At 42.4% G+C, this 134,305-nt stretch overlaps 1 protein-coding gene across 4 annotated transcripts; it reads left to right on the top strand.

The window, feature by feature from the left end:
* Positions 1-21,756: 21,756 nt before the first annotated feature.
* Positions 21,757-130,589, top strand: EGF (epidermal growth factor). 4 transcript variants are annotated; one of them, XM_014571590.4, is made up of 24 exons: positions 21,757-22,619; positions 33,104-33,235; positions 37,820-38,019; positions 39,297-39,478; positions 41,693-41,923; positions 44,651-44,850; positions 53,569-53,694; positions 54,650-54,772; positions 59,623-59,745; positions 61,437-61,562; positions 63,834-63,970; positions 67,064-67,212; positions 69,589-69,693; positions 72,279-72,502; positions 76,063-76,230; positions 80,840-80,998; positions 84,441-84,557; positions 89,281-89,406; positions 94,400-94,522; positions 101,497-101,647; positions 106,453-106,617; positions 110,799-110,907; positions 114,953-115,055; positions 129,150-130,589. In XM_014571590.4, exons 1-24 carry the CDS (start codon positions 22,493-22,495, stop codon positions 129,179-129,181), a joined length of 3,438 nt encoding a protein of 1,145 aa, XP_014427076.3. In that variant the 5' UTR covers positions 21,757-22,492; the 3' UTR covers positions 129,182-130,589. The 4 variants fall into 4 exon arrangements, with proteins under 4 accessions (XP_014427076.3, XP_006119340.3, XP_014427075.3 ...); XM_006119278.5 differs by lacking the exon at positions 129,150-130,589 and adding an exon at positions 119,001-122,170; XM_014571589.4 differs by lacking the exon at positions 129,150-130,589 and adding an exon at positions 118,977-122,170.
* Positions 130,590-134,305: the final 3,716 nt, after the last annotated feature.

Below are 134,305 nucleotides of genomic sequence, written 5' to 3'. Positions count from 1 at the left end.
TTGAATACTATTCTAGTCTGGGAGATGTCCTAGTGATATATCAGTGGAACTACTTGCAGATAATGGTACTAATTATCATGAATAAAGATGGCAAAATCTGCCCTATCTATAACAGTAAATGATCATAATGATTCTTATGCAGTTCTGCCTTTCTTCCTTCAGAAGGCATGCAGCACAACATGACAGTTCTGGTGCACCATATACTTGTTTTCACAGATTTCTTCCATTGCCTGCTGAGCTGTCTATCCTGAGCCTTATACTTGCCTCATTATGGTTCAGTGATTTCTAGTTTGATTTTTGTATTCTTTGTACTCTAGGAACACTGTCAGTTTCTTCAAAGGGTGAGTCTAGGAGATTGGCATTATTGGCCTTGGTCCCTCCAGCTTCGCCCTCCCCCCTCCTCCCTGCAGTTGGTCTGGTGGGGGGCATGCCTCTGGATAAGAGGCCCTGGCCTCCAGCTGCTTCCCCTGCAGCTGGTCTAGGAGGGTAGGGCTCAGAGGGCTGGCCTTGGCCTCCACAGGCCCTCCCCCCATCCTGCAGCTGGTCTAAGGGAGCATGGCTCTGGTGGCCAGCCTTGGTCTCTAGCCACCCCCACCCCACACTTCAGCAGGTCTGGGGCCAGTCCTAGTGTCTTTTTTTGGGTAGAGGCCTCTCCTCTGGCAGGAGTCATGACATGATTCCCAGCCTCTCCTTCAAAGAGGGCATCTCCATCAGAGAGGACCAGGCAGCCCTTCCCTGCCCCAGCCTCTCTTTGAGGGAGGACATCTCTTGGATGAGGGCCATGCTGCTCTTCTTGGCCCTGGGATTGGTCCCAGTGGAGGTGGGGGGCTCCCTCCATTCAGCACTGTTTGGGGAAGAGGACTACTTACCCATTCTGGTGGCTGGCAATTAAAACCCCATCCCCAGCTGGACACTCGCCTGCTGTTGCGGCTACCCCCAGTGGTCACTCTGTAGTATTGCTGTCTCTCTGATCAGCGCCCTCCCTTTCTCTATTATGGAAAACAATCCCTTTCCAAGCACTTCCCATTTTCCTGGTGCAACCAAACTCTGACCTTGCTTTAAGTTATGATAAGAGGAAGTTACATACCAAATTTGATCATTCTAGCTCTTACCATTATTAATAGCTCTTGAACAAATGGACTCATAGACTGATGGAAAAACTCTCTAAAATAGATATATATGGAGAAAATGTATATGTCTAGCAAAAGCTGTAGAAACTGAGCTATGTTTAAGAGGATAATGAACACAGATCATAAAAAGGATATTTAAATTCATTACCTTTTCCAAAATGTTATTCAAATGGTATATTCATTTAAAAACTTTTTAAGAGGTGACAATGAAATGTTATTTGTATATATAAATGCTTGCCTGATCTTTGATATTTTCATGTAGATGTAGCTTATTTTTTGAGCTAATACAATGATGACAAGTGTATTGATGCAGAGGTGGAAGGTCTGGGAGGGAGTAGGAGCCTAAAAAAAGAAGGTAAGGGAGTAGAATATTGGGAGTTATAGGGAAGATAAGATAGGACATGGGAACCACATGGGACACAGACTTTTTCTATGGGACTAGAGTATATGTAGCAGCAGATCTATTGGCACAAGAGACTGTCAAGATGTGGAAGGAGGGGTGAAGTGGGTTTTGGGACATTTTTTTATATTCTACAGCGATTGGAGCTCTGTACATTCCTAAGCTAGACATGGTGATGGTTTTGAATTTGGAGCATGGGATATAAAGGGCATGAAGGGAGTGCAGAGGATAGGGGGAGGCTGGATGGGGATAGAGAAATGCATGGAAGTTGGGGATTGGAAGGCAGTACAATGTCTTGAGGGTATCAGGGGGAGAATGTGAAAAAGGAACAGGAGACATGGAGGTGGAAATAGGGGACAGGATGGCACAGAGTGGGTTGCAGGAGGCAAAGGCAGGGATGTGTAAGATGTAGAGGGAGTGCAGCATGGGGAGGGGGCAGAGAAGACAGAAAAAGGGCTATCTAAATTTCCAACAATTAAATGTTCTAGATAGGAGAGAGAATTTTCTAAAGCACATAACTAACTTAAAGAGCTAAGTTCTATTTTTCCAAAAGTGACATGGGCACATAGGAAAATCACATTGAAAGTCATAAATGCTTTTGAAAATGTTTCTCATCTTCAAGAGTAGGGGTAGCCTTGCTTTGGTGGAGCTTTGCTTTTCTCTTTTTGGTGCTCAGTAAATTCTAGGAAAATTCACAAACTCTTCCCCAGCCCTGATTTAAGGTTGCAAGTGAGATTTATTTAGTCCGCTTAACATCTTAAATTCCTTTTTAAAAAAAAATCTACAATTTTGAAAACAAACAACCGTGCTAATGCTAAAAAGCCTCAAAATGACCAGTTAAGAATCCCAGATATCCCCCCACTGCCATATAATCCTCCTCCACTCATTGGCACCCCACTGATCATGAACTCTGCATTCTAAAATAAAAAAAATCAAAAATCAAAACAGCAAATTAATGGATTAAATCCCATTTCCTATTCAGGGTGTCAGCTTCTAAAACATCATACAAGTAACACATACAACACGTTACTGATGACAAAATACTATATATATTTGTCAATTTAATTGCAAATACAAACTTTCAAGTTGTACATCCATATGTATAAGCCTACAACAACACAGAATCAATGTAATTTATAACACCAGATCAGGTGTCTCACTCCATTTCTATCCACAAAAATATTCTCCTCCTCAACCAGTCTCACCTCAGTGCAGGAATATTGAATGTAATGTAATCTACAACTGCATTTTTTTGTAAACATTTGCATTCCACATATAATATAAAAATCAGATGTATCAATTTTGAAAATTTGTTCCATTCAAGAACATAACAAAGGGGAAATTTAGTACGGGTCAATGATTTAAGTCAAATGAGGTGACATAAAAAGATGGAGGATGAGGAACTCACTTAGATCCCTTATATAATAATGCCTAGACTTTTAATATCTTTATCTTTTTTTCTTTTAAGTTTTAGATTTTTTTTTAAAGTCAAGAGTTCAATTCTGGGGGAATGTCAGCTAGATTCCACTGAAAAATACTTTGTGTTAACTCTTTGTTGATGCAGATTTTCTGCTTGTGAATATTTCATTATATAGTATGAATCCATACTAACATATACAGTAAACAAGTGTGGAAATGGGTAGTAAAGATTTTGACAGAGATATAGTCCCACATATAATAATACTGAAACATAATTGATTTCTGTAGACCATTACTTTAACAGCGAGGCATTAATAAAAGAAAATTCTACATATTCATTGTTAGAGAAGGACAACAAATAGAATTTCTTATTTTGGAAGATGGGAGAATCACAGTGACCTTGCACTATATTATTTTATTATGTAGCTGTTTATAGGTTTAAATTAATCTTGACCCATTTGTCGCCTTCTTACACTTATATTGTGGATATAAGCTTTGACCTTTGCAGCCCACTTTATATATTAGTGGTGAGTGAGCAGTTAAATGATAGTGCCAGCTGCCTGACTGCATTTTAGCATTATTGCTCGTTGCTGCTTGCTAGGGTTATATATAACAAGAACTCCGTGGGACTTCTCCAATGGAAGGCTCAGACAAGCCTGCAAAATGCGGTAGATTCTCTTACATGGTCTGGTTTCACTGTAGAAATTCTAAGCTAGCCCTTTTGATTTACTCTTTGGAAAAGAAGCATCTTTTCCAAAGAAGGGTCAAATTCTGCTCCCTCTGAAATCAGTGGCAAAGCTTTCCAATTTATTAGGTTAAATAAATGCCATTTTCACCTTTATAATAAGTATTAAAGCCCACAGGTTCTGTTTCCCAACAACAGTAAAAGTCCATCTTGAATTACATTTCTAAGCAATGAATGGTAATGAGAATTCTGCGTATGACGCCTGTATTGTACGTCATAAATCAATGATAAGAAAAGGAATTTTTATAGCCACCATCACAATAAAGAGACTTGAGCATAAGGATGTCTGTCCCAATATCCAGACAGTAACCAGAAAAGGGATTTGAGAGTGAGTTTGACTATGAAGTAAGTGATTTCCCATCTTCATTTCTAGTAAAGAATCAGAAATTACTCCAACTACTGCAGCCAATGTGATTTCTATGTCAGGTACGTATTTATCTTTGATATATTTCTAGATCTGGTAATATTGCAAGTCTTCAAGCTGTTCAGTGTTGGAAGTTGATGAATAAAGACTATTGCACAAATGACCAGAATCTGAACCTTGGATGGTGATTGAAGCCAAGCACCAAATTCCCTACAAAACACAAGGTCAGAATGGAAGAGGGGGCTCAGAGAAAGGCAGTAACAATGACCAAGGACCTAGAAAATCTCTCCTATGAAAAGTGTTGGAAAAGATTGGTGGTGTTCGCATAGAAGGGAGAGAAATATAAAAGGGCCATGATGCAGTTATATAAAATAACACATAGACTAAAAAAGATTGGTTGGGAATTTATATTCTCCCTGTCTTGCAACCAAAAGCAAAGGGACCTACATGGCAGATTGTCCCACATCTGCCTAATGCAGCATTCTTGCACCTTCCTCTGAATCTCCTAGTATTGTACGCTGTTGGAGACAGGATACTGGATTAGATGGGTCTGATTCAGTATGGGTCTGATACAGATTCATTAATTTAGCACAAGTCCATTTAAATGCTGTTGGGCAGGTAAGTGCAATAAACATACAGTTTGTAATTAAGTTGTCAATATTTTCATTCAATAAGAAATACACATGTGGGATATCGTTATAGTCCTCAAGCAGGTGCTTCTTTCTCCAAAACTCTGAAATGTGAAAGTAAAAACAAATCCACAAATCACGTTCTTGTTCCCCTCTCATATTTCTCTTAATTTAATTTGAAATGAGGAATAAAATCAACTGTGGGGCTAGCTTTGTGACAAGTATTTCCAATCATTGAAACAATTGCATCTTTGTTGATGAGAAAGTTAAATCCAGTACTCTTAAGTATTTTCATGTGATGCTGATTATCTAATGATGCTGAAGTCTAAATTTCTTAACACAGCTGATGCCATGGACTGATCAAATTGACCTCTGAGTCATGTGTCTTGAATTTTCAAGCTGCTAGCACTGGACCAAATATTCAAGCCACCAAAAATAGCTCTTAGCAATTGTATTTTTTAAAGACTTCCACAGCACAGTCCTTTTCATTTGAGATTAAGTGGGAGTTTGAGCCACAGGGGGGACAAAAAGGAGCAACATGACTGTACTGTAAAAATGCATCTGTCCTTTCAAGTTCAGAATATGCATGATTGATGTTTGCTTCCTTCTGCATTTGCTGCAGATGTCAGTAATTGATCTGACTTTTGTAAGAGCCTTTGTTAAAATAATCTTGCACTATGCTCCTAGTGTCAGATTATAACTGGAGGCAGCAGCATCTAAAGACATTCTTCCATAGTTTACTTTTATTAGCTGTGAGAGAACTTTTTCATCTTTCTTTTTGACAGTTACTTAATACAAAAGAAGGTATTCTTCCTATTCCCTAGCACAAGAGGGACTGGCTGTGTGACATTTTGTACCTGCCACTGCGAGGAGTTTAAGGTAGGGAGAGGGGAGGGGGAAGGGGACACTGTATTCTGGGGGCTTTGTAAATCTAAGCACTGAGACTCACGTAGCTACTTTTCTGTTATTGTCTTCATTGGTTATAGCTTCATTACATAAATATCCACACAGTACTGAATATCCTCCCAAAGTTCCATCCCGTCAAGCCTTAGCCTGATTGTAAAACCTGGGAAGGATTTTTTGGAAGTAGGTTGCTCAAAAGCCATGTTGCATCTGTGTTTGCATTCTATACATTTTTTTAAAATACATGCACACAGAACTCAGCAATGTGCTTAACTCTTTGATTACTGAACTGACAAGGTTTTGGTTGAATTAACTAGTGAATAAAACAATTCATCTTTCCCCAGCCCTCCCTACCAAGGAGTTTACAGAGCCAGACCACAATAGTAGATCTGGTCTCCTGCCTAATGGACATAGGAGGTTTCACGGACCCTCATTTTATGTCTGCTTCTTTGCAGCTGTAACTGGAATCCAGGCAGAAGAGGTATTGTAGAAGGTGTACAGTAAAGCAGAAAAGAGAAAGTAGCTGTAGGAAGTCCTGTTTCCCATCTTTTATTAAAGTTCCTTGGTCAGTGATAGAAAGTCACTTTTTCTGTTATTCATTACCACTGCAACATGGCACAGAAGAGGGAGAGGGGCAAAAGGGGCAGCTGCCCTGGGGCCCGACAATTTCAGTGTTGGTTGGGCCCTTTAAATTGCCGCTGGAACCCCAGGTGGGGCTGAAGGTCTGACTGGGAGAGGTCAGCCTCCATCTGCCCCTTCTGCCTGGGGCCTCTCCCTTTCCCAGGGTGCAGAACCACCCCTCCATCTTGCCCAGGGATGTGGCAAGTCTGTTGGTCACTCTGTGGCGCAGAGAAGTTGAACCAAGATGAATAAAAGATGATCCAAAAATTCAACTCTTCACAAGCCTTTCTGTTTGACGAGGTGGGATTTTGAACCCAACAAACCTAAACACAGCAGGGAAGTACAGAGCAAATCATTAGTTCAGGCAAAAAGTTGGAGCCTGGAGATGCTTAAAAATCATTTCCCTTCATTGAGAAAGGAGAAGAATAACAATGAAATCCTTCTTAGCATGTAATACTCAAATGGATGTTCTTTTATTACAGGATGAATCTCTCTAGTCCGGCAACATCTGTAGTCCAGCATGATTTTAGTTAGCCAGATGTCCACTTATTATGGATGTAGCCAAGTTTCCTCTGGTCCTATAAAGTTTGTTTCAGCCACTAGTCCTGGCTGTCAGTGTTCTGTGCATTTATTTATCTTTAACTTACCCCTCCATGTCTTCTAAGAGCCCAGTAAGAAGTGGAAGTGTTAATAATGCCGCTAGACAATATTGACTTCCTTTGTTTCAGCAAATTTTCTGGTTCGGCATTGGTCAGGTCCCGAGGGTGCTGAACTAGAGAGGTTTAATTTGTAATGTGCAGAGGCCCAGAGACTGTACAGAAGCCTTTATAAAGACACAATATGAACAAGGATAAGAACATATCAAGGATTGTCTAGTAGCTGGAATTTTAAACAAAAGAATTTCAGAATAATTAGTTATGTGTGAGTTCACACTGGAATCGCCATGGAATGGATAATCTGAGCTGGGAAAAGTGCAATTTAGTAAAAAGAGTGTGATGGAAGCACAGTGAAAGATATAGCAAAGAACAAATTCCCATAGGGAAAGATTCCCATAAGGAAGAGAGAATAAAAATTCTACTTACAAGCACCAAGTCCCTGAAATGGTAGAACACATCCAAACTAGATGTACCCAGCCACCATAGTCATGAAAGGTAAGAGAAAAGGACATTCGGACTATGTCAGTAGAAGCTGAAGGATGAGGATGAGAGCCCAAGCAAAGATGAATGATGCTTGTTTCCTGGCATCAGCGTCCAAACACACCATTCTTGTACAGGATTTGAATGTTAAATTTAAAATTGATTCAGGTGTAAAATTGATTCAGTTTGTAAAGAACTTTTTAGTCAGTGTACTTCAGTCCTAAACTGGAGCAGCTCTGGGAAGTGCTCAATAGATGCACGCCCAGATAAGATGCTTACGTTAATTCAAAGTCCATACTACCTACAAAGGCAAGGAAGTATGTGTTTGATACTTTGGTTATTAATGTGGCCACTGCAAGTAACCTCTTAGACCAGCAATCTGGGCTAGTGAGTGGGCCACATGAGTGACCCTCCTTAATCTCAGTGGGACACAAGATTGTCATAACCAAGGGGGCTCCCGGGTTAAGGTAGCTTTGCTAACTATGCTTGTGTACCTAGAATTTGCAGAGGGTGCTGATGGAACTGTAGCAGCACTTTGGTTGCAGAGAGAACACGTAGCTCTTACAGTAAATGTCATGTGCAATCAGCATGCACTACATTTCCTGTGCCCTTGCATTATGCACATGTCACTTTAGTAGTACAAGTAAGAACAAAATTATATGGACGGAAACCAGTGGACACTGGCAATCCTGTGCATGAGCAAAGGAAAATAAAAAGTCTTGCGGGCCACATGTAGAACCCCAATGGGACATATGTGGCAGAGTTGCCCACCACTGTTATAGACTGAATTACAGTAATTGAGGTGGGCCTCATAAGATGCAAAGGAGAAGCTGGAACAATGTTTGGTGAAAAGTATCCTATTTAAAGGACAATCCGTGTAGACTGTACTTTAAAACAAAAAAAGGCCTTTTCCTTGTGTGTTGAATGCCATCTGGAGGATTCTAATCTGATTTCTTCCCACAATGCAGGAGGGACTGAGGAAGAAATAGCGTACTTAAAACACTGACAGAGTGCTCCTATGGGGGGTGTCTCTCTCTCACCCACCCACCCGGTGTCTTGATGGTGATGGAAGCTGTTTGACAAAAGTAAATATAGAGAAATGTATGTTACAGAAAACCCCACTCTAGTTCAAACGGCATCTGACTGATAAAGAGGGCAGAGGGCTAAATCCAGTAGAAGTTATAGCTATAGTTGAAATATCACTATCTAAAAATATATTTGAAATGGTGAAATTTCTTCATCCTCTGGTAAATTCTGGGAGCACATTCCACAACAGCCACAGCCTCCTCATAAACTATTTCTGTGTGGATATAGGAGAAAGTAGGAGAACATGGCTGGTGGACTAAATAATCTATTGACCACATCCCTGGAACAGGCATTTGATGATGATTCCAATTCTACAGCCGTTTCAACAGATGCCAGCAGCTAGAGAGCTGGTGTTGTACTCCAGTTTCAGTGAGATGTTGAGAAGCCTGTAGCATGTTGTTCCAGGCAGCTTTCTGACGCCGAGATCAAGTGAGCACAAGTAGAGAAAATGATTGACAAGTCTATGAGCATGAGAGACATTCACAAAATGTTTGCAAGGTTTTGATAGCTTTAAGATCGTGATGGACCACGCGTTACTTGTTCTATTAATAAGCAATAATGATTTTGATACAGGGCTCCTTAGATACCCACCGCTGCTCATGCATTTTATGAATTTCAAGCCTATTTCTGAATGTGTACCAGGGAAGTTCTAAAGGGTGACTGACACCTTATTGAGGAACCCTATTAATCACCCATATCCTCCAGAAATGTGGGCATCTACTTTTATCTCCTATTAGCCCCAACATATGAGTTAAGACTGATTAAAATATGCACTAAGGCTGATACACAACTGCAAACTATCTATGATTTTAAAAGACAGTTGGTCCAGTTACTTAACAGGGGTCCATATCCAGCCTCTGGTTTTCATGCAGAAATATTAATTACTTATGAAAATCCCATTGTAATCCTACATCCACTGGCTTTTCTCCGTGTAATTTTGTTCCTACCATCTTTACAGGTGTGGTGTGATTTCAGGCATATTATTTCCAGAGTGGCCCTGAATTAAGAATGTGAGGCTGATATGCCACATCTACAAATTGTATCTTCTTTAACCATCTGAAGATACCCCATAGCCTAACCCAGGGGATCCAATCCTGATCCCAAACTGAAAAAAATCTGGACACCGCCAGGTGTTATTACTGGATGTAGCTGCATGCTAGGAGCCTACCACTCACTCAGTATTGCTACACTACATAACTCTTCCCATGCTTCACGTTGCTTTCTGGTTTTGAATTCTTCCTTAATGTAATGGAATTTTCCCTCTCCTTCATTTTATGGCAAAGAGGCTGGTAGTCATGAGATTATCATTGATCCAAAATAGCACTTGTCAATTTAAAATATTTTGTAACCAGCTCATGTTTCTGAAGAGTAAGATGCATGTTGAGTAACGTGATTTTATTGGTGGCAAGGAGTAGAAGTTTTGCCCTCAGTCTTTTGGTGCTGTTGTCACTGAATTCTCCCATACAAATGAAAGAGACATGCAGAATTGGGATTCATGACCCAATCCCAGATAGCTTAGAGTAGAGTATGGTATAAAATAACATATACCAAAGGCTAAACCCTAAAGTCTTAATCTGGTTTTATTCAAGCCTTATTCAGGCAAAGCATGTATTGTCTCCAGTAGGAGTTTTGACTCTAAAATGGAATAAGGATTTCAGATTTAGGGCAAATACCTCTTAAATTACTGCAGTAAAAATTAGTAAAAAAACCCCCAAAACCCCAACAACTTGTATCACATAAGACTAAAATCCTGTACTCAAAGGACCCGTTGTCATCCTGACAGATTCACAATACCACTGAAAAAACATTTGCCTCAGTGGAGTCACACTGATTTACACTAACTGAATCTGTCCCTTTGGAGTAGATAAGCTTAGTTCTCTGCTTATTGAAATCCACTGGAGTTTTGCCATTGACTTAATTGTGAGGAAGATCAGTTCTGATATGCTGCATGGCTAGGCTAGAGGAGAAGAGCTGTCTCTCCGGATCCTTAATCCTAGAACATGAAGAAGATCATGTTTTCCAGCAACACGATGAGAGCTCATGCCTAAGATCCACATGTTTGTAGCATCGAGAAATTTTGAACACCGAGAATTCATGCAGGAATCAGTTGGTGACTTTCACGCCAACATGCTTAAGGTAGGTCCTGAGATGTCTGTCTATGGATATGCAGATATTATTAGAATTTTACTATTTGATCCAGGTATCTCAGTTATTTAATCTTTTTTTTTTAAACAACATGTTCTGCATTGCCTGGGAGCCAAGCTCCAAATAAGGCAGGCAAACTCCATACGTATAAATGGAGAGGTTTCAATAGCATTGAGAAACACATGCAAACTCTCAGAATAGAATTATCCTGCCCCTCTCCCCTTACCAGAGTCATGTTTCATTTTGGAAAAGTGGGCGCGTAGGGTTAATTTTCAAAGCATTGCCCGAGAGGTACACCTAACCCAGTTTCCTTGCAGAAAAGGATTTGGGTTTATAACTCCAGTTTGAAACTGTATCCCATCTAGCATGACTGTAAATAGTATAATATACTACTGAACAGGCCCAAACCCTCTTGTTTCTTATTATTTGGAACACTTTTGAAAACTGTAGCTACTGTCCTATGGGGCTAGTACTGTAAATAAAATACAGTACTTTTTAATAGAAGTATCAAATGAAACGACATGAGAAAGTGAGGTAGCTGTCTATACAGCGTACAAGCCAATGATCACCTAGAAATGTTTCCAGATTATTTGTGGCTATGTTGGTACATTTCTAGAGATGTACTCTGCTAGATCCAGTAAAATCACAAAGGGCTCCTTTTGAAGGTCACCTTATGTTGGTGAGTATATGGACTTTACATATTTAACCCATTTTGCTCTTTGCTTCCTGAACATAGCATTATGATTTCGGTATGTGGTAAAAAGATTTACATATCTTACATGAAAAATGAATATATTTTACCATACTGTACATATATTCAAAATATCATTTATCAAGGGATGGTAGATAACATTTACTAGTTCTCAGTGACTAGCAGAAATGTTATAAGAAGATTATATCATATTCATGGTACAATTCATCAGTCCCTGTTCTAAATGCAAATACAGTACAGTGCTAACTGTATTTTTTTTGTTTCCTCCATATTTGCTTTCTCTGTTCAGTATAGTTTTAGTAGTAATACGTTATAACAAATTCTTTGCCCTTTTGCTTTCCATCTGAGCTCAATGCACTTTGTGAGGGAGGGAATGGATCATTAGCCCCTTGTATAGATAAGGAAATTGAGGTGCAGAGAAATTGTGACCTACCCAAGGTCACACAGGAGGTCTGTGGAAGAGATGAAACAGAACTCCAGCCCCCTTGATGCTCAGTATACATACTGATGCAGCAGGCTGAGAACAACATGTTGCAGAAGTGATTCCTCCCCTTTCATTTCATTGTATAATGGCTGACCAATGCCTGATGCCACCTTTGCCCTCCCAGGGCTGACAGATGCCTGGTTAGACCCTTGAGTAAGTTAGGGACTGTTCTAACTCTCTCTGGCTGGCTACAGCCCCTAATGGCCTTCTCTGCCAGCGGTGGATCTGGACTGAACCCTATAGGACAGGAGCTACAGCTGCTGCTGCTGTGTGAGGGCATCGTGGCTTGCTCTCCAGTGCTTTGTGAAAATGTGTATCTTATACCTCCTTTTCTCAGTTGCAGAATTTGCTGTGATTCCCCCCCCCCCCCCACCCCCATCAGTTCCTCCACAGGGAATAGTAATATTTCTGTCTGCCGCCTACTAAAAACACACTCATAGTTACTGTATCACTCTGATTCTGTCTTGCAAGAGCAACAATCAAAGCAGTGTTACATCTCATTTGTTCTTTTCTGAAAACCTTCACATTCTGGCTGTAAGATGTTGCACCTGCTCAAGCCAAAATGTGAGCCACCATATTAAAAAAAAAAATCAGTTCTTCCAATAATTAGAACTTGAAGCTTGTCTGTGGATTTAACATAAGCAGCAAGTATATTTGACAAACCATCAGTGCCCTTCATAACTCAAGTATAAGTTGTGCCTGCCTCGAGTTTTGCAGCCTTTCTTCCCACCCAGCTTGCTACTTCTTGTCTTTCCCCCAGAGGAGAATTGACAGCTGTGGCCTCAACAGGGTGTGTCTTGGATGCCAAGTTCCGGGATAGCGTTCTCACAGTGGCATTTGGGGTCTGTGATAGTCTCTTTGGCATTGTCTCTTGGCAGCTGTGAAACTGCCTGTGAAGTTTGTCAGGTCAGACTGCTTTGTGTATGGCTGGGCCCCTCGCCCATAAGATGTCTCTTTCCCTACCAACTGTGATGACTTCCTAATATGGTATAGCCGATCCACATACAAGACTCTGGTGATCAATAGGGACGGATCCAAATAACCGTATATTTTCCACCTTGGATCTATGCCGTGCCTTTAATGTTACTTCAGATGAATACATTGCTTCGCAGCTAGCTTTGCTTACTTTTCAGTATAAGAGTCTTAAGTGGCATAAGTGGATTTTTCAGTAGGTTCTGCAATTCAAACATTTATTTGTTTGAAAATTTCTGCATCCCAAGATCACCTAACAGTTTCCTCAACGCACAATTAAAAACAGATAAATGAATATTGACAGCAATTGTCAATGCATTTTTATTAATCCTGCTGTCTGCATCTCCTACTTCCAACTCTGTCAGCATATTGCCTACAAACCAGTCCCTTCTCCCCCCAGCTACATACCCAAATAGGGGAAATGCTAAGTAAAATTAATGTAATTTTCATCCTGCTCAGAAAATCATCAACAAAGACTCTGCTTACCTGTAGGAGGAAGAAAGTGCTAAGAATGTCTTGTCATTTCCCCACAAGGGGTTCAATGCTGGGTGCTGAGAACATTTCAGCCAGTCACAGCCATGGCAAGGGGAAAGGCGCTGTTTATTTTTTATTCTGAAAAACCAGCCTGTTCACTTTTTATTCTGAAAAACCAGCCTGTTCACTTTTTATTCTGAAAAACCACATCTGTTCACTTGTAAGCTGTCATCTTTCAGTGATGATCTAGACAGTGCTTGGTTCTGCCGTGCGGGCAGGGAACTGGACTTGATGACCTCTCCCTTCCAGTTCCAGTGTTCTATGATTCTATAGTATTATGGACAGTTTGGGTATGTCTACACTGCAAAGCTATTTCAGGATATCAGAAGTATTCCAAAATAGCTATTCCGCATCTATTGATGCAGCCCATTATTTCAAAATAGATTTCAAAATAACTGGCAGCTTATTCCGACATCCCGGTAACCCTCGTTCTACAGTGCCAAATTACATAATAAGCTATTTCGAAATATGCTCGAAAAAAGCTACACAATTTGCATACCGCAAATTGTGTAGCTTATTTCAAGCTAAGGGTGCAGGGTGCACCCTTTCAGATTTAACTAAACATAAATTTGGATCCTTTTGTAAGTGTGTGTATAAACATACATGTATATGTGTCCTCGTGTGTTTTGATTCTCCTTTCACACCAGTTACACACAAACACACGCATTTATTTGTGTCAAGCTGGTGTAATTTTGTCAAGAATCAATCTAGAGCCTCAGCTGGAGTACTGTGTCCAGTTCTGGGCGCCACATTTCAAGAAAGATGTGGAGAAATTGGAAAGGGTACAGAGAAGAGCGACAAGAATGATTAAAGGTTTAGAGAACATGACCTATGAAGCCAGGCTTCATGAACTGGGCTTGTTTAATTTGGAAAAAAGAAGATTAAGGGGGGACATGATAGCGGTTTTCAAATATCTAAAAGGGTGTCACAAGGAGGAAGGAGAAAATTTGTTCCTCTTGGTTTCTGAGGACAGGACAAGGAGTAATGGGCTTAAAGTGCAGCAGGGGAGGTTTAGATTGGACATTAGGAAAAAATTCCTAACTGTCAGGGTGGTCAAATATTGGAATAAATTGCCAAGGGAGGTGGTGGAATCTCCCTCTCTGGAGATATTTAAGAACAGGTTAGATAGACATCTGCCAGGGATGGTGTAGACGGAGCTTGGTCCTGCCTTGAGGGCGGGGGGCTGGACTCGATGACCTCTTGAGGTCCCTTCCAGTCCTATTATTCTATGATTCTATGATTCTAGAGGGAGATATGGGGACACATAAACTTGTCAGAAGAAAGGGAGCTAATTCAAGAAACTATATTTGAAGTGGTACCATTCCAAATTTCTTAGGAAGTGTTGGTAAAGAAAACCTTAAAATAGACTCAGATATTTATTTACTATAGAGGAACGTTCCTGCAGATGAATAGAGAGCAAAGAGTCAGATGAAGAGGTTTGTAATCCACAGACCAAAATTGGCTTTAAATAATTATGTAGCTATGTTAGGGTACATCTAGACTACATGCCTCTGTCGCCAGAGGCATGTAGATTAGGCTACCAGACATAGGAAAATGAAGCGGTGATTTAAATAATCGCTGCTTCATTTAAATTTACATGGCTGTGGCACTGAGCCGACAAACAGCTGATAGTCTGGACACACGGGTGTCAACATCAAAGGTATGTCGACCACCCAGGTATGCCTCCTGGGATGAGCTTTACCTGGGTGGTCGACAAATACCTTTGATGTCGACACCCACGTGTCCAGACTATCCCGCTGAGCCGACAAACAGCTCATCAGCTGTTTGTCGGCTCAGCGCGGCAGCCATGTAAATTTAAATGAAGCGGCGATTATTTAAATCGCTGCTTCATTTTCCTATGTCTCGTAGCCCAATCTTCATGCCTCTGGCGACAGAGGCATGTAGTCTAGACGTACCCTTGAATTACCCATCTCCCCAGCCAGAACTCATTGGGCAAAAAGGTGTACACTCAGAGTAGCAATGCAGCTGATAATTTGCCTACAGAAAACAAACGTGCTGATAGTCCAAAATTCTAATCACTGCAGCTCCTGTTAACGTCAATGAAAGTGTTGAGTGCTTAGCTGCTCTGAAAATCAGTGCCAGATTTCATCCTGAAGTTTCTCTCAGCACATCTGTGTTCAGATACACAGTTTAGGAATTACTTTACTACTGGGGAGGAGGGGAGGATACATTTTTGACCAAGGAGAGTATTAGGACGATTGCTAGGAAAAGTGCTGTTAACCATACAAGCACTCTTATATTCAGATTTTAGCTCTCATCCTAAATATCCTCACATGGTAAATGGCACTGAACTTTAACATATCTAGAGTAACTCAGGATAATGATGGTCTGTTTTAATTTGAAGTATTTGAATATTCTGAAAGCTGATGCTTAGCAGACATAGCGTAGTCATCCAACAAAGAGGTTTAAAGCATCGTTCGATAAAGTTACACAATGGGCTTTCCCAGTATCATAAATAGGCAGATCACTAAATGTTCACCTAGAATATTAATGTGGTATTCTATTAAACTGTCTAGCTATATCACCACATTTTAAAAAATTATAACTTTCAGAAAAGGATACTACTTTGAATTCCTTGTGAATGCTTTTGAATAGCTTCGTTCCGGAGAAGCAACTATGCATGGTGATTGTAATCAGGCACCATAAGAGAGCCTACAAGTCAAAATTAAAGCCTAAAGTTCACGATACTAGTCGCAGTTAATCCGATGATTGCTTTTATTGTAAGAATATTTTCATGGTTTTTTTTTTGCCTTCTCAGCTAGTGTAAATCAATAGGAAAAGTTGTATTCATAACAGAAAAAATGGAATTCATGCTGTGAAATCAAATCAAGTTAGGTGATAGCATGTGAATTATTGCAAAATAATGAGAGAAATATTATAATGGTCAGTATTCATAACACTTTTTATGATTAAAGTCCTTTATCAACTAATTAATCCTCATGACATCTCAGTATTATGACAGTAAGTATTATACCCCATTTACAGATGAGCAAACTTAGATACAGAGTTTTGCCTAAGGCTACTGAAAGGGTCGGTGTCATAGCCAGGCTTAGAATTCAGAAAGCCCTAGCTTTCAGTTGTATGCCCAGAGAACATTAAAATATGTCTCTTGGGACTTGTTCACACTAGATGGTGGATCGATGCTGCAAGTGATCGATCCACCAGTGGTCGATTTATTGTGTCTGCTTAGATGCGATAAATCAACCTCGGAGTGCTCTCCCTTCGACTCCGGTGCTCCACTAGGGATGTAAGAGTTTACCTGTTTAACCGTTTGATGCTTATCAGCTTCCATTACAGTTAAACTTCCACAGAGCAGTCATCTCCCCATAAGCAGGGCGACCAAGAGCTGGCTGCCACACCATGCTGCTGGCTCTTATACTGTAGCTCTGCTCCTGCTTCCTGGAATGCACCAACTTCTGCTGCCACCCCGCACTGCAGGCGCTACAGTATAGGCCTTATACTGGAGAGTCTGCAATGTGGAGTGGCAACTGGTTCCTTGGGAGCCACGGGGGCACGCCTCACCATCCTTCTTTCCCTAGTGCTACCCAGCTGTGCAGATCCCCCCCCCCCCCAAAACAGCTAACTGTGTAACAGCTGGGGTTTTTAATGGTTACACAGCGTAGCCCATTGGGGACAGTGGGGGCCCACTCCAACCCACTACACACAATTCCAGTCTGAGCCCCGATTCAGAGCAGAGCTACTGCTCTAGAAGTTTGTGGCCCGGCCCTAGTGCAGGGCAGGTCTGCAGCAATCAAGCAGTCTACAGCCCAGGCCTGGTGCCAGAGCCGGCCCAAGGTACGGGCTGACTGGGCTACCACCCGGAGTCCCCATTGTAGGGAGCGCCACGCAGGGCTGCTGGGCCAGGTGGGGGCAGCACCGCGCATGCACCGGACGCCTGGGGCGCCGTGTGCCTGGGGGTGGGACCGGCGTGTGTCACACTCCTGGGAGCGGTGCTGCGCTCCCGGAGCCCGGGGTGCTCAAATGGCTCGGTCCGGCCCTGCTGGGTGCAGGGCGAGGCTGCCATAGCCAAGCAGTCTCTGGCCCTAGTGCAGGACAGGGCTGCAGTAAGGAAGCAGTTAGGAAGACATCTCAAATGCAGGGGAGACTAACACAGTTAAACCAGTAAGAGCCCAGCCCTGAACGCAGGGAAGGGGCTGCAGTCATTAAACAGTTAGGGAGCCAGCCCTAAACCCAGGGGAGGCTAGCACAGTTAAACAGTCAATAATTAAACAGAGGCCCAGCCCTAGGGCAGGGCAAGGGCTTCAGGCAAAGCAAGCCAACCGGTTCACAACCAGTAAGCCCTAGTAAGTAGTCTGTCTCCTTGTACAGGAGGGGTTCAGGCACCTTGCCTGTGGCTGCCCACTACAGGAGGCAAGACCGCCACCCAATCAAAGGGTGGCAGGGGGGGATGCGGGCCCTCCCTATACCACCAAGTCCCAGCCCAGGGCCCTAGTAGCAGCCGGTAATCAGCTGCTAGGTCAGCAGGGGTCTGGTTCCAAAACTTACTGACCTGTTATGTTGGGGTCCACACTGCAGCCTGCTGACCCTCAGCCAGACCAAGGTCGGCTATACCTGGGCCTGCTCCAGTTCTCCCCTCCGGACCCTGTACCTGGTTCTGTGGCAGGTCCTCCAGTCCGCACGGGTTGGGATCTTCCAGCCACAGAAGTGGTCCCGCTTGGTAGTCCTCCAGCAGTTGGCCCAGTGGCCCTGGCCAGCTGTCGGCTTCCCCCAGGTCCGGTTCCTCGCTGGGTTGGGCTGAGCAGGCTTCTGGCTGTCTGGAACAAGAAGGCTTCTGTCTCCCTTGTGGGCTGGGGAGAGAAGGCTTCTGGCTCCCTCACTGGCAGGGTCTTTTATATCCCTGGTCCCGCCCCCTGTCTTCCTCCCATGTGAGTCATCCCCCTCGGGGCCAGTGGGTGGCCACTCCAACCAACTGCACACAGTTACTGTTTTTAAACCTTTTTTACATCCCTATACTCTACCAGAATGAGAAGAGTAGCCAGAGTTGACAGGAGAGCAGCCCCCGCCAACATTACCACATGGAAGACACTGCATAAGTAGGTTGAGTTCAGCTATGCCGTTCGTGTAACTGAGATTGCATAGGTTAGATTGACTCAGCAAGAGGTGGTGTGGTGTAGACTAGACTTCATTCTCTGCCCTTCTGCTTTGCCTGTAGTACATGTTATAGCAGGCAGATTTATATTCCTTGCATCTGTCCCATGCCAAAGCTGCCTGGCACTTTCAGCTTGGTGATCCTATCACCAATAAGTGTGAGAAGGAAATGAACATTACTCAGTAGTGTCTTTAGCAGTGTCATGGTCATTGGAAGTGTTTTCCACAGGTGTGCTAATTCCAGAGATACCCCTCAGCTCTCTATGGGTGGGAATGGCATGCTAACAAATACATCACCCATTTTTCCTGAAGGTTTGCAGAAAACTTTAGGCGCATGCACTTGAATTCCTTCACTACTGTGTTTCCCGGGCACAACTCTAATTGAGGGAATTCAGCGTCAATAGGCATTCGATACCAGGAGCTTCTGCAACTCACATACACTGATGAGGGATCAGAAGCTGACTTTTGGGCATTTCTGCCTAGGATTGCTCCTCCCTTCCCCAGTGACAGTAACACTATTATCGGTCACTACATGTTTAGCATCCTTGCTCATATGGAAATAATGGTCCTGAATACAAAATCTCTGCTCCCTTGTTGCAGCATTTATTTCCTAAGCACTGAAAAATAATATTATTGCTTTGTAATATTATTGTATATTGCAAAGAAGGTTTGTATCCTTACCTTTATTTTACAGATAGGGGAAATGAAGCATGATGAAGCTAAGAGTGCACTCAGCTCTGCAACGCCTAACCAGTTTAGGAGCCTAAATCTCATTTTCAAAAGGTATTTAGCTCTAAAGGAGCCAAAATCCCATTGCTAGCTGATGGGATTTAGGCTCCTATATGGCTCAATCTCTTTAAAAATGAGATTTAGGCTCCTAAATCAGTTAGGCACAGCAGTGATGTTGAAATAGCTTTAAAAATAAAGGCCAGAGTGACTTGCCTAAAGTTACCCAGCTGGCCAGTGGCAGAGATGGGAATAGATCCCAGGTCTTCTGAGACCTAATGCAATGCACTCTGTATGTTATGATAGACATTTTAGAAATAGGATGCTATAGCAAACAGCCTTCTCTACTGGAGAAGAATGGTGCATTTGGAAAGTTCATTTGAATCTGTGAAGTCAATCTGTGAAACTCCTTGCCAGAGGATGTCATGAAGACCAGGACTTTAACAGATTTCAAAAAAGAGCTAGATAAATTCATATAGGATAGGTCCATCAATGACTATTATCCAGGGTGGGCAGGAATGGTTCCCTTAGCCTCTGTTTGTGAGGTGCAGGGGACAGATCACTTGATTATCTGTTTTGTTGATTACTTCTGGGGCACCTGGCATTGGCCACTGTTGGAAGACGGGCTACTGGGCTAGATGACCTTTGGTCTGACCCAGTATGGCCGTTATTATTATGTTCTCTCTCTCGGAAATTCCCACTTTGAATTAGGCACGATTTCTTTTATCTAGTTTTCATTAACTAATATTAGGTATTCACTTCTGGTTTTGTCAGGTTGGATGCAGATCTAGCTTTTAGGGATGAAAAGTGCCACCACTGAGAGAGCTTCTCTCCAGCTTCTCTCCAGCTTCTAAGTTTATAAGAAAGTCCTGAAAGTAATGGGCAACTGGGGGTCTGCTGTTGGCTGACTACACTGAAAGGGGCTCTGTGTAAGGTAAAGGTTATTGTGGTGTGAAAACTTTCTCCCTTCTCCCACCCACTATTTGGGATCTGAGATGGAAGGGAAAATAAAAATCTGTGGGCCTCCCTTCTGAGCAAGCGTTTGGGGAGGACAGAATGAAGAATCAAAGTAAAAGATGGAGGAGAGGCTGAGTAGAGCCATGTGTGGGAAAGCAGAAGATTGAGACAATGCAATGTCCCAGGAATAAAATCGGCCCTAGTCCTAAGTAAAAGGGAGAGATTATTCATTTTTTTTCTCCTTTTGTGTGTGCCTGACCTGGGGGAGGTCAGAGCCCTTCAGGGGAGGCCTGCCTCCCAGTTTGGCAAACACTGCCTGGTGATTACTCACAGATAAGTGATGCATTCCTTTGGTGCTGCTTAAGCAGTATCTCTCCCTCTCCCTCCCAACTTGAACTTAGCAGAAAATATGGGGGATGAATGGAGGTAAAGCCATGACCCAAAGTCTTTTTGTTAGTGCAAATGTACTAATAGGTCAACATGACAATTTACGGTAGATTCTGCAAATTCTATCCCTCAGTGAATACCTCTCGTTCACGCCAGTCGTACCACTGAATTCAACAGGGCTTTTTGCATGGGTGAATGCTATTCAGCAGGAATCAGGGCTGTCATTTCTGGCCCTGTATAATTCACATTACTTTTTGGTTTATACTGCACACAGTAGTGAATCCAGTTCTGATTGTATTACAGGAAAACAAGGCTTGCATTTGTTGGTACAGATTTAATTGGCAGCTTTCCCCTGTTCTTTCAAGGAGGGCAGTGGATTAAGCAAGCAGAACATTACTATGCATGGACATAGACATCAAGAAGCAGTTTCACACAGTTGCTTTTGGCAGGCAATTACACATCTTATAATCAATGTTTCATGGTTCTTTTTTTCAATCAGTACAAGTCCACAAGTCTTGTCGATTCAAGCAAATCTAGAAAAAAATTCCCAGGGCTGGACTAGCATACAGCTGTGCAATGTTCCCAGCTGCTGTATTACTGGAATATTTACTCCATAATAAAGCCACAAGGTTAATATAAAAATGAAACATCTCACAACAGTTTGTGTAACAGGCCCCAGTTTTGAAAAGCACTAAAGCAGCTGTTTAAAATTTTAGCACATTTAAATCCATTCATATTCAACAAATCTTTTAGGGACGTGTCTAAGTACTTTGCTGAATTGGGCCCAAAAGGCTTATATGATGGGGATTTCTGGAGCAGCAGGAAGAAAGTGAATCTGATGAATCACTTCCTAGCATCTTGCAGTCATTTATTCCCATGCAAAGTGGATGTAAAAGGCCACGGTTTTAGAATGGTTGCCTTTTGCAGCCTCTGTGCACAGATATCAATGACTGTAGCAGGTGCAAAACAGGGCAGAATCAGGCTGCATGCTATCTCCGTTCCTGACAGTAGCTATCTGCTTGTGATTGTGAGAGAATGATGAGCCAAATTCAGACTGATGTAAGAAGTTGCCAGTTCTGAATTTGACCCTAATATAATTCACCTTTCCAGACAAAAATAAAGCTCAGGGAAAGTGGAATATAATATGTTTTTCTATTTATGTACAAATGTGTATTCAGGATAAAGTCTGTGATAATTAAATACATGATAGTAAAATGAATAACTAATTTTTCTTAATCGTGACTGTACGTAGCAGAGAGCGTAAGTCCGGCTACAACCTCTGAGAAGCTAAGGTACAGCCAGTATTAAGCTAGGCACCAAGGACGCTTTTCTAAAATACTGAGTATTTATTATGAGCGGTGGGATATCTGCACTTTGGCTGGCTTCCCTGTAGTATAGAACTGACAACATTACTATTTGCAAACACAGGCTTCACTCAAGTGGCACTAAAAAGAGAAGAGGTGGGGCAAGCAGAGCTTTAAAGAGGAATGGGGAGTCATTCCAAGTTTGTATATAAAGAGAAACTATGTTTTAGGGGGAATAATACCTATAGATATTTACCGCCCAACCCATTTACAGTCCGTGGTGGACAGTTTCACAGCTTTTCTGTGTTTAAGATTTATTTCACAGCTTTACTTGTGGCAAGGAAATTTGATGTGATCCTTGTGAGCTTTGCTTTTAAGCTGAGTTAAATTTGTGGCAAGGGTGTCAGGCATTTCATACGTGGCTTAGAAAAAAAAAGAAAGAAGAAAGAGAGAGTGTGTGAGAGAGAAAAAACATTGTGTGTGTGTGTGTGTGTGTGGAAGAAATCTTGCTGGAATTCCCTCAAAGGTTCTAGTAGGGACAAGAAAAGCAAGACTGGGGGATAAAACTATGGGGCTGTGAAAAGATGTCCCATTGCATAAAGCAGGCTGTTGTAGAAACACTCTGGGAATACACATGTTCATCTTGTCCTGGATATGACTGAGTACAAGGAAGTTGCTCTCTATTGACTGTTCAAAAAGTAGAAGATTATGTTTCTCGTACTTACAGTTTTTTTGCCAGTGGTTTTCAAAATTGGTTTTGTTAGCCTCTCAGTTTTACAGCATTGGAACTGTCCCAAGGGATACCGATTGGGGAATGAAAACTCGACTTGTATAGGTAAGTAATTGACTTTTACTTTAGACCATTGAAATGTTAAAGTAAGCTACATTTTCCCCCTCTTACCTGAATTTCATGTGCTTTTGACTTTTACATAATGCACCTGTGTAACTAGGATTGGTGGGATAAATAAACTTTCCCGTATTTTTTGTTTCCCACAACGAACAGGAGTGCTATTCTTTTATTTTTATACCAAAGCTAACTAATGACAATTTAGCTACCTGAAAGTAAATCTCCAAGAGAAAGATTAATATGACTAATAAAGTGATTTGAACTGTCCCCTGGTTACTCCTGTTCTGTTTTTGTGTGTGTCTTATTGCTTTCATATAAATAAATTTTGTCTTTATATGTATCATTCTGTGTACACACACACACAGAGGTTTTTTAATTCATCTAGCATATATCTACCTGTATATCTCATGCTATATGAATCAAGATCCTATTTAAAATTATGTTATTGTAAAAAGCACAGGTAAAACAGATGCCATAATAACATTAGTTTAATCGTGGTGTTTTGGATTTGTGTTTAAAAATACAGATTTATGCACTGGAAACCTTTCTTCTGACAGCCTGCAGTTACGGACAGAACTTTAAGATTGTGGAAAGGCAGAGCAATGATGTATTGGGCTATACAGTGAGGGAGAAAAAATGCTGGAAGTTTTCAAGGAGGGAATCCTGATATTAGAAGCCAACTTTTCCCCTTGGTTTTCTAGTGTGTCAGAAGCTCTGGCTCAGTTCTTGACAGGATTCCAGTGATTTAATAACTTGTGCTTCTTGGTATGTTCTGCCAAGAAATAGCAACTTGTAAACAGAAAACAAAAGCATGCATGCTAAATGTTTTACTGCTAAGCAAAAGGACATACAAGTACAAGGCATACAAATGATAAATTTACCTGAAGCCTTTTCAGTGACTAAGGTGCATTTTATTACTCTTTTGGGTCATATTCAGGACAATATAATGTCTAAACACCTTATTGTGTCCTCGCATGAGAACAACCCCATTGAACCGAAGGTGATATTCTGGACATAATTTAGAGCAGACTTTGATCACTGGAAGAACCACTGAAGTTTAGAAGTCTATAAAGATGCATTCTTTCTTCTTTTCCTTGCAATTGACTCTGTTGCATCTTTATATTGCACATCTTAATCTCCAGAAGAGTGCTTGTCTCTTTTTCTACAGAGAATGAGACACACTCTATTCTATTTTCCATACTGTACTTGGTGAAATTTCTTTTTTTTAAACACCTACTCGTCACCAGAACAGCTAGCCAGTAGCTTAGCAAAACACTGTAGAGATAGTCATACAATCTGTAGCTATAACCTGGAAGAAGTATGTATTTTGTGCAGTAGCTAAGCCTGCTAAGCTATTAGGTTAAGTAGATAATGTAATCACAGGTATTGCTTGATGCCAAGTAACCTGGTGCTGTGTGGAGTAAATGGAAATTGAAATGAAATGGGCTGGAATGTGCCCTCAGAGCCTTCTGAAGTTGCATGGCTGTTATTGAGGGCAGAATTTGGCACAGCGCTTGGCATTGATTCCAATGGAATGGCTTTTGATCTTCTAAATCCCTCTCTTAATTCTCTTCTGCCCCAGGATTTTGCTTGTATGACTGTAGACTTATTAATGTTTGAGTCCCTTTAATAATTGCATGAAGCCAAGTAGCAAATATACAGCAAAGGCTGTGCAAATGCATCCCAGGAACCCGAAGGCAGATGCTGAAGGCAAGGGAGGGAACACATGTGGAGAGTGAGTCTCATGATCATACTGGCAAACTGTGAACAATGACAATGCTGCATAGTGCTTGACAAACATCCTTGTCATCCATGGATCATAACAAATATACCGATTATTAATCAGTGCTCCTGACATTGTCTGTTTCCCTGTTAGTGTATCAGCATCACGTCAGCCATAAAGGCCTTTACCAAAAGGTCACAACTCTCTGATTTAGTGCTTTTTTTGCAACAGCTTTCTTTCTCCGAAATAACACAGGTTTTTCTAGATTTGTTAAATATTATTACTACTGATTCAGGGCTAGCGTGTGAAAGCCTTATTCCTATGGAGGAGTAAATTTATTCCTTGAATTGTTTCACTGCTTTCAAGGGATATTCAAAGACCAAGATGCTACTTAGCATAAAATTTTCATAAATCTGGCATTAAATATTTTAAAATAGCTTAGTAGGGCTATTTATTTGAATCCTGGGTTGGTGGACAAAACCCACCACATCAGTGAATGGCCCTGTGCCCTCAAATGAGGGAGGAGCCACAGAGCAGAGAACTCCACAGATTAAGGAATAAGGAATAATAATAATAATTAATAAATAATAAAAACAGAACACAGTCAGGGAGACCAAAAACAAGTGCTTATTTAGTCACTGGACCAAATTTTCTCCACTATAGGGAAGGAGGAAGTTGTTATATATTTTATGCTATTATAAAGTTATAACATTTACAAAATGTTGATGATTTTGGGCCTTGAACACTAGTACATAGAGAACCCTTAATCAGATTGTAAGACTTGGTGACCACTTGGTCAGTCATCTCTCTTTCTCATAGACCTTAGTGAGTACCTGTAAACCGTCACCTATACAGGAAAAGTATTTTCAGTCATTCAGGCATTGTGCTTCTTCATACCAGTCAGAATGCATACCCAATGTCAGATTTCTAGAGGAGCTTTATTTTCCAGCCCAGTAGACAATTATTTACCTGCATCATTTATATTTTTGAAAGAAAATATGCTACGACATATACTACTGCAGTTGTTTGCTTATGGTGAATAACTTTCCTCCAGCCACGCTAGTTAAACAGTTCACCTTCATAATGCATGGGAATCTTGAAAATATTCAAAAAAGATATCTTCCCCAGAGGTCTGATACAAAGTTTATTGACGTCAACTGAAGGACTCCCGCTGATTTCAGTGCACTTTGCATGAGGCTTGATATGAATAAATGCCATCTGTAAGGATCAAAATTTAGAGCAACCTTGAAAATGAGGCATGAACTAAAAGCAACCAGGGAATATTGGAACCTTAATATCACATCTCACGTAGGGTCAACTCACATTGACTTCAGTGATAACATTTCTTGTCTAAAGGAAATTTGGTTGGTGTTTTGTTAGGGACAGGTGAGTCTGACTGATATAATATACCCTATAACAGTACAGACTCACTAAATTGGCCACTGATGGCTGCACTGTTGACCCTGGCATTCCATTAGGGTTCGAGGAGTAAGGGAAGTTGACTAGAGAGTTTCTCCCATTGAACGTCCCGCAGTGGGGACTCCACAGAAAGTTGACTTAAGGTATGTCGATTACAGCTACACTATTCTCATAGCTGGAGTTGTGTATCTTAAGTCGACTTTTTCCGGTAGTGCAGACCTGGCCTCAGATTAGCACATCAATTTCTGCTGCTACTTTGTATAGTGTAAGTGCATTTTCTTTTTCATTTCTTGCTCTCCTTTGGCCTGGACACGGTACAGTTTTAGTCTAAAAGGTCACCACAGGTATTTTCTTCGTCCTTCAAAAGAATTTGTTTGTGTTTTTTGATAAAATTGTGGTGACCAGACATAATGGGCTGAATCAATCTCTGGTGTAACTCCTACAGGAACCAAACTTGAGCGAGGTTGCATTTGTAAATAGATGAAGACAGACTCTGACTCACTGCCTTCACACACATTGCTTCTCTGCCTCCCTGCCAAGCATGTTAACACGCCACCTTTAGAGCATTTCTCAGGACCCTCAATAAACAAGAATAGTTGTGTAGAAGGGCATTGAGGACTGCCAGCATCACGATGACATGATTCATCGTTTTCACTGCTTCTCAAGGCATTCTCTGCATAAAGAAGTCTTTGAGTGCAAAGCAGCACCTCATTCTTCTCTTCAGAGCTGCCTGCCAGAGCACTGCCAACAGCCTTTGTGTTCACTAAGCCGATTTCTTTCACAGGGAACAGTTCTCATTAGTTGTTGCTGGGATACGTAAAGCAGCTCCAGCCAGATGGCAGCTGCACTTCCGTTTGGCACAAATAGCGCAGGTGAAGGAGAATACTTAGGTTGCACCTGGTGGGCAGCTTTATCATCAGTTTCTCCCACAATATAAGAAATAGCATTTTTACTACGTATAGCTGGAGTTGTTTACTACTTATACTTTGCACAGAGAGGAGTGACTGTATTCAGTATTGGACTATCGTCCACTGTTACATACCTAGAGACCCAATATATTCAGTAGTACCCCTGTGTACAGTTGGAGCCTCATCTTTTGCAGCTATAATAAATGTTTTCTGATAGCAGAAGTGGGTTATCAACATGCCTGTGATTTTATCTTTGACAGTTATTCTTTAACTGTCTCGTGCTTTTGTTAAGGTGCTTGATCACTTACCTGTGTGGGGGGAGTGGGGAGAGGGGATTTTCTTTTTCATGTGAACTTTGGTGGCAATGAAAGGCACCAGATTGACAGCCCTAAATACCGAAATTTCTGGTCCAGCTATAAAACAAATAGAAGAGAGGCAGCATAAGCTTCCTCACCCAGCCAGTGTCCCCTTGTCTGGAGGAACTTTTCATAGATTCATTGAAGGCTGGTGGCACCAGTGGATAATCTAGTCTGGCCTCTTGTGTAACACAGGCTATTTCCCTTCATCCATTTATCCCTTCTTTTGAGCCTAACAACTCATGTCTGATTAAAATACATCTTCCAGAAAGGTCTTCAGTCTGGATATAAAGATGTCAGCAGAAGGAGAATACATCACTTCCCATGATAGTTTTTTTTCAATGATTAATCTCTCTCTCTCTCTCTCTCAAAAAAAAAAAAAAAAGGTGTCTAATTTCTAATTTTAATTAGTCTTGCTCACCTTCCAGCATTTGGTTCATTTCTCTGCTATAGCTAAATACTCCTGCAGGCCATTGATGTTCTAGTTTCTGCAGATGGGATCTATACACATTCTTGCACAAAAAGCTAACAGTGTAGACGTAGCCTGAGAATAACTGGCTATGTGTTAGCACTATTAAAAGGATCTGATATTTATGGTGGAAATCAAATGAATATGAGTCCACAATGTGATGCAGTTGCTAAAAAAGCAAATATTATTAACAGGAGTGTCATATGTAAGACAAGGGAGATAATTGTTCCACTTTTTTCGGTTCTGATGAGGCTTTAGTTGGAGTACTGTGTCTGATTCAGGGTGCACACTTTAGGAAAGATGTGGATAAATTGGAAAGAGTCCTGAGCAGAGCAACAGAAATTACAAAGGTTTAGGAAACCTGGCCAAACAAAACTGGGCATGTATAGTCCTGAGGAAAAAAACCATGGGTGGACCTGATGTCTTCAAATATGTAAAAAGGACAATAATTATTCCCCATGTCCGCTGAAAGTAGAACAAGAAGTAATGCACTTAACCTGAAGCATTGGAAATTTAGATGAGATTTTAGGAAAAACTTTTCAACCCTAATGATAGGTAAGCTCTGGAATAGGTTTCCAAGTGAGGACGTGGAATCACCATCCCTGGAGGTTTTTAAGGATAAGTAGGACAAACACCTGTCAGTGATAGTCTAGGTTTACTTGGTCCAGACTCAACCCAGGGGAACCAGTGACCTCTCAAGATCCCTTCTAGCTCTACCTTTCTTCAATTCTATACTTTGATCCTCCCCAAATGGCACTCAAATTAAAGGCCCAAATTTGGCAGCCTTTATTCAGTTGAAATGCTCAGTCATTAATACGTATTTTGATGGGAAAATGGTTGCAGGATTTAGTCCCAAGCAACCTAGATGCAGCTTCCTAATCAGTATAACTTTCCTAAGAGTCTGCTTAGCAACATGTTGAATGGAAACTTCGGTTGAGATTGCTCTTTTGTATAGATCATTTCAATGCATGTACGCCATAGAGGGACAACGAATCTTCTTGACCGGGCATAACGCTGTGAGTTTTAGAGGACATTTAGAGCAGCATTTTGCAGAGTTCAATATGGTATGCTAACAACTGTCATGATTAGGAAGAAGGGAAGGCTTTCTTTGCAAAAGATGCATATTGAAATAACTGATATACAAAGACAGCATGGTAGGAATCTATCTCAAAATATATTAATATCAAAATCAGTCAAATAACAGGATGTTTCAAATATAATCATTAGAAAAAAACGAGAGGGGCTTGATATATAATAATTACTAAGCTTTCTGAGGAAGTAGCTGTCTATCTAGAGACTTATGCAGTCCCCTTTTCTGTCTGGGAGGTGCTTGCTTGTTACAGTAATGAACTTAACTTCACAACAAACCCCACGATCTAAGAAAGTTATTACATCCATTTTGCGGTTGGAAAATTAAGGAACAAAAGAGTAGTACTTCCATTGTATAAAGACGGCTCAGAGTCAAAGGAGCAATTCTGTGCTCCTTTCCACCCAGCTCCAATTGAAGGGCTCCTTTCTGAGGGATAAGTTGCATGGCCATGGTGAATCTATGCTCCTCCAATTTTCAGTTGCTAGAACAGCATAGCTGGGTATAAATGAGAATAGTCTTTAAACTATGCTAGGGAGTTAGTAGGCCTCAGAATCCAGGGGAATTGAAGAAAATGGTGTAAAAAATCCTTCTAGAACTGGCACATTTCAAACAGAGTTCAGAAGCTGGCTCAAAATTTGCTCCGTTATTTCCCAGTGTGTAGCACATTGAGAATGAAATAAGATGGGGCCATTTAGTTCATGGTTCTTAGCCTGAAACACCCTTAGTACTTATGGTGATGGATGAATTATCCTTAGGGCAAAGGTCATCCAGCATAATTTTATGTATAAAATATATGCAAATTATTTAAAAAAAGACACCACCGATTCTGTCACTAGAATTTGCATTGGTAGGAGGAAGCAGGAGGCAATGTGGTTTTATGATTCTTTTTTGTTTTATGTTACATAGTTCCTCTGTTTAGTCAGCTAAACACGTTGGCAATCTGCTTGTCAACTCTGAACAATCTGTACGTAGCAACATGCCAGTGTTTGATTCACTGCATATTTGAGTAAAAGGCTTACACATGGGTAGAAGGCATTTCTTCTTTTTCTCTATACTGTGCAACTAGGGAACTTTTGAGGTGGGCTTTATGCCCAATTGTTATTCTTTGTCATATACATCCTTCTTTAAGGATCAAACAGTCTGGCACAGGGAAATACAATACGTTGAATAACAGTTTAAAATAATAGGTGCAGATATTGGAGCTTTATGCCAGGAGTTTGAAAGAGAAAGGGAAGTTGCTTGACCCAGTAGAAGTGGGAGATGGTTCAAAGCATAATAGCAGAATGGCATGATAGAGAATGTATGCAGCAGAGACTGAGGGAAGGCTACCAAAGAAGTGAGCAAAGTGGAATGAATTTAGATCTGGGCTCTGTGTTCAAAAGTTTCAATTCAGCCTTCACGTCTACATACAGTCACTTGCAATCATCCTTTGTGGTGCATTATTCCTTATTTGCACAAATTATAGAACTTACAAATGCAAAATCCAGTTGCATGAACTTGGTGCTTAAATTGCACACCTAGGGTGTGTCTAGACTACAGGGTTTTGTGGACAAAAGTGGACTTCTGTCGACAAAACTATATCTGCGTCTACACTACCGCCAAGTTCTATCAACATAACGTCAACAGAACTCGGCAGTTTTGTCGATGGCGGTAAACCTCATTCTACGAGGAATAACTCCTTTTGTTGACAGAGTTGACAGAAGGCGTTATTGCATCTATACTGTCCTTTGCATCTACACTCTAATGTTGACAAAGCAGCTTGTTTTTGTCGACAGAACTGGATGCTATTTGTCGACAAAAGCTTTGTCAACAGTATCTTTTGACAAAAGCCTGTAGTCTAGACGTACCCCTAGAGGGGGGTCTGTTACTTGTGCACAAAAGTGATAGTGTGAGAAAACATTGCACACAAATGATTGGTGCACACACAGTAGAGCACATCTCAAAGGAAGCCATATTTCAAAATGTAAACATGATGGCTGTGTCTACACCGGCCACTTTTCCGGAATAACTTGCCAGCTGTTTACATTGGCCACTTGCTTTTCCGGAAAAGCAATGATGATCTAATGTAAAATCATCATTGTTTTTCCGGAAGAACTATGCTGCTCCCGTTCGGGCAAAAGTCCTTTTCCGGAAAAACTGTTCTGGAAAAGGGCCAGTGTAGACAGCCCAGTAGTCTTTTCCACAAAAAAGCCCCAATCGCGAAAATGACGATCGGGGCTTTTTTGCAGGGAAGCGCGTCTACATTGGCACGGACGCTTTTCCGGAAAAAGTGCTTTTCTGGAAAAGCATCCTGCCAATGTAGACGTAGCCGATATGTTTTACCCACAGAACAGCAGCTTTTTCTTCACAGCTCAAAAGGTAGGAAAAGGATTGGCATGCTTCCTAACATAGTTACCTTGTACAGATGGTTCTCTTGCATACATATGTGAAGTACTGAAAATTGCTGCCTCTGTTGTTTGCTCTTGGTTCCTTTTTGAGGTGTGGGAATGAAGAAGCCAGTAAAAGTGAAAGTGAGATAGGTGATTTATTACAGTCATGCTTGTGTAATTTAAAAAAAAAAGATAGAAAAAGGAAATGTAACATCTAATATAGCCATTTAATGCTGGGTTTGCTCCACCTAATAAATTGGAGAAATTGTGCAAGAACAGTAGAGTGGTATGACAGACTTGAACCTTCATTATGGAGCAAGGAGTAAGGTCAGTTTATCTGGAGAGGAAGTGCAATAGGTTTGTCTCTTATTATCAAAAGCATCTTAAATCATATCACTGATCTCTCTCCAGTGAGAGGTATGACTATGAGCTTTCGTGATCATATTTGAACTACATGAGTATTCACACAGCATTCAGTGAATTCCCAAAGTCTTATTTAGTTTGCACTGGAATAAAATTAAAATTTGAGGTTGGTTCTCCAGGCTTTCTTTTGCTTGGTTGTACCAAAATCTTGGTCAGGAATTTTCTGTTTGTCTAGATTCATGCACTTAATAACTTGATAAATTCCCTTCCACAACCTTTGATATGCTTTTTTCCCTCTCCCTGCACAATGGACAGAAAAATGGATTTTATGCAGGGCAAAAGTAATCAATTAAGAACACCTTCTATGTGCCAGTTAGTTTCCACTGATGTCCCCTAACAAATACATAAGAGCCCAAAGCATTAAATACTTTCTGAGTGTTGCCATCAGCTGTATTTGTTTTCAGTTGGAATTGAGGCCTCTCACATTTCGGTGTTCAGCACCCTATAAGGTCCCTAAGTGTTTAATTCCATTCCTCATATGTACCCGAAATAAAACCTGCTTTTCGGGAATGACCTTGTTTTTCAAAAGTCCTTCACTCTCGTAGATGTTGTCTCAAGCCCCGATAATACAGCATAAAGGCATCAAGCATTTTGTTGAGTCCTGCAGGCTCTTGACTAATTTCTCAGTTAGAAGTTGGCATTTCTAATGGATTCACTCATTGCACTGGACTGGCGTTTGCTTTGGGCTTGTTACTTGCACTATTCAAAGGATCTGATTTTTTTATTCAAGAAGCTGCTGAATGCCAAATGTACTAGATCCAGTTTGAAATGGGAACGCATTGGTGTTTTACAAAGAGTACAGCAGAAGGGACAGTGGTTGGGGAGGGGGATACTTACACAAAAATCACACAACTGTGGACTGAGGTAAGATGTCAAAATTAATGTAGTAAATTATAATGTAAACCTCAGGAACAACGAAGAGCATGGGAAAAATACATACTAAACATTAGTTTAGAATGGAAAGTGGATAGTTAGTCATTAGATGGAAGGGAGATTTCCCTGGCTTGTCCCCTATAGATAAATCACTGAGCAAAAGCCACAAAGAAGCTTCTTGGTAGTCACGAAGAAGCTAATAATCACTCTGAACCCTAAAATCTCATTGAAAATAGTTGAAAGTGTGGTTTAGAGTTTTTTGTTCAATATATAACATGTTTCGTGGACTGTTACTGTCCGATTTTGAAGTTCTCAGCCATTTTTACTTTACAAAGTACACCTGTGCAGTATACAGTAAGAGAGAGGCACGTATCTATGCCATGCCGAATGTCCTCTAGAGACCATTGTGGTATCAGAGAGAACATAGCAATCATCACTCTTACACTATGGATAGTTGACATTTCAACAACTTCAGCACAACACAGCTGGCACACCTAATAGCTCCAAATACACACATGCTCTCTCTGCAGCGCCACCAAAAAAAAATCCATACAACTCTCTCAGAATGACACAATCCATACATAAATCAACATAACCTTCTCAGCGCAACACCCACATCCTCCCACCCTCACTTATACTTACCCTACAATTGACTGGCATAGCTGCAGATTTGTTGCTAACATTACCATATAGTCATCCTACTATTTTAATAACGGGAGATTAAAAATCTGTGGCTAACACTTACAGTTTTGACTAGCTGAGTCGTCATGCATACTTCCTTTTTGTATTTTGTTCTGTTTTGGTTGCTGTATTTTCCTGACTTGTAAATAGTTGTATTTCAGATATTGATGAATGCCTTGAAGGTGGTCTAGGTACCTGTGGCCAATCCTGCATCAATGTTCCAGGGTCCTATCTCTGCTCCTGCTTGCCTGGCTACACACTGGACAATGACAGGTGGTCCTGTTATGCTGATGGTGAGATGATATTTTTAAATGTCTGAAAGGAGCTTTATCATTTTATCTAGTGGTTAGCCCCTGTTCACAATGCAAAAACATTCCAGGTGAGGCTGCTCCTAGCACTGACCTGACATAACTCAGCTACAGGACAATGACTGGGTCAATTTCAGGTGCTGATTAAACAACTGCCATAACTAACCTAACATTCAAGTGGAAAGTGAGCTGACTGGAAGGGGCTATGCTCTGGTGTTAGCATGACAGCTCACACACAAAACATAGGGTGTGGTTGTGGTAAGAAAAGGGAGCATGTAAAAATGAGCCCTTCTTACTTAACAGACTCTGTCTGTTTGCAGTGTCATAGCATCCACCTGTTCATCCATCCTTCTCCTAACTAGCTCTCCCAATATTCTTCCTCCTCCAAAAAATCATGCCCATCACATTTTTCACTCTGTGAGTTTTATCTTTTTCCCTTACACTCTGTCAGCCTTTGCTATTTGGAATGTCACCTCTTTGGGGCAGAACTATCTACTCCTTTGTTTGTACAGCTCCAGCACAATGGAGTCCCAGTCTTGGCTGGTCCTTATGCACTACCTTAAAACATGATCAATCATAATACATTCTGTCATGTTCAATACTGTAATACCTAGCACTTACAACCAAATCAAGTTTGAATACATGTTACTCCTGGTAGCTTCCTGGTGCCCGTTTAGCTAAGGAAGACAGAACTCGATTCAGTCTGGCCCACAACTCAACAACAGAATTATTAGCTCCTATCCAGCTTCATCATACTACATCACACAACTGATGAAGAGTGAGCCAGAAAGAAACAAACTTGATTTTTGGATCCCAGGCTGAGTTCACAAGGCTACAAGCAGTACAAGGAGTTTAAAAGACGTTATCTAATATTTACTTTTAAATTATGTACATTTGAGCTGGAGACCTAGGAGAGGGAAATAATGTAGCTTCATGAGGCCATTTGTGCAGAGATGCTTTTCTGAGAAAAGTCCCATATTAAATTGGAAATTATACCTCATTAAATTGGAAACTATGTCCTCCACATCATTGTTTTTTAAGGATCATTTCAAAGGTTAAAACACTGTCCAGGAAGGCTCCTGGAGCTGTTGTTTGGGTTATTTGCTGAGCTGCTTTATATAAACAATACAAGTGTCAAGCCCTAGTCCTGTATATTTTATTTAAGTTATAATGTGTGGACAGTCAAAGGAGAAGTAGCTTTTCACTTGAATTGTTGTCAAGGTGGGTCAGAAGCCTTATAGCTCATATCTCCATCTCTGGATATACAGTTTTCGGTAGGAAGAATACCAAACAAAATTCCTTCCTGTTATACAGGCTACAGTAAGCACTTTGGGGCAGAGGCTTTCTCTTTCTGTTTGTTTGATCAGCACCTTATACAATGAAGTTCCAAACTTGATTGATATCTCTGGATGATAGCATAATATACATATTTAAATAATAACAGAACAAAATTCCTCAATGTGTTCAACTCCACTTCAGTTGGAGTCCTCAGTTAAACTACTGTTGTAAGAAATTCGTCGACTGGAGAGGACAAGAACAAAATATCTATAAACTCTTGGTCTGTGGAGTAATTGGCAAAATTGCAAGCAGTACAGCTGCGAGATTCCTGAGACAAATCAACCTTGCTTCAGTTCAACATTAATTTACCATGTACGTAAATGAAGTCTACATAGCTGAAATACTCTCACATGGATTTGCTCAGTGCAAACAACAGAAAAAGAGAGTCACTAACATCTTAGAAGCAGCTGTTCTAATTGGGTAATACCTTGAAAATGCCATGTACAAAACAGCCTATAATACAAATCAGTGTGCTGGTTAACTTTCTCTTGTTCAACAGTAAACCAAATCTTGGGTTCTGGTAAAAAACTGCGGCCTAAACCTGCTATTTGAAAGCAGAATCAAACTCAGAATCTGGAGGGATTAAGGAGTCCCATTATCTTGTTCAGGCACAGAGTTTTATTTGTCTGTCTTCACCTTACAAGTGTTATGCATCTTGAAATCATCTAGTTCAAGTGTATAGGAATGATGACAATGGAGTTTAGAACCAAAGCTTATGTCTAGTTTAAAATTATAAAATTCTATTAATCTTTTAAGATTAAAACCGATGTATGAATAAGTACATATGAATGTTAAAAGCAAGTCAGTGAAAACTGGTGGTAGAGTGTGAGTTTAAGGGATTTTAAGATTTCCCTTGCAGTATTAGAAACAAAACCCAAGACGTGACTGGACAGTTGTTATAGTTGTAACAGATTTCAGGATGATATCCATGTTACACATTTCAGGTGCATCTTCCACCTCTTTGTGTGCTCTGACCAGTTTCAGACACCATTTCATAACCTGCACATAGACTCTGCCATTTACGTTTTTATTTCTTTCCCTTCCAAATGTGGTTTTGGTGGCCAATTGATTATTAGGCAGCGCACTGATATGCAAAACAATTTAAAAAAAATCAAAGACTGAATTGTGACTGGCCTGGTGAAGCTCCTTGACTCACCAGCATACTAATGGCTTGTACTATCTGAGTGAAAAGAAATGTGTACTGCTGACCATGCTGCACATATCAAACTGGCTCTGTCTGGGTATGGTAATGGGGTTGTTATACCTCCCTCATCCTCTCTGATTCTAATTAGTGTTTCTAGGGCTGTGCTGTTGGGAATGCATAGTAATACTTTTCTATCAGGGTAAAAAGCCTCTCTGTTAAACATCCTCATCTCTGAAAAAAAGAAATCCACAAACATTTTGAAATATGGAAATGCACAATTAGGCACCCAAACAACCTTAACTCTGCCCTATAAGGGCACCATAAGGGGAAAATAAATCTAGCAAGAACATACATTGTTTTAATGTAATCTGGGGCCACAGACACTCTAATGTACAAATCAAAGTTATATGATTATTTCATGGTATCACCAGAGGGCAGAGTTAAGGCTGTTTGGGTGCCCTAACTGTGCATTTCCATTCCTTGCATTTAACCTCAGGTCTGGATTCCCAGTGTTTGGGATGCTTGCAGCACTGAGGTAGTGATGGTGCTCTCAATCATAACTCCATCCTATTGTGGATTATGTCTGGGAATGAATGGTAATTAGTGGTTGCCCAAGTCTATATTTGCAGTTATTTGCTGGTTTCTATGAGCTACCTATGCCCAGACCTCGCCAGTTTCCACTATTGCTCCCCAGGACCTTCATCCCCCAGTGTACAGATCTGAAGAGACACTCTGGTTGTCTCTCTGGCTACGTCTACACTACGTGATTCTTGCGCAAGAAGACTTTTGTGCAAGAGTTTTTCCACAAAAACTTCTTGCGCAAGAGCACATCCACACCTCAAAGCACATTACAAAAGCCATGTGCTTTTGCACAAGAGAGTGTCCACGCTGCATGGATGCTCTTGTGCAAGAAAGCTCTGATGGCCATTCATCTGTGCTTTTGCCCATAGGGTTTTCTTGTGCAAGAAATCCCTCTGGAACATCCACACTTGCCTTCTTGTGCAATAGCTGTAGTGCTAAAAGCAGTGATGCCTCAGAAAAGGAGGTTTACCTACAGCAGAAAAAGCCCCTTGTTCTGCCATTTAACTGCCCATTTAATTGTGCAACAGCTCATTTGAGGTCTGGACACTTCACAGGTTTTTGCGCAAAACAGTTGTTTTTGCACAAAAACCTTGTACAGTAGACATAGCTTCTGTGTCTAACTATATAGACACAGTCATTCAGGGCTAGTCAGGGCTGTAACCCTCTTTCCCTAGGCAAATGTGTGTAGAAACCCCCATCATTGGCGCATCCAACAGCAGGTCAGGAGCCCAGTTAGAACATTCCCTAGCTGCTGACAGGAAGCATCCCGGATCCCACTCCCAGCCCAAGGCAACCAGGAAAAACTTTCAAGGGGAACGTTGAGATTCCTGAACAACAGCTCTGGAGGAACCTGCAGTCTGCAGGAACATAGGAATTACTGTTTCCTAACGTTTATTTTATGCTGCAGCCTTTTGAGTTTATCAGTAGAATCTTTGTGGTTCTGTGTTATTAAATAGCTCCATATTTATCAGATATCTAGATGAGAGCATTGAATCATTTGCATGAACTCTTCAGATTTCTGGGCCCTCATCTCTAACAGGTATGCTACAGCAGACAAGTAGGCACTTCAATTTGTGGAAATCTTGGCTTCACTTGATAATTACTCTGTTTTGATTTTCCCATCACATGCTAAAGTTCAAAGGTGGCCTTGCACGGTTTCACTAAGACCCAAAATGAGGGTCACCAAAAATAGTATTCATACAAGAAGCTTAAAATGGGGGTGGGATTCCAGCTTTTAGTGTACATAACATTGTGTTCTCAGTTTCATGAGTCTGTGATTTTTTTATTTAACTGACTGTCAACACTAAAAAGTGAGGGGACATTACATTTGTGTAAAACACAGGGAAGTCTGAGACTAAGATGGGCAGTGACCCTTAGAATGCTGACTGTTGAGAGGTATGAATATTATAAGTTCTTCTCAACTCTGTAACTGGCACAGTACTGAAAAAATGTAGTGTAATGAAAGGAAAATATCCATGTATGACCACATTTCTTTCCCCCCTCAGATCCTGCACCATTCCTAATTTTTAGTCATGGAAATGCGATCTTTAGAATTGATAGAGAGGGGACCAATCATGAAAGGCTAGTTGCTAATGCTGGCCTATCAGTGCTCATAGATTTTTATTACAAAGATGAGAAAATGTATTGGGTGGACTCTGAAAAAGGACTTCTGCAACGAGTGTACCTGAATGGCACAAAACAAGAGGTAAGGTGGTAATTTCCATAGAATTCTCCAAGAAAACATGCCTAATGACATATCTGATGTGAGGGGCACCACTTCAGATGATAGTGGTGCAGTTTCTGCTTACCAATTTGCAACTCTAGTGTAGTATCCCTGGCATAGTAGATTTGTCAGCCAACTAAACACAAACCTCCCCATTACTAACCCATTGTTTTTCACAATACAGGACCGTTGCAATCATGGGAGGGGAAGCAATAGAATAAAGGCTAAGGAGAGAAAGTCCAGACACATCTAGGGTTGTTGTTCTTGCAGACAATACTAATTTCTACCAGCTTTGAATAGATCACTGAAATTATGGAATTTTTTCAAATAGTGTTTTTCAGAAATCCAAATGGTCCATTTGAAATGGGGATGGCTAATATGAAGAGAATGCATATAACTCCTCTGACTTTTTGTTTTGAAATGACAAATTGAGAACAAGGGTCATGTGGCCACAAGTGTTACCCTCTTGCTCAGACAGGGTATGTCTACACTGCAGCACTAGCTTGAAATAAGCTATGCAATTTGAGCTATGCAAATTGTATACCTTATTTCAAAAAAGAGCTCTATTCCATCGAGTCCCTTAATCCTCGTGGAATGAGGTTTACCAGGACATCAGAATAGCACGCCCGTTATTTTGATTACATTTCGAAATAAGGGGCACGCTGTCAAGATGTGGAAAACACTATTTCGGGATACCAGAAGTATCCCAAAATTGCGCTGTAGTGTAGATGTACCCAAACAGTGCTGTATAATGCTCTATGTCTGCCTAGATTATGTAGCAAAGAAAAAGGAACTTCAGTGCTTCCGTGACCCAAGATGCTCTCAGTTTTGCAATGAACTGCATGTCCTATGTCTGCATGCACGCCTTATCCTGCATGCAGGGACGAGAAGGATTAGGGCTTTTTCGGTGTGTGAATGGATATTTTATAGCTTTGGAAATAAATGTAGGAAAAAAGGAAAATCTAGGCAACACTGAGATACCCAGTGTTATCTATTTTCAGTTGAGAACAGCACATCCTTGCTCAGAATGACTTAACTCAGTGGTTTGCGCTTAAAGATGTAGGTGAAGGAGAGGGAGAAATGCAGCACAAATCAAGGTGATTAAAAATCAAGAAAGGAAATCCAGTCTCTGTGGTGTTATTAAAACGAAGACAGCCAAGGGATTTAAATGGAAATCTCAATGTGTTTGCAGGTCACTGTTTTGCTTGGTGACAATGGTAATGTGGGTTGTATATTATGTTTTTAATTTCTGTGGACAGAGACTATGCTACATTGAAAAAGGTGTTTCAGGATTTGCCATCGACTGGATAAATCAAGATATTATTTGGGCCAACCACCAGAAAGCAACTATTGAAGCAACTGATATGAATGGAAATAATTCCCGAGTCCTTTTAAAGGACATAGGTCATCCCACAAGTATTGCTGTTGACCCTGTGAAAAGGTAACTCTGCTTGCATTTATAAGTTCCAAGAATCAGTATCAAAGTAAATCAAGTACTCTGATGGCTTCCTGGAGGCTAATGGAACAGTTTGCATACAGTATATTGTTCAAATGTCAAATGATTGCTGCAATACCCCAAGAACACAAATAAAGATAAAAAGGGTGGCAGGTGGCAGCAGCCTCCTGGAGTCCAACACAGAGACTGACACGCCCACCTTTCAACTCATTAAAGAAGGGAGAGCTCTAATTGCAAGACAGGATGAGGGAGATTTAGCTCAAGGAGGAGAGGAAAGATGAGGCTATTGTTGTTAGGGAAGGAGCCAAGGATGCCTCAACTGATGGAGGTGGAGAATGTAAGGGAATGAGTTTTATTTTTACTTGGCAAAGCAGGAATGATGCCTGAAAATGCTGAGAAGCTCCAGTCTATGACACAATTTTTATTAAGCATATAATACTTATTTGAAAGTAAGTGACTTTTAAAGAAAAGCTAAAACTCTAGTGGTTTTCTCCGCCTCCCCCCTTTCTATTATGTTTGCCTCTGATTTTGGTTAGCTTGAATGCCACTTGCAAAGCTATTGATTGCTGTTACTGTTCTATAAATGCTAGTGTCTTGGACAGGATAAGAGAGCTTTTCTAGGCTCATGACAATTTACATAGACAGCCATTCATAGATGCATCCCTGCATGGAGATTTGGCTTTTCTGAAGAGAGATTTGTATTCGTAGCATCACAGTGAATATTCTGTGCTGCCTTCTCCTGACCTTGTTCAGCTCTTTCATAGGTAGTTTTAAAAAGAATATGTCAATAACGTATTTTATTAGAGCTTTTTATATACTGAGGCCTCTCATCACCTTTGCAAAGACATTTAAATATTAAAGCTCACGTATCCTCCTCTTTTGTACTTACACATTAACTTTCTTTTCATGCGAACCAGCAATATCTATATTTCTCACAGGGCTGCTGTTTGAGTGTGACTTAAAAAACTGAATGGCAGATCATTTCTTTTCTGTACTGAATGTCCAATTTACTGATTAGGAGGTGCTCACAAGTCCTTGTACCCTTCCAGCCTAAATCCACATAGAAACATTTTATGAATGGAATAATGGAAATATATTTGCTAAACTTTTATGAACTCTGAGAGGAGACGAAGGTATATACATACACCAATGAGTGATCCACTAGGAATTTATTTTAAAGTATTACTCACATGCTGCCCTGTCAGGCTAGTTAGCTATTAATACGGCTTAGGTCCTCCTAGAAGTCTAGTTTCTTACAGATCATATTTATATTATAGCACATTCTGCTTTTCTGAAAGTCCTGATGGTGTTGTATTAATATTAATGTAGTGAGGTCAACATAAGAAGGGCCATACCGGGTCAGACCAAAGGTCCATCTAGCCCAGTATCCTGTCTTCTGACAGTGGCCAATACCAGATGCCCCAGAGGGAGTGAACAGAACAGATAATCATCAAGTGATCCCTCTTTTGTCACCCATTCCCAGACTCTGAGAAATGGAGGCTAGGGACACCATTCCTATCCATTCTGGCTAATAAGTATTGATGGACCTAACCTCCATGAATATATCTAGTTCCTTTTTGAACCCTGTTAAAGTCCTGGTCTTCACAACATCCTCTGGCAAGGAGTTCCACAGTTGACTATGCATTGTGTGAAGAAAAACTTCCTTTTGTTTGTTTTAAACCTGCTACCCATTAATTACATTTGGTGACCACTAGTTCTTATGTTATGGGAAGTAAGAGGAGGTGCACTGTTGTCCAGGTGAACTTCAAGTGGTTGTCAGGCAATCTGGTTTCAATAAGCAACAAATGTATTAAAACTGTTAGCCTAAATGACAGAGAGCCTTGCCGAGCCTCAAGGGTCTTTAAGAGGGGTAAAGAAAATGGCAACAATCTATCAAGAGCAAGACTCAAATTCACACAGATATCTTTTGTGGACTTTCCAGCGATACTGCACAAGTATTGAAGAAGAATATTTGTAAACATTCTGCTTCTGGTAGTCAATTTCTGTGTATCTGACTTTTCCTTCGTGCAACAAATACCTTGGTGTTGCTCAGCTTTTGAATTAGGTGTTTCTGTTCTGGGAGTACTGTAATAAAAATGAGGAATCCCGGAAAAGAGAGGACTAAACAGATAATTTGCACTAAATGTTGCTCTATTTTGCAAACAGTTCTTCAAAAATATGACTCTTTTTCTCCTGTAGGTCTATATTTTGGTCTTCAGACAGCGCTTTATCCAGCATTCACAGAGCAACTGTCGATGGAACTGACATGAGAAGTGTTTTAAGGACCACAGAAAAAATAAAGACCATTTCATTGGATTTTACTGACACGAGACTCTTCTGGATTCAGTATGATAGTGAGGAAGATGTGTCACGCATTGGGTCATGTGACTATAACGGTGGCTCTATACATTTGCCCATACATTCTGCCCGGTAAGTTTTTCTGTGTTGGATAGAATGAAACTAAATATTTTTAGGGCTAGATCAGATAAAGGCGTCTTCATCTTTTTCTTCTTTGAGTTTGGAAACGATAACAATTACAAAGTATAGATAAAAAGGCACACCATTTTCAGAATAGCCAATCTATAACTAGAAGAATATAGGAAAATAGAGTAAACATAACCCATTTTCGCTGCTGTCTGAATAATACTGCTCCTGGGCACTTCTCATCTTCAGAGCTTTCAGCAAATGACAATCCATTAATCTTCAGGACTCTCCTGCTAGGTATGTATGAATTATTATTAGCTCTTCCCTTTAGGCAAAGAAACTGAGGCAAAGAAGTGATTTGCCCCAGGTCACAGGGCAAAAAGAGAACCCAGGAACATAGGCTCCCAGTCAGTGGTCAGACCACCAGACTTGTCTTCCTCTTCTGTCTGATCAATATATATATAGTCTTGCTGTCCCCTTCAGCTGATGGTTCAGGAAGCTTTCCTGACCCTAGAAGCACTAGATCTACATACTGTCCATTTCTCTGCTGATTTTATTACTATGCCCAGTTACAGAGAAAAAGACCTAGTTACAATGAGTGTGTCTGTTATTATGGTCCTCATAAGCCTGGTTTACACTGGAAAATGTTGGTATGGCAAGCACATGTGCATGTTCCTTTTGCTTGATTTAAGGCCACTCTGTGGTAATGTACTGACTGCAACATGAATAGAAAGTTGCACTCCTGTTACTATACCAGAATGTTACTTTTTTCTAATGAACTTCTCCGTGAGGTCTGTATAAGCAAAGATCTATCTCGACACACTGCAGGAATTGCTTAGGAATGGTTCCTCTCACCTATTGACCTCAAGATGTTAGGGGAAAATCCCCTCTTTCAGTACCAACTGTCCGCTCCTCTGGGTCCTGGTACATCAGTCCTTCTACTACTTCCCCATCTTATGTTCCAGCCAAATACTGTTTTCCCTACCCCCTGCCATTCTGTACACTTCCTGAGAATGGGTGAATGCTCCCAAGTGATGGACACTTTAGGAGCTGTACTAGACTGAGCTCCTTTTTCATGCACTTTAAGAAGTGCAGAAGAAAAACCAAGACTGTAGATTTAAGGAAGTCTGTATCTTCTGTCTTAAGATACCCATGCTGGGGGTCTTCTAGGAACTGTGGGATAGTTATCTAGAAGATTATTAAAGGTATTTAGATGCCTAATGATGCAGATATACACCCAGTGGGACACTTTTAAAAATCCCCCTAGGTGTTTGTCTGCATGTAAAATATCTGGGCTTTAGCTGCTGCAATGGTGCAGGATAATTGTTGAAATACATTGCAATAATACATATAAAAAGGATACCTAGTATGGATGCCCTGCATCATTGCAATTTATATCAGTAGACTCACACCAGTGGAAGTTGCAGTGGGGCAAATCTCTGTTGTAGACAAGATTGTATCACATCCTGGTATACCTAATATACTCCTCAGACAACTCCTGTCTGGTCCATAATCTGTTACGGCTGTAGGTTTAGAAATCGGAAGGTTTTATGTAAATAAAGTGCTATGTTTCAGTATGCATCCAATTACCATTAAATGTAAGTTTCTCTGGACACTTTGAAATCTCTCTCAGCTGCTCCCACTGAATTTACCCATATCTTGTCAACCCAGTCCTCAAATCCCCCTTTGTTTCCCTGTGTTCCCTAGGGCAATATTATTTTCCCTTGAGCTCAGGAGGGGCATTCTCCTTCCTCCTCCTCCCCTAAAGTATATGCTGGGAAACGGAAGCCAGCATCCTGCTCTTACTAGCCAGCAATGTAGAGTTTCCAGCCTCTCTCTTGCTCCTGAAGAGGTAATAGAAATCAGTAGTATGTCAGAGAAATGGGGATGCTTAATAGACATAGCTCCTTCCACAAAGGCACAAGACACAATGGGTTGTCCATTTCAAGCCATGGGTTCAACAGAATTCACCACAATTACCAGAATTTTCTCTGTGACAGTCCTGATCAACTACTCACGCAACCTGCAGGAGTTGTTAGTAATTGTTCGGGTGGCCCCACTGTATGTGCAGTATGTTATGCGTTATTCCATTGGAGGTGTAAGTGACATTTCAGTTGTCACACTGTATCTCACAAACCACTCAATCACATGGTCATACATTTTAATTTCTGATAAAAAGTATATTAGGGTATTTGAAGCAAACACGGTTGATCTAGGTCAGTGGTGGGCAACCTGTGGCCCGAGAGCCATGTGCGTCCCATTGGGGTTCTATGTGTGGCCTGTGAGACATTTGGTTTACCATTGTCCATGCACAGGGTTGCCAGATTCTGCTGGTTTTCATCCACATAGGTGTTTTCCTATGATATTACAAAAGTGATACGCACTTAAAGCAAGGGCATGTGAAGTGAGGTGTGTGCTGATTGCATACAGCATTGTGAGACCGTGTGTATCTTCTGCATCCAATCCAAGTGTAGCTGCAGTTCAGTCGGCCCACCCCGCAAATTCTAGGTACACTAGCGCAGTTAGCAAAACTACCGTAACCCAGGAGACCATCTTGGTTATGACAATCTTGCAGCCCAAAGATGGAGGAGGGCCACTCATGCAGTCCACTCACTAGTCTAGGTTGCCCCTCGTTGATGATGCAGATATTCCATGTTTTCAGGAGACATTAAGCAAATGATTGAGTAGGCATGAAATCAAAGTCACTTACTTGTTATTTCCTCTTCACTCCAGACACCATTTATTTGGCATGTCTTTGTTTGCGGAGCACTTGTACTATTCAGAGCTGAAAACTGGCATCATCTGGAGAGCCAATAAATTTACAGGGAAGGTTATAGTCACAATCAGCTTGAAACCATTTTTGCCACCTACTGAAATAAAAGTGGTACATCCATTTAAACAGCCTGGTACAAGAACAGATGTTCAAGATTTTGGTAAGTCACCCATAATGACATTCTTATGTTTATAAGTGTATTATCACACACTCCATCTGACTTTTCAGGATAGACTTTTCCTCAGGAAGAGGTCTGACCCCTTTGAAGTTGATGAAAAGATTCTCATGGAGTGCAGCAGGGCCAGCATTTCTCTAAATATATACATGACTTTAACAGGAACTTCAGTTAGATTGTTCACTGCATACTTCCTATTAATTTATCCTATTAATTTAATAATAAGAACATCTGCGTGAACTAATTGTTCTGTGTGTGTCCCCATATTCCTAAATATTTCAAAGATACACCTTTGCAACTCCCTTGTAGGCTTTCCCTTCTGGACTTTTCATTCTAAGACATAATTGAATACAGTACCTTACTAACAATCCTAAATTGTTCTGAGAAATCTATGAAATATCCAACCAATAGGTGTGAGTCTGCGTGACTTACAGTAAGTCACCTCAAAGTGTGATTGCATTATGGATATTTTACTGTGGGATGAGAGGATGAATGTAAGTGAAGGTATAACACAGGTGTTGTCATTCTTTGCCCACCAGCACAACATAGTGCCTAAATACCACAGTGGTGGGTACACAATAAATGCCCAGAGATAAGAAGAAAACGGGGCCTGACTTTCCACTGTCTTACACCTTATGTAGTCATTTATACCTAGACAAAATGGGTGTGAATTGTTACTAGTTAGATGCAGTGGTATTTTTCACTTATTTTGTACAAGTGTATAAGGAACTACCTCCAATGCAAAACTGTGGCAAATCAGAGACCTGCGAAGACACTGTGTAGTCCTAAAGAGCACATGGAAGGTGAAGAACATGAGATTCTGAGCAACTTAGTAAGCAGGAGTAAGAGGAACACAGAGTGTTTCTTAGCAAAGATTATAATGTAAAAGAACCCTCTTGAAACACATGTTAGTAACCACCCCATGACGCTTATTAACTTAATCTCTCTTGTCCTTCTTTTAACCCTTCTGTCCTTTCACTCCACCTAACGTCATATTTGGACCCACTCCCCCTTCTTGTGTTATGGGGTAATAGAAACCAAGATCATTAACAAGACGTATTTCCCGTGGAGATGTCTAAATTTCATTTCAAACATTTGTCCTGCTGCAGTAGGGATAATTAAAATCAAATGGCAAGTGCTTGCATGAAAATAAAACATCCATCCATGACCTTAAAGGAGCCAGTTCCTGTATTCAGGGATTTTCACAACATGTTACTTTGAATCTGGTACAGGTTGTACTAATCTGGGACTCTGGTCTAGCAACACCCATGGTCTGGCAGGACCATGGATGTTTCTGGACCACAAAGCCCAGAAACCGGGAAGTCTGGTGGCAGGGAAAGAGCATGTTAGCGGGGGCTGGCAATTCAGCCAGGAGTCCCGTGCTGGAGGTGGGGGCAGGCAGCACAGTGGGGAGTTCTGGCCCCAGTGGCCAGGGAGCTCCGGCCCCAGAATCAAGCAGCTGCAGAACTCCCTGGCTGCTGCTGGGGCCGGAACTCTGCAGCCACCTGGCTCCACAGCCGGGGCTGGAGTTCTGCAGTTGGCGCTGGGGCCAGAGCTCAGAGGCCAGAGCTGGGGCTGGGGCCAGGGCCAGGGCTCCCTGGCTGCTGCTGGGGCTGGAGCTCCTCAGTTGCTGGGGCCAGAACAGAGCTGGAACTCTGCAGCTGGGGAGCGCCAGCCCCTGCAGCAGCCAGAGAGCGCTCCAGGCTTCACCCCGACCACAGAGCCAGGCAGCTGTGGTGCTCCAGTCACAGAGCCAGGGAGCTCTGGCCCTGGCACTCTGGCCCCAGCAAAGCTGAGCCGGTGGCAGCTAGAGAACCACAGAGGGCTGGGGCAGCAACAGGGCTGGGGCAACCTGGGCAATTAGGGGAGTGATCTCCTTTGGTCCAGCAAAATCCCCTCATTCAAGACTGGTCAGGTCCTGAGGGTGCTGAACCAGAGAGTTCCAACCTGCAGACTGCAGCATTCCCTTTGAAAACACACACGCCAAGTTTAGGGTAGGTTTGTGGTTCAGAGGGAGAAGCGTCAGCATCTTGCATAGCCTGATGTAACTAAGTCCTGAGTTGGTATTAATAGGATGTGTCTGCATATCCGTATGTGGGAGAAGGAGGGAGAAGAACCTGGAAACAAGAATGCTAGTTTATAACTGCAGACGTATGAATTCCAGGAGTTGTCAACTGGGTTATTATAAGCATTCCCTTGAGGCAAAGTACATAATGTAAAGCTTATTGACCCTTTTACTTTTCTCATAGGAGCATAAATGTATTTCCCTCCCAGAGTGTACACTGCTTTTCAGTATCCACTTTTCAATTGAAAACAAGTTTTTCCCATGCTTGTGTTAGCGGATACATGGCCAGCATTTTTAAATGCTTCATGCTGTCTGCAGCTTTGCAAGGGCAACTTGGGTAGAAGCATGAAAGTACGTGGTACTTGTAATGTGTTTTTTTTCTTTTCCCAATCGCTTCTTATTGTACATGGGGAGAAAAAGAAGCTTACCTTGCCCAATCCAGATGAAGCTTTTTACATGTGCATTGCTTAGCTTATCCACTCCAAGAATCAGGATTGAGAAGACTAATTAGCCCAGAGCACAAATGAGATTTATAGGGGATCTTACCACAGGCAACCTGGAGAGGAGAGCATGAAGGCTCTAACTGGATGCCCTGTGGAGGCTAAGTCAATGTTTGCTGCAACACAGCATTAAATGTGAATGATCAAACCTTATTTAAAACAGTAACACAGATGGCACGTAAGTTCTCCTCAGGTACAAAAGTACCTGAAAGGAAATGTTTATCTACTACAACTCCTGCCGAAGACCAAATCTGGGTTACATGCTGCAAGCTTTTCCCCTTATACTTAGTGACTGGTATGAGAGAAGACCTCTACCATCCCCTTTTTTCTTTCACAGGACAATCTTGAGTTTGGCATGAGTGTTTCTTTCATGACTAACTGAATATTAATTTGGCTTTGGATTTGAGGTAATGTACTCCCACAATGTCATGCTGTAAATACCACAACCTCCTGATGCAACAACTTTGTTCTGTGGGGCAAAGTCTTTCTCCCCACATGATAAAGAATCTGAGGAAATAGTTTCATATTCAGCTGCTGATAAATGTACAACCTCTCTGGAATACTTGCCCACTTCTACTTAACATTTTATTGACTGTCAGCATTGTACTAACGTTTCAAAGGCTGATTTTAGCTTTTCATCTTTAATTATCTCTCTCTTCCCTGCCTCTGAGTATGGTTCTGATCAAAGGGATATTGGTGTCATGCAAAACTTAGCCCAAAATTAGGGTTTATTGCCAGAATTTTCAAATATGGGTATCTAAAGTTAGGTTCCGAAAGCCATACATAGACACCTAAATAAAAATGTTTTGGTTTTCAGAGGTTCTGTGTATCTATAACTCCCATTGCCCTTAAATCAGAAATGGAAAGTGATTCATTGTTTTAAAATGAGACCAATAGCCATATTTCCATGATGTTTTTTAAAAGGTCCAGTGGAAGCTAGTCATAGTGTTGCTAATCTCTATGAGACAAGCAGGTCATATTCTGACACCTCCAACCAAACCTGAACCAACATCTTCATTCACATTAGATTAAATAGTCATTGTCAATTTGCCTTTCCACCAGTTGGCCAGCATTTTCCATATTATGACTGGGTAGAATAAAGCATGTGAGATTACAATTGTTAGGCTATTTTTTTCACGTGGTAGAATTTAGAAGGGAATTGGAAATAGTACAAGAGAGCTTATTCATGAGCTTTTTCTCGCCTGTGTGGTCACATAAGGGTTGTTTGCTGCATGCGTGTGGGGGTGATTGCATACTCACGTTCAGCAACAGCAACAGTACAGCTATTCTTTGCCTGATAAAGGGACAGGCAATCCCAGAAGAAGATTAGGGAGATTAAACCAAAAATAATAGTTTGGGAGATAAAAATAAGCTTGTGAGCGCTCTGTCCTAGCTACAGAAGCCTCAGCAGCTGAGGAGAGCTGGGCACAGACAGCTCAAGCAGCATGAAAACCCCTCTCCCTAAAAAGGATATTTGGATAACTGGGTTTTGTTTGAGGGAAGTTCAGGGTGGTGTGTGGGGTTTTTGTGTGTGTGTACGCTGAATGCAGTATAGTAAGCAAGGATGTGTAGCACTTAAATTTTAATGGTTAAGGAACTAGTGTCCATAATAGTGACAGATTTTTTTTTTACCAGCTTCAGGCAATGTTTTTGTCTGAATAACATGTTGCTGGGCTCAGTTAATCTACCCAGCCTGTTTTTATAAACATGTGAGGCACAAACATCCCTTACTGAATTTTAAAATCAGGATCAGTCACTAGCCATCGGTAATGTGAGGAAAATGACCTCTCTTTACAATGTCATTTCCTTGACCTTCTTGTTGTTGTTCTTTATCGTTCTTTTATTATTCTGTTAGAATGGGGGAGGGGACCTTTTTTGGGTCGGGGCTGCTGATCCCCAGAAAAATCAGTTGGGAGCCCTCACACAAGTGAGAAGCCCCTGACAGAGGAGGGAGACACTCTTCACATTTCCCTTGCGCACCAGAGCCTGGATGGGGGGCAGGCTTTTAAATTTTTGTGTGCTCCAGCCCTGCAGGTGGGAGGCTGGGAGTCTGGAGTGCCAGCGCAGGCTCCCCAGTGCTGAGCTTCAGGGGCTGGATCCAGGCAAGCTGGAGGCTGCAGACAGCCCCCAGGCCTGAGGTTCCTCACCCCTGTATTAGAATGTAGTCATTCTGAGAGCTCATGCTGATGAAAGGGGAAGTAGGCAGTGGTGCCTTGGAAATATGAGTATCAGAGACTTGGAGCTGTACTCTCTACTCTGTGTGGAGCCAGTACTGGAAACAAAGCTTGGGGTGTCCACAACAACCTGTGTTGCTACACAAAGAGACTGCTGCATTTTGTCCCAGGTGGAGGGTTAGCTAGGCATGTGGCTTCATTCTTAGATATGAATTGCAGTAATCAAGCTTAGAGTTCATAAATACGTAGGTCATGGTTTTTGGGGAAGAGGTGCTATTTTCTGGCCAGATGCATATGGAAGTGGGTGGGATTTTTGCCAGGGTTGTTTGGGCACCCTGTAGCATTACAGGCCAAAAGAACCCAAGGCTGTGAATTGAATTAACTATCTATGGGCTGATTCTATAAGCCAGATCTCTAACATTTGGTCTTTTGTTGTAAGTAACCACATTTTCTTGGCATAGTGCTTCCTTGCCCTCTGGGACAGCACTTGTGATCAATCATTTTGTAATTGCACCTTATCTCCATTTGCTATACTCAAAGATATCTGTTCTGTAGTGCCTACCCCAACTCTGTCCTTCAGAAAGGTTCTACTCAGTTAGTTATAGGATTCATTCCTGGCTTTGTTTTCTTATCTCTAGACACTCTCTGAAAATAATGGCATTAAGGATACAAAAAAAAGAAACCTTTGGAAATCTCCCTCACTGCTGCCCTCCTGAGTGCCCCATGTTTATTAAACTAATTAATTACTTTACATTTGTGATGGGGAGCTGTCTGATTTTCCTGCTTTTCTCTTTTTGGTTTGGAACATAATGATACTCAGCTACTTAGAGCAGAATCTCTAAGCTGATTCTCTGTGTGTCCTGGGAAGAAGTGGATGTTCTTATCCTATCACAGATGGTGTTTTCTCTACTGAAACAGAAGCTGCTAAGGGCTAGATCTTCCCTCGGCAGAACATAACTCCCATTAATTTTATTGGAAGTTACTTATATACTGCAGAAGGAGAATTGGGCCCCACATCATCACGCATTGCTGCCTTTTATTCTTCACCTGGATTTTGCTTTTGGTTTCCTTGTAAACTCCAGGGATTCTTAGTTATATGACACCTGATATAGTTCTTAGATATTGGAGCTAGATAAGTTGATCCTAAGTATCTGACTGCTGTATGTGTAAAAATGGATTTTTTAGAAATTCTTGCCGCTTTGTATGTCTGTTCAATGAATGGGCTTGTTGTCTTCCTCTTTGAGGACTGCTGTTTTGAGATCAAAGCACTATACTTCCAATAGAGAAGTAGCGTCCCATTTAATAACATACCATCTACTATTGTACAGTGCATGTTAGTTTAAAGTAGATTCCATCTTTCACGCAAACTGAGTCCCAACATGCTTTACTAAGTTAACTGTAGTAATGGAGTTAAAATAATTGCAGAGAGAGATCTTTGTCTATTCAGTAGGATTCACGGGGGACCAATAACAACAGTATATTGGGCAGCAAACAGAAGCTTATTTGCCACTGAATCACAATTGACTCTGCTTTTGTAATCCTAAAGTTCAACTGCTAGCTTAACTCGGATACTTTTTGCCTTTTGTGTCCTTTAGCAGTTGTTATTGTGGATAAATTGCTCTAATAAGGTCTTTATCTGTCCCTCTTTCTTTGGCTCCAGTGTGGCAAAGGCAGGCATTGCTTGTTGATGCTGTGCTGTGTTCTTCAGGAAAGCTGCTTCAGCATTATCATAGGATACTGGGAATCAAAGCCCTTCTCCAGGCCCTGTCCACATTTGCTGATTCAGGATCTTTACTGGCAGCTGATAGCCCATTTGGCATTCCAGTTGACACAGGGTTGTCTGACCTGGCTGCTTGCACCAGCCATACCTTTGTGCAATTAGGTTCTTCCTCCCATCTGTAGAAAATGGAAAAACCTTATTTTACAGATACTAGTTCCTTTAAGAACATTTGCCCATCTTATCCCTCTATGTATGCTCTGGTTGTATATATAGCTATTGTGGTGGATCACCTATTTGGAGGTCTACTCTTGACTCTATTTATCGTCCAGAACAATCCCCCAGCACTTGCTAGGAGAAAATCTGCAACTGTTTCCTCTTAAGTAGTGCATAGTATATAAGATAAATGAATCCTCATTATCCAAAGTGACAGTGAATATGACAAGGAAGCCAATTTACCACAAACGTTCCATGAAGTCCAGGCAACAGAACAAAGTAGATGATTAATTATTTGTCATATGTAAATAACAGAAAGCAATACAATGATAATTAGCATCTGAAACAGGATGCAATACCATGTGCACAGTTGGCACAATGATACTCCCTTTGTAAAGGGATCAGTCTCCTGTATATGCACAGATAAGTGGAGACAGCAAAGTGGATCACAGAGACAGGCAACCCTTTTCTGGCGAGGGATCATCTTGCATTTGGCCCAGCTGAGTCCAACCATGGGTCTCCAACCAAACCAGTTCTGCTACTTCTCCTGATGCCTTCTGGAAGTGGCTGTGTTGACAGGTGGCCTGAAATGATTCTATGCAGTCACTACTTCCAGCTTGCCCCCACTCTCCTGGTGGAGCACAAAGAGCTTCATTTTTAGATAGTAGCTTACTGATTGATTTTACCAGTGGCAAATGATGGCAAGGTCGTTTCCCCAATTTGTGGACACAGCTGAAGAGAAGCAAGAGTTAGAGCCCAGACCATCTCTGCTTTTAAGTGGCAGGACAAAAATTGTCTTCCACCAGAATAAGCAATATTTGAAAGAGGAGGAATTTTTTTAGGATTGCCAGATGTATTTTATACAAACTAACTAGACTCGGAACTTACATACAGGAGATACTTCCTCCCTCTTCCCAGGCCTTTCTGCCACAGCCATGATGGGTGCGGGCACTCTGATTGGACTCTCTGAGTAAAGGGAGAGGGAGCTGGTAGTAGGACCTTCTCTGTGAGCTCTGAAACCCAGTCCTTCCATTGGTCCAAAATAAACTCTGATTGTTGACCACCAGTGCATGATTTAGTGGGGCTTGGGAGCTCTCCGGAGGAGAGGATTGTTACATGAGGATAAATATTGCAGGGAGTTGACTTTTGTGCTGGGTGGTTAGTTGATGGGTTTATTTCAATTAAGTGTATTTTTTACTTAAGTCCGAAGCACCGTAGACTATTAGATATTAAGATAAATCTCAGTACACAAACAAATAATGAACTTCATCAGTTACTGCATGTGAGTTCCATTACTAGTGTATCTTCCTGGACTGTCTGGAAGAATTTCAGAGGTCTTTAAAGGGCATTTGTAGTATTATTACTGTTTCTAAGGTGGTGATACTCAATAGGCTTTATTCTCTATTCATGAAAGAAGCTTTAGTTTATTTATGATTGAATACTAAACATGCACATAGCACTATAATCTTATGTGCCTTCACAGTCCCTTTCCCCCCAAAATTTTACGGTCTAAATTGGACAAACATAGAACATGAAAGTAGCTGACAGAGGAAGGCTGTAGAAAAAAGCAATAAAAGTTAATACATTTAAAAATGCCAGTTTGTGCAGCAAGAGTTCTGCTGTTTTAAAGGACAGACTGAGGCAAGGCAATCTAAAGCCTGTAAATTCTTTGACACGGAGACCATCTTTTTGTTCTGTGTGTGTACAGTACCTAGCATATTAGGGTCCTGATCCAGAGCTGGGTTTCCAAGTGTTACCACAATACAATTAAGTAATGAGTAGGCTATATCTTTGGTGGAAAACATAGTGAATGGGTTTTGATACAGGATTTGGAGGAAGAAACCAAAGATGTGTGTGTGCTTTCTCACCTAATATCATGGGTCTCATTGTGTATGCTCCATATATGAAACTGACTTTGAAGTCAATGTGACTTGCACATGAGAAGCGACTCTGAAATCAGGTTCTGTATATGAAAGTAAATGTTGTGTGTTATGAATCAATCTCCATCCTAGAAAACATTTTCTCTTCCAGAACACAGATCCTGCCATTTAAATAATGGAAACTGCAAGAGAAGCATCTGCAAGGCTGACTCCAAGACCCATCTGTGCAAGTGTTCCAATGGATTTGTTTTAAGTCGAAATAGGCAATACTGTGAAGGTAATATGGATTCAAAAGATGGGCTGGAGGGCCAGCTGGATAAGCTTTCTCCCACACTTGTATCTTTTCTCAAATACTGAATGTTGTTTCTTTTGGAGGTTTTAAAAATTCCAGGTAACTTTCTTTTCCTTGTCATCTTTTATTTCCATGTGTCTGGGGTCTGAGTGAGTCTAGGAGCAAAAATACCAAAATACCTCAAGAAAGTCTGTTCTTTTGAAATGTTGCAGTCCCACTTTTGATTAGTCAGATGATGTTCAGATAAGCATGTATAATTTTGTATGCTTATAAGAAATGAATCTCACTACAAGGGTAAAATGTTCATATGCCAAAATAATGTAGGGACCTAGTCACATTTTCAAGTTCCTAAAACTCTTACTTTTGAAAAAATTAACCTTACCTGTTTTATTCCAAATTAAATATTCCTGTATTTTTCTTTGAACATTTTTCTTTCATTTATATAACTTGTTTTAGAATAAAATTTATAAAAGCATACTAATCACTCAGAAGTTAATTTTCCAAAAGTATTTAGGCCCTTAAGATGCAGTTAGGTGCCTACTGGGATTTTCAAAAGTGTGTAACCAGGTTAGGTGCATATCTCCCATAAAAAAATGGAATCACTTTAGAAGGTGGACCTGAGGATCCTAAGGCATTTAGGTGCTTTTGAAAATTTTGCCGTAAGTTGTTTAGGCACCTAATATCTTTAAAAATTTGGTCCTTTGGCACTTCATAATTATAAATCAGTGCATTAAAGTTTATTAAAGCTTGTTTAATTGAATTCTACAAACTTGTGTTTCATTGTATATTAAGACCAGCATATTTTACAAAATGAAATATCCCGTCTTCATTAACAAAACTACCTAAGACTTTCTGCTTGAACTTTGTGCTACTTTGCTTTATTAATGCATGTCCTACCTATAATGATCCTACTCTGTCATACAATTGTTTCTCTTGTCAGATGTCAATGAATGTGCGTTTTGGAACCATGGCTGTACTCTGGGATGCGTAAATATCCCTGGCTCCTATTACTGTACGTGTCCACGAGGTTTTATTTTGCTACCTGATAGGAAAACATGTCATGGTAAGTAGCTGTAATATATAAACATTTGAGGACTGATCTTGGAATCCTCACTTATACCTGTGTTTCCAGTGTTGCTACATGTGTCTCCTCTTGTCCTTTAATGTGTAAGTTAGATCAGCTTAGACTCAGTGAGCCAAATTTCGAGGTCTTGTTTGAGCAAGAATAAGCAGTGCTTAACATGTGTAAGGACTTGCCAGAGCTGAGCCCCAGCACCTCTGTACTTGGCAATTTATAGCTTTGGCTCCTCTGGGCTTGCAGTGCAGTTATGAATGTAAAAAAAATTACCTGGGTTCTGGCTCATATTTGCTTGGGCCCTGGAACCTCTTGCATTACAAACTAAGCACTGAGTATAAATTACACATGTGAGTCTCATGGAGCCTACAGGAGTTAACTAAGCATCCACATTCTAAGATGTTTACCTGAAACAGTTCCAAGCTATGAATCTCAACTTTGGGAGTTCTCCCATCCCTGGTTGTGTATATACTTTTGCAATGTTTACAGTGGGTTTATGCAAGATTGTCATGGTAAATTTATGAGGCAAAGGATGTAGGAGGCAGGGAATTTTTTTTTTTAAATCTTGCTTGATCTTAAAGAGACCTTTAAGAACAACATGAGAGAGTGTCCATTTTCAGATACTGATAATTAAGTAATAATATAAAACTCACTAAAATGCGCAAAGAGATTTCACTTGTGTGGGTAGGTAGGAACTGTGGACCTGACTTATTTGGAGAACTTTTCCTGAAGAATTCTATGTCCTCTTCTTCCTGCTCCATAATGATAACAAAATTGTGTGAGCTCCAATTTCTAATTGCTTGGGCCCTAGAATATCTTTCAAGTAGTGGGTCAATCAAAGTAATTTCAACAGTGTTTTATTCATGCTCGATCGATCTACATTTTTAGTCATGGTTTCATTCATTTAAAGTTGCCCAGCCAAGATGGCATTTGGCCACACAAATATTTCTTTTAATTTTTAGTCATAGTCATGATTCTGTTCTGTTCTATGTAGGTTCTTGTACCAGACTTGTAATCGCCATAGTATCTGAGGCCCATTAGGTTCCTAATTTCTGAGGGAGTCACTGAAGATCTGATCTTAAGTGCCTCTGCATCATTTATGTGAGGAAGATTAGCTGCTGCGTGTAAGACTTGGGAATATGAACACCTAAATCCCTACTGTGTGTGGGGACCAGAATGTAATTTTGCGTGCCTAGTCAATTTGGGCAGGAAGCAAAGGTGAAAAAACAAACAAACAAAAAACAAAACCTACAACCCACAGTGCAGAGATGAAATAAAGCATCAAGCCTCAATTTTATTAACATCATTGTTGGGTAAACAGTATTTTAATCCCTATCAGGGGATAAGAGGCGTCACTGTGAGAAGACAGAGTTTTACACAATAGCCAGCAACAGAGAATTCTCCAGTACATTCTCATCTCCTCTGTCTTCCTTGCTCTTAGCCCAGCAGGGGAAATGCCTCCAGAGGAAATGGTGAGTGTTCCTCTCCCAAGAACAATTTGATCTGAGGAAGTGGGTCTGGCCCACAAAAGTTCATCACCTAATAAACCATCTTGTTAGTCTTTAAAGTGCTACGTAGTCCTGTTTTTTGTTTCGCCTCTCCCAGGACTGAGCCATCCAGGACTCAGAAGGGAGCACTCCACCTGTTGGTTCCATTGAACTCCAGGGTGTGACATGTGCATAATGCTTTGTTAAGGCTCTAAAGTAATGTAATCCTCCAGTCAGATTTACATGGTACAATGTTCCTTAGGTTTGTCTTGGACAGCTGTTTGGAAACATGGCTGTGAAAAGCCCATGTGGTTACCAACAGAGCTGGGCTCTGTAACTGACTCTCCTTTTGTACTTGACTATGACAAGTGTGCATGTGTATTAGGTCCCCACAGTGCGCCCTGCGCTGTGTTTATTTTCAGACCATGGTTGAAAAATGCCTTTTCTTTTACATGCTATGCTTACGCATTGGGGGGAAAGAAGAACATTTGTTTAAAATCATGTCCGTGGAGTGGCGTTGTCTCACGGTGAAAATACAATGCTATCTCCATTGCCTGAGTGTATTTTAAAGGGGTTTCATTTCACTATGGTACAAGCCACTGTTACTTTTCACAAGTTGGAAGTTTGGGTGTGTTCTCTCTCTCATGAAAACTCATCCTCGCGGGATGTTGCTGTAGGCTACTACGCTGGCACTCATGCCCAAACTGTCCTGGGCTGAGTTTGGCATTTAGACAGAGGGGATGAGGCACTGTGCTGTCCCATGCTCAAAAAGGTGTAAGCCCATTTTGATGCCTGAAAGGTTGGGGGAGGCCGCACTATGATTCTCAAGTGTGGTACTGCCTGCTTCCCTTGGTGCATCTGGCTTGTTGCAGAGCTTTTGCTCTACTTCCCTGCATCACCATTTGGATGAAGTGATACCTGGGCCAGACAGAGCGGGAGCAGTTCAGTGCTCTTCTGAGCTCAGGGAGGAGCCACTATTGCAATTGATCCCTATCTTTAGATGATTTGTGCCCTGTTTGTGGCATTATCTTACATGCAGCTACTCGAAACCATGAACATTTTCAACACAGCTCATCACTCTTTTGATCCATAGATCATTTTAGTTATTTTTCAAGTCACCTATCAGTTTAGAATGTAAGTGCTGAATTGTGATATACGGGAAGAAGATAATCACCTGAGACAGACAAGGGACTAATTAACCCCTAGATTACTGCTATAACTTCTATACTACAAAGTGATTCCCACCCTATGCACCTAATCACAACACCAGCACCTTTTCTCATTTAAGAATAAAGATGGGATGGTGGTAGCCCACATAGTAGCCTGAAGCTTTAAGGACTTCCTACTTCTTATATAAGTCTCTAAGCCAGGTGTTCCGAGGTGAGTTTCTAGATCTCTTTCAAGGTGCGTAAGAGGTCAGAAAAATGCATAGCAGAGCACAGTTGCCTTGGATAAGTAATATTTACAGCAGCTCTGTACCATCCAGGCCAGCATACATGGATACATCTGTGGGAAACCTGCATTTGTTTCAGCAGATGTTTCCATATGTCACTAAGGCAGTGTAAAGAAACAAATATGTTGGCTGGATAGAGGGTAACTATGGCTATTCTCCTGCCTAATTACCTGAAAGGGAAAGAATACCAATAAGCAATATTTCAGGTAATGAGACTGATGACAATTTACAATCCCTTGCCAAGAGGAATAGCGACATGGTATCGCACCTTCCTTTTGTGTCTGGAAGATCAACAGTTAAGACTTCAGTGTACTCAGAGAGAGAATACATTCTAGATGCAGAACACTGCATTTCCAATATGTAATGATTAAATACATACTTTGTCTCCACAGCAGGAGAAGCAGTATTTAAAGAGCACCTTAAGTAAGCAAGATACAAAAGTGAAAATGCAAGGATGACCATTTCTTTCAATGGTACCTCCTGGCTACGTCTAGACTGGCATGATTTTCCGGAAATGCTTTTAATGGAAAAGTTTTCCGTTAAAAACATTTTCAGAAAAGAGTGTCTAGATTGTCAAGGAAGCTTTTCCGCAAAAGCACTTTTTGCGGAAAAGCGTCCGTGGCCAATCTAGATTCGCTTTTGTGCAAAAAAGCCCCGATCGCCGTTTTCGCAACTTTTGCCCGAATGGAAAAAGTCTGTATTTCCGCAAAAAGCACTGATTTCTTACAGTAGGAAGTCAGTGCTTTTGCGTAAATTCAAGTAGCCAGTGTAGACAGCTGGCAAGTTTTTCCGGAAAAGCAGCTGATTTTTCCGGAAAAACTGGCCAATCGAGACACAGCCCCTCTGTGTTGCTGTCTCTAATAGCTGTGAGTGTGCACAGACCAAAATGACAGCTTAGCAGGATGTGTGGTTGGGCGATTAAAATCTCCTTTAATGTGCAGGGTGGACAGAGGCAAGTCTGCTCACACTGCACCATGGTCAAAGGCCTAGAGCAGCCACATTTCGGGAAGGTACCGGGATGTGGTTGGTTTGACTCAGCTCTGTGTGCTGCAGTAAGGATTTGTTTGTTTGAGGTTAGGGGGTTGTCTGTAGATGAAGACTGGCCTTTCCCCAAGGCCTATGATAGTGAGGAGTCATTTTCCAGGATAGGTTGTAGATTGTTGATACTGTGTTGGAGGCTCTAGGTGATGACAAGTGGAATTCTGTTGTTTTCTCTTCTTCGCCTGTCTTGAAGAAGTTTATGTCTGGGTACTCTTCTGGCTCTGTTGATCTGTTTTTTCACTTCTCTGAGTGGGTGATTTCAGTTTTAAGAAATGAAGAAATGAGTGATTGACTTCAATGCTTAAGTATCTTTCTGAGTTATGGCCTAACGAGACTAAGTAAAGAGTGGGAGAAAGGAATGGTGTTGTTCCCAGAGTATGAAGCACTTTACAGACGGAGAACTGAGGCACAGAGTAGACTAACTACTTCCAGTCACACTGGGAATACAGGGCAGAGTTGGGAGATGCACCCACATCTCCTAGTTTACAGTTCAGTGTCTTACTCACAAGACCATCCTTCTCTTCAGATTAGCCTCCCCCATACTTTCAGACTCTCTACCCCAGTTCAGTTATTTGGTCAGTTTCACGTGCAACATGTGAGTGTGTCTTTAATTGTTGCTACTTTGTTGACATCTGAGTAAAATTGTGGAAAGTTGAAATTACAAGGTACATATTAACAGAGCACAGCAACTATTTCAACTTTCTTCGTCATGATATTTAGAAATTTTGAAAAGCAAATAGAAATATTAGAAATATGTGTCTGCAAATGAACCTTTGTGACTTTTTAAAAATGCTGATTAACCTTTGTGAAGTTAGTATGGGTTTTTCTTAAACCTTTTCCCTTTCAAATTACAATAGAGCTCATTTCCTGTGCAAATAATCACACTGAATGCAGCCACGGTTGTCTTGAAACATCTAAAGGGCCCATTTGCTTCTGTCCTGGGGGATCGGTGCTCCAAGTAGATGGGAAAACATGCTCAGGTAAGTACATCTTCTTGCTTTAATGGGTGCTGAAGTCTACATTTATTATTAGTGCCGAGCCTCAGAGCTGGGTAATGGTGTTTCATGCTAGCTTTGCACAGCTGTCAATGTCTGTGCAAGACAGCAGAGTCTCATGCTTTTTGATAGGATGAATAAAACTCATCTGAACCAATAGTCATTTCTGGTCAGCAGCATTTGAATCCCTTCAGACTGTAGTCTGCTGGCCCCTTCTGTAAATGCTAATCTGGAACAAATGTCTGTCTCCCTAACACAGACCAGTGATTTTCTCTTGACAGACTCTCTCAGGTGACACAGCACTGAGGGTACAGCTTAAAGGGGAAAGGGGAAGGCTGCTTTGAGCCATAGTATAAAGAGTTTTTGTTACTTGCCTTCCCCTAACACCCACTTCTATTCCAGAAGTATCTCCTACACCAAGGGCTACAACAGGGGGAAGGTTTAGGGAGGACACTTCTTTGATGGCTCCTTTACAGCTCCTGTATATTCTGGAGTGTTATACAGAAGCCAAGACCTAGGAAGGATCAGTTGGAGGTGGGGACCGTTTTTGTCAGTGTGACTTTGTTTTTGCTGTGTACACTCAGTTGAGTCAGTTTATGTAGTTGATGGGTATCTCTACATAATGGCTGGGTGTGTGTGTACCTTTAGACATTGTGGCACAGGCAGTGACTTGGTCTAGATGTTCAAGTAGAAGACCACTCAACCCCTGGGTCTGTCCTCAAGTGGCTAGCACGTGCTGTCTCACCCACCATGGTATTTTTATTGCAGTAGCTCACAAGGAGCATGTCTGTCTACTCGAATTGGTAGCCATGTACCCAGTTACAGTGTGGACATATCCAATAAGACCACATTTATATGGATGGAATGGTTTCTTTTGGTGTGGTAAGGCTGAGTAGTGATTTTAAAAAAAATCTAGTAAATCATTTGCATTCTTGTTGGGATTGGTCTTGCTTTGGGCAGGGGACTGGACTTGATGACCTCCTGAGGTCTCTTCCAGCCCTAGGATTCTATGATTCTATGATTTTTCATCTCAGGATGAAGATATAAGGCATTCTCTCAACAAGGTGGCATGGACTTAGAAAGATCCATCAAGTTACAAGATCAGTGGGTTTCATTGCATAATCACCCTAATGCATTTCACGTTTGGTGAAAGAATGGTGTTAATTTGCTATGCCATGGAACAAAGTACAGGGTACGTCTACACTCCCACTTGATTGACAAAGCTTTTGTCATTCACAGTGCTTAAAAAACTCAAACCCATAAATGACAAGTGTCAATACAGCCTTGTTGCTAAAAGCTGCTTAGTGTAGTCATACCCTCAGTGTCTGATGGAAGTTGTTGCCTTCTGTAGATTTAACTAGAGTTCTGTTGTATAATGAGCTGACTTAAATCAACACATACAAACCCTGTTTACATGTCCTGCTGCCCCTGTTGTAAAGCTTCAAGAAAAAAATGTAACATTAGGATCTGATAATCTTAACCTTACTGATAATACTTCATGAGGAAACTTTGGCTTTTAATAATAACACTGACTCTTGAAGTCTGTCACCAATGAAATCTAGTTCCCAGTTGAAATGATAATTGTATGGTGGGTTGTTCTCTTGCTGATTACTTGAGGTTTTATAGTGCATTTTATTATAACTGAGTTTAATTTTTTTTTAAATGTTCTCTCTAAGGTTGTACATCTCTGGATAATGGTGGATGCAGCCAGATTTGTACCTCTTTAAGCCCATCTTCCTGGGAGTGTGGTTGTTTTCCTGGATATAAGCTACAAGGGGATAAAAGACGCTGCACTGCTATAGGTCAGTATGGAAGTGTTCCTGGATATTCCTGGCTACATAACAAGAAAGTTTGTAATAACTTTTAAAGGGGATTATGTATTTTGGATCACTTTTAATTTTTTTTTAATTAATTGGAATGAATTTGAGGAATATTGTTAGCTTGGGAAAATAAAACATGGTGAACTATATTGTGGCACACACAACTGCACAGATCAGTTTCCCTTGTGACACTTTGTTTCTTTTAGTTAACTTCAGTACTTCATGAGGGGCTCCATTCCTGTATTGCGTAGCATGTGTTGTTCCCGGCAAGTAAACGGGGAGCTGATGTGCTATACAGTGCAGGACTGGGGGCTAGGTTTCTATATGTGGGGAGTGGGCAGAGCATGAGGACCCTCTATTCCAGAATTATTTTCACCACTGATCCAAAAACATCCAAGTTTGTTGACGTGTATGTCACAGTGCGAGACCCATCCCTCCAGTGTAAGTAAGGACAGTGGTTGTGAGCAGAGAGTTTTTGGAGTGAGTCTTTACTTTTAGATTTCAGTCCATGTTAGATGTTACACACATGCCCTGAGAAGCTGACTTGATGAATCAATTGCATTGTCAAACACCAGGCATATGACAATAGGCACATCTGCACTGGGCAGTTTTACTCACTGCATGTCGATACCAACTTGCAGTCTTAAATATTACAGTGCAAAGCTCCTTATGGTCCCACCCTGTTGAGTGGACTGGATTGGATGGTGGTGTTATGATAGACAGTTTATAAGAAAAATGATTTTCTTGTGGCTGGACTGGCAAAGAAGAGATGTAGGTTCAATTTCTGCCTCTGCCACAGACTCTGGTAGTCCTTGAGCAGATGACACAGCTCTGATCCTGAAAACACTTACACATATTTACATCTATTCTCATGTGTAATGGTAAGCATGGACTTGCTTGCAGGATCAGAATCCGAATCCCTGTGCCTCAGTTTCACTTTTGCCCTTTGTCATTCACTATTTCTACTCGGAATATAAATTCTTTGGGGGCAGAAAGTGTCTCTTACAATATGGCTGTATGCTGTCTAGCACGATGGTGCCCTAATTTCACTTGTTGCTTCTGGGCAATACTGTCATGCAAATGACAACAGCAGCAATAATGCATTTATGTTGGGAGATGCTGATTTAGGGTATGTCTTTGCTGCATTTGTAGGTATGATTGCAGCTCAGGAAGGAGTAGCCATGCTAGCTTTAATTTAGTTAGTATGGTGAAAAATGGCCATGAAGATGCAGCACAGGTTGAACTTCTCTAGTCCAGCACTCTCTGGCCAGGCAACATCCGTAGTCCGGCATGATGTTAGTTAGCCTTATCACGGGAGTGGCCAAGTTTCCCGCGGTCCCATAAAGTTTGTTTACAGTCACCAGTCCTGCCTCTCAGTGTTCTGTGCTGTTATTTAGCTTTAACTTACCCCTAAATGTTCTCTAACAGCCCAGTAAGCAGTGTAAGAGTTGGTAATGTTGCTAGACAATATTGACTTCACGTGATCCAGAAAATTCTCTGGTTCTGCACTGGTCAGGTCCCAATGGTGCTGTTCTAGTGAATTGCAGCTTTTAGCACAGACCCTAGTATGGACTAGCAAAGCAAATATCTACCTACTAGATGTGTATAGCCTGCTCTGAAATCCATGCTGCCATATCTCCATGGCTATTTTTATTTGTGCTAGCTAGGTAAAAGTTGGCGTGAATATGCCTGCCTACCTCCCATTGATTGCAGTGTGCGTGTGCCCTTAGCAATTCCAACAATATGGGCCGGCGGAAAAGTGTGAGTGGCTTTCAGTCAATATTCTATATTTTAACACATCCCCTCCTGTTTCTTTGTTAAATAAAATATACTGGTGCAGCTTGTGCATGCCTGGGCCCAGACTTTAAGCCTTTCTTGAGACAAAACTTGTATTGATCTTCACGGGAGTTTGCCTGAGGAAAGGACTGAGTAATAACTAAGTAAGGACTTCATAATTTGCTCTATGTGTGTCCAACATAATTATGCAGTCATTTGCGCAGAAGAGATAAGTGCTAGTTTAAGATTTAGCAATAAATGGAAGAGAAGCAACTACTTCCAGTGACAATTAACTTTTTCCTTTTTTCACGGATAAAATCTTCCTGTGGAACTCCAATTTAAGTGATGGAAACAAAAGAGTCTGGCAAGAGAGAGAGGAGAAATGAGTATTCTAATTGCTCTTCCTCTTTAGAGCACCTTATCTATAGATTACTTTGGGCCTAGAAGAATTAAATTCATGCAAAATTTCATTAACAGGCCCCAGGCCATTTTTGCTATTTGCAACTGGCCAGGACATCAGACGCATCAGTTTTGATGGAACAGATTATACAAGTTTACTCGACTGGCAGATGGGAATAGTCTTAGCGCTGGACTATGACCCCGTTGAAAGTAAGGTAAGGCATTAAAAGGAGAGGATTTTGAAGTGTTGTGAGGACAAATGGATTGTGTTTCCTTATACCTTAACCTTTTTGCCGCCACTGATCCAGGTTACATGCTGCGCTGCCATCATTCTGTTGACTGTCCAGCCACCCAGTCGGTGTGGTGTTCTGTCCTGAGTAAGCTGATAAACACCAGTCTATGGGTTAAATTTAACCCTTCAGTTCTTTATCATTTAGTTTGATGTGCTCCATAGGTCAAAAAGGCTGGATTTCCCACATAGTTTTAAGTATGACTGGCAGTCAAGAATGAAGAGCTACGGTGGGTCTCTTCTATTGGCCCAATTTTTGTCAGTGAAAGAAACGTTGTCTAGAACTAAGTCTCAGAGGGGTAGCCATGTTAGCCTGTATCTGCAAAAAACAACGAGAAGTCCTGTGGCACCTTAGGGTATGTCTACACTGTACGCTTATTTCAGAATAAGCTATTCTGGAAGAAATACTCTGAAATAGCTTATTTTGAAATAGCGTGTCTACACTACAGGGAAGCCTCAAAATTAGTCTGAGGCAGGCTCCCCTAATGGAATGTGCTACCTCAGTTTGGAGCTCCAGGAAATACTAGGGAGTAATTACTTTGAATGGCCTGGGGAGGAGCTATTTTGAAACAGCAGCAGTAGATCATCCACTCCACAGCTCTATTGAAATAGCTGTTTTGGAATAGGCATTATTCCTCATGGAAGGAGGAATAAGCCATCTGTTGTTTCAGATTTATTTCAAAATAATGCAATTGCTGTGTAGATGCTCACATTGTTATTTTGGAATAACAGCTGTTATTCTGGATACTGCTGCGTAGACGCACCCTTAGGGTGTGTCTACAAAGTAGGGCTTAATTCAAAATAAACTATGCAAATTGAGCTACGTCAATTGCGTAACTTATTTTGAAATAGCTTATTTCGAAATTAGGAGTGTCTATACAGCACTTATTTCTAAACAGAGTACTCTTCCTCCGACTTCCCTTACTCCTTGTACAATGAAGGTTACAGGAGTTGGAGTAAGCAGTCCTCCAGACTGACAGTATTTCAACATTATTTCAAAATAACTGCCTGCTGTGTAGACACGGACTAAGTTATTTTGAAATAATTTTGCTTTGTAGATGTCCCCTTAGAGACGAACATATTTATTAGGACATAAGCTTGTGCAATCAATTGATTTCTCACTTTAAATTTCAGAATAATTTCCTGGAAATATATCAGGTGCTTTTATTGAAGGATCATAGAAAACCTAGGCATCACAACCCATACCTTATGTAGGGGCTATTTTAACAAGCATTATATCCACATTTCCTAGTAGTGTTAAACCAACCTGCTGCAAATGTGGCTGGCTTGTTAGCCTTTCAGAATGTGGTCCTGATCCTGTCTGGTATTCCTTCTGGACTCAGGAGTCAGCCCAAATGGAGCAGCTTGCCGGATGGGAGTCAGTGAGCACTGCTTCATCCCAAAGCTCTGAGCCTGATGAGTCTGGCAGAGGGATGGTTGAATGCTGCTTTGTTAAGCCTTGTATAATAGCTAGTTTCCTCTTTATAAAAAGACTTCTCTCCACAGTTCTCTAAGATAATGCAGGATGCTTGAGTTTATCTGAATACTATGGGGGATGCACATTTTATTTGGGTAATTGGGGGCTCAGATAAATGAGGGCAGCTGCTCATCCCCCTCCCCCAGTGCTCTTGCTATCAGAAACAGCTAGATAGGGTACAGACGTACGTGGTTGTTTTCGCAGCACATGGGAAGTAACGACAAGACAGCAAACCCCCTAGCACTCGGGTTCCTGTGGGTGCTTGGCTCGGAGTGCACACGCCCCATCGTTATCTTCTGGGGTTGCCTAGGGAGCGTGGAGGCTGCACAGAAGAGGGAGCTGGGTACCTTGGGGCTGCACCAGCCATGGCCAATAGCTACAGCACTGACCCAGTGAAGAGTAGCTCCGCACAGAGGAAAGACGAGCAAGTGAGGGGGGCAGGGCACGTACCTGCAGTTAGCTGACACTGGTGGTAGGGGGCTCCCTTGGGAGGGTTGCATGCTGGTAGCTGGACTGGGGGTTTCACTGGAGGGCTGCATGCTGGAGTTGCTAAATGGGAGGTTTTAAAAATACCAACCCATTCTTCTTCCATATATAGGCTCCAATCCTGCAGAATTATGTAAACACAAATCATCACTTTGAAAGCAACAGGACGCCTCATGTGTTTAAAGTTAAGCCCATGCATAAGTCTTTGTAGAATTGGGGTCATGGGCCACTGTGGGGCAGATCCTTCACTCATTTCATGCAAAATCCCCTTTGAAGGGAATGAGAGTTTGCTGGAGTTGAGTTAAAGGCTCAATAAAAAAATCTACAATCAGTGCAAAGACATTTATGATGCTGTTAGCATTTGCAGTGAGGTTTAATGTTATTTCATATTAGTTTTGCAGTTCAGGATACAGATCTCTGCTGATATGAAGTATAAAATGGCCTTTCCACCTCTTGTTAGCAGTGGTGATCATAACTCTAGACAGTGAAAAATCTCAAATTTTGGCTGAAATCTTGCAAGTTTCTCTGCAAAGGGCAGACCTTTGTGCCTGCCTGACACACTGTTAGAGCTAGATCCTAGAACATCCTGCAGAACTGGAGCCTGTTATTTGAGAAAAAACCGAGAAAATTCGAAACCATGTGGAACAGGAGCACATTATATCCTCCCCCCCATACACACATGTTTTTATTTAGTCATATGATCTGCCAGCTAAATATTAATACATATTTGCTGCCTCATTCTTGTCTTGTTTTATGTACCATGCTTCACTTCAGGAGGCTGCTGTCTGAAAGAGAACCTTAGGTTATTCAGGAGATGGTATGTAGGGCAACGAGGATTTACAGTTAAGCACGCTCAGCCTGCAGAAGTCATTCTGGTTGAAGGTTAAGTGCCTCTTTGTCTGATCAATAATCACAGGTTACCATTTGGTAAATACGTGAATAGGGATGTTTCTAAAAAGAAAATTCACAGTTTGAGTGGAACAGTAAGATCAGGGAAGTTGGACAGATATTCTCCATGAAAATGTGGGAAATAACTCTTTTGTTTCCTCTTAACAGATTTATTTTGCACACACAGTCTTGAAGTGGATAGAACGAGCTAATCTGGATGGCTCAAATCGTGAAAAAATTATTTATGAAGCTATAGATATACCTGAAGGTCTTGCTGTGGACTGGATTAACCGTAAATTGTATTGGACAGACAGAGGGTATGCTCTTCTCTCTGCCCTGATGCAAGAGCACATAAAGTATTGTCATAAAATATACGGAATAACTGAAGTGTAATAGGGGGATAAGTGGCCATGTTACTTGAAAACTATTAGTATTTTATATAGTGACTGCAAATCATTGCCAAATGGAAGTTTAGCATCTGAAAATCAAAATCAAGTGTATGAAAGTGTGTCAAAAAAGAACAATTCTCTGTGATTCTGATATTGTATTTCTTGTACAGTCACAATTCCCATCCAATTTCAGTGATCTGTCTTTGTGCAGACCAGATGTTCAGGCTCAATTGCAGTGAATGTAGAAAGCGTGCTGCATATGAGCATCATGAACATAAATACGTGACACATCTGGGATATAGCACCGGACCCTTGTCTTCTAAAGTACAGATCTCCTTGAGTTTAAGGAGGTCAATTCACTGTCATAGAAAGGATTATGTCCTCCTTGTGCCTTGCTCACTAGTGGACAACGTAATAGATTACACTACGCATGGAGAAAAAGAAAGCACAGCTTTGGTAAAAAGGCCGTGTTGGATTAGCAGTGGTCACCAACCAGGAGGTCAGGATCTACTGGTAGATCTTGGAACCTTTGATAGGTGATCCTGACAGGTTTGGCCAGGAGGCTATCAAGTGAAGGCACTTCATCTGCCCCTCTCAGCACTGCTGTGCTGCTCCTGCCCTCTGTCTTGGAGGTGCCCCTCACCCCTCGGAGCCTCCTGTTTGCTGTGCAGGGCATGGAAAGATGAGGAAGGAGGGATACTGATGTCAGGGGGCCTGTCCCTCCACCCTGTACCCCATTGCCACAGAGCTGAGGGGGGCAGGGATGGAGAGAGTTTGCTGGCTGCTTTTGAGAGTGGTGCAGGGCCAGGGTAGGGGTGAGCCTGCCTTAGCCCCCTGCACCAGCACCCAGAAGCCACCTGTGGTAAGCAGTGCTCAGCTGGAGCCAGCATTCCAAACCCCAGCCCTAGTCCTGAATCCTCCTGCACCCCTAACCTCTGCCTGATAAAAGTGAGTGAGGAAGGAGGAGGAGGATGGAGTGAGAAGGGGCCTCAGAGAAGGGGAAGGAGGGAGGCAGGGCAAGGGTATTCGAGTCTGAGGTAGATCCTGGATTGCACTTAAATTCAAAAAGTGATCTCATACTTTGAGACCACTGGATTAGAGCAACAGATAGTGGTTATATTCTAGGACAGATGAAGAGTGGCTACATACCAAGACCAACATTTTAGTAGTTAATCAAAAGTGATTCTGAATATTCAGGACATCTTACTACTTACTGTATGTGCTGTACCCCAAATTGCACCTTTCTCCCTCTGTGATGTATATATCAAGGCTATTTTTGTTTGCAAACTGTCTGGCAAATATGTGGATCAACCTTTTGTATACAAATTAGCAAAGTTCTGACACCCTTCTTTCAGAAGGTATAGTTCATGGATGGAGCTTTGAAACTGTACCCACCACCCATTTTGAGCCACTGTTTTTTATTTTCTCCCTTACCCACATTCCCCCTTCCAGCCTGCCACTGCTTGCCCTACCCTTGTTGATTCAGCTAGGAATGGAAGGATGTAGGTTTGCTTTCAGTCAGATGTTATTGCTATTCTGACATTTGTTCTCCTGGATATCATTTATGAGAGTAAGATGTCACCTGTCTTTTCTGAATAAAATAACGGACTGGGAATCAGACCATCTGTTTTTGTCCCAGGTTTTCTGTGTTTGCTTGGACACACACATGAATGACTCAGTTTCCCTGCCTGTGGAGTGAGGAGAATGATATGTACCTGTCTTTGTAAAGTGCTTTGAGACCTCTGAATGAAAAATGCTATGTAGAGAAAAGTGTTTTTACTTTTTCCCTCGAGCACTGTGCCTTGTTCAGGAGCTTATTCTACTCTTGATTCTTATTAATGCTTTTGATTAACAGATATGCAGTTCTCTACCTACCTGAAAAAAAGCGTGCTTACAATTTCCTGCAGTGGGTTTTCTGCCATCATTTCATTGGGCCAAATCATGCAGCTATGACATGAAAGATGATAAGAACAAGCCAATCAGAGCTGGCAGGACTAGTGTCTGTATTTAAAATGCCATTCAGTACCTTTTATGGTCAGCTCAAGCAAATGACTGTTCAAATCAGCACTCAATTTACCTTGAACAGGTCTTTTTTTTTTTTCTTTCAAGGTGCTGCTTTTCTATGACTTTTCTAGCAAAGTCACATAGTTTCCTTTGGGACACACTGTGACCACAAATGTCATCTCCCTAGTTTTGGGTGGGGTAGGCAGCTGCAGCAGTGGGACTATTGAGTGAGTATATTTGGTAAAACAGGGAATGAAGATGACAACAGTAATGGCTCAAACTGCATCATGTATATTTCAGGAAGTCATATATTGGGAGGAGTGAGTTGAATGGAATACACAGAGAAATGATCATCAAGGAGGATGTCTTCCAGCCTCGAGGGATTGCTGTTCACCCATTAGCCAAGTAAGAAATAACAGATATTACTGAGTGAAGAGTAGGTGGGGAGGAAGGTAAAGATTAAAGTTTTGTTCCCCTTTCTAATTACAAAGTCAGAGTTCGGGTCCTGTCTTTGCCCTTATAAACCGAGTTTCCTGATCTCATTCTAGGATACTTGTCCACTTCCCACTGTTGGAAGTGGACTGCCCAGTGAAACTGTAATTGGGGGCATGGGGAGTGAAGATGATGGAGTTGAGTGGGAGAATTTTGCCAAATACCTGCCGTTACTTGGCTCTACTCAGTTTTATCAGTTCTTCATGGTCAATCAGTACCCAACTGATCTTGGAACAGGATTTTTTCCCCCCAAGAATCTGCCTCCATTTAACTTTTTTAGTAAAGACACACATTTGCCTTTGGAACACACTCTAACCACACATGCTGTCTCCCTAGTTTTGTGTGGGTGGGCAGCAGTAGCAGTGGGAATCTAGAAACAGGGTTTAAAAATACTTACAGCTTCTTTTTTTTGCTGCTGGGCTATTGTTAGATGAGAGGTAATTGCAGGAATTATGTGATTACTGATAGAAATGTAGCCATGTTAGTCTGGCGTAGCTGAATCAAAAAACAGGACTATGTAGCACTTTAAAGACTAACAAGATGGTTTATTAGATAATAAACCATCTTGTTAGTCTTTAAAGTGCTACATAGTCCTGTTATATGATTACTGTATGTTTTGTACAATTTGCACCTGGCACTGGGGATAAATTGTACAGAGTAAAACGAAGAAAATCTATATATATTGTTTAAGTTACCCTCTCTGCTGTATGCTATTAGTTAAAAAGGATCATATATTTTGCAGGCCAGTCTATGCTGAGCTGTGAAAGTCATTTCTCTTTTGACCAGGGAAGGAATTCTATTGAAATTATCATACTCACTTTTAAGTAGTGTTGCAGTCCTTGAAATCAGATCCATAATAATCTACTCGATGTGTGAAGGTGCACAAATATAAACATGTATCTGCACTTATATCTCATCAGTGTAGGCTGGTGGCATATATATAGTATGTTGAAAGACCTTAGAAACACCAAGAGATATTTTAGGATTATTGGTGAAGTTCTGGCCTCATTGAAGTTAATGGCAAAACTCCCACCATGGACTTCATCTGGGCCAGGATTTCATCATGTGCATATCAGGATGGTTTCTAGAACCTGAATTAGTGATGCAGGAGTCTTCTGAGACATTTTGATGTCAGGTGTGTTTACTCTGCAGGATAGTACAGTATAATTACTTCTCTTTGCAAAGTGTAGGTGGACCTTGTTAATTCCACCCAGGAAATAAAAGGTTTGGGAGAATTTGAAAGTGGTGATGGAACAAAGGTACGGGACACAGAGGGTCTCCAGGGAAAATACTTAAGAATATCTGAGCTTAGAGAATTAATTATAAGTTAGTAATAAACCCAAATCTCAAGTTGAAAGTAAGATTGACCTATGTATAGTATGTCACAGAATGTCAGAGCTTTTTATGGTCTCATGCCTGAAAAAGCAAGCAGAAGTACAGGTGAGTTTTGATTGCTGTTGACAAGATGATTTTGAAATAGTAAATGATGAATCACTGTTCAAAGTTGAAGCAAAGATTGCATTAGGGAGGGGCAGATATGGTGAAGTGTAGAATTACAGCCTTGTGAAAATTTCTCTGGTAAGGAGTTAAAGGCTAAAGAAACAACAAAGAATTGTGGTAGAGTATACGATGGTAAAGGTCAGTATTGAAGATGAAATTCAAAGTCAAACAAACATATCAATAACACCGTGGGACAGGACAGTACTCTCCATTAACACTCCTTTGACGTCAGAGGAACTACTTATGCAAGGCGAGTAGGATTTGGAGCCTAAATACATACATTTAAGAAAAGCAGATAACTTGGCCACATTCATCCTTGATGTAACTCCACTCAAGTCACTGGGATTACACTAGGGAAAATCTCAGGCCCAAAAATGTTTAGTGATTCTATCTGCCTTAATTTTTAAGTGCCCAACTTCAGTCACCTGAAATGGGCCTGATTTCCAGAAAATATTGTGCCCCAAACCTCTGATAATCATGCTTCTTCAGAACATTTTGGGTTGGGCACCCATAAATTGAAGCATCAAGAATCTTTCTGTCTGAAATATTTAGGCCAGGGCTCATTATTGGTTTCTTTTAGTATATAAAATAAAATAGAAGAAAGTAATTTCCTTGCTGGCTTGCTAGCTGAGATGCGCATTCAGGATTCCAGATGTGCCTTGTAATAGTTGCTGCTATCACAATCCCTAATGCAGCAATCTCTCCATCATTACAGAGTTGCAAGGGAAACACGGAACACTAAACTCCAAACTTGGCAGGAAGCAGATGAAGGAGATGATTTTTCAAAGGTTATGTTCACAACAACACATATATTAATGCAATGATCTGGGATCTTAAAACAATTTTTAAAAGCTCAGTATTCAAAATATTTGCTTGCAGGACAGGTGCCTATGCATTCTCTGACTTGCTACAGTCAGACTGCCATGGAAGAATTTTCCAAAACAAATAAATGCATGATATTTTCTTACTGACTCCTTTGTGTGCTTTGTTCACTGAAGGAGACTCTTCTGGACTGACTTGGGGGTCAATCCACGGATCGAAAGTGCTTCCCTACAAGGCAATGATCGTCGGGTTATAGCAAGCATGGACCTGGTGTGGCCCAGTGGAATAACAGTTGACTGCTTAGCTGACAAGTTGTATTGGTGTGATGCTAAACAGTCTGTTATTGAAACTGCAAATCTGGATGGCTCTAACCGCCAAATACTTGCACAGAACGATGTAGGTGAGGTTTTGGGATCGATGATTACTTGCTATGTAATTTTTTATGTCTGTGTGCATGTTAATCTGAATTGTTGGCCAGATTCTTCACTGATTTACATCCTCTGTAGCTCTGTTGATGTTAATGGGATTGTAGTAAGTCAATGTAGAATTCTGTATATTCATCAACACCTGTGCAAGAGATAACCCTTATTAATCACTCTCTAGTTGTAAGAGACTACCCCAAATGTATTGCATAGGATTCTGTGCTGTCTTCCTTGGAAGATCTGTCCCACTAAGAAAATGATACGCTTGTTTCTTGTGTCATTGTTTCACTGCATACATACATCAGTGGAGTTCCACTTACGTAAGTGAGAGGAGAAATCAGGCCTTTAGATTTAAGCTCTTTGTGCCTAGGACTATGTCTATACAGTCTTCAACATGCAGATGTCTCTAAATACACAGTTCTAATACAATGGAAAGACGATCTCTGCAAGATGTTTGTGGCTATTACTTCCTTGCTGTTCCACCTTGCTGTGTTTTGAGACAAGACAGAGGGCTAACCTTGGGGAGCGGGCTAGAACAGAAGCCTCTGCAGAGTGTAACTGATAGCCAAACACGTGGGCTATGTCTAGATTGCATCCCTTTTTCGGAAAAGGGATGCAAATTAGACGTATCGCAATTGCTAATGAAGCGGGGATTTAAATCTCCCCCGCTTCATTAGCATAAAATGGCTACCGCTTTTTTTTGGCACAGAGCTTAAGAGGGATAAGAGATCTTTTGGAAAAGGCTTTATTTTCCTTAAGATCAGCGTCTAGACTGGCGCTTTTTTCCAGCAAAGCTCCGTGATGTGGGGGGAGCAATTGCCCAAGGGTTTGAATGATTTTAAAGCATCTGGTGATCCCAGGCCCTTGTAAATTGCCCAGATAGGCTCCAGGGCTCTTAGGAGCATGTGAGGTGATACGGATGGCAGTGGCCATCCCTTTCTAGGGTGCACATTGACAGTTTACCGTAGGACTGGGATTTCTGTCAGCAAGTCCGATTCAGGGAATTTTTTAAATATTTGGGCTTTTTTTTTTTAAAAAGTCTCTTTCTTAAAATGTCTGGTCTCAGTCTATGTGTAATATTATTGTACAGTATGTATATAACTTTATATTATTTTTGAATGACGTGCTTTGATAAACACTCAGCTGGACCCATGAGCATTTGAAGATTAATACATTGTGCCCTGACCACACATAGCTTCAAACCTTCCCAAGAGTATCTAAATACTTTATGCATACTTGGGTGTAAGTATGCATTCTTATTGCACTGGTGCCATCTAGTGTCACCGTAGTTACAGGTCATATGTGAATAATGAGTAGAATGCATGGACATCTGATGACAGCTGCATACAAGGCAGATAAGGTATTTTTAGATTTGTTCTATTATTATGACTGTCTGGTAGCACGAATAAAAACAAAGCTGCAAGCAATTGTTCTAGGGGACCAACAGCAAAGGCTTCAATTTGTGTATATAGTCTTTGTTATGTTAGGAGATGCATAGTCATGGTATGCAACCCTGCTTCTACATGATGTAACATGGATCTTTTTTTTTCTTATTTTTTATTTTATTGGATAATTTCCCCCCTTTTACTATTGATTTTTAAGTTGTGGATAAATGACTGACATGAGCAACAGGATGGGAGGGTTTTGGTCTTCCAGGAGAACACTTTTTGTATAATAAAATGATTCAATATTTGGATGAGGACATTATTCAGGATGTTGGCTAATTACTCAAACATCATGGAATGAAGTAAAAAGAGAATAAAGCCAAGTGAATGAGCCTGGTGTGGAGTACTTGACGAGGTATGCTCATGGGATATATAAGGATTGCCAAAACTCATACAACATTTAAGAAAAATTAAATGGTCTTGTCCATAAAGAAACTTTTCTTCTATATAAGTGGAAATGTGAATTGAAACCAATACTGCTAAAACCGGCTGTGTAGATACTGTAATTCTGGTATAAAAGTATCTTTTTTTAGTTTAGCTAAATTGTTACTTTGGAAGGTGAATAAGCAAAACTGAAAAAAGACTATCCTGGAGTAAGTATCCAATAGGACTGGTTACGCTGGTAGTATTTTACTCATATGGACAGTGTTTTTCCAGTTGTGCATGCAAAGGATTATGTGTAAATTGAATTCCTGAAGGAAATACCCATCACTCAACAGGAATACCTGATGCTAAAGGCCAATAAAATAGGGCAAATATCCACAATTTGGTAGGAGTTTAGAATTCCCTCCAGAGCAGCTAAAATGCAGGTCCAGTATATGTGATCTATCTGTGGGTGCGTAGAGGAGAGGATGACTTGTCTAAATGTATAGGCCCATAGCAAGCTAACAGCAATCTCTTACTCTGAAATAGCCAGAATTAGACAGCAGAGATTTCTTTTAAAAAAATCTATACAACAGTATTCGGTATCCTTACCTCTGAATTGCCTTCCTTGTATTTTGAAACCACCTTCTTATGTTTAAATTTTCAAATATAGTGAATATCTTGTTACCACTAGTGTCCTGCAGGGATACAAAATATATATTGGCGAGTATGAAAAGCTGCAGGGCTTTGCTGGGAACTGCAACATTGAAGGCTGTAGCCTGATGGGCCACCACTCCCGGGAGCCAGTGTTCTGTGCAGACATCTCCTCTGGGGTGGCTGTGCTGCCTTTGGAACTCCTTGACCTGGCCACTGGGGCAGGCATCAGGCTCACCAGCAGCTGTCCTCAGTTGTGCTCCTGCTGGGGGCAGTGCTGGGGGTGACACAGTTATGCTGGAGGAGCTGCAGGTGTTGGGCTCCGGCTCTTGGGAGGGGTGGCTCAACAGGTTGCTGCTTTTGCTGCTGTGGTTCCCAGTGGAGCCCTGCAGCACCATGGACACTGATTTAGATCTGCAGATATCCTCATCCACTTATGTACATTTGGTATCCGTGCAAGGCTATAGTTACCATGGGCAAAACTGCCACTCTGTGTGCAATTTTCAAATTGTAAGGGTTAATTCTAAGCATGTAGGTGACTGATGTGGTATACTGCCTTGGGCATAGACACAGGTACCCAGAGCACTGTGCCTTGTAGGATGGAATCAAAATGGAATCAGCTGTATCACAGTCTTCGCATTGGTAAACATAGGCGATTTGTGCTACCGCCCAGGAGCCCACCCACACTGTGCCCGACAAAATTTTGATTGCTAAATGGGGTGCTCCCTCATGCCCCCTTGATTGCTAAATGGGGTGCTCCTGATCCTCTGGGGGGTCATCCCTGCCCCCTACCCTTCCCAGACACCAGTTGCTTATGCAGCTAAAAGAGAATCTTGAGAGTCAAGGGCCTATGTTTTGGAATAGGAAGAGCTGGGTACCACTGCTCATCAATGCAGTGGCAACCATTCATGGGCATTGATTTGTTCCATCAGATACTGATGGATACCTACGAGTACGGGTATCTCTACAGCATTGCTGTGTTCCTAGAAAGATGTATGTGGATACTTATTTTGGTTGTGTGCTCACTTGTACCACTTGAACTTGAGCTGGAATTGAAGAGTATAATTGCTTTCTAGGCCACCCGTTTGATGTAGCAGTATTTGAGGATCACATTTGGTTCTCTGACTGGGCTAAGCCTTCGTTAATGAGGGTGGACAAGAAGACCGGCCAAAACAGGGTACGTCTTCGAGGCAGCATGCTGAGACCCTCATCAGTGGTTGTAGTTCATCCTTTGGCGAAACCAGGTACACTGCAAAAGTTAAGCAGCCATTCCCTTACTGGTTCCTTTTTATGCTCACTGCGACTGGTACAATAGACATTTAGAGGACAGAATGTTTCAAAAGGTCACATGTGACAGACTAGCTTTTATTAGAATAACGAAAAAACTGTTGATGTTGTGTCGTACTCTTAAACTCATAGACCTAAGTGGGTTTGTTCTCAGTGGAGTGCATAGACTTTGGAGGGGCAGCTAATAGATCTTGTGTACCGAAAGTCAGTTACTTCAAACTAAGAATATAATATTGTCTGTAGTGCTAACTTGCCCAATTGCTACACTCTTGATAACCATAGCCTTTGTGGAGCATCGTTCTTCTTACACAAATAAATTAGTAATGAGTAATATCCAAAAGGCATCTGTGGAACCTCTAAGGTTCTTTGGACTGAGGAACAAACTACTTTATTTTTCTGCAAGGGACAATCTTCAATCCATTGGAAGAGCTTTCAGGAAACTTCATATTGCATTGAATTGAATAAAGTAAGTTGTTCTCTTGGTTTCAATAAGGCAATCACATAAGGCAATCACAATTTGGCCCTGTGTTTATTATCCCCATGCACAGAAGGGGATAGAGGCTGATAGGACTCCAGGTGTTCAATAATAAAAAGCATGCATTATATCTATAAGTATATCTGTGTTTGATGGAAAGCATGCAGTTCTGCTCTACTGTCATACAATAACAGATATACTTTATTGTGCAGGTTCCCTCTTAAGAAACAAAAGCGCTTTTGCTTCTCTACCAGCTTTAAATTTTTCAATTGTTTCATATCTGCACTGCCAACAAGATAAGATACTGGGTGAGGATTCTCTGCACCCTGCTCAGGTGCACATATTATGTCTTTCGACTAGGGGCAGATCCCTGCTTTCATGAGAATGGCGGCTGTGATCAGATCTGTGAAAACAGATTTGGTGTTCCCCATTGCTAGTGTCAGAAAGGCTTTATGAAAACACCCAATGGAAAAACCTGTCAGGCTCTGAATATTCCCGAGACCACAGCAGCTGGTGGTATTATTATTTTTTATTATTTTATTATTTTATATTCTTTTAGCTTTGAAAAAACTTGTCTTCAAAGGATGCTGTCAAATAATAGTGTAATGTATTTTTTCTTACTCTTCACAATTTGTGGTAGTCTTGTAGAAGTTTGAAAAAACAATTTTTCCAGACATTTTCTTACTGTGACAATCTCCTGCTTTTCTTCTCTTTTTCTTTTTTTATGGGTTTTGAATGGAGGTCAAATCAACATATCTCTGCCACTCACTGGCTCTATGAGTTTGGATAACATTTAACCTCTGTGTGTGTAACCCTTCTGCCAGGCCGAGTAAATAGCAGCAGCAAGGGCCGGGTTCAGTATCTAGGGGTCTCCTCCCAACGAGGTAATACAACACCAGCTCGAGCCCCCACTCCGGGCTGCCAGCTGGTTGCTCCTGCCTGCTGCTCTGCCAGTTGCTGCTCTTACCAGCTGCAGGCCACCGTCAGCCGCTCCGCTGTCTGCCCTCAGGTCGCCCCGCCAGCTGCATCTACTGTCCACCTGCGCTTGCCCCTTGCAAACTGCTCTGCTAGCAGCACAGCGCCAGGCTCCCCTCAGCACCAGTGATTTCAGCTCTTGTCCATGCTCAGCACCAGTGATTTCAGCTCTTGTCCACACTCAGCACCAGTGATTTCAGCTCTCGTAGCACTGTCCCACAGCAAAGTTAGCTCCACAGCTCACAACTAGACTCCTAATAGAATCTAAATTAACTCTGATATTCCACAGTGGAGAGAAGAGGGAGTGCAATCAGTGTTGTTTAGGCCCTCAGACAGGGCCCCACCACCAGGTACCAAGACCTGTCCCCAACCTCTCTCAAATTGACTGGGTTTGGAACCCATGCCCCTTGTCTAGCGAGTGCTACTTAGTTTATGGCGAATCCCTCTGTCATAAACAGTTCCACCATTCCATTGTCCTTGATTCGCATAATCAGGGTAACAACACTTTTATCCCCTCTGCCTCAATAAGAGAGAGACTGGGGCTCCCACAGTGGCCAAAGTGACGATTTGGGCTGCTGTGGCACATACTAGACAGGGTGGGTGTGTCTATGCAAATTGGGCTCAGCCCCTGAAGTCTCTTTGCACCACTTGCCACAGTTCGCCACTAGATGTCAGGATAGAGTTTACCCTGACCCTGCTTACATGTGTTTTCCCATCTGCAATATATGGATAATAATACTTGCCCACCTTTGTGCAGTCCACTGAGCTTCATCATGGAGAGCTCTAGAAAAATGTAACTATGTGCTGTCTGCACTATTGATTCTCACTGAATTTGTAACCTTTTTGACTCTGCATATAATTCATGTCTGCATGCCAAATGATTTACACACAATTCCTCACCAAGTAGAATCATAAAATCATAGAATACTAGAACTGGAAGGGACCTTGACAGGTTATCAAGTCCAGTCCCCTGCCCTCACAGTAGGACCAAGCACTGTCTAGATCATTCCTGAAAGATGTCTATCCAACCTTGAATATCTCCAGTGATGGAGATTCCACAACGTCCCCAGGAAATTTATTACAGTGCTTAAACACCTGACTATTAGAAAGTTTTTCCTAATGCCCAACCTAAACCTCCCTTGCTGTAGTTTAAGCCCATTGCTTCCTGTCCTATCGTCAGGGGCCAAGGAGAACAATTTCCTCCCTGTGACACCCTTTTAGATACCCAAAAACCACTATCATGTCCCCTCTTAGGCTGTGTCCAGACTCCATGCCTCCGTCGACGGAGGCATGTAGATTAGCCAGATCGGAAGAGGGAAATGAAGCCGCGATTAAAATAATCGCGGCTTCATTTAAATTTAAATGGCTGCCCCGATCTGCCGATCAGCTGTTTGTCGGCAGATCGGGAGAGTCTGGACGCGATGCCCCGACAAAGAAGCCTTTCTTCATCGACACAGGTAAACCTGGTTTCACGAGGCTTACCTGTGTCGATGAAGAAAGGCTTCTTTGTCGGGGCATCGCGTCCAGACTCTCCCGATCTGCCGACAAACAGCTGATCGGTAGATCGGGGCAGCCATTTAAATTTAAATGAAGCCGCGATTATTTTAATCGCGGCTTCATTTCCCTCTTCCGATCTGGCTAATCTACATGCCTCCGTCGACGGAGGCATGGAGTCTGGACACAGCCTTAGTCTTTTCTTTTCCAAACTAAACAAGCCCAATTCCTTCAGTCTTCCCTCATAGGTCCTGTTTTCTAGATCTTTAATAATTTTTGTTGCTCTTCTCTGGACCTTCTTCAATTTCTCCACATCTTTCTTGAAATGTGGTGCCCAGAACTGGACACAAAACTCCAATTGAGGCCTAATCAGCACAGAGTAGAGCGGAAGAATGACTTCTTGTGTCTTGCTCACAACACTCCTGTTAATGCATCCCAGAATCATGTTTGCTTTGTTTTGCAACAGTGTCACACTGTTGACTTATATTTAGCTTGTGGTCCACTATGACCCCTAGATCCCTTTCTGCAGTACTCCTTCCTAGACAATCACTTCCCATTCTGTATGTGTGAAACTGATTGTTCCTTCCTAAGTGGAGTAATTTGCATTTGTCCTTATTAAACTTCATCCTATTTACCTCGGACCATTTCTCTAGTTTGTCCAGATCATTTTGAATTTTACCCTATCCTCCAAAACACCTGCAACCCTTCCCAGCTTAGTATCATCTGCAAACTTAATAAGTGTACTCTCTATGCCAGCAGCTAAATTCTTGATGAAGAGATTGAACAGATATGGTCCTAAAACAGACCCGTGCAGAACCCCACTTGTTATGCCCTTCCTGCATGACTGTGAATCATTAATAGCTACTCTGTGAGAATGGTTATCCAGCCAGTTATGCACCCACCTTATAGTAGCCTCATCTAGGTTGTATTTCCTTAGTTTATTGATAAGAAGGTCATGCGAGAGTGCTATAACTAAGCATCTGACAAGGCACTAGTCAATATAATGTAGGCTACCATTCTTTACCAGCCCCTCTCAGGATGGATCAAAGGTTCTTTGTGCCTCTGATTTTTATGATTCTGTGTTCTGATATGGTACCCCCAGATTGACAAAAAGCACCAAGTCTCTTACCTTACCATCTTCTCCCATTCTCTATAGCATTCTGGCTTCTCCAGGTAAGCTCACCTGACAATGCCAGTATCTTACAAAGCTATCAAAACCTGTAAGGTGGTTTCTGGTTCCTTCCTTTAGCATTTTTTAAAAGTTTAAAAAAATCACACTCTTTTACACCTCAGTAGATGACCCACTTGGGGCAGTAACATATGTATCTGACTTCGTGGTGTTAGACTTTGTCACATAGACATTGATGTTTATACATCCAACGTTGACAAGTGCCATTGGGGAATTAGTTTAATTTCTTCCCATTGTATTTGAGAAAACCAGCCAGTGACTGGATTTTATGCTTTAGGTGTTGGGGGCAGAGTTGAAACAATCTGACTTTTGCTTTAAACAGAAAGTCACGGATTCTGTGACTCGTGAATTACTGATTTATGTACTACTAAAAATTAAAACGTTCATTCAGTAGAGTTCAACCATCTGTTCTACTCATCTTCAACATTTTCAGGAGGTGTCTCTGTACACAAGAAGGCAGCATCGCAGAATAAAACAGCAACACTGGAAACCTTTCATCAAAGTCCATTGAATAGTGGTGCATATCGGGATACTAACAATGAGGAGGAGCTACAGAACAAACAGTTGTTGATGGCTGAAATCATGCTGTCTGGTAAGAGTTACAATTTCATGGGTCATTTCTGTTGTACTGTAAGGTAAAAGTCTGATCTGGATACAAGTTGAGCCATTCAGCTGGATTAGAGATGAGTGGAAGAGTTTAGGGGAAGGAGAGACCAATCTGTAATGGTCATGCTGCATATAAACACCATCAGGGAGAAGAAACAAACATCAGAGTTTAAATAGGGATGATATGAAATTGGGAAGTCCAGTCAGCATCAATGAAATCCAGAGCGGCTTGGGTTAAATAAGGACAGAAGGTATGTTTTAAAAGAGAACTGGAGCAGAAAACCCCAAATAGGGATGAATGGTTTTCTTCCCCAGGCACTTTTATCACAAGTTACTTGCTATGAAAGTTTGCATTTTAAATATCTGTTGGTTCATGAATCTAGAATGAAAGTCTCAGAGGGGTAGCCATGTTAGTCTGTACCTACAAAACCAATGAGGAGTCTTTAGGGTACGTCTACACAGCAACACTATTTAGAAATAACTAGTGCAATTCCGAAATAACTTAGTCTGTGTCTAGACAGCAGGCAGTTATTTCGAAATAGTGTTAAAATACTGTCAAGCTGGAGGATTTCTTACTCTGACTCCTGTAATCCTCGTATGAGGAATAAGAAAAGTCGGAGGAAGAGTGCTCTATTTCGAAATAAGATATGCAATTGATGTAGCTCAATTTGAGTAGCTTATTTCAAACTAAGCCCTGCATTGTAGACACATCCTTGGGCTATGTCTAGATTACAAAGAAAAGTCAGAAAAAGATATACAAATTGCAAAATGCAATTTGCATATCTTTTCCTGCCCTTCTTTTAAAAGAGGCTTTTCTGAAATTTGGCACCACATCTATGCGGCATCTACACGGTACCAAATTTTGGAAAAACCTGATCTTTCAACACATCCTTTCTGCCTCGTAGAACGAGCTTTACAGGAATGGCGAAAGAGTGCATCCACTTTTCTGAAATTTTTTTGGAAAAGCAGATGTGTTCCTTGGATGCGGCGTAGCTTTTCCAGGATACCTCTTGGAAATGATTCTCCGTTATTGATCAATGGGAGCTGCAAGAATGGTGTCTGCAGGCAAGGATAGCATGTGGAGACCCCCTGCTCTGACTTTCTCAGGGGTTGCAGGGACATGCAGCTACTTCCAAGAGCACAATTGCCATAGGAATAATTACTCCAACCACAAGAGGTTAGACAGATATCCCAGAATAGTGCTGCAGTCTAGACATAGCCTTTGAGACTAACAGATTTATTAGGGCATAAGCTTTCATGGTAAAACTCATTTCATCATATGAATAGGAGTGGAAGTTACAGAGGCAGTGGCATATATAAGAACAGCAAGAGAAAGAAGTTACTTTTGTTAGGGTATGTCTAGACTACAGGGTTTTGTCGACAGAAGTTTTGTCGACAGATACTGTAGACAAAACTTCTGTCGACATAGAGCGTCTAGACTACATTCAGTTCTGTCGACAAAGCAGCTGCTTTGTCGACAAAACCCTATAGTCTAGATACAATCCTACATGCAATAACACCTTCTGTCGACAGAACTCTGTCGACAAAAGGCGTTATGCCTCGTAAAATGAGGTTTACCAGCGTCGACAAAACTGCTGAGTTCTGTCGACGTTATGTCGACAGAACTCAGCAGTAGTGTAGATGCAGGTATAGTTTTGTCGACAAAAGTCCACTTTTGTCGACAAAACTCTGTAGTCTAGACACACCCTTAATGAGGCTAATCAAGTTAGGGTTAGCATTTGATGTGGACATGTGAGTATCAAGAGAGGGGAAATTGCATTCATAGTATGTCAACAAGTTATGATCCTTATTAAGTCCTAAATTGATTATATTGAATTAGCAAATGAACTTCAGATTAGCTGTCTATCTTTATATTCTGGTTTTGAAATTCTTTTCTAGAAGGATGGCTACTTTCAAATCCATTACTGAATGTCCAGGGAAATTAAAGTGTTCTCCTACAGGTTTAAGTTTGTTACCTTTCCCAATGTCTGATCAGTGTCGTCCATTTATCCTTTGGTGTAGAGACTGTCTGCTTTGGCCACAATACCTAATCTTGTGGCTTAAGTGGTTAGGTCCTATGTTGGTGTCGCTTGTATAGATGTGTGGACAGGGTTGGCAATGGAGTTTGTTGAAGAGTACTTCCCCGGTAAGTGCTTCTGTGGTATGTTGTGTGCTGGTGAGTATTTGCTTCAGGTTGGGGGGCTGTGTGTAGATGAGGACTACCCTGTGTCCCATGGCCCGTCAGCATGAGGGATCATTTTCCAGGATCAGTTGTAGATTGTCAGTGGTGTGCTGAAGGGGTTTTAGGTGCTGCATGTTAGTGTAACGCAGACAGGCCGAATCGAATCTGGGCCCTCTGGAACTTAGTTCATGAGCCTCTACTGCATGAGCTAAAAGCCAGCTGGCTCTCAGCTAACGCCGTAGAGCAGACTTGCCATTCTTTCTGTAAGTGGTTGCAGTGCCACTAGCTGGGACAGTGCACTACACCCAGCAAGTGTGGGGGTTCCATTAGCTCAATCTGAAATGGAAATTTTTGATTGACCAAATTTTACACAATTTTGGGATTCAGTTAAAATGGATGTTTTGAACGGTCAGTGAACTAAAAAATTGGTTATTCACCCAGCTCTGGTGCATTGATAGGTTTTGCTTACACTGGGAATATGGTTAAACCCTGCTTATACCTAGTGTAGACAAAGACAGTGGTATTTAAAATTGTGCTAGCTGGTCATTCTTAACCCTAATGGGCCACATTTTAAAGCTTTGGCTGCACATGCTTTTCTGTTAAAAATCATAGAATAATAAGACTGGAAGGAACCTCGAGAGGTCATGAAGTCCAGTTCCCTGCACTCATGGCAGGACCAAGCACCATTTAGACCATTCCTGACAGGTGTTTATCTAACCTGCTCTTAAAATATCTCCAGTGATGTAGATTCCACAACCTCCCTAGGTAATTATTCTAGTTCTTAACCACCATGACAGTTAGAAAGTTTTTCCTATTGTCCAACCTAAACCTTCGTTGCTGCAATTTAAGCCCATAACCTCTGACGGTAGGATAAAATAATTTTTCTCTCTCCTCCTTGTAACATCCTTTTAGGTATTTGAAAACTGTGATCATGCCCCCTCTCAGTCTTTTTTCTTTTCCAGACTAAACAAACCCAATTGTTTCAATCTTCTTTCATAGGTTATGTTTTTTAAACTTTAATACTTTTTCATGCTCTTCTCTGGATCTTCTCCGATTTGTCCACATCTTTCCTGAAACGTGGTGCACAGAACTAGACACAATACTCCAGTTGAGGCTTAATCAGTGCAGAGTAGAGCAAAATTATTTTCTCGTGTCTTGCTTACAACACTCCTGGTAATACATCTATTTGCTTCTTGAGTAACTGAACTAGTCACTGTTGTGAGCTTTGATTTTGTTTATTTTACAGATCAAGATGATTGTGTGGTGTTAGAATGTAATAGGAATAGCCAGTGTATTCCCCTGGAAGGTGGTGCTACGTGCCAATGTTTGAAAGGATTTACCAGGAAGGGTAAATCATGCTATGGTAAGAGCAAGCATTAAATAAAATGTTCTGGAAATCTATAGAATCAAAAAAGTCACCTGTTTTTGTTGCATTGACATATCCCCAGCATGAGCCATTACAGGAAGGTCAATGTGATTGCTGTACAGGTTGAACCTCTGGTCTGGCAACATCTGTGGTCTGGCGGGTGCATGGATGTTCCAGGACCAGAGCGTCTCAGTGGAGGCTGGCAGCAGCTGCCCGGCTCCCTGCAGCAGGGCTGTTTGGCACAACCCAGCAAGGCCAGAAGCTTGGTGCACCACTGCTAGGCTGCTCAGAGGGGCCAGGAGCCCAGCATGCAGAGAGCTGGGCTGGAACCAGGCTGCCTGGCATTCCAGGGAAGTGGGTAAGGGGATTGGCAGGGCAGTGAGGCTGGGAGCACAGGGGGAGACAGCCAGGAAGCTGATGGCCAGTTCAGGGCTGGGGTTGGGGGCAGTAGCAGGAGGGCCAGATAAGACCTCCACATGTCCAGCAAAATATCTTATCCAGGGCCAGTCAGATGCCAAGGGTGCTGGACCAGGGAGGTCCAACCTGTATTTAGAAACATCATTTCCATTGAAAAAGATGAAGAACAAAGACCAGGAAATGGCATGGTTAATTATTACAACCATTATTTCCCCTTGACTCCTGAGTGTAAATCCTCAGCTGTAACTCTCCTGACTTCAGTTCTCTAAATTCAGAAAAATTATACCAGGGATGATCCTTTAGACTCTTACGGGAAAGGGGAGATAAACTTTGTGCCACAGTACCTCTAGCAATGGAGGATGTAGCAAAATATCAAAGAAGCTCTTCACATGAGTGTGTGGGAGCCTGGGCTTGTGGCTCTCCTAGCACATTGTGAAAGAGATAGCTATGTATGCACATAAGAATAAGAATGACCATACTGGGTCAGACCAAAGGTCCATCTAACCCAGTAGCCTGTCTGCTGACAGTGGCCAGCACCAGGTGCCCCAGAGAGGGTGGACCGAAGACAGTGATCAAGCGATTTGTCTCCTGCTATCCATCTCCAGCCTCTGACAAACAGAGGCCAGGGACACCATTTTATCCCCTGGTTGATAGCCTTTTATGGACCTAATCTCCATGAAATTATCTAGCTTCTCTTTAAACTCTATTATAGTCCTAGCCTTCACAGCTTCCTCTGGCAAGGAGTTCCACGGGTTGACTACACGCTGTGTGAAGAAGAACTTTCTTTTATTAGTTTTAAACCTGTTACCCATTAACTTCATTTGGTGTCTTCTAGTTCTTCTATTATGGTAACTAATAAATAACTTTTTTTTATTCACCCTCTCCACACCACTCATGATTTTATAGACCTCTATCATATTCTCCCTCAGTCTCCTCTTTTCTAAACTGAAAAGTCCCAGTCACTTTAACCTCTCTTCGTATGGGACCTGTTCCAAACCCCTAATCATTTTAGTTACCCTTTTCTGAACCCTTTCCAAGGCCAAAATATCTTTTTTTGAGGTGAGGAGACCACATCTGTACACAGTATTCAAGATGTGGGCATAACATAGTTTCATACAGGGGCAGTAAGATATTCTGTGTCTTATTTTCTATCCCTTTCTTAATATTCCTAGCATCCTATTTGCTTTTTTGACTGCCACTGCATACTGTGTGGAAGTTTTCAGAGAACTATCCACAATAACTCCAAGATCTCTTTCCTGATTTGTCATAGCCAAATTAGCCCCCATCATACTGTATGAATAGTTGGGTTATTTTTCCCGATGTGCATTACTTTACATTTATCCACATTAAATTTCATTTGCCATTTTATTACCCAATCAGTCAGTTTGGTGAGATCTTTTTGGAGTCTCTCACAGTCTGCTTCTGTCTTGACTATCCTAAACAGTTTGGTATCATCTGCAAACTTTACCACCTCACTGCTTACCCCTTTCTCCAGATAATTTATGAATAAGTTGAACAGGATTGGTCCCAGGACTGACCGTTGGGGGACACCACTAGTTACCCCTCTCCATTCTGAACATTTACCATTTATTTCTACCCTTCGTTTCCTGTCTTTTAACCATTTCTCAATCCATGAAAGGACCTTCCCTCTTATCCCATGGCAATGTAATTTACACATGTAAGTGGCAGCTTTATCAGATGAGAAGAGAGTTCCCTCTGAACTCAGTGCAGAATAGAAGTGCAAATAGAACCCAATGAACATTGATGCTCATGTAATAGCCCTTGCGTTTCTAGTTTCTGCAGGCTGCAGCCACTAAATATGTACACTTTAACCGGTGTGAGAGATGAGCAGGAGTGATATATTGAGGCTACGTCTTCTTTCAGAAGAAGCTTTTCCGGAAGAGATCTTCTGGAAAAACTTCTTCCGAAAGAGAGCGTCCACACTGCCAAAGTGCATCGAAAAAGCAATCGGCTTTTCTGAAAGATAGCGTCCACTTCAATTGGATACTATCTTGCATTTCAGTTGTGATTACTCTGGATGGAGTGGCCACCAGGGCACCTGTGCTTTTCCCTGGAGGCCTCTTCTTTTAAAAAAACACTCTCTTTCGCATCCACACACGGCTTTTTCTGAAAAAGCTTTTTCAGAAAAAGTCTTCTTCCTGGTACAAAGAGGTTTACCGCTGTCGGAAAAGCCCCTCTGTTCTTCGACTTGTTGAAAGAATGCAATAGCAGTGTGGACACAAGTGTAGTTTTTCCAGGAAAATGGTTGTTTTTCCAGAAACACTCTGCAGTGTAGACATACCCTAAGACTATGTAATTAGAGATGAGACAAGTAAAAGTGGATAAGGTAGAGGTTTACAAAATAATCAACACCACAGGGGAAATAAATGGGGCAATCCAGCTTGCCCTTTCATACAATACTAGAACAAGGAGACATCCAATGAAATTGGAAGACAACAAAATTGATAAAAAGAAGCACCTTGCTATGCAACATAGTATGTTGTTGAGTCCAGGGACTCAGCAATATTCAAAACCATATTATGTATTTAAATGGAGAACATTGTAGCTTTTCCCCTTAAAAATTTATCTGTTTTCAAAGACTCTATTCCTCTTTCTATAGTGATTCTGGAGTGCAAGAAAGGAGACAGTTTGGTGATTGGGTTATACCCACATGGATCGGAGTATTTATTTAAGCTTTTCACTTAAATAGAAAGCCAGGTACTGCAGATCAGAGGGCAAGCCAGGGTAAAGTGAGAGTGCGGGTGGGTGGAGGCTTGCCAGTGGTCGGGGGCAAGAGGGCAACTGTTCTGGAACCTAGTGATTCTAAGGGGTCTGGGGCTTCTAGTCATTACCACCCAGAGACCTGGGCACTTTAAGTCATTGCCAGAGCACTGTGTGGCATGCTCTGGGTGGCTCTTGGGGGCAGCGGATGGTGTGGCATGCTCTGAGTGGCACTGAGGGGGAGCTTCCCTTGGCTCCACCTCTTCTGCATGAGGCTCCACCCCTTCTGGGATGCAGAACCACCTCCCACACCTTGCCCAGGGGCCCAATGTGACTGTTGACTCCCTTGGGGGGATGGGTGGTGTTCCTTCCTGGGAAAGTAGACTTAGTAGCTGAACATTACATTATACGTCATACCCCTTACAACCCTTTTTTGGTTCAAATACAAATTTATTCAGTCAAGTATGTTTCTCACATAAATTTGTGCCACAACTGAGATCAGCAGGGATACTCAAGTTTGATGCCCTATGATATAAAAGAGAGGGGCTGCTGACAGAGTAATCTGCACTTCGGTTTTAGATAGGATACTCCCTCACTGCCAGTCCAAATTAGCCTTTCACATACTCTGCAAAGCCCATCTGTATCAGTGGGCACTGAGGGACGGCCGATGTATTTGAAGGTGCCTGATGGGAACATGTGGTAATGGGAGTTAAATCACTGATCACATGACATGGGCATCCAGCATTTTGGAGTGGGATGCCCTTTGGGGTGAAGTTGAGTTCAGTTTTTCTTTGAGTTCAGTATCAATCAATCAATCAGGCTGGTAGCCTAAGGAAGCCTAAGGGAGCGAGGAATCCAGCTGGGTGGGGGTTAGGTGGCTCTTTTGAAAATCACAACCTCAATTTATGGACAGAACTAAGGACTGTTTCCACTCCCTGCTCACTCTCCCCCATACTTTAGAAGCAAAAGGCCTGGTGTGCACTACAAAGTTAGGTTGACATCACCCAGCTTACATCAACCTGCTTACGTCGGTGTACATGCTCCAGCCTTGCTCCCGCTGCAGTAAATGCCCTATTACACCAACATAATAATGCAGCTACCATGAGGGGTGTCCATGTAGATGCTGTGTTACTTATGCCAGCTGTTGGTTGTCATTCTTATTAACTGTACAGCTCTGAAATTGGTAATAAAGCCATGAGACGGTTGGGGGTTCTAGCTAAAGTCCAGCTCCCCACTCCCAGCCAGGCTGAACCCACCTGGTACCTGCTCCCTATGGGGTGCCCTGGTACTGCACAGAGATTCCCCACTGCTAAGAGTCCAGCTATCTCCTGGGCTCTTAGTTCCTGCTGCAGTTGGGTTCCCAGTGTAGAGCCAGGAGCCTTGATGCAATTACTGCTGTGATGGTAAGTTGACCTAATGTAGGCTGGCTTATCTTTCTAGGGTACGCAAGCCCAAAGTAAAGGTCACAGGATAGTTTGTGGGTGAATCTCATATAGTCATTTCTTTCCCATCATTTCAGCATGTTACTTGATTGCTCCATGAAGAATGTGTCCGTTGGCTTCTAACATTGTTTTTCTCATAGATGTGGATGAATGTACTCTTAACGTGGATGGCTGTAATCGACGCCTGTCAGACTGCATCAATACTGAAGGTGGCTACGTCTGCAAGTGTCGGGAGGGCTATACTGGAGATGGGCTTCGTTGTTATGGTGAGGAAGAGTGTGAGGGCAACAGGGTGAATGGGAGGCCGTGACCGAAGGCTGAGAGATGAGTCTAATGATTTGGCTCAGCTATGTGTCTATATCCTGTCTACCAGCAGCAGTCAAAGCTGATTTCAATATCTAGGGGGTTCCTATTCATTAATCCAATACCGAAGTGAGACGAGTCCTCACACAGTAACATGGGAAATTCATACACTGCCCCTGGGCGCTGCTGAAAGGCTGAATGTAGAAAAGAAACTTTAAATAAAAGGGAGGGAGCTAACTAGGCATTTATCTGGGAAAACACCACAAATATGGATAATAAACATAAACCATGAGTAAAAGTCCCGCCCTAAGTAGGCTGAGCAGTGTCTTTCTTCTCAGGTTATTAAGTCCAATAATCTAAATGTCCTGTCACATGTCCATCCCTTCTATGCACCCTTCTCACATGTGCTGCCCTTGGTCAGGGCAGACTCTAGAGTTGCATCCTCAGAGTTCACCTCTCATCTTGGGTTGGGGGAGGTAAAGAGGCATCTTACTCTGTTAGTCACTTGCCATCTGCCTGTTCACCACCCTGCTGACCATTCATTGCCTCTCTCCATCACCTCTGTCATTCCCCATCTACTGCCATCCACCTCTTGGCTGCGACATTTTCTCATTAGTCTCAAGTGATTTCAGCTCCCAGTGATTTCAACTCTTAGCAAGCCAGGTAGAAGAAATACAGCTTCAAAACAATTAACATGACAGGTGATGCCTATTTAGCTCGTTCTTTGACGTGGGGGCGGGGGGTGGGGAGGGGAAGGAAGGGGGAGCGGGAGAGATCAAACCAGGAAGGTATGTAGCTTCCTGACCAGAATAACCTTCCTCTTACTCTCTTATACCTCCTCTTACTCTCACAGGGATCTGAAAATCAAACCTCTGCTTAGCAAGGTTTTTCTGCTAACTGTGAGCCCATTCCTCTGGAACAATTTGGCACAGTCCTGCTTTTCTGTATTCCCCCAAAATTACCAACGTTGGTAACCATATTTCAGCTATCCCTTCATTTAATACAAGCATAGCTGGTGTTGGGTCACAAAATAAGTTGATTACAATGAACAAAATACCACTCCATCTGCTGACGATCAAATCTAAGCAAAGCAGGAGCAAACTGTATTTACATAGAGACACCCAGGGTCTCTCTCCCCTCCCAGCTAGGCGTAAGGAGAGCATTCCTTCATCTGCTTACATGTCAAGAAGGGAGACTTGCGTCAAGCATCCATAATGATCATACATACCACTACTTTGGTAAGAAATAACATAGGTTGCTGTATACTTATATTAGACTGGTAAGCTCCTCAGGAAAGATATTTACTCTACCTTATTGGCTCTTTCCTTACTGTTTGACGTGTGGCAACATCAGCAGCTGCTCGGTATTCATAGCCTCTAGTTGTCAATGGATACTTCCCCCAGTGGTTATACTTCGGTGACTAGGATGGGGGATGGGGGATGGGTGAACCAGCAGAAATCTATTGGAAATTGTTGCCATGCATATAAACTAAAACAGGTATTGAGTGTGTCATAATACTCCTCAGATAATCCTAGGTTAGTTTAATAGGCATGAGCCTCAAGGTGTTGACATTTACAATTTGAGTGCATTGAAAAATGTGTTAATAATCAAATCCACTGGTTCTATTGGCCAGAACGTGGATTCTGACATCATGTCTTCAGTTCATTTCCTTTAAGGTTTATTTTTTTCAAATCCATTTTTTTTCAAGTAGGAGTGAAGACCAGGCCTGTTATCGGTTTTAGAATAATGAAAAGCTTGAGCAGGGCTTTACATGAGTCTTCATTTCCCTTTCACCCTTTTAAAATACCTTTTTCTCGTCTTTTTTTCTCTCTACAGTCTGATCAATGGCTCATTAAAATCAGTGGGACTTTTTCAGAGTGTTAACTGGGAATTCTTAAATAATCAATATAATTAACACACAATAAATCAGGCAACATTAATTCAGTGGGTCTTTTCCCATTGATTTCACTGGGCATTAGCTCAGGCTATTAGGTTAGAACAAGGTTGTTTAAAAAAAACAAAAAATCAAGGCCAGAGGCTGGCAGCATGCCTGTGGGAATGTGGAGGGAAATGTGTACACCAGCAGTAACCTTTATTTTATAGTTCAGGTTCCCTTGATATGTACATAACTAGGCAGCTCAGAATAGAGATGTTTGGGTATAAATATTACTAATCATTTAACTGATAAGTAGATGCTTATCAGTTAATGGTGCCCGTATACTCAGTGAAGCCTCTGCCCTGGGAACCTGGCCAGCAAGTGCGGGCGGCCCTTCTCCCGGGGAGAATTCCCTGCAGGCTCTTCAGTATAAAGGTAGGCTACCCTATTATACTATTTTAACACCTCTAGTTCAGAACCGCTGCACGTCTAGGATTGCACTTGTACCTAACAAAAATGATTTGGAAAAAGTTAATTCACTTTATGCGTAGCAGCTAGATTTTAAAACCATAGTATCTCAGCTACTTTTTTTTTTTTTTTTTCAAAACTTGGTATGTAATGAGATGCTGACATGGAGAAATGAAACTGAAGCTGATTTTGAAATATAGAACCCTATAGAGAGACAGAAATGGGAGCCTTCTAAAGGACACCATGTTCTGCAGGATGTAGTTCTTTGTCTCAGCTTAAATTTGGAAAAAATAGAAATTGGCGAACCTCAAAAGGCTGAGTTTACCTGAAATTTCCAGAGTTTATTTGAAATTTCACATGACCTAACCACATCTTTAGACTGTGAGATTTTTTCCCCTTGTTTTTAGCATTGCTGGAAGCACTAGCTGAAGGCTTCTTAACCACCTCTTGGTCTAACCTGTGTTGCCTGATTTATTGACTGTGTGTTAATTGTATTGATTATTTAAGAATTCTCAGTTACCACTCTGAGGGTTGGGAGGTTCTTGTCCGAAGATCTGACCTAGTATTATTAAAATTACTATTCAGTTGCGACCCCTGACACGCACAGTTACACCTCTCACACTTAAGCATAAATCTATATTTGTAATAGTTGTATTATCACAGTTAGCAAAGCTGCAAACATACCAGCCTAGCAGGTAGATAGAAATAACACAGAATGACTGTCTGTTGCATCCATATATGCACATCATCCCTTGTGTTATAATCTGAAATGTTAGACATTGTCTTCCTCCTGCTCTTTGTCATGGAGGCTAGGATTCAACTTCTGTACTTTTATGCTGATGTGACTATGTCTAAAGTGCAAGGCCGTCCTGAGAGGCATGTGGGGCTTTGGGCAACGCCCCTACCCCCAGCACCCCACGTGCAGGGCCTGGGACAACCCTCCCTGTTGCAAGTCCCACCCAGCCCTACTCCTGCTCCTCCCTTTCCTCAGGCCCTACCCCTGCTCTGCCCCAATCCTTCCCTCCTTCCCTGAGCAGCTCAGCCTGGGGGATGATGGGCTTGGTGTGGTGGCAGAAGGGTTTGCCTCCCCACCACCAGCATGTGGATCATGGGAGCTAGAGCAGCCTGCCCCCCTCCGCTATCCTCTGCCCCGCTCTACCACCCTCCCACCCAACTTCTCTATGGTGGAGGGAACTGGAGAACTCTGGTGCTGGAGAGCTCTGCTTCCCACCACCACTGAGAAGCCAAGAGCAGCGTGCTGGGAAAGGGTGGCAGGGCGGATTGGAGCAGGCCGCTCAGCCGCTTTGGCTCCTGTCACCACGGCGAGGGTGGGGTGGGAGTGGCCCCTGCTGTGGCTGTGCCAGACCCCCTGTACTCTTTCAGGCCCCTCCCATCCATAGGATGGTTGCTGCAGGGTCCCTAGAAGCATGGGGTCTGGGGCAGCTGCCCCCAACCATCCCATGCATAGGATGGCTCCGCTAATGCTTATTCAGTAGGAGTTTTGTTCCCTTTCCCTTAGTTGTATTTCTTTGCCCTCCTAATGTTGGGATGTCTTTCTTCCATAGGTTATAAGTCCATTAACCTCAACCCTATTAGCATATGCATCAATTAATTACCATGGCATTTTGTGGCTGGGAATCTGCTGATGTTCCTCATTTGAAATAGGCCAAGCTGGTATAAACAAGCATCTTGTGGTTGTTGTCAGCAGTTTAGTCACGACGGTGGTTCATCTTGTGGTATCTGATGATCTAGGCTTACTCTTGGTTGGCTGCTTTTGCTCAGGCTTTTAAGCCTTATACCTTGTTTAGCTGAGAAATTGTTCTACAGACCTGAGGCTTATCGGCTTATACTGCCTTAGCCTTTTCCTACAGGGGACGCCTGTTCAGAGGAGGTGAACGGCTACTGCTGCACTGGTGCTAGCTGTGATGGGAAATATTAAGAGAAAATGTCTGGTGTAGGCCAGGCCTTAGGCCGTCTCATGCATCTCTTGTGCTTTCTCTGCCCTTTCATTTTATGGGGGAAGCTTCTGCCTTCCCTCTCCTGTGGGGGATCCAACTGCACTTCTCCCAACACAGCAGTCCTCTGAGTAGGCCTAGCTGTCCTCCTCCCTCAGAGAGCATGTTTTCTTGCGCTTTCATCCAAGGCTGGCATGAGCCGTGTGCAGTCGGTTCCCCTGAACATGGCCCCACACTTTATTAGCCCGGTGACACGTCCTACATGAGGCGCACCCTGAAGCTGTAGTTCTGCACCCGGCAGTGGCAGTCCCCTCATCGGGTCTCTCCCCTCCCCCCTCCCCCACAGGAGAAGAAGAGGAGGCTCCTGTGGGTGCTGGTGGTGAGGGAGCCATGGGCAGCCCGGCTCACCGCGCTGCTGGCCAGGAAGCTCTTTGCGGCACTGGGGGAACAGCTACTGCAGCCCCGGGCCCAGTGTGCAGCTCCAGCATTTCATTAGTACTAGGTCCTGAACATAATCATGCCGGCCCTGCTTTCATCACACATGCTGCCAAGAACATTTTGTGGAGGGAGGCTCTGCAGCATTCCTCCCATTGCTGCCTGTTTCGACCACCGCTCTGAGCCATTCATTCTTCTAAGTGCAGACTGTTTGGGTGACAGATATCGATGAATGCCAGCTGGGGACGCACACATGCAGAGACGACACTGTCTGCACCAATACTGAAGGAAACTACACCTGCACTTGCCTCAGTGGTCCATCTGGAGCCAGGGCCAACTGTACTGGTGAGTAAAGTTAGTGAATAAGCCAAATAACCTGTTCCCTAAGTAAGGAAGGTTGAGCTGTCACAGAGATAAATCATCCAGGAAAATTCAGAATAATCATGTGTCAGGCAGCCTATGAATCCAATTAAATTGGTTCTGGATGCTGCTATTTTGCAAATTGCACCTCTCAAGTAGAGGTGGGGTGAGGAGACCCAGATTTTGGTTTTATAAAGCTGGGAATGGTGAGTGTGTGATTCCATTTGTTTGAAGCATCAGTGTTCGAAGCATCAGCGACTGATTTCTAACTGTAATGGCATGTGCAGCTAATCACTGCTGTCTTCTGTCAGAGCAGATATAGTTCTCTGTTGGGCTAAAACCATGCCCCTCTAGAGAAATGACTGAAGGCTCACAATGTCAAGTTATTTGTCATGTTCTCTGTGGGTTCAGCTCCTCTGCAGAGCACAGAGGCTTGGTAAAGTCTCCCAGGGCATTATGGCTTGGTGGATAGAGCACTAGCATGGCACTCGAGAGGGTTGTCTTCTAGGCCAGGCTCTGCTACTGGCCTGCTATATGACTAAGGTAAGTCACTTCCCCTCCCTGCGTCTTTGTTTCCTCATTGTAAAATGCAGATAATAATACTGACTTTCTTTGTAAAATGCTTTGAGATTTATTGAGGGGAGGGGAAGTGCTATATAGAATGTTGGTACTACTATTGTTTAAGTCATACTTAAGCCCTTGGAATAGAATTTAAAGGACGGCTTTGCAAGAGTGCTCTCCTTAGTCACAAAAATAAGTGGCCAGGTTTTCAGCAGAGATGGGCGTGTTGGCTGCTACGTTCTTGTGGAAATCTAGCCATTAGTGTCACAATAGGCCCTGAACTTTGCTGATGTGCCTAAATGGGAGTTGATCTTCTTTGAAAATGTGGCCTTAATGTGGTCCCTGTGCTGGTCCTCTACCTAGGGGTGAATTTTCCTCTTGTTGATATACTGTCTAGTTAAGGGGTAGGAAATAATTTTTGATGCATAGCCAAGATTTTGGTAAGTGGTTGAGGGCCGCACTTTTCCATGGAGGGGATGCAATGTCTGGGATGGAGGTTGAGAGCAGACGGGAGCTTGGAGTAAGGGACTGGGATGCAGGAGAGACTGTGGGGTCTGAGAGGGAGTTTGGGTGAAGTATGGGGTTGTGAGCTGGGGCAGAGGAATGGAGTTCAGGATAGGGAAGAGGGTATGGGTACAGAAGAGGATTCTGGCCAGGGGAGGAGCATAGGGATGGAGTGCAGCATCCAGGAGGGACTTGTGACATGGGAGATGGGGGGTGCGGAGGATTTGGATGGTGATTAGGGGCAGGGAGTTGGGGATCAGAAGGGGCTGGAGTACCAGAGGCAGGCTATGGCCAGGAGGCACTTACCCAGATGGCCCCTGGCCAGTAGCCCTGCAGAATCTTGAGGCAGGCTCCCAGGTTGCTCAAAATGGCTGGCTGCTCCCTCCATGTGCCTCTCTGTACCACACATTTGGGGGTGGGAGAGAGACTTTGCATGCTACCCCCACCCACTCATTGCAGCTCCGGCCTGCACCTAGAGGCACATGGAGAGAACAAGGCCATCCTCATTCTTACCAAGAATGTGGCATGCATATTTTATATAAATTGGCAAGGAGGATCTGATCTCTTTATGCATAGAAGCTCTCAACCTATGGAATTGGTGCACCCGCAACACCATAACCCTGTCCACATCCTATCTATCAGGCACATGGCAGACAACTATCAGTTGCTAGTTCTCAGAACAACATTAGTGGGAGGTTAATCCAGCCCTCCTTGGGGTAATAGTGCATAGATAGGCCTCTTTGCATCACAGAAGAACCGAAAATGCCCAGGTTTCTGGTCCAGAGCAAGCCGATTTGAGCAGCCTGGGGCTGCGGCAGACAGAGAGCCTGCCTCCGAGTCCTGGCAGGGCAGACTGGATCAAAAGGCTTGGCAGGCCTGGTCTAGTTAGAGAAAACATTCTGCAAAATTCTTAGAGACCTGTCTCTGCAGAAAAGTGAAGGAAATTGTGACATTAATGGAAGGTGCTCAACAGATTCTCATTCCTCTTTCCAAGGGTTTAATTTTTCAGCAATTTTAGCTGTTACTAAGAAATTGTAACCTGAAATAATACTTTTCAAGAAAGATGTGGAGAAATTGGAGAATGTCCAGAGAAGAGCAACACAAATGATTAAACTCCTAGAAAACATGAGCTATGAGGGATGACTGAAGGAATTGGCCTTGTTTAGTTTAGAACAGAGAAGACTGAGAGGGGATATGATAGCTGTTTTCAAGTATCTAAGGGCACGTCTACACTACAGCGCTAGTTCGAATTAATTAATTCGAACTAAGCTAGTTCGAACTAACGCATCTAGAACTAAAAACTAGTTCGAACTAGCGCGTCCACACTGATTGGACGCAGGGGGGCATTTAAGGGCAGCTGAAACCGGTTCTGGCAGGGCATCAGGTCAGCAGTTGCTTTGTGTGGCTGCTGTCTGAGGCTATCTGAGGCTCGTGCTTAAAGGGACCCCCCTGGACAGCCGGTTCTCAGCTTTTCCTGCTTGCTTGCCAACCTCACCGAGGGACAGCAAAGCGTTGGTCTCTGTGCCCATCTGTGTTGGTGCTTCCCTTCGGGGGGGACCGCCGCAGGTGGCAACATGGAGCCACGGCTCGCCCTGCACCTTCTGGTGCACGTTCTGGACTTGCTGCTGCAAGCCTGCCAGCAATGGCTCGAGGCTGCCTGGCACCACCTGGGGAACGTCAGCCCCCTGCCTCTCCGCCTGGCCGCCCTGGGGGCCCCGGCACCGGCGTGCCCCACCGCGTCTGGCGTCTGGACACTAGCACCGACTGGTGGGACCGCATTGTCCTGGAGCGCTGGGAGGACCGACAGTGGACCCAGAACTTCAGGATGAGGAGGGACACCTTCCTGGAGCTCTGCGAGTGGCTCGCCCCTGCCCTGCAAAGAAGGGACACTCGCATGAGACCCGCCATCCCCCTCCAGAAGCGGGTGGCCATCGCCCTATGGAAGCTCTCCACGCCTGACAGCTACCGATCCGTCAGGAACCAGTTCGGCGTGGGGAGATCCACCGTCGGAGCGGTGCTCATGCAGGTAAGGCGCTCGTCGGCCACCGAGCCGGGGGGGAGGGGGGCTGCGAGGAGGGGATGGGCCGCCCCAGGGACAAAGGGGGGGCGGGAGGAGGCGAAAGCGCCCCGCACCGGAGGGGTCGGGCTGTCCCGGCCGTACTACACGCCGCCAGGGGGGTTGCTTCCGGGAGTGGGGTGCGGGGCACTGCCAGGACACTCACGCTCCCAGCCACCCGGGCGCCCCACTGATTGGCGCTTTGCTGTGTCTCTCTCCGCAGGTGGTCAAGGCCATCAACCGGGTGCTGCTCCGCAGGGTGGTCCGCCTCGCCGACCCGGACGCCGTCATCCGGGGATTCGGCGCCCTCAGCTTCCCCAACTGCGGGGGGGCCATCGACGGGACGCACGTCCCCATCCGTGCCCCGGAACACCAGGCGTCCCGGTACATCAACAGAAAGGGGTACTTCTCCGTGATCCTGCAGGCCGTGTGTGACCACCGGGGACAGTTCACGGACATAAATGTGGGCTGGTCCGGCAAAGCACACGACGCACGGGTGTACCGCAACTCCTCCGTGTGCCGGCGGCTGCAGGACGGGACCTTCTTCCCCGACCGCCACATCAGGGTCGGGGACGTGGACATGCCCGTCTGCCTACCCACTGCAGCCGTGGCTCATGAAGCCCTACACGGGGCACCTCAATCCCTCCCGCCAGGCCTTCAATGCCAGGCTGACCAGGGCCCGCATCGTGGTGGAGGGGGCCTTCGGGCGACTGAAAGCCTGCTTTTGATGCCTCCTCACCCGTCTGGACCTGGCCGAGCACAACATCCCTCCCGTGGTGGCGGCATGTTGTGTGCTCCACAATTTGTGTGAGCGGAAGGGGGAGGCTTTCCTGCCAGCCTGGATGGCTGAGGCTGACCGCATGGCTGGACACTACGGTCAGCCCCGCACCGCCGCCGTCCGGGAAGCCCATCGGGGGGCCATCCGGATCCGGGAAGCCCTGCGGGAGAGCTTCCAGGTGGAGGAGGAGGAGGACTGACCTCTCCCTGCATGCCCCACTGGGGCCTTCTTCCACCCTACCCCCCTTCCCCTTTCCCCTCCCTACCTACTGTCAAATAAAGACACCTGTTTTTCCAACAAAAACGTCTGTTTATTTCACAGAACTGGGGTGGGGGGAGGGAGGAATGAAGGTGGGAGAAGGGAGGGGGAAACCTGGGACGAGGGAGCTGGAAGGGGAGGGGAGGGAAGGGAGGAAGGGAAAGGAAAGCTCAGGGGTGGGAGTCCGGCTGCCTCTCCCGTCTCGCCACACTGCGGGTCCGGGGGCGTCGGTGGGGAATGGTTGTGGAGGGGGGGGCAGAGGGGACAGGGGGTGTGGAGGAAGCAGGAGCGGAAGCAGGAGCGGAAGCAGGAGTGGGAGCAGGGGGAGCAAGAGGGGGAGCAGGGGGAGGAGGAAATGGAAAGCGGTCCAGCAGGCTCTGGAGGTGGCCTCGCAGGGCACGGCCCTGCTCCTCCAGGGCCTCCAGACTCCTCTGGCGCAGCCTGAGGTCCTCCTGGACCCAGTGGTCCTGGAGACGGAGCTGTCGGTCCAGGAACTGGAGGTGCCGCCTCTGGTAGTCCTCCTGGTTCCTGGCTGTCCTGCTTGCCCGGGCACGGGCGGCTGCTGCAGGCGGTGTGGTGCGCCCTGCAGGCCCAGGTGCTGCAGCTGTGGTGCAAGAAGACCAGCGGTCAATTTCCCCAGGGGCCCAGGTGTGTGAAACCCAGCTCCCCTCTGCAAGGCCAGGGCCCCTGCAGGATCCCCAGCTGCTGCTCCGTGGTGGGCAAGGCCCAGGCGCACGGTCCCGGGGCTCCCTCTCGCCCCAGCCCCCCGTACACATAAGGGGAACACGAGGGTACTCACAGGTGGACGCCTCCCCGGCCTCTGACGATGCAGGCGAGCGGCTCTGTGGCGTGCCTCGGGGGTCCCAGGTCCTGGGCAGGCTGGCGGCAGGCTCCTGGCTCTCAGAGCCCTCTTCCTCCTCCTCTGTGTCCAGGAGCGGTCCCTCTGCCCCGGGGTCAATCACGTCCCGGGGGGCAGGGACGGCATGAGGCCCCAGGATGCGGTCCAGGGCATGGAAGTGGGGGCAGGCCTCCGGGTCGGCCCCTGGCAGGCAGGCCCAGGAGTAGGACTGCCGCAAGTCCTTAATTTTGCAGCGCACCTGCTCCCGGCTGCGCTGGTGGCCCCTGGCGGCCAGGCTGGCAGCCATGCATCTGTAGACGGCCGCGTTCCGGTGGCTAGTGCGGAGATCGTGGACATTGGAGGCTTCCCCCCAAACCTCGATGAGGTCCACGATCTCCGCACTTGACCAGGCGGGCGCCCGCCTTTTGCGCCCCCGGGCAGGCTCCCGGGAGCCGCCAGGCTGGTCGTGGGGAGCAGTGGAGGGCTGGGAGCCCTCGGATGGCTGGCTCATGGTGTGGCAGGTGCAGGCTGTGCAGGCACGGGTGCTTGCAGCCTTGCAACTGGCACAAAGTGAGTAGCCAGCCCGTGGCCCTTTAAGGGCTCCGGGGCCGGGAGGGGGGCAATAGAGTTTCCCTGGTGTTGGCCAGAGTGGCCACCAGGGAAACCTGGGAAGCCTTAGCCTCCCACTAGTTCGAACTAAAGGGCTACACAGCCCTTAGTTCGAACTAGCTAGTTCGAACTAGGCGTTAGTCCTTGTAAAATGAGGTTTACCTAGTTCGAACTAAGCGCTCCGTTAGTTCGAATTAAGTTCGAACTAACGGAGCGCTAGTGTAGCGCCTAGGAAAGTTAGTTCGAACTAACGTCCGTTAGTTCGAACTAACTTTGTAGTGTAGACATACCCTAAGAGTATGTCTATACTGCATACGTAGTTCAAAATAAGCTATTCCGGAAGAAATACTCCAAAATAGCTTATTTCTAAATAGCACATCTAAACTACAGGGAAGCCTCAAAATTAGTCCGAGGCAGGCTTCCCTAATGTGGATGTGCTACCTTGATTTAGAGCCCAAGGAGGCACTGGGGAGTAATTACTTTGAATGGCCTTAGGGAGGAGTTCTTTTGAAATAGCAGTGTAGTGTCTACTCTACAGCTATTTCGAAATAGCTATTTCAGAATAGGAGTTACTCATTGTGGAATGAGGTTTACAGAAGTCGGAATAAGCCATCTGTTACTTTGAATTTATTTCAAAATAATGGAATTGCTGTGTAGACACTCTCATTGTTATTTCAAAATAACATTAGTTATTTTAAAATTACTGTGCTGCGTAGATGCGCCCTAAAAGGGTGCTATAAGGAGAAGAGAGAAAAATTGTTTCCCTTGGCCTCTGATGATAATACAAGAAGCAATGGGCTTAAATTGCAGCAAGGGAAGTTTAGGTTGGGCATTAGGAAAAACTTCCTGCCTGTCAGGGTGGTTGAACACTAGAATAAATTGTCCAGCAAAGTTGTGGAATCTCCATCACTGGACATATTTAAGAGCAGGTTGCATAGCTATCTATCAGGGATGATCTAGAAAGTGCTTGATCCTGCAGTGAGGGCAGGGAACTGGACTTGATGACCTCTCAAGGTCCCTTCCAATTCTAGTAATCAATGATTCTATGACTTTATGCCTGATTCAGCTCTGGAAATAGTGTTTTAAAGATCTAAAGCTTAAGTTTGCTCTGGTTGTTTGTGTGGTAGTAATGGAAGAACATTATAAACTTTCAGAGACAAAGAAAGTATCTATTGTAGTTCCACCTTAACCATGTGCACGTGGGCAAATCTTATGGGTGAAGCTGTTTGTTGGGGTTAAAGATTCTTACTTCTTACTTCTTATCTTGCCTACAAATGCTGAAACTCTATACCAAGCTATTTTGCCAGTTTTAGCCAACAACTAATATTGCATGCATGTGAAATATTGTATTTCAGAATCTGCTCTGCAGTCTACCACTAGCACCAATGGTGACAACATTTCCATTGAACAAGATGGTTTTATGGGCTGTCCATCTTCACATGACTCCTATTGTCTCCATGGCGGAGTTTGTATTTATGTTTCAATTCTCCAAGATTATGCATGCACGTAAGTATAAACCTTTGTATCACCTGTGCCATCCTAGAGAGATGCTGTGATGGGCATTTCCTTCTAGACCAACAATGAAGTATTTTGCCATATATCATATTCAGTTGATATAACTGGTGCCCACTGTGTTCCCAAACATTGCAGTTAACAGTAGCGCTTGATTTCTTCCCTGAGTGCTTGCTTCTTTTGGCATATACAGGTTGAACCTCTCAATCCGGCACTTTCAAGACCTGATCTGTGTCGAACTAGAGAATTTGCCAGACCACAGGTCAATGTTGTCTAGCAGCATTACTAACACTTCCAATGCTTAATGTGCTCTTAGAAGACATTCTGGTGGCTGTAAACAAACTTTATGGGACTGCAGGAAACTTGGCTATACCCATGATAAGTGAACATCCGGCTAACTAAAATCATGCCAGACCACGGATGTTGCCAGACTAGAGAGATTCAACCTGTATTTGTTTCAGAGTCTATAGTATGTCTACACTCCTGTTATGCTATGGAATCTACAAGAGTGTCTACACTCTTGCTAAGTCTACATGCTCCTGTTGCTGGCATGTGGAAAGCATACACTACCTACCCCTTATAGGAGGTGTCAAGGCTGTTCCCCACTTTGGAATGACAAATGTAGAAGTGGGAGCCCACAAAAGCACCCCAAAATCTTTTCTCTACTGGCTTTGGTACAAAATCTTCCCCCCAAAATCCTAATACCCGGACTTTGGGGAATATCCACTGCCATCAAGTGCTTTTGAATGCACAAACGGGGTGGACACTTGAAACCAACCCCAGGGCCTCCCCCCCAGCTCTTTTCCCCACAGAGCTTGAAAAAGAAAAGAGAAAACAAGCTGCAGTCTGTGGTAGCTGACTTCTAGTCAGACAGGTAGACCTCCCAGGACACAAAAAATGAACCAATACCGGTTAATAAGAAAAAGAAAACAAACTTTTATTATCAAAACAAAACTACCATTGCAAGCATAGTTGAGGTGGCTAGATGGTAAGAGCTACCAATTGATATACACTCAGAGAAAATTCCCTGGGTTAGAAAGATTCATTACAAAAGGGGGAGGGGGGGGGGAGAAAGAAAAAACATTTTTAACAGCACAGACCTCAATTCCAGGTTTCCAAACCAGAAAACAATAAAACCTGACGAGCTAACTAAACTTTGCCCTGCTTACATATTGAGAGAAGACTTTTCTTGGAGAGAGAGAGACGGCCTCCCATCTCCCTGTTATCTGGAATAAACCTCTCTCCCCAGAAAAAGGAGGGAAAATATAAAAATTCCTTTGTCCCAGTTTGAAATCCCTACCTGCATTGTTATTGGCTGACCAGATACCTGACTAGGGACAGGAGACATAGTTAACCCTTTAGTCTCCAGGTTGCTGGTCAGCCATCTTGGTTATGACAGCAGGGGTGGGCATGAGGCAGCTAGAGGGCCAAATCCAGCCCATGGCTACCTCGCCAGCAGCTCATGCTGTTTTAAACAGCTGGCTGCTAATTGCTCTGCAAGCTGGGGAGAGACGGGAGAATTTGTGCACTGTCCTTGCCACCAGCAAAATCTCTAAGCTTCCATTGGCCAGTTTTCAGCCAATAGGAGCTGAGAAATTTTGCTGAGGTAGAGGGAGAGTGAATCCTTCTTCCTCCCTCCAAGTACTGGACAAAGCCACGTGGACCAGTCAGCCCAGCAGACAGGCATAGTCTCCCAGCCATAGCCTGCCTCTCACACCCCACTTCCTCTCTCGCTCACAACTACCTGCCTCAGGTCACCACCCAAACCCTCTGTATCCCCTCTCCCCACCTCCTTCAAGTCACAACTCCCTCCCAGACCCTGCATCCCCTCCTATTCCCCTCCCCCAGGCCAGAATCCTCTCCTGGACCCTGCATCTCCAAGTCCCTGATCCAGATCACAACCCTCTCCTTCACACAAACTCCCTCTCAGACCCCACACCTGCTTCAGCACCCCAGTCCTCTATCTCAAGTTCCCTTCTGCACCCCACCTGCCATCTCAGACCCCACATGGCTTCCACAGAAGTGTGGCCCTTGACCTCTTACCAAAATCTTGGAGTGGCTCCCCCCATTAAAAATTATTGCCCACCCCTGCCTTATAGCATGGGCATATAGGCAGTAAAGACTGAGTTGAGTAGAATAAGGTCACACTTGATCCCTGTGGGTATGTATCCTCCTTACTCAAGCAGTGCCTCCCCTGGCTACACTGCTGTTTTTAGCAGCATAGAATCCTGTTGCTGCTACACTATAGGAGTCTTTTCCAGAGGCAAGGACAGACAACAGCAGTGCAGAAAGGCTTCATCAGCTCCTCACTTCCAAGCCTTTCCTGGCTGTCCTCCACCCAACCCCACCTCAGCCCCGTTCCCACCACAGCCTTTCACTGACACATGTAGCTACATGCCTCTGTGAACGCAGCCTGCTTTTTGCTGCAATGCATAGCTACACATTCGCTCTGTGCCACTGCTAGAGGTGTGCAGTGTAAACAATGCCTTTGTAGGGTAATTGGCCAAACCAGAGTGCCCACAGCTTTAAAGAATATCAGATGTCTAACAGTTACTTTTCATTTCTCCTCCTACATGTATGTTTATATATTTGTGTATGTGTGTTTCAATAATAATATTTAGTCATCCACACCCCTGGCAACTCGTGTCTTTTCCTTGGTTTTTTTGGCTTCTCCCTGGGTTGGTTTGCTGCAGCCTTTTGTGGTATTCTGAGATGGGAGAGGACACCTCCCTCCATGACCCTTCAGACCAATGCCTCTTCTCCAATATAGTACATTTACACTTCCACCTAGAAACTCAGGGATTTTGTTCCCTTTTGGGCAGTCTGTGTGAAATTATCAAATACAACAGTCCTCTAAAAACCACAGTTCATTAAAAAGAAATTGGAAGAAAACAACAGTAATAGAGATGTAGCTGTGTTAGTCTGGTCTTGCTGAAACAAAAGACAGGACTATGCAGCACTTTAAAGACTAACAAGATGGTTTATTAGGTGATGAGCTTTCCGTGAAGAAGTGGGTCTGGCCCACGAAAGCTCATCACCTAATAAACCATCTTGTTAGTCTTTAAAGTGCTGCATTGTCCTGTCTTTTGTTAAGAAAGCAATAGAAATGGTTTGCCTATCAGACCTTATATGAATACTTTCCAAAGCTCAAGAAGGCAGGGGTATCTATGCAAACTCTTAGGGCAAGGTCAAATTAAGATTCAATGTGCCTTCATTTGAGTTTCCACACAGTCTCCACCAGAGCAAACACTTCTGTCAGCCTACCTTACTGCTTGCAAGAAGCAGAATACCACCATCGATGGGGGCGCCCTCTGGGTTCGATATAGTGGGTCTTTACTAGACCCGCTAAATCGTACTCTGGAAGATCAATCACAACAGCAATGGTTTTCATCGATATGAAGACATGACCTCAGTTTGTGGCAAGCTGGGGTATACATCTCTTTTGCACTAGCCTGATGTGCATTAAATCTTCATATGAGGTGTGTTTCAGCAAAAACAACAAGACCTGTGGTGCCTTCAAGGCTAAGAAATGAATTTGTGCATAAGCTTTCGTGGGCTGGAACCCATTTCATCAGCCCTGCTGCTGCATGCTAAAATTATTTGTCTTAAAACTATGCACTATATGGCAGAGGACTTACTTTTTAATGGTTATTTCTATATTTGCACATTAGATGGCAGTATTTCCTCATTTAGATTGGAGCATTCAGTTTAATAAAAGAATGTAGTTATGAGGTTAGAGGTGGGAAACTATGTGTTGAGCAATAAATTGCACATGCCAAACATAATTTATTTTAATTTGATTAAAATGTTCATGCTAGAGAGTGATCCATTTGGCTTGTATGGAATGTATTGTGGTTTTACATCAAAACCGTATTAGCATTGTTCTAGCTCTAGTGAATATTTGTCATACCGTGGGACAGAAACAAGGTGCATGGTCTTAATTTAATAATTAATATTAGCGTAGCATTTGAAATCATCAGCAAAGGGCTCTATTGGCCACATCCTACTTGCTTTATTCCTGGGTGGTTCTGTTGACTTCAGTAAGACCAGTTTGGTGAGTAGGATTTGGTTCTACCTTATTAACCCTGAAAGAATTTTTAAAAATCTGGTTTACATTTCATTGTTTATGTTGCATTGTTCCCTTTTTTGTATTTCACTCATCTTGGACAATAAAACTAGACTGGGGAGATCCCTTTTATTTTTCAGTTTTTAGTCAATTTCATGAACTTTTTCCTGTGTCTGGGGTCATTACACTGAATGGTCATTTTAAGACAAAAAGCGGTAACTATTCCTTCAAAATTTAAAAGATCCTGAAGATATTCATAGGAGTTTTTGTAACCCTCCCCCTACTTCCTCTTCCTCCATTGCTTTTAACAAAAAAAGTTTGAAAATAAAACCAAATTATTCAGCGAGATCTCATATGTCTTGCCTTGTCTACCTTTTAAACTGTCTTTTGTAGAAAAAAAATTGAAACTTACCTGTTGGAAGATGCTACTTTGAAAATCTCAGAAAGCTATTCTCTTATGAAAATGCCTAAAAAATTTAATAGAAAATTAAGGAATGAAATCCCATGTATAAAATTCTTTAGAATGTTTCTATAGACAACATCTTGCTACTAAATTCTGTAGGCTGTTAGAGGAATTTCTTCAAACCCTATTGGTTTGTTTAATCCCTGTTACATTTTCCAAGAATCTTCCATAAGGGTTGCACTTGATGGAGCAACACTACAGGTGATTAAAACAGAGACATTTTTCTTTTCTGCCGTCGGTTACCATGTGTGCTCATTTGCTTTTTGACAGCTGTGTGACAGGTTACGTGGGGGAGCGCTGTCAGTTCAGTGACTTGGAATGGTGGGACCAGCAGCACGTGGAGCAAATAAAGAAGCGGAACATCGCAATAGCAGTTTGTATAGTTGTGCTGTTCCTGCTGCTCCTCCTGGGATCTCTTGCTGCTTACTGTTGCAGGTAAGACTTACAACACATGTCCTAGCTACCGAGAAGCAGGTGTAATTTGGTGTAGCTCCATTGTGGTCAGTGGAGCTGTGCCAGTTGATAGCAACTCACAATTTGGTCTCATGTGTATTTTGTTATTTTTTCTTTTCAGTAATTTACCCTGTGAATTATTCACAATCCTTAGGCATCTGTGCTTCTCTCTCTTGCTTGCAGCACATACATTGACATTAATGAGTGTTACACATGTCCAGGGAGAAGGAGAATAGACCCTATTACGTTTGAAGAGGATCCATAATTTGTATTGATGAGTGTTTTCAGATGCATGCCATATAATGTGTATCTTTTCCCTGCGGTTTCTCTTTGGTACTCTGCAGCTGCAAAGTAATCAGTAGGGCTTTGCCTCTTCTGTGATAGCCACACCGTTAGGTTTTTTGTGGGGGCTTGAGAATTTTCTTGACCTGGGAAGAGATCTGGTGTGTTGTCCTTCTATTACCAACGCTGTGCAATGATACTATACAGCAAAAAACAATGAATAGTCTAGCAGCAGCATACAGCAAAGTATGTGAAAGCAGTAGATTGCAACAGAAGTGTTAGTCTATGGTGATTCTGTTGGAAAAGTTCTCCCAACAGTCTCATGACTATTAGGGATTGCACAGGGATGGACTGCCTTTTGGTGGGCAAGTGCCCTATAAGCACTGTTCCTATAGATGTCAGAAGGTCTCGATTTTTCAGTATATTGCAACCCCCAACTTGTCTGGTTTCACTGGAAGCTGAGCAGGCAGGATCAAATTCTATTTAGGAAAGGAAATTCTCATGCAAGAACGGCTATCTGTAGTCAAGGACCTCATCACCCAATTGTTCTCAGAGGCTATAGTACAATCTGATAGTATGTTTGTGTGACGGTGCGTTGGGGTCCCCCGTCTCCTGCACCCCCGAAATGGCACGAATAGACTCCGCCAGCCAGTAGAATAGAGGTGGTTTATTGCTTCCCCAGTATACAGCACAGCACAGATGTCATCAGGTTACAGTTTAGGCCTAGGATGCCTCAGCCCCCCTTGATATGGGGCAGGGGTCTCGGCTTCTAATCCCCCCAGCCTTTGCTGAGGCTGCTTCCTCCATGCTCCCAGACAGAAACTAACTAACTCTCCTCCAGCCCTGCCCCCCAGCCAGGGCAGCATCCACCTTCCTTTGTTCCTCTCCATGGGGGGTGGCTGGTCAGACAGGTTGAGACACCCTTTGCATAATGACTCATCCTGTTTTGCTGGGCCATGGTACCACCTGCAGCCAGTGGGGGTTACCCCAGAGCCAGCAGCATAGAAACTAGCCAGGTACCCCCACTACGTCACAGTTTGTACTTTGAGAAAACTACCCAGTGGCCAAGTCAAGACACTCGCCTCCTGATTAGTTCAGAAGGAAATAAACCTGCCTACATATGTACTTATGTGTGAATGGGTGTGTGTGTAAGATCTGAGTCTATTAGACACTAAATAGCCAGTGAAGTTAATGTAATTTTTTTCTTATTTAATTATTTATAGTATATTAGACCACAGAACTGGAGGTGCTGCCATATCTCTTATGTTCTATTCACTGATTTTAGAGCTCTGGATTTAAAGCTAATTGTAGGTTGGTCTGTTTTCATGATTTGGGATTCGAAACCATGTCAGCTGAATTATGTAAATGTAATAAATGTGCGACTTTAGGGTTTCATAGATTCTTCGGGTGCGTCTACACTGCACTCTTAGCTCATAATAAGACACACAATTTGAGTTATGCAAATTGCATATCTTATTTCAATCTAATTTCGAAATTGCTTATTTTGAAGTTTGCCACAGTCTACACAGTGCCAAATTTTAAAATAAACTGATATTCCAAAATGTCCCTTAACTCTCGTGGAACGAGGGTTACAGGGACGTTGAAATAGTGAGCCCGTTATTTAGAAATCTATTTCAAAATAATGGGCTGGTTTAAAAGACATGGCATAGCTATTCAGGATACCTCCGGTATCCCAAAATAGCGCCGCAGTGTAGATGTACCCTTGTGTGTTTAGTTGAAGCTGTCATTTTAACAAAGTCAAAAATACAGTTGGCTTTAGGGTGCAGTGATAGTCATTGATACACAATATTTTTCCCTTCTTTTTATTTTCTTTCTAAGCTGCATTCTGTTAAAAACAAAAATCTTTATCATTTTGCCCTGATTCACTTTTCTTCTTTACCAGATGGTTCTGATCAATACAGCCGTTTACCTCAACAGCAAGTTTTCAGTTACATGCTTGACTGGCTTTGTACTACAGCTATTACTGTGGCCCAACTAGATCAAAATGAAACTACTGAGCTAAAAAATCCCTATTTAACTGACATCTAGAAACCAATATTTGGATTGGGATTGCTGTTTCATTTTTCTCATAGCTGAGTATATTTTGAAGCACTGAGTACATTCCATAAACAGATAGGTAATACTCCTCTTCTCCCCCATAAAACACATACGTGTATCTCTTTATAATTGCAAGAATCTAAGGCAAACTATAGTTATTCACTTCCAAAATATATAATCTAGAAGGCAAAAGAACTGATGCATTGTGTCAATATGTTTAGTGGTAGTCGTCAAGTAAAACAGAAGTATTGTTATGAATAATATTTAGCACTTTATATTTTTATTGTGCTGTAGCTGGCTAGTGTCATGTCACTTCTATGAGGCAGGGAAGAATTCATATCACTATTTTTTACAAATGTGGAAAAGTGATTTGCCTAAGGTCACAGGGCAAGCCAGTAGCACAGCTGTGGTTAGAATTGAGATGGTCCTGGTTCCTCGACCAGGTTCAGTCCACTGGTGTCACTGCCTCTTCAAATTGTTCTCACATCCTCAAACCTGCCAAGTGATTCTAGCATGTGTTTTTCTGTGTGCTTAAAAAACCAATCAAATTCAAATGATCCTTGTAAGTGGGACAGGCTGTTGTAAGCACATAGATTCTGTGTGTGAGTTTTGTTAGTCTCACTTTTTGTTTCTAGTGTCAGTAGCTATTGTCAGGGAAGTGCTTACATTCCATGGCGGGGATGGGTCTTTCTTATCTCCATCAGAAGCTAATTTTTGGTTTGTAATTTATTTTTATAAATGTGACAAAATATAGCATTCATGGGCATCATACTAAAATAGCTAATTAACATGGGTGAAATGAAGAAGGAAATTTGAATTTAATGTAATAAAGATCAATTAGTAATTGGTAGTAAAAGTAGAAATTAGATTCAGTAACTCACTTTCTATTAAACTGGAGACATCTTCACAGTTAAATTTAGGAGAGAGCATGGATATAACTAAAGAATTAACTACTCTTAAAATGAAGCAGGTACTTAAACTTTGTTCCTCAGTAGGGATGATTTTCTGAAATAAATAGTTTTCAATCTTGTGTTGTAGTGATCATTGTTCAACTGGTAGCATAATATGTTAGAATTGTGAAACTGACCACTTAGATCTGACTACTTGTATCTTTTTTTCTCCTCTTGATAATACTGCTATCTTCTTCCCCCCCAGGACTAAGTAGTTCTCTGCTTATATAACTTTCTATGTTAGAGACACTCTGGAAATATTTTAGCTCTTAGAATTTTGAGTTTATTAGTAATATTTATTATGTGATTTTTCTGAAGTTTTGTTGATGTCATTTATGAAAAACTGATTAAAAAGGGCTGAATTTTCAGAATTGTATACACTCAAATAAGCATGCAAGAATGTATGTGTATTTACTTCTCTGACGTGCACGCACACTTACAATGACTGGACACTCTATCGTAGCATTTGTGTAGCTCTGAGTATCTGGCCTTTAATAAAGAGAAAAAAGCCAAATTGGTAAATAAACAAATATTACAATAATAAACAGTATTATATTTGTTTACTATTCCCTCCCAAATCCCTACCACAATTGTTATTTTTATAAACAACATGCTACTGAAGGCACATCAGTACAAACATTTTACTACTTTTGAAACAATTCTACTTTTATCAAGTCAGGATTGTTTTAACCACACATCTGTAATTAGTAGTAATATACTAATTTATCTGTGTGAAAGAAAACAGAATACATCCATTCATTTGTCAATAGTAGCAAAATATTATTCTTTGCCAGTAAAAGAAAATGGAAAAGTAATATGGCATTTGTTCCTTCCAATGACAATGAATTTGTCTGGCCTTTTGTTATGTTGCAGAAGTCAGAACTTCTATAAGAAGAATCCCTATGCAGAAGCGATAAGAAATGCCAGCAGCAGCAGCAGTGCCGACAGTGAGAACGTGACACCTACTAGCAATAAGCCTCGGGTAACTATATTAATATGGAAGTAGGAAGGATCAAAGAGTATTAGGGATCCACTTGAGATTATCCATCAAATAATTCTCATCTTAACTATATTAAATAACTGCTAGAGTCATCAAATACTTTGCTGTGAACTGTAGTTCATCTTACCTCATTGTTATCCCTCAAAGTTCACAGCTGCCTGAATGTATTGCAGCCATTAGCCAGTGTTATTGTTAGCTTTGAACACAACTGTTGGAACTGTGTTCTAAATTAAGGAAATGGCAACGTGATGACATGGCATATCACAGAGTTATTTTCACAGAAAAGTATGCCCTCCCTGCAAAGGGTTTCTTGGAAGCCAAGTATTTTGCATGCTAGGCAAGCTGTTGAACTTTAGATTGGGGTTTGATGCCGTTAAATGCCTTTGTATCAGAAGCAATCTTAGAAAGACAAATATCTAAACTATGATAGCAGCTTGGGGGTGAGAAAATATAAAGTATTCTTCTAATAATTTTTTTCTTGAGGCAGAGGATGTCAAATTCTCCTTCTGGTCAGACTCATCCAAGTCTGTTGAGGTCACTAGAATTGCACCAGTGGAACAGGGATAATTTGGCCCCATAATTCTTACATGATAGCTTGATTTTCATTTACATTAAGGCTGTTTTGTACTGCTCTGACACGGTAACTGAGCCTTAAAGTAGCCCTAAATTATGTGCTTTCCAAATATGGATACACTGATTTTTGCTTTAAGACCCTTTTTCATTGTCAGGGGAAAGCCTCATATACACACACAAGTTGCACAGCTTTCCAGTAGAATTAAAGCAGTACATCTTCTCCACCTCTCCACCTCCCTGCAATATGAATTCAGCACTTATATAATGGAATAGTTCATTTTGGTATGGGGAGGGCAATAAGTTGTACCATGTAAGGTATCTGTATTGAAGTACATCTATTTACCCTATGAGTTCTGCTGGTATACCTATTTGGGTTAAAAAAAAATGCATCCGTTACCTACATAGTTATATCAGTATAAAATCTGGGTTTAGACCAGATTCTATATACCAAAGCTAAGGCCCTAAATGTTTATTTTTTTTAAATAATTGAGATACTAGATTTTATCTTGAATAAAAGGTTCCTGTCTTGAATCTATTGCACCAAGTCTCTGAGTTCAGAGAAATTCTGTTTGCAGGCCTTGCCAGGTTTGTTTGTAAATTAATACATGCAAGGGGCTGGAAGATTTCAAACAACATGTAATGTGTATCTCCTCTGAAGACTTTTAAGGAACACTAAAGAGATATATTGCAAATAGACTGGATTCAAGGTCTGGCTGGGCTTGCAAGTGGGTGGTCACTGAAATGTATGTTTAAACATATGCAAGGCGTGTTGAATTGACAAGACCATGGTTGCGGCATGAAATAATTCTCTAGCTGAGGAGGCCGTGTGCTCCTGTGGACCTTTTATTACCAGCATTTCAGTTGCTGAGCCAGTCGGCACTTTGTTGCTGCAGGTATCAAATAGCCAATGTGATGAATCTGAGCCATGCTGGCATTTGTTCCTGGGCAGAGAAGAAAAACACAGTTTGCAAAGCAGCTGAGGTTTGGGAAATCGGAAACATTTGTTGGAATCGAAAAAAGCCTGTTGGCTTGGATCCGTTTATTAGGTGGCCTCCAGTTGATTCACATGGTCCTCATCAGCATTTATCCCTGCAGTTAATTCCAACGGCTGATGACATTTGCATTGAGCTTGGGGGGTAATTAACCAGCAAAACAATGAACTGAGTCAACAAAAACAAATCCAATCTACCTAATATACAGTCTAATGATAAATTTCACCACCTACATTCTTTCTATGGGGGTTGTAAATTATGTTTAATAAAGTAATTCATTTCAAATGAGTCAGCAAGTAGTTTCTGTCCCAATGCTATTATTTTCTCTTAGAAGCAGTAGATTAGTTTTGCATCATGCATTTGATTTGCTCAATGATGATTAAGTACTATGGCATCTTCACACATACTTGGGACAGGAAAGGCATTATTGCCAAGAAAAGCATTGAACAATAATCCACTTTTACCGTTCAGGAGTTTGATTTAAAAAGAAAGTTCTGTTATTTTCTGGGACAGAGACTCTCTCTCCTCTGTGCCTGTATTGCTCCCAGCACAATAGGGCATCAAACCTGGTTGGGGACTTTGGGTGGTACCAAAATATAAATGGTTAGTAATATTATTTAATAATTAATGGCTTAAATAGTGGGTGGATCAAATGTTATGATGATAATATATGCAATAAATGATGCTAATAATGCAACCCGTAACTGTAAACTATTAATGAAATTCACTCCTTTCCTGGCACTTAGTCCAAGCAAGTAATGTTTGTGTAGCTAGAAGGGGATTTGGGGGAATGGAATCTCTGCTCTGATCTCTGGGCCAGGTGCAAGGCAGCTTCCATGCCTTGTCCCTATTTGGACCCAGAGCCACCCACCAGCTGTGAAATATGTGGAACTGATGCAGAGCCCACATGCATGCAAGAGGTGTAGTGTTTCCCTCCAGCTGCAATCAATTGCCATGGTGTGGGTTACTGGAACTGACTAGGTAAAATGGTTCACTTACTCCCACACTTATGCCAATTGCTAGAGCACAGCAAAGCAATCAGCTTTATACCTGCAGTTTGCTGCAGGCTTTCACACTAAGGAGGTGCATATCTAAGTTTTTACACTATGAGGGTTCACAGCCTTGAGGTCCATGTAGACTTTCAGATTCAAATAAACCCCAAACCTTCAGAGGGTCTTTTATCCTGCTTTCCAGGTGCAGGAGCCAGCTCGATCCTGGGGACAACCTGTGTATTGCATACAGTTGAAACTGTCCTCTTCCTCCCTCCCCCCCGGTTTTTGTCAAGCCTATGTGAAGTTGCATATTTTGCAGAATTTTTTTTTTTGCAGGGAATCATAAACCAGCCAAGGTTCACTCCAGAGTTGTGGCATCCTTGGCAAACTGTTGGATGAGTATATTCTGGGTTTAGTTTGTTCTGAGACCTGTAATTCAGTCTAGCTCTACTTTGCTCTATGTTGCAGATATTTGAAAGGCTGCTTCAGAGTCCATCGCATGCCTTTTACAGTTGTAGGACTGGAGATTTTCTGCATCTGAATCAGTACCCAAACATGCATATTAGACAAATATTCATTGTCTTATTTGCATAAATCCATCAATCCTTCCTCCCTACCCCTGTAATATCAAATATCTCTCTCCATTTCTGCCTCCAGGACCTCTGGCTCCCATCTCTTAGTATCTCTCTTTCATTCCCCTCCCCTCTCTTTAACTATCCCTTACCATCAGTTTCCCCATTCCTCTTTATCTCTGTTTGTCTTCCACCCCCTTTCCCTTTGTTCTTCCTGGTTCTTCCCCTACACAGCCCTGTTGAGTTTCCCCATCTCCCTTGGGACAGAATTATTTTTTCTTTTTACCTCCAGAATGGGCAGGCTCTCCTCCTCCCTCATACCCAGAGAGTATATGCTGGGAGCCAGTCACAATCATGCTTTCTTCCTAGCCTGCTCTGGAGGACCTCCTCTCTCTCCCATTCTGAGCTGCCGCCTGCTGGTCACTGCCTGCAGAGCTGGCTCTCTGTGGTGCTGAGCAGCTACTGACTCGCTCCCCAAAGACAAGGGGAAAGCAAAGGGGAGATTTTGTGACAGGTACGTAGGTGGCCCAAGGTGCAGACAGTCACCCTGCCATAGGATTTAAAAAAGCACCGAGATGCCTACCTCTGAAATCAGTGGGAGGTCGGCCCCCACATCTGGGGGAGAGGACAGAGCCTTTGGGTAGATTTCAGATGCTTTTTTCCTGGGCTCCCAAGAGGCTCACTGAAAAACTGCTCAGGAACTTAGGAGTGGGTATTTCTGGGAAAGTGGGTGGCTTAGCAGGTGGGCCTTCCACTCAGCCTGCTGGAGGACATTAGGCCCTGCTCTATCTCTCATGGGCAGAGCAGCCCGGTGGCGATGGGTTTTGAGTGCGGCTCACTGTATGTTACTCCAGGAAAAAGAATAGACTTGTCTGCTGTATTTGTGTGTGTTTTCCAGTTCCTTGTTGTGATGGCACATAACAGTCACAGGGAAGGCAGAGCTGTCGAACTAATGGACTGCGAGGCAGCTGATGACGACCGCTCCTGTCCTTCAGAGCCCGGTGAGTAAGATTTTCTTTAATCTTTGGCAGCCGCTTTGCTTGGAATCATTGAGCGGTTAGTGCAGGAGAGGGTGTCCTTGTATGCAGCAGTCAGTCCGAGTTCCAGTCCAGCAGCATTCACAGCAAAAGGTCATTCCTGCCCTTGCTGCGAGGAGACAGCCGACAGCTTCCCAGCCTACGTGGGGTTCTGGTGTAAATAGCCTGGTGGGCAAGGCCAGTTCTTTATCTCACCAGAGCTCTCAGAAGTTCATGTGTAAGGAGGATCTTTTTGCTTGAGAGAGAGGTAAACTGCTGTTTAGCATTTAAATAGTTCAATGTGTAGCGGCCATTCAAAGACAAGGCGTAGATGAGCCACATCCTGCAGTGTGTTAATCAGTTCTGAGAGGAGAGTTGTCAGATAGTAAGGAGTTCCTTGAGCCAAAACTCCTGCTTCTGCAGTGGGTGCAGCTCCTTTGACATCTCCTAGTTTTTGCCTGAACAGATGCAAAGATTTTACCCATAAACACCCTGGACTTGGTTCCTTTCCTATAAAAGCTTCATGCCTGTTGTTTGTTACGTCACCAAGCCCCTCCTAACCACTCTGTGCTATTCAGGTGAGTTTGATGACACTTAGATGAGGGAGTTGAAAGCTGCACTGACCAATGAATTCTTAAGGTCCATTTACATTCTCTGGCCCTGATTCTGTACTTTCCTGGAGGGCAGCAGGAGCTAGGGAACTGGTAGAGTTTTATTGATTTCAGTCCTCTAAATCAATAGAGGATCAGCTCAGCCCCACCATGCCCCTATCAGCTTAGCCCATCCTTTACATGCTCCTTCTTGCCCCTTGCACCAGGAGCAGGGGGTAGCTGGTGTAGGTGACAACTTACACAGGGGTCCCCCTCTTTTGAATCTGGGGCCAGTTTAAGGCCCCTTGGCACTGTGTAAGCATTACTTACATCACTGGATAATGCTCACACAGCCCTTGACCCCTGCTGACACACACCATGTGGTCTGCTCAGTATCACTGCTGATGATTTTGTGACGTGCGCATACATTGTCTGCTAGGAGCTGGGAAGAGACCAGTATTTTCACACAGACATCTGAATAACCAGCCATGAGATTCTGAGAATATGTATTCATTCAGCATTTCCATGTTCAAAGCACTGTACAAACATTAACTTTTGAAGCCTCCCCGTATTATCCCTGTGATGAAAGGAAGCAGGCATTATCTGCGTTGTAAGATGAGAGAAGTCTGACCTTGAAAATCCGTGTCAGTCCTGGCATAAAACCCAGGCATTCCTGGCACCTATGCTTTTTCATTTAGAGCATACTGCTTTTCAGCTGTCATCTGGATTCACTGACAGCTGACCTGCACTGGATTTGAACTGGAAACCAGTGGAGGAAAGGCTCCATGTACAGCACCAGTCCTCTCGGTGCTCATATTTAGCTCACACCTACAACGATTATCAGGGAAAGCAAATTCTCTCTGCAATAATGTATAAACACATAGGGCTAGATTCACAAAGGTATTTTAGACATCTAAAATGCAGATAGATGCCTAAAGGGATTTTCCAAAGAACTTAACCTGCTTAGGCACTTTTGAAAATCCCAGTATGTGCCCATCTGCATTTTTAGGTGCCTAAAACCCTTTGAAATCTAGCCCATAAAGCCTAATCCTCAACGCTCTTTGTAAGCAGAACTTCCGTTGGCTTCAAATCAACTCACCGACACATGCAGGGGTGGTCTCAGGCTAGCATTTTTAAATTAGCTGATTTTTCCAAAGCATAAATATTGTGGGAGTCAAGGATTCTACAAACAGGAGCCTGGAAGCTGTAGTACCAGGGTTCTGTTCCCAATACGGCCACCAATTTGGTATGAGCCATTGATCAATTCATTTAGAGTAAGTTTTTTTTTAAGATGACAGGGATAACAGACATGCCTAGTGCAGTTTAACTGCCATGCTTCTGCTCTGTGAAAGGGTAGAAGTTGAGCAGACTTGTATTGGGTGTGAAGTGGTGATAACATATCAGGAGTCCATGTGGAAGCCTCTCATGGAGGTGGGTTGGAGGAGGAGCAGTGTCATGGTGAAGGGGGCCCATGGTTATATGCATACTGTGGCCAAAAACACCTAAGAAAGACGTGCAGAAGTGACAGTCCCAAGTTCAGATCCTTTGTCCAAGTCTTGGCTGCAGAGTCACTAAGGTTGGCTGGAGAATTCTACCCTCAATTCATTGCACAAAGCCTATTTATTCAAGCTGTGTATATGTGAGATCATTTTACCCTTTGATTTCTCTAGCTCAGTTTCTCCACCTGTAAATGAGAATAATACTTACATGTTTATCCAACTTCTGAAGCTGCTTTGAGATGTTTAGATTAAGGACTCTCAAAGGGAACAGAATAGTGCTGTTGGTTTTTATAGGCACAGCTAGTAGTACTTCCTATAGACAAGAATGCCTGACATTTTCTATTCTAACACCCTGTTCTCAGTTGCTTATAACTTTGTTCAACTTGAAACATTTGCACTGAAATTCTTGATGGCAGCTGTTTGCTGAGAGAGAGAGAGATTTAGCAAAAATGGTCCAGCCATTTTTTAGATTTGGGGAAGATAATTGCTTTGCTCGTGGGAAGAAGAATTCTTACACCATATGCCTGAACCACTCATATTTCTATGCTTTGTTGCAGGGACTTCAAATCTGGCCAAGTGATAAGTCTTTGAAAAATTGTTTCTGAAAATCTCAAGCTTTCTCCTGACTTCTAAATGCTTCTCTTTGAAACTTTAATATTCTTTTACCCTAGATTTTTGTTTGTAGTGACACATTTCCAGTTGTATTCATTTCACATCCACTCCTCAAGGCTGTCATGAGTTATTCAAAATAGTTATGTTCAAAGCAGACTGCAAGGAGTTACAAAGGGATCTCACAAAAGTGGCTGATGGGACAACAAAATGGCAGATGAAAATCAACCCTGATAAGTGCAAATTGATGCATGTTGGAAAAAAACCCCAACTACACATATATAATAATAGGTTCTAAGTACTTCTAGTACTCAAGAAGGAATTCTTGGAATCACTGTGGATCGTTTTCAAAAACTTGAGCATAGTGTACAGCAGCAGTCAAAAGTCAAGCAGAAGGTTGGGAACTATTTTAAACAGGGGCATATAATAAGACAAAGGATCATAATGCCACTATATAAATCCATGGTGCGCACCCACTTTGAATACTGTGTCCAGTTATGCTCACTCTATCTCAAAAAGTAAATATAATGGAACTGGAAAAGGTTCAGAGAGGGGTAGCAATGATGGTCAAGGGTATGTATGGTATGGCTTCCTTAAGAAGAGAGACTAAAAGGGTTAGGACTGTTCAGCCTAGAAAAGACATGATTAAGGGGGATATGATAGAGGTCTACAAACTCATGAATTGTATGGAAGAAAGTGAATGGAAAATTATTTATTCTTTCCCACGATACAAAAACCTCAAGTCACCCAATGAAATTAATAAACCACAGGTTTAATACAAACAAGAGGAAATACTTTTTCACACACTCCACACAATTAACCTGTGGAACTCATTTCCATGGGATGTGAGGGCCAAAAGTATAACTGGGTTCAAAAAAGAACTATATATGTTCATGGAAGATATATACATCATAGGTTATTAGCCAAGATGGTCAAGGATGTAAGTAGTTCCATATTTAGGGCAACCCTAAGCCTCTAATGGGCAGAACCTGGGAGGGGAAGATGGAGTGGATTTCTCCAAAAAATGTCCTATTCTGTACACTCCCTCTGAAACTCTGGCACTGGCCACTGGTGGAAACAGGATACTGGATTAGATGGGACTAGTGGTCTGACTCAATATGGCTGCTGTTTTGTTCTTATGAATTTTCTTGCTAGTTGCTATCAGTGGTCTCAGATGGCTCTGAGTAACTTTCATCCATTTCATCCAGCGTATGTGCGGTCTCATCCTGCAGCAAACAACAAAGCAACGCAGATGCTAGCAGAAGAGGGGAGCGAACCGGGGTGCCAGCTACATCTTCTCAATGGTAGGAAGCCACCAGTTGGTGAAGCAGAGAAGAGCCCACATGAGCTTCAGTGGAGCATCACCCACAATCCCATGTTGGAAGGTGACCTCCGCTCCTAAGCACCAGCCATCCTGTTAATGCTGCCAGAATAAAGGGTCTCAGAACTAAGCCGAAGTAGTGGTAGCATGGATTCAGTATGAAACTGAAATATACAATCTATTGGCGCTATATTTTTTTCTTTAAACTGTACATTAAAAATACCTTGCCAGTCCTTCCTTATCTCTGTTTGGAAGCACTACTGTGATGGACATACCAGTACTAAATATTCTATTACATTTTTAATATCACTGTACAAGTTCTACTAATTTCAGCACTTTGCAGCTAAGACGACATGGAAGAAAATGCACCCCAGCTGCTGACCATTAGAAACAAATCTTCTGAATGTTTTTATTATTTTCTAGTGTTTGCTTTCTTCATTCTTATTCAGAAGTCATGAAATCAGACTAGATAACAGGTAACCAGGATGGCCATATGGAGAAACTACAGTTCTGTAACCTAGGATAATGCAGTAGAATCAGATAAAATGGTTTCTTCAGTAGGCCTGAAGATCCTCTCCTCTACACTGGTTTGAGACTTGTGTGCTTGTTTTGACTTCAGTGGAGTTACTCCTGATAAAGGTTTGTGTAAGTGACAGCAAATTGAGGTCCTATACTTTTAAGATTTACCTGGACCATAAGAATTTTTCTGTAAATGAACATCTGTTATATGCAACAAGGGAGATGTAGCTTCTGGGGAAACCAACATCATTCATCAATCTTCCTATCTAAAATCTTCAAAGTCCTTAAGATCATGAATTAGTTTGTTTCTGGGATGAGACAGTGGACCAGTTTCTTCTCTGGTCTACCAGTGTCACTGCACTGGAGTTATTTTCCCTTCATCATGGTGTGACTGAGAGTGAAATCTGGCTCATTCTGGATGAGCCTGGTGTATGGAAAGAGTTCCAGCCATCTGCCACATGAAATACACATACTTCATAAAAAACGAAGGGAAAAAAAATCCAGTTTGGATTGAGTTACACAAAACCGGCTTGCTTGTACTGCTACATTAAATCCAGGGGATTGATTATAAACATATAAGAGGATTTATTTTTATTGTTGACATCCAAGCAGCTACAATTTACACCTAATTATTTAATACCCACGTAAAATTAGCACAGAGAGAGAGAGGTGTCACTTATGAGCTCAAATTACTTGCATCCTGTTCACTGGAATTGCTGAGATTGTTTTTAAAATATTTGCAGATCAGCTCTATTACTTTGAATATGAATATTCCCATGGGCACTTCCACCCCATTCATACAGGAATGTGGTTGCAATTCAAAATCAAGCCACCAGTTTTTCTGAGGTTTATTCTGCACTAATTATGGATCATCATCTTTAATATCCTCTGAGTTTTCCATCACTATTAATAGTGTTCATAATTTCTTAATCTGGATAGCTGAAAACATTATTCCTATTCACATATATTGGCAATCCTTTTTTAGAATTCTATTAAAAAGGGCAGGATATATTTTCCATTCATTTTATTAAGTCTCCAGGGTAGTGATTGGAGAAGCAAGTGCTAGTCACTTACCCAAGTATAAAACTGGGGTATCTCTACTAGTGTGGGCGATAGAAGAACTGAGCTTGTGATATCTTAATTAACATATGTCCAGTCACCACATCAGCTCTGATTTCAATGCAAAGTTATGAAACACATCTTTTAGAAAAAGTTTTGTAAAAATTAGATTTGTTTCATTTCTACTTGGAAATGTTCCGATGTGTTTGTAACTGCCATTAACATTAATGGCAATTACACATACCCATATGAACAGATGGACTCCTCTGTTTAAACTGAAATGATTTGAAGAGTGTGAGAACACTAAATAATATACAAGAGAGGACAATGCTTGTGTTGAAACACAAGTACTCAATGGATTGGACTGTAAAATAAATAGCTACACTTTGAATATATTAGAGATGGATCATAGTCTCCAAGTATGGATTTGTATCTAAACCCACACCTCCGAGGATTTTGCAGAGGTATTTGTTCATGTCAGTGATTTTGCTTGTCTCAGTATAAGGACAGAGGCCAGACTAGGCATGTTAAATTGAGATTAATTAACTAATCGAATAGTTGATGGGATTTCCATTGACTATTCGATTACTCTATAAGGGGGCCTCCTCCTTTGAACTGTAGCAAGAGCCCTGCCAGGCTCTTGCTACAGTTCTAAAGCAGAAGTGCCACAGGGACCGTGGGGTCAGCAGGGGACTGGGCCTGCGTTCTCTGCTTTGAAATGTACAAGAGGCCCAGCAGGCCAAGCCCCACACTCCCTGCAGGGCTTCCTTTTGAAATGTACAAGTCGCTGGGGCTCTTGTACACTTCAAAAGCAGACTCACAACAGAAGCAGCACGAGTGGAGACCTCTTCATTCCCTCTCGCACTGTTTCCCACTGTGTTTCTACCTCCGCTGCCCTCCGCGGAGACGGTGGTGGGAGAATCGGCTTTTAGAGGCAGCAAGGGGGGGGGGGAAGCAGCTAGTCGCATCACTAATCACTTACATCCCTCAGTCAGACCAACAAAAAGGTCCTCTTAGTGAGATGCGTAGGCTCCTCAATGAGACTTAAGCATGTGCTAAAAATGAAGCATGTACTTAACTCCATCTTGAATCAAGGTTGAAAGTTGGACCTAAACTTCCCCCATCTTTAGCAGTTCAGATTTTGGATTTGGACTCTCTCTAAAACAAAAGTGTTTTCAATTCCTTAACAATTGTACAGTTTCAAATCCATGATTCATTGTCTTTTTGTCTTAGTTTTGTATAAAGTATCTAGTTTCTAATTTGGTCATTTTCACTGGAGAGTTTTGAAAGGTAAAAGTATACATTTTTATAGTGCAGATGGTTGGTGACAATGACATTAACTTGTTTGTTTCCTCAACTCACATAGATCTAAAGAGAAAATGCTTTTTAGTGCTAAAACCACAAGGAAAAGAAATATATATATATATATAAATATAATATATTTGGTTTATTTGTATGTTTATAAATGTTGTGATTTATAAAATAAAAGTGCCCTAGCATTTCCATTGTTTTCATAGAACGGTGTATAAATGATGGCTTACATTTAATACAGGTCCTATTTACTGATAAATCCAAATGGGTACTGTATAGCTGCCAAGCTAGTGAATATGTGCAGCATGCACAGACACTGTTTTTCACTGATTGTTATTACTGCAAATCCTTCACACCTCAAGATTAGCTCCCACCCATAGTAGAGTATAAAGTAAGTGTTAATAGGCAATGTGGGATTTTAGCTATGAGAAGACTCTATGATTCCCTGTGTGCTCTGCGGCATATTTACTCCTTTCTGTGCACATGAGAATGTTTCTAAAATGATCTTTGCAATTTTATGTTTAGCACTTCACAGGCTGTTAGCCTAGGATTTCAGTCGAAGTTAACGGGAGCTGGTGAATATAAAATCCCACACTGGCACTATTAAGGTTAGGGAGAGCTGGATAGCCCATTAGCCCATTCTGTAACATCTGGAGAGGAGACAGGTAACTAAGGATTAGACCCAGTGGTGGAGAGCCAGACTGGATGGGTCCAATAAAGGAATGACTGCAAGGCTAACAGAGGAGAACTGGAAGTGGAGAGCTGCAGTAGGTAACTTATATCTTGGGGCTGGACCTGAAGAGAAAGGGAAGCAAGAATGAAGTCGTTCCAATTGGCTGCCAGAGAGGCGGAGCTATTTAAATATAGATCCTCCTTCTTCAGTCTGGTGAGAGGCCACCCAGGAAGTTTAACTTCCATGAGGAGAGGACTAGAGGGTGTGATCTCAAGACCTATAAGAGAGGCATGGTAAGAAATAGTCCAGGGCAAGTAAAGGGTTAGGAAAGATTAATGTCAATGCCTGGCCTGGAACCTAAAGGAATGGGTGTCCTTGGGTGCCCCTGCTACACACAGCAAGGAGGTCTATTGAGGCCTTAAAGAAGTGAGTCATGTAGACTGTATGACCTTCATCTAGGGTGATTGACATCCTGATCTCTTGGGCTCTTTAGCACCCTGAGAAGGGAAAATGACTTGGCTGGAGGTTGCAGCAAATAAGCTAGGTGACAAATGATCCATCAACAAAGGAGGGGAAATTGAGCCAAGGTTGTTGTCATCTTGTTTTGTCACAAGGGTGCACTGAAGATTGAAGGATCCCTCCAACACAGTCACACAGCTATATCCCTATTCATCTCTGTCCTTAGCTGCCTAGTCACAGCATGTGTCAAAATCCCACTGAAGATAATGAGAGTTCAGTGAATGGAGCAGATTTAGAACTGATACCTAAAAATATACAGATAAACTTTGATTTTTTAATGGGATGAAATTAAAACTCCTCTTTCTAAAGCTTTGCATGAAATATATTAAACCAAAATGAAGTTATTCAAAAGATGCAAAAGTTAAAAGTGAGACAACAATTAGATACTATAAGATTTCTTCATGAGGAGACAAATATTTATAATCTTGTCTTTATTGAAGTCATTGGCAAAACTCCTATTGCATGCAATGCAGGTAGTACCATTTTTAGACCGTTTTCCTGACACTTTCCATTGTAAGACCCTGTTTTTAGTCACATAACTTTGCCAAACTTTACCTGTTCACGTTGAAATTTTCTATGCCAGGTGTCTACCTTAGTCTGATTTTTTTTTCTCTAAAAACTTCGGCAAAATTGGTTCAGTGGCTTTTCAGAATGTCATTAAGAGAAAAAAAAAGCCACTTGGAATGAATGAACAATGGGAGAGTCAATGAAATTGAACTTTCACACATTTTGAACTGAGAAACTATTTTACTGAATGAATAATTAATTTGTGGAACTCATTGCAACAAGACATTGTTGAGGCCAAAAGGTTAGTAGGATTTAGAAAAGACTCTTTTTTTTTTATTGATAATGAGAACATCCACATTACTTTTTAAAAAGGAAAAAGCATATGGTATATGAGCCCTAGTGCTTCAGAGCAGAAGACAACCAGTAGCTGAGGGAGGATCAATAAGAAACTTACTCCATGTGCAAGATATTCACTGATTGTCAACTGCAGGATTACCTGCAGCTTCCCCAGAAGCATCAGGTACTGGTCACTGTCAGGGATGAAATACTGTATAAAAGGGCCCTGATCTCATCTGTGTGGCAATTCTTATAGGCCATCAAACCTTCAACTGGCCAAGATATATTGCATTTTCCTCTAAATGGCTGTAATTTTACCTCTCATGTTACTTGAATCTGATGCTTAAACTGTTCAGTTAACCTTCAGTACAACCTTGTTATTGTTGCCTCACTGACTGACAATTTGCCATCTTTATCCATATAATCAGATAAAACAGTAACAGCAGTGGAGGCATCTGCATGCAGCCCCAGCCTGAAAAGGTGACAGAATATTTGTACTCACTGTCCCCTTGGCTTTTCCCCTGAGACTGTCACTAAATACCAGTCGTGATGTGGATATCTGTCCTTTAGGAACTGGACAGAAACCATTTAATTTCGGACAGGCCATTCATTAGTCATCGGATGAGAAGGACTTTCTGTCACTGTTCACGGCCAAGTGGGCCTGGATTCAGACCCCAGAGTAAAGCTTTAGTACTACCAAGGTTAGGAGACAATTCTGCAAATCCTAGGCCACAGAACTTGCCTTATGAGGCAATTGTTGTAGAACCTTATTCTTATTGGAGCCTTGGCCCTGACTTGTCTTCCTCCTTAGTGTCCAGTTGCCACCGGCTCAAGGGAAACAATTGTTTTCATCCAGCTCCAACTATGTACTAAGCCAATGCCCAGAAAGAGCCTCCCAGGCAGGTCTATTTGACCAGCGCACTGTAACCTAGCAGCCCCCTGTTCTCAAGGTAAGAAACTAAAATATGGCCCCCCCGGCTTAGTAAGCACACCTCAGTCCCCCCTTCCCTCTCAGACCTAATGCTGTTCTCACCATGAGTGCCAACCTTCTTCCTTCCCATTTGCACTGCTCCTGAGAGCCTTGTTTCACATTATCTCATACATGGCTGCCTCCCATTTGTTCCTTTTCTATGGCCCCTCCTGGATTATTGTTGCCATATGCATACCTGCCCTTCAGCCAGTTCTAGGGGCAGAGTTCCCTTTATCCAAGAGACTCAATAATAATAATTAATAATTTAAGTAAGACTGTAGGACAAAGTGAAAGCAACCATATAAGGCTGTTCTCTCATTTTTATAAGGTTCATAAGCAGCTGCCACAATATGTATCAACAAAACAGCAACTAAGGTCAGGACCCATGACGGGAACTCCTAGATGCTTTCCCAATTCAAATAATTAATTGACCGAAGAACTGGCTGCCCTTGCCTATGTTGAAAGCTAATTTTAAAAAAAAATTGAGAATCATAGAAATGAAAGGCAAGTGGTCAGCAAGTCCAATCCCCTTTACTGAGGCAGGACCCAATAAACCTAGACCATCCTTGGCAGGTGTTTGTTGAAATTGTTCTTAAAACCTCCCGTGATGGCGATTCCACAACCTCCCTTAGAACCCTATTCCAGAGTTTAACTATCTTTATTGAGGCAAGAATAATGTCTATGTAACCTAGATCTCCCGTGCTGTAGATTAAACCCATTACTTCTTGACTTACCTTTGGTGAATATGCAGAACAATTAAGAACATAACGGCCATACTGGTTCAGACCAAAGGTCCATCCTGCCCAGTACCCTGTCTACTGACAGTGGCCAATGCCAGGTGCCCCAGAGGGAGTGAATTGAACAGGCAATGATCAAGCGATCTCCCTCCTGCCATCCATCTCCACCCTCTGACAAACAGAGGCTAGGGACACCATTCCTCACCCATGCTGGCTAATAGCCATTTATGGACTTAACCTCCATGAATTTATCTAGTTCTCTCTTAAACCCTGTTATAGTCCTAGCCTTCACAACCTCCTCAGGCAAGGCATTCCACAGACTGACTATGTGCTGTATGAAGAAAAACTTCCTTTCACTTGTTTTAAACCTGCTGCCGATTAGTTTCATTTGGTGGCCCCTAGTTCTTATATTATGGGAACAAGTAAATAACTTTTCCTTATTCACTTTCTCTACACCACTCATGATTTTATAGACCGCTATCACATCCCCCCTTAGTTTCCTCTTTTCCAAGCTGAAATGTCCCAGTCTCTTTAATCTCTCCTTATATGGGACCCGTTACAAACCCCTAATCATTTTAGTTGCCCTTCTCTGAACCCTTTCTAATGCCAGTATATCTTTTTTGAGATAAGGAGACCACATCTGTACACAGTATTCCAGATGTGGGCGTACCATGGATTTATATAAGGGTTATAAGATATTTTTTGTCTTATTCTCTATCCCTTTTTTTAACATCCTGTTTGCTTTTTTGACTGCTGCTGCACACTGCGTGGACATCTTCAGAGAACTATCCATGATAACTCCAAGATCTCTTTCCTGTTTAGTTGTAGCTAAATTACCCCCATCATATTATACGTATAGTTGGGGTTATTTTTCTCAATGTGCATTATTTTACATTTATCCACATTCAATTTCATTTGCCATTTTGTTGCCCCATTAATGAATTACAATCCTCCTTGTAACAACCTTTAACTTTTTTGAAAATTCTTATCAAGTCCAACCTCAGTCGTCTTTTCTGAAGACTGAACATGCCCAGTTTTTAGCCTTACCTAAAAGGCTCATAGGTCAGGTTTTCTAAATCTTTTATGATTTATGTGGCTCTCCTCTGGACTCGATCCAATTTTTTGACATGTTTCCTAAATAGTGGACACACTACTCAAGCTTAGGCCTCACCATTGCCAAATAGAGTGGGACAATTACCTCCTGTGTGTGTCTTACAACGCTTTTGTTAATAGACCCCAGAATATCAGCCTTTTTAGCAGCTGTATCACTTTTTTGATATGTACACAGTTTGAGATTCATTATAACCCTTGAACCCTTTTAGCAGTACTAATAACCAGCTAGTTATCCCTCATTTTCTAGTTGTGCATTTGATTTTTCGTTCCTATGTGAAGTGGTTGGCATGTATTTGTATTGAATTTCATCTTCTTTTGAATTTTAAACCTGTTCTCCGAAGTGCTTGCAACCCCACCTGAAATCAATTTATTGATTTGCTCATAACCTTTGGAACATAATCTTTTTGAGGATGTCAAGTTATTAAAGGAAGTGTGCATATACGGTGGGGCAAAAGTAGCATGTCAGAGACTGTCAATTCTTATGTGAGTAATCTTTACTTTGGACTATTTGTCTGTAATTAATGGAAACATAAAAGGAAGAAGACATGTATTTTAAATGACTCTTTAAATGGGACCTTTCTAAAAGAATTAATAAATGAAAAAGAGCCAGATGATGAACATCTCTCTGGAAATATAAAACATCAATCATTATCAAAACGAGGAAACCTGTGGCACCTTAGAGACTAACAGACTTATTAGGGCCTAAGCTTTCGTGGTTAAAACCCACTTCATCAGATGAATAGGAGTAGAAGTTATAGAGGCTGGAGTATTTATATCAGGACAACAGAAGAAAGAGGGTACTTGTTTAACTGAGGTTAATCAACTCAGGATGGGAGCGGCTCATTCACAGCAGTTGATGTGTAAATTTGGATATCAAGAGAGGGGAAATTGCCTTTGTAAGGCATTAACCCGTTACAATTCTTATTCACTCCTAAATTGATATACACAAGAAGTGGAAAGGGAAGGAAGAAATAACTACTTTTGCGTTCCCTTTAAAAGGGATAAGCAATAATTCATAAGAAAGGGGCTCTTTGAAAATAAACAAATAATTTCTAATACAGTCATCAATGTACTCTAATGCAATATCTATATACACTATACAAGCCCCATGACTCTTTCACTTACTTATCTATTATTGCCAATGGGATGAGTCATAATTTCTGCTTTACTACTACTATGTGAAGACTCATTGGCTCAAAAATCACTCTGTGTGAGGGTGTGTCCCCTTTTTGACACTGGTGTGGGTTACAGATTGATATAACTAAGTAGGGACCCTATTAGTGCCTAGTGCCTGTATGAGAGAAATGACACAAACGTGAGCACAGTGTTGGCCATTGTGCTCTTCTGCACACCTTTTTGATGCACAGACAGGCTTTTTGGGCCACAGCTGATTTAGGAATGCTGACAATGTTACTTCTCTGTGGCATCATTCCACTGCCATACACTAAGGCTACGTCTACACTGGCGGCTTCTTGTGCAAGAACTCTTTTGTGGAAGAGTTCTTGAGCAAAAACTCTTCCACAAGAGCGCGTCTACACTGGCATGTGCTTTTGCGCAAGAGATGTGCTTTTGTGCAAAAGCATCCATGGCAGTGTAGATGCTCTCTTCTGCAAGAAAGCTCTGATGGCCATTTTAACCATAGGGGCTTCTTGCACAAGAAATTCATATTGCCTGTTTACACTGGCGTTTCCTGGAAGAGCTCTTGTGCAAGAGGGCTTCTTCCTGAGAGGGAGTATCAGAGTTCTCACGCAAGAAGCCCTGATTTTCTATAGTACAACGTCAGTTTACTTGCACAAGAACGTGCGGCCAGTGTAGACAGGCGGCATGTTTTTGCGCAAGAGCGGCTGTTTTCATGCAAGAATGCATCAGTGTAGACACAGCCTAATAGTTTATGGATTTTCTGAGGGATTCAGGCTCTGGAGATTGGGAAGGAGTAGACCAGGAGCTGAGCAGAAAGGAAGGCCATTATGTACAGAACTGTTACAGACATGCCCGGGGAATTTAGAGGTAGATTGTGATATTCTTCCTCACCTTGAACATGTTCCCATTGATTTCTGTTTCATAACCTGGCTATTAATGAATGTGAGTCAGATTCTGATACCCTTACTCATGCTGAAAATAACCTTACTCTATCTCTGCTCCCACTGATACCAATATTTATAGACTTGATCACACAATCACTTACAATTAGCCATGGGTTAAGCTGCACTGCTGATCCAAACCATAGCACAAAATGCACATCAGACCAAAACAGAAACTAGAGAGTGTTATAGAGGCTTAAATGTTTTTAAAATTTTTATTTTTCATTCTTTCCAGGTTTTGTCAGCAGGTGGGAAGGAGATGACTGAGCATGGGCTGAAGACTGTGCATTGAATGTTATTAAACAATAAAGAACCTGTCCCCTGCTTCCAAGTGCGACTTTAAGAAACATTATTTTTTCTTTTAAAAATTTAAGAATGTAATTGTAAATATTGAACTTTACTTCATGGTTCCATCTAGTACGACAAAGAGAAGCTGTCATAGCATTGCTGGTCCTCTGGATGCAGAAAAGCTGAAAAGAATGGTGAGAGCTCGGAGTGAAATTTCCAGTCTAGGTTCTGATCCTGTGAAGTTCAACACACTTTCAACTCAGTTATGTCTAAGGGTGCTCAGCATCCTAGAGCTTCAGTTTTGTACATCCAAAGAATGTGGCTAAGATTCAGAAATGTAACAAAATGTGTGATTTCTTATCTGAATTGCACAGTTGAACAATGACTTTAAAGGCATTGATGAAACCATTGGAGTTTGGTTTATCAAAACTCTCAAACTATTCTCTGGGTCTTTAAGTGTGTGTGAGTTCACAAATAAGTTGTGGATCATCTTTTAAGTTGGGCCCTTTGTCAGTCACTGGCCTGTGGATTCTAATGATCAAACCAATGTACCAAATTCGGCGATGAATCCTGGTCACATACTACGTGAGGCACATACGCAAATAAGTTCACAAAAACTTCCTTGCTGTAGTTTGTATCTTTATGTTTTTGTGTAGGGGGTTTAATAAAGAATCATCTTTGTGGGTAAAGAATGTTTCTAAATGTATCCTGTGGCCTCAAGGCCTGTGAAATGGTGAAAGTCATATGCGAGAGAGGTGGAGCTGATCTTGTCATGTGACCTTAAATTAGCTCGTTCACCTTACTCAACTGCTGCCTCTTCCTACTTCCAGCTATCTAAATCATGCAGGCAAATGAACTAGCTATACTCTCAAGCACTTGGGAACTATGAAACACTTTGAATTTGGAGAGAGAAAGAGGATTTCTTTTCTCGCAGGTGTTACATCCATATATCCTAGTCTGTTTTGATATCCTACGCTAAGGTAAAACCTGACATTATCCTGAAACTAAACTGTAGTGGGTGCACTGGAGGTGTTACTTACAAACCCATCACCAACCTTCCACTCTGCATTTCTGTCAGCCCAGCCTATGCTAACCAGCCCCAGCATCCAGCCTGCAGTATCTCAAAACTTACCATTGCTTCTTCCTGTGATCCAAAGCCCTCAAGCTCTTTTATCAGCAAAGGGTTGGGAATATAGTAAGTTCCAGGATGATGAGCTGAATATTTTGCTGGCTGCACAGCAGAAATAAGGCAGAACCACTGATCTGGTGGATAATGCAAAGGCATAGGGAGGCTGAAGAAGTTTTTACAAATCAAGAGGTTTGTTCATTGTAATGTTGTTACTTGTCTTCCTCCAGTGTTTATATTAATAAAAAGATTTTTGCCTCAAGCTTCATCATGGAACTATCAATAAATGCTCACATAAGCTTCTGAGCTTTTTCATGGCAAAATTGTATGTGTGATCTGTCAATAAATCAGTGCTACTGCATGGGATCAATTCAGTAGGGTCATTATATGTCTTATTGCAAGGCACGTGAGTGCTAAAAAAATCACAGGTCTATATCCATCAGGGATGCAAAAACAAACTACTTTTAGGGATCTGTCAGATGCATGGGCTAGTGATGCACGACACTGGCCACGATGAATGATGGCTCTATGTGGAAGAAGAGAACATGCCAAGGGGCAGAGAGGATGGATTATAGTCTTTGGTCATAGTGGAGGGAGTGAGGAAACCACGCAGCAGAAAAGGAAAGAGTTGGTGGTCCTGAGATTTTTGTAAAAGGGTATAAAATAAAATTAATAGTATGGGAAATACTTTGTGTACGGAGAAGAAACTTAAAAGGAGCATGACTGAACTTGATTTAACTCAGCTCCGTGTTATTGACCAGGATGAGAAAATTTGCATTGATGATTAATTTGCTATTGGTTAAAAAAGACAGACCATATGATATTCATCATTTCATCATTTGATGAAAGACCTATATTCCCCAGCATTCACTGTGAAATTTTGTACATTTTACAACATAGGATTTACCCTTCCACTTTGATCTGTTATTCTGTCTTAAACAGTACTAACAATGTAATATTGAAAGGGATAAGATCCTGTTGACAGAGCATGTCATTTTTGCCAGTATGTTCAAGTAGCCAGTGGCTAAGGAAATGTGGGAAAGTAGCCCCTATTTCTTCTTGCAGGCTGGTCATTAAACAAGAAGCATTACGAGGGGCCACAACCATAGAGTGCAGAAAAGGAGAGACCTCCACTAAACCAGCAGAAGGTGGTGTATTTTCCCAGCAAATGCCTGTGGCCAAAGACAAATTAGACAGTAGCTTCAGGGCGAGGTGAATAGCCTTAATGCAGTGAGTGATGCTGTGTCCAAATTTATCCTCATTGACAACTTCATTTTGACCTTGACTGTCTCCAATTTAGCTTCCTACACACTATGACCTGACGCGATCCCATTGCCAGTAGATTTGACCTCTGAATCACTCTGCTGACTCCAGCCTTAAGAGGTGAGGCCCCGTGTGAACGCACTGACCTCTCTGTGACCTTCATTGACCCCACACGAGCCCAATATACCCAGCATAGCTCTCTGTGAACATGTGTGACCCACCTGCCTCCAGCCTCAGCTGTGCTGTACCATGTGACTACAATGCCTTGTCTTGTGCCAACACTGAACACTCCATGACCCCATTCACCTCTGAATGTATCATCTTTGATGCCCTATATGACCTCCACACGGCTCTCCATGATGCAGTATACCTTCACTATTACCAGACATGCTCACATTGACACATGGATGATGCTCTTTGTCTCCAGATTTACTTGTCCTCTCCTCAGTGAGACACACCGCATGCCCTTTTGCTGCACCCTGCCTGATGTCCAATGTCTAAAGCCATGTACTTTGTGACATCTGCATGACTGTTTTGACCCTCACTGCTACCACAGTTAGCTTCATTGACCTGCAGTGTGTCCCCGCCAGCACCCCACACTATTGCTCTGTGACCCTGTGTGACAATGTTGACTGAAGTCCCATCCTCATTGACATGTGCATAAGCCACCTACCTTGATATTTCATTCTGGCCCCCAATTACACAGAACATTTAAATATTGATTTCTGCATAACCACCAACAACATACAATCTGTAATTCCCTTATGACCATGATCACATGAAATATTTGCCCCTCTGTGATCTTAATTGGCTACAATATTTTTACCTCCCAAACTGGTATCCTTTGCATAAAGGACCGACAGATGACCTCATAATAGGTGACCTCTGTGACCCCATTGTGTGCGCCACTGATCTCAGTAACCCCCCCCACCCTTTTTTCCCCCAAATTAAATGTAATTCACCTTACATGACCCCACAGCCTATTATAGGTGACCTCATGTGACCCCACTACCTGCTAAACTTCTACCCTTTGCATAGAGGACAGAGATTTCCTCCAAATTGAGTCTCAGTCACCTCAAATGACCCCACAGCTTGTTAATCAAGACCTCACATGACCCCACTTCTTAGCACTCTGCACTCCCTGACCCCTTGCTGACCCTTGTTGCCTCCAAATTCACGATAATTCACCTCAGATGACCCCACAGCTCATTATTGGTGACCTCATGTGACTCCCATTGTGTGCACCCCTGCTCTCAGTGACCCCCTCTGACCCTTTTTCCCTCCAAATTGAATATAATTCACCTTAGACGACCCCACAGCTCATTATAGGTGACCTCATGTGACCCCCCCACTCCCTGCCAAACTACCACCCTTTGCGTAGAGGACAGAGATTTCCTCTAAATTGAGTCTCATTCACCTCAAATGACCCCACGGCTTGTTAATCATGACCTCACGTGACCCCACTTCTTAGCACTCTGCACTCCCTGACCCCACGCTGACCCTTGTTGCCTACAAATTCAAGCTCATTCACCTCAGACGACGCCACAGCTCATTATAGTTGACCTCATGTGATCCCCATTGTGTGCATCCCTGCTCTCAGTGACCCCTCTCTGACCCTTTTTCCCTCCAAATTGAATATAATTCACCTCAGACGACCCCACAGCTCATTATAGGTGACCTCATGTGACCCCACTACCTGCCAAACTTCTACCCTTTGCATAGAGGACAGAGATTTCCTTCAAATTGAGTCTCATTCACCTCAAATGACCCCACGGCTTGTTAATCATGACCTCACGTGACCCCACTTCTTGGCATTCTGCATTCCCTGACCCCTCGCTGACCCTTGCTGCCTCCACTTAAAGCACATTCACCTCAGATGACCCCACAGCTCATTATAGTTGACCTCATGTGACCCCACTACCTGCCAAACTTCTACCCTTTGCATAGAGGACAGAGATTTCCTCCAAATTGAGTCTCATTCACCTCAAATGACCCCACGGCTTGTTAATCATGACCTCACGTGACCCCACTTCTTAGCACGCTGCACTTCCTGACCCCTCGCTGACCCTTGTTGCCTCCAAATTCAATATAATTCACCTCAGATGACCCCACAGCTCATTATAGGTGGCCTCATGTGACCCCCACTGTGTGCACCCCTGCTCTCAGTGACCCCTCTCTGACCCTTTTTCCCTCCAAATTGAATGTAATTCACCTTAGACGACCCCACAGCTCATTATAGGTGACCTCATGTGACCCCACTACCTGCCAAACTTCTACCCTTTGCGTAGAGGACAGAGATTTCCTCTAAATTGAGTCTCATTCACCTCAAATAACCCCTCGGCTTGTTAATCATGACCTCACGTGACCCCACTTCTTAGCACGCTGCACTCCCTGACCCCTCGCTGACCCTTGTTGCCTCCAAATTCAAGCTCATTCACCTCAGATGACAACACAGCTCAGTATAGGTGACTCCAATTGTGTGCACCCATGCTCTCAGTGACCCCCTCTCTGACCCTTATTCCCTCCAAATTGAATGTAATTCACCTTACATGACCCCACATCTCATTATAGGTGACCTCATGTGACCCCCCACTACCACCCTTTGCATAGAGGACAGAGATTTGCTCTAAATTGAGTCTCATTCACCTCAAATGACCCCACGGCTTGTTAATCATGACCTCACGTGACCCCACTTCTTAGCACTCTGCACTCCC

The sequence above is a fragment of the Pelodiscus sinensis genome, chromosome 4 (assembly GCF_052426305.1).
Source record: "Pelodiscus sinensis isolate ZL-2025 chromosome 4, ASM5242630v1, whole genome shotgun sequence".
Classification (NCBI taxonomy): Eukaryota; Metazoa; Chordata; order Testudines; family Trionychidae; genus Pelodiscus; species Pelodiscus sinensis.
The sequence above is the reverse complement of the archived record's forward strand: the minus strand, read 5'-3'. Positions and strand labels throughout refer to the sequence as shown.

Excerpts from the sequence above, each read along its gene's own strand:
- EGF (XM_014571589.4), top strand. The coding sequence starts at position 22,493 with ATGTTTCTCGTACTTACAGTTTTTTTGCCAGTGGTTTTCAAAATTGGT. Across the intron at positions 44,851-53,568 it reads AACAGATGTTCAAGATTTTG|AACACAGATCCTGCCATTTA; the intron begins GTAAGTCACCCA and ends TTTCTCTTCCAG. Across the intron at positions 61,563-63,833 it reads AAGACGCTGCACTGCTATAG|GCCCCAGGCCATTTTTGCTA; the intron begins GTCAGTATGGAA and ends TTTCATTAACAG.